Genomic DNA, 144,179 nt, shown 5'->3' with positions numbered 1-144,179 from the left:
TCAAAGGCTTTTGACTGTGTGAATCACAGCATTCTTTTAGATAAACTAAAATATTATGGCATCACTGGTAGTGCTGCAAAGTGGTTTCAGTCATATCTTACTAGTAGAAAACAAAGGGTATCATTACATAACACTTCAGCAGTAGGCAATCAGACATCATCTGACTGGGAAGAAATTCCACGTGGTGTTCCCCAAGGTTCCATACTAGGTCCACTACTTTTTCTTGTGTTTATTAATGACCTGTCATCTGTTACATTACATTAAAACTGTGTGCCCGACCGAGACTCGAACTCGGGACCTTTGCCTTTCGCGGGCAAGTCCGCTACCAACTGAGTTTGGAAGGTAGGAGACGAGGTACTGACAGAAGTAAAGCAGTGAGTACCGGGTGTGAGTCGTGCTTCGGTAGCTCAGTTGGTAGAGCACTTGCCCGCGAAAGGCAAAGGTCCCGAGTTCGAGTCTCGGTTAGGCACACAGTTTTAATCTGCCAGGAAGTTTCATATCAGTGCACACTCTGCTGCAGAGTGAAAATCTCATTCTGGAAACATCCCCCCACGCTGTGGCTAAGCCATGTCTCCGCAATATCCTTTCTTTCAGGAGTGCTAGTTCTGCACGGTTCGCAGGAGAGCTTCTGTAAAGTTTGGAAGGTAGGAGACAAGATACTGGCAGAAGTAAAGCCATGAGTACCGGGCATGAGTCGTGCTTCGGTAGCTCAGTTGGTAGAGCACTTGCCCGCGAAAGGCAAAGGTCCCGAGTTCGGGTCTCGGTTGGGCACACAGTTTTAATCTGCCAGGAAGTTTCATATCAGCGCACACTCCGCTGCAGAGTGAAAATCTCATTCTGGAAACATCCCCCAGGCTGTGGCTAAGCCATGTCTCCGCAATATCCTTTCTTTCAGGAGTGCTAGTTCTGCAAGGTTTGCAGGAGAGCTTCTGTAAAGTTTGGAAGGTAGGAGACGAGGTACTGGCAGAAGTAAAGCTGTGAGTACCGGGCGTGAGTCGTGCTTCGGTAGCTCAGATGGTAGAGCACTTACCCACAAAAGGCAAAGGTCCCGAGTTCGAGTCTCGGTCGGGCACACAGTTTTAATCTGCCAGGAAGTTTAATATACATAGTGATTTAAAATTACTTACTCTTGCCCAGAAAGGAGTCCAGTATTCAGCAACACATATTCTCAATAAGTTACCAGCAGCCATTAAGAGTTTAGTTTCAGACAAGGCACAATTTAAACATAATTAAAAGAATTTTTGGTGGCCAACACTTTCTATTCCATCCATGAATTTCTCAACAAGTGCAGTAGACCATTTTAATGAAAATTTATTATACTTTAATTTTTGACAATACTTGGTTGTAACAGCCAAGTAACTACCTACTGCCTGAATGATGGAGGTATGGAAAGCAGATGTAAGTCTTAAGTCTGTAAATAGTGTAAGTTAAATTTTAAATCTTGTGCATAATTTGACTGTTCCTAACTGAGGATCATTGAAATGAATAATTTACTTTAATTTTTGACAATACTTGGCTGTAATAGCCAAGTAACTAGCTACTGTGTGAATACAAAATTGTTGAGGCTTTCGTGGCCACTTGTTGACAAACTGCCTATTGGCTTCTGTCTCGGGTTCTTCGGCCGACGTTCATCTAATGATTTTTCTGACGTTTCGCCAGCACGAGTGGCTGGCATTGTCAAAGCTTCACCCTCCATTGCCGGTGGTGAACTGGAGCCGAGCTCGCGGGCGCAGGCTATATGTACCTGGCGCGCCAACGTCCGAGGGCTTCTCCGCGGTCATTTCCGGTGCGGTTCTCCTCTTGCTACCTGCGACGGTCGTTCGCTGCAGTACGGGAAGCCAGGATCCGTTGACCTTAAGGCTTTCCTCTTTCTTGTTCAAACTGTTCGCGTGTTTTTGTATTTCTACAGCTTCTCTGAACAAGCGCGTGTGATAGTGCTTCTCTACAGCCAGAACTTCCGTGTCGGCGAATTTTATTACATGGTCGGTCTCATTCAGTGCGTGCTCTGCCACGGCCGATTTCTCCACCTGCCCCAACCTGCAATGTCGCTTATGCTCTTTGATCCTGGTGTTAATGGATCGTCCAGTCATTCCGACATAAACTTTTCCGCATGTGCATGGTATGCGGTATATTCCCGACATTGCAAGTGGGTCTCTTTTCTCCTTCGCCGATCTAAGACACTCTTTGATCTTCCTTGTCGGTTTGAAAATAGTCTTTACGCCATGTTTGCGCAATATACGGCCGATTCTGTCCGTCACTCTGGGAATGTATGGCAGAAAGGCCGTACCCGACAATTCTTTTTCCGGTTCCTTACTTCGCCGAGGGTTGGGCTCTGTTACACTTCTAATATAATTTGTGGAGTAACCATTGCTCCTCAGGACAGTTTCCAGGTGTTGCATTTCTCGTTTGAGGTGTTGCGGCTCACATATTCGTCCTGCTCTCGTTACGAGCGTACTAATCATGCCTCTTTTCTGGCTCGGGTGGTGGTTTGACAGTTTGTGCAGGTATCGGTCCGTGTGAGTCGGTTTTCGATACATGCTGTGTCCCAGATCTTCGCCGTCCCTTGTGACCAGAACATCTAGAAATGGCAGTTTCTTGTCCTTTTCTACTTCCATGGTAAATGTTATGTTGGCATGGAGGCTGTTCAAGTGTCTTAGGAAGTCACTGAGCTGTTCTTCACCATGGCTCCACACCACGAAAGTATCATCGACGTACCTGTACCACACCTTAGGTTTGCAACTCGCAGAGTCCAGTGCCTGTGCTTCGAATTGTTCCATGAAGAAGTTGGCCACCACTGGACTGAGAGGACTACCCATGGCGACTTCTTCCAGCTGTTCGTAGAAATCGCCATTCCACGTGAAATAGCTCGTGGTGAGACATGCATGGAAGAGCTTTCTGATGTCTAGCTGTGTGAATGATGGATTTAATGAAAGCATATGTAAGTATTAAACTTGTAAATATTAGAAGTTTAATTTTAATTCATGTACAAAATTTTACTGTTTATTGACTGAGGACCATTAAAATTAATGAAACTCAAGTTTTTCTAATTACATTTTTGTAATGTGTTTATCTGACATGTTCCACACCCAGGAGGATCCCCTCTTTTGTGGGTCTTTGGAATGAATAAGTAATCTAATCTAATCTAACTGCATTGCAGGTTGCAATGTACCTACTACTACAAGGCTGCGCTGCTGCATGCTGAAGTGGACAACTGATGTAATTGTATTCAGCAACTCTATATAGCTTTAAACTGGCATGCTGTAAATGTACTTAAGTATTGCCTGATTCATATTTAGCAATCCATAGATGAAAGGCATCCACAGTGAGTGATATTATTGAACAATAAGCCCATTACCAGTTGTTGATCCCAAATGTAAGAGTTGTTGATATGCATGGCAACACGAGATTGATTCTTTTTAATATGGGTAAATCATTCTTGAATTATTAAACATATAGCTCTCATTGATATATATTGATATTCCATTGTATAATACAATAAAACCCATTAAGTTGTAACTTTAGCGTGTTTCTTAAAGTTTCTTGTGTCGTAAATAAACACACTGCTTCACCTTGTCAGTGTCTATTTTTATCATTTCAGATGTACAACAATTGAACGTTGGGGATTAGTACTACATATTTATACATGGGTTTTTCATTAACTTTCTGCAAACTTATAGGTGATGTCAATTGCCTGGCTATTTCCTTCTTCTTGCTTCTATCTAATGTCGTACACATGTTCGTACTTTTTCCTGTGTCAGATTTCATGTCCATTAATGTTCATAGGTTCACAAATTCCAACTGCCACATGCAAAGTTTCTCTGTTTCTTGAAGAGGTTTTCTTGGTCATTTTGGAGCAACCTGCCTTCCAACTGACTTTTCCTGACTACTGTTACACAGTAATAGGCTCTTGTAGGTTCATAAACAGTATTTATTATCCCAATTACAAATCAGTTTAGCTTGCAATTGGCAATAATCAGATAATAACATGGACAGATTCTCCTTACAGTTCTGGGTCAAATTCAGTTCTGTGTTATACATAGACCTCCTTAGTTACTGTGTCCCATGATCACAGAACTTTGTCATGGATGGAACTCCATGGCAAGTCACTCAGTTCTGCTGACTTTGAGCCCCTGACTGCTCTGACATTTTAAGCAGCCATCTGACACCCCCACAGCTACGCACAAGATCCTGCAATCTCAGTTCAGAAGGAAGAGTGCTTATCACCACTATGCACATTTTCATTCTTACAGTACATAAAAATAATCGGCAAGACTTTGCCTTAGTGCACATGCATCAGCACGGGACTAAGTTGTACAATAATTTGGATGTGTACATTTGTTTGTGTTGCACAATAATTGTAGTACGCGTTGTCAGCTACTCGTATTACATGAACATATTTAACAAAGTGTGATTTAAGCAAGTATATGGACAATGATTTTGAATAAATTATTACACACTATTTCATTTTTCAAGTGTTTTCTCCATGTCCTTTTTCTTCTCCAGGGCAGCCCTCAGTCTCGATGGAGATCTGTCCACCATCCTCGCGTATACTGATTCCAGTGTTACAGTGGTGAAATCTTGTGAACTTGTAACACTAACATGCTGTGAAACAAGCTAATGTTGCCCTCCAAGAGGATTTCGAAGTCTGACCGCACGTGTGCCTAATGGACAAGGGTGTTGGGCTATAATTTAAAATTTGGTGAAATTAACAGAAAAACCAAATTGGTTTTAACCTTGGGAGTTAACAAAAGTGGTAAAATCATGAATGAATGAAAGAAAAATGAACAGTCGCCAGCCCAATTAGGAACATTGATTTGAAAATATATATTTTAGAAAACTGAGTATTAGTTATTGAAGTTACTTTTGTTGAGATTTCCCTTTGAATAGCAAACAGGATACAAGCTGACACAGTGCACTCTGTACTGTGTGTAGCAGCAGTTACCAGTAACACACACACTAGTAAATTATGGGGAGCAAATTTGCACCAAGTTCATACTAATGACAGCCACACTCAAGAGCATTACTAATCAAATACTGAAATGTCACTGCATGAAGTGCAGAATTAAATTTAGATATGAGGGGCTTCTATCTTAGCTGGCATGAAAAACACAAATAAAGATGAATAACATCATAAATACACTGTTTAAGCTCCTCTACATATAGCAGTTTTCCTTAGTGACACTAATAGTTCAATTTTTTCTTAAGTATAGAATATGATGGGAACCCATAAACTAGTATAGTTTCACTAGTCAAAGCTCTTTGATTATTACAGTAGAAAAGACTAACTCTGAAAGCTAATCATTCACTTCACTTGGAATAGTTCATAAACTATTATGCAAGACAGTAAAATACAACACTGGTTTCATTAACTTCAAAAAAAGGAATCTTTCATGATGGGTACCAAAAATACACCTTCTTTAAAATTGAGCATAAATTTTCTTCTAACAATACTATCCTAAATTTGTTCATTAAAGATTTATATGTACTTGAACTGTAATTACCTGTGAAGCAGGTTGTTGTTGTTGTGGTCTTCAGTCCTGAGACTGGTTTGATGCAGCTCTCCATGCTACTCTATCCTGTGCAAGCTTCTTCACCTCCCAGTATCTACTGCAACCTACATCCTTCTGAATCTGTTTAGGTATTCTTTGCAATAATATTTACACAATATTGTACTGTAATCCTACAAAACTATATTTTATAATAAACTAAGGATATTTTAGCAAAAGCCTATCCAACTTCATTTTTGTGGTTTTAGCATTAACTTTTACTACTCCTTCTACTTTAGATAAAAAATCACTTTTAAATACATGAGTGCAAGAAATGTTCATTTAAATCAGGATACTCAGTTTTAGTAGCTCTTAGGTGAGGACCCTGCATAGGTTTGTGATCCGGATTGAAAATATGGTTCCGGACACGAATTTATGTTTTATGTGGTTATTATTGAAACAACACACAACTTAACTGGTCCATGCCCATAAATGTTACTTAACTGAATGTATGAAAATTGTGAAGCAGTGACAACGATTGGTGGCAGGCGACATGTCAGTTAACTGTATTCACAGCTCTTGATGTACAAATGTTCTATAAAATCTCTTCTTGGCATTGGATTTTCAACATATTAGAGCCATTCCATCATACCATGAATACCAAATAATATCCAGATCCACATCTGAGGCAAAATCTCTTATAATGAACTTCCAATTGCCTCTCTTAGCACTGTCGAAGTGTAGCATGCTAAGGCAAAAGCACATACTGCATGTCATTTACACAAAGGAGCCGCTCAGTTCAACTCCCAACCCCACCTTTTACATTGCATCATGCCATTTCTGTTGCAGAGGGCTTCACTACAGCATTTACATGTTACAAATACAAGTGCCCTAAGCATGAAACAACTTTTAACAAACATTTTCTTTCTATAAACATACTCATATTACAATAATTTACCATTTCAACATATTCTTTTGCTTATTTCATATATACATTACAAAACTTTAATTTTCTTGCCATAGATCAAGTAGTTTAAACAACACAGAATACAGACTTCATAAATTGCAGGTACATAGTTATGTAATACAAACCTACTCCTAATCGATATAAATGTTACAAACTGCCAGGCCTCACCACTAAATTGGTCAGGAGCGGAGGCAGAGTTAAATGTGTTATAAACTGCTCCACTTGTGGGGACAGCCTTCATCCCCACCCATGAGATTGGCATGCTGGCTTTTTATCAGGGCACTGATGACTGTGATGTTGAGCAACTCTCACCTAAAATCATCATCATTATTATCATCACCATCATCTTTTTTCTCCGTAAATAATCAGCATGTAATTACTTGGCATCTCATTTCTCCAGGGATCTTTTCAAGATGTTTTGTTTTTCTCTGAAACAACTCACAGTCTATATTGCTATAACTCAGTCAGAACACAACTGTAGACACGTTATAACATCTCTAAATGATCAATGTACAATTAAATATTACAAGTTTGAATAGCATTCAGTTAAAGTTTAAATGACTCAGAAAATCATACTATCTATGAATTCAGGCATAAAGCAACATATATTCTAACTAGAGTTTTTGCTCTAGTAATGGGGATGGATATAGGTCATGTGAAGCCAAAGTTTACAAAATTAGGTAATCATGAAATGTAATATTAAATTCAGTTCTTGTGTTCTGTCAACTTATCCATTCATAAGTATGGTGTATTGTTGTAAATAAACTTATATTAATATTTCATGTATCATCTAACTTTTATATCTTTGATACAGAACCTCGGTCCCCATTTCGAAAACCACAACTGCTTAAATTTTGATTAACAACCAGCATTAATAATCAACATTGGCAGGCAAAGCCTTCCAGCATCAGGAGCCACTCTCATTCTGCCAACGGCCTTTTCAAGCAGGGCAGAGGAGCAGACAGGGGTTCAGTGCGCTCTCTTGTCTTTCGGGTGAGAAATTTCCCGTAAAGGCAGAATAATCAATGGCATGAGGCTGCAGAAGCAATGGGAACCACTGCATTAAAGACACAAAATGTGTACCCACAGGACATGTGGCCTGTAATTGAAAAACATCATTATGATCTCATGATCGTCATTCGGATTTCTGGGAGGAGACTGGCATCAAAGGGGAGTGACCACAAGAAAAAGATTGAATCACCAACGAAAGGACAACATTCTATGAGTTGCAGAGTGGAATGGCAGAAACTTGAATGTGGTAGGGAAGCTATAAAATCTGAAGAGGGAAATGCAAAGGCTTAATCTGGAGAAAGCATTCAGCAATGTAAAATGGTGCAAGATGTTCGAAATTCTGAGAAAAATAGAGGTAAGCTTAGGGAGAGATGGGTAATATACAATATATACAAGAGCCAAGAGGGAATAACCCAAGTGGATGAATAAGAATGAAGTGCTCGAATAAAAAAGGGTGCAAGATAGGGATGTAGTCTTTTGCCCCTACTGTTCAATCTGTACAATGAAGAAGCAATGATGGAAATAAAAGAAAGGTTCCAGAGTGGAATTAAAATTCAAGATAGAAGGATATCAATGAGACAATTGCTATCCTGAGTGAAAGTGAAGAGGAATTACATGATCTGCTGAATGGAAGGAACTGACTAATCAGTACAGATTATGGATTGAGAGTAAATAGAAGAAAGATGAATAATGACAAGTAGCAGAAATGAGAACAATGAGAAACTTAACATCAGGATTGATGGTCACGAAACAGATGAAGTTAAGTAATTCTACAACCTAGGCAATTCTACTACCTAGCAAATAAACCAATGATGTAAGCAGCAAGCAGGACATCAACAACGGACTAGCACTGCCAAAAAGGGCATTCCTGGCTCCGAGAAGTCTACTAGTATCAAAGATAGGCCTTAATTTGATGAAGCACAGCATCGTATGGAGCACAGCATAGTGTAGAAGTGAAACATGGACTGTGGGGAAACCAGAGCAGAATAAAAATGAAGCATTTCAGTTGTGGTGCTACAGATGAATGATGAAAATTAGGTGGACTGATAAAGTAAGGAACAAGGTGGTTCTGCACAGAATAAAGAGGAAAGGAATATATGGAAAACACTGACGAGGGGAAGGGACAGGATGGTAGGACTTCTGTTAAGACATCGGGGAACAACTTCCATTGTACTGGAGGGAGCTGTAGAGGGCAAAAACTGTAGAGGAAGACAGAGATGAGAATACATCCAGCAAATAATTAAAGCTGTTGGTTGCAAGTGCTACTCTGGAGACGAATTTGTGGCGGGGTACATCAAACCATATTATCTTCTACATCGAAACCATCATCAGAAAACTTATGTGTTCATAATCATTTCATCATCTTGAAGAGGTGTGAATTTTATTTACGTTTAACAGTAGTCAACTTCAGTGTTGGGAAACATTTTTCCAAATTGGTATTTTATACAAATAAGTGCCAGTGTACAAGTTTCATAGGTGACTCAAAATAGTCTTTTATTATAATAATTGTTAGCAGTATTTTAAATGAATCATATACAGATAAGGTACATATGCAAAATAAAGATTTATATCAACTGAAATTTTATTGTAGGCAGGAACTCTCTCTGCCAAGAAAACACAGGATAAACATATTATGACCTGACATTTGTCATGGAGTAACCACCAATGTCCACTATATGCTTCCATCACCACATCGTGGTGGTTCATACATGCCACCCCCCCCCCCCCCCCCCCCTTGTAGAGTGCAACTCCAGGCACATATGGATACTTATATTTTATTACCCTACGGGCCCTACAGTGCTTCTCTCAGAACAGTGTCTTTAGTGTGCTCATTCCTGGAGCTGTCACCTCTTCTTGATTTTATTGTTGGACAAGTTCTTCTTGTTCTGCATTATCCTCAGACATCAATATGTGTGCGGGTTTAACTCACTCAGTGGAGATAGTTAGTCGCTTTACATCATGATCTATTTGCAGCCTCTTGCCAAAACTTTAAATCATCCAACGTTTGGTGGCTGAAGGGACGATTGTATGTCATTTGTTCACAACCAGACATAGGGGCAATTTCTTAGCTCCTTATGTATGCAAATGGTTTATTTGTGCCATGCCAAAAACCGGTGTAACATTTAGCTTTGCCATGTGGTTAGGCACCTGTTGCAATGCATAGCGTGTGTCACCTACTGTCTCATCTGGTAATACTGTGAAGAACTCTGTTGGTTGTCTTAGGCTCTCTCCATACACCAGTTCAGCGATGGAGGTGCCTAGCTCTGGCTTACATGTGGTTCTGAGACCTAGCAGCACTAATAGCAAAGCTGAAGCTTAGCTATCTTTATGACACATCAAGGCTGCCTTTAGTGTCCTGTGCCATCACTCAACCATACCTCTGCTCGCAAGGTGATACATGGTAGTATGGTGGTGTCAAAATTCACACAGTTTGGCCAATTCTAGGAACTACAGTCTCTGCTGAAATGTCTGACAGTGGTGATGCTTCTGCCTGACTTGTACATACATTTACTGTCATCAGTAACTATTTGTACCCTTCAGAAGATGGTAATGGGCCCACAATATCTAAGTGCATGTGTGAGAATATCTTCATAGTTGGCAGAAACTCTCCAGCAGTTTTGTGTACATGTCATCCAATGTTACTTCTTTGACATGGCGTGCAAGCCTTTAACCAATTGCAACGATCTTTTTTTTATGCCTGACTAGATGAAACATTCTGTCATAGGCTTTATATTTGCTCTGATACTTATGTAGTGGATGGGTGCCAGGAGGTGCCGTATTAAAACTTGGCCGAGCTTTTCAAATGATTTATTCATTTCCACTACAGTGCTTCATTGACCTCAGTCCACTTCACAGGCCCCGCAATGCTGAGACCACTGCCCCAGCGGCCTGTGCAACACAACGCTGTGTCGTGCCGGCCTTGTTCACCAGCTGCAGAGTTCCAAATACGTCAGGATGGCTGCACCAGCAGCCGACTCAGAGACCACCGCCCCCATCGACTCTGCACTGCTCCACTGGGAGCCGTAGGCTGGTCCCGCTGCTGCTTCTTCCTTGGCTGGCATAGCTGGGAATGCAAAGGCCACAACCGCCCACGATCCAGCGTCAGGATCTGTGGCCCCTCACCATGAAAGTCTCTGGCATGATTCAGGAGCCGAGACAACTGTCCGTGGTAGCGAGCCAAAGAGTGGCCCGCCCTGGCTGGCTGCAGACCCCACGTCGGCCTCAGAGGGTCGAATCAGTGACCCTCCATGAACTGGGATGCTGGTGCCCCATCTGCTGCTGTGTGTCACCGGTAGTGTGATACATCCCGCTGTCCAGGAGAGCTGTCACACTTCAATGAATCTCGTTAGAAAACAACACATATTTATACTTGGCTATGCGCCTCTGTTTTGCTAACGCTTCACTTTGCATCACATACGCACCACACCCCGGTTGCGGCAGTGGGCCCCTTCTGCCTATAGCTTGTGCCATGCAAACCGATGTGTTTACTCTTTCCAATGGTTCGACGGCCCTGTGGCCTCCATTCTACTTCACAACTGATGATCAGCGTAATTTACTGCAATCCGGCCCACACCTGGCTGCAACTTGTGCTCAGAGTATCGCACAAAACTACCCTAAACGCTGGTGCTGCTACATTATTCCCCTCTTCAGAAACACCCGGTTCCCGGGTTGTCCTTTAAATAACTCTTAAACTTGTTTGGATTGTCACTTACGACATACTTAGAAAATTTAAATGTGGTCTAGTACACCCTTAAAACCATGACATAAAACAAAACTTAAAATTCCTTCAGGACGACCACTGCTTGATCAACCCCTTACCTCCTTGTCTCATGCCCTTGGTATACAATCCTCTGGGACTTGGAATAACCTCGGATCCCTCTGGGAATTGGCTCTCCGCCTGATCAGAAAGAAAACAACCCATATTGAAGTTAAGGATGCAATGACACTTGGCACAGAGATTCGAGTCCACACTTACCCAAAGTGACTTCCTAGTGCCACTAGACACACACTCATGCAAATTAAGCCTTAATGCTAATGTACGTGGTTCAATTGGTTTGCTCATTACGTTGAAATCCCCTCGCAACAGCTCTGCATTGACAAAAGTTTCCCCTAGTGGAAATAACATTCCACCAAGTTCTAGAGTTCATTGTCCATGGTCAATTTTGGCATGATGTTGATGCAAGAAATCTACTCCTAGGATCTTGTCGTAGCCCTCGCCCACCCATGGTACTACCTCCATGCACGCATTAAATCGGACTTTCTCTATGCAAAAGTCAACTGTCACTGACCCCAAAGGTGTGACCTCCTTATCCCCCACTCCATGCAACCTAGAACGTGGTGGGTCTAACTTCCTTCATCCCATTATATTCTTAGTAGTCACTGACACTTGCGCCCCTGTGTCTAACAAAATCTTAAACTTTTTAGTTCCTACAGATCCTACCATGAACATTCCACCTCTGCATACGTATTCGTAGCATTGAAATAAAATTGGAGCTCCTTTAGGTGGGTCTTGGGCCCCCTCTGTTGTTTAATGCTCGTCCACCTCTCCTTTCTCCATTTCTGCATCCTCCATGCTGCTGATTTCCACCCCTTCCTCTACTCCTTGGTAACTGGATACATTTCCTCTGCACATGTCCCGTATGACCACACTTATAACATTTTATACCCACTCCAAATACTGTTTGCCACTTGTGTACTCCTGTTGCCACGTCTATTTCCTCACACTGAATTGCCAACTGAATGGCCGAATACAAATCTTTCGGAGTCCCTTCACGCACTTTTCATGACATATGCCCCGGTAACCCTCTCAAAAATACATCAAGTGCCCTTTGCTCAGCCTCCTGCAACAGAACACTTTTCACTTCATCGCTCTGACCCAACTAGTAAGTATACTCATTAATTTTCCTTATCCTGTCCACAAATTTCTCCACTGTCTCCCCCTGTCTCTTTGTCATTGTACTTAACCTCTCCCTAAAGTACCGAGCGCTACTCTGTTTCTTGTACTTTTGTAAAAGCCCTTCCTTTAACTGCTTACACTGTCCTGCCTTCCTTAACGCCTCAGAACACCTTACATACGTTTTTGCTTCACCCATTAATCTAATCGTGGCTCTATGTAACAACTGCTCATCAGACCAACCATTCATCACTACTGACGTCTCTAAGTCCTCCACAAATGAACGCACATCCTCAGATGCCTTGCCAGAAAATGGAATAATCAAACTTACAGCGGCTGGAACAATCTCCTGCACCCTGGGCAATGTCTGATCAGATGCGGTTTCCCTCTCACTTCTAGATGTTAATTCATTTCTCAACTGTTTATTGTCTGCAGTCAATTGTGCTACTTTTTCCAACACAATCCGCACCACTTCTGGTTCCGACACACCTTGTGTCCTTGACTCTGCCATTGTGTTGCTTTCATTCCCAGTTAGTCCCAACAAAAACATTTAAGTACAAGAGCAATCTGACTTCCTACAACTCTGTACCCTCATACTCAGTACCATCATATTCACATTAACACAAAAGTAATTAAATGCCATGAAAACAGTGTTACTCCATAAACATACTAACACTTACTCTGACAACAAAAAATACTATGCCCATGCAAACATCTACAGTGTGGCTTTTGACACTTCATACTCAAAACAAACAAAAAAGAAAGAAGACATACAACAATCAAAAGAACAATTTTGTCAGCACTCACCACATCTTGTGACTGTACTGTAGGCAGAGGACTCGAACGTCATACTGGACAGACAACGTCCACTATTCTGACACCAAATGTTGTGGAAGGTATCAGAAAGTGACGTATTAAAACTTGGCCAAGCTTTTCAAATGATTTATTCATTTCCACTACAGTGGTTCGTTGACCTCGGTCCACATCACAGGCCCCACAATGCTGAGGCTACTGCCCCAGTGACCTGTGCAATGTAACACTGTGTTGTGCCAGCCTTGTTCGCCAACTGTAGGGTTCCGGTTACGTCAGGATTGCTGTGCCAGCAGCCGACTCAGTGGCCACCATCCCCATTGACTTTGTGCTGCTCCACTGGGAGCCTTAGGCTGGCCCAATACTGCTTCTTCCTCAGCTGGCGTAGCTGGGAATGAGGCGGCAATGACCACCCACAATCCGGCATCGGAATCTATGGCCCCTCGCCACGAAAGTCTCCAGCATGTGTCAGGAGCAGAGATGACTGTCCGTGGTAGTGAGCCAAAGAGTGGGCCACCCTGGCTGGCTGCAGACCCCGCATCGGTCTCAGAGGATCAAACCAGTGACCCTTCGTGAACTGGGATGCTGTCGCCCCATCTGTTGCTGCATGTAGCCCAGCGGACTGACACACCCCGCTACCCAGGAGAGCTGTCACACTTCAATGAATCTCGTTAGAAAACAACACCTATTTATACTTGGTTGCGCACTTTTGTTTCGCTAATGCTTCACTTCACATCACATACGCACCACACCCCGGTTGCGGCAGTGGGCCCATTCTGCCTATAGCTTGCGCCATGCGAACTGCTGCGTTTACTCTTTTCAATGGTTCAACAGGCCTGTGGTCTCCATTCTACTTCGCAGTCGCTGGTCAGCATAACTAACTGCAATCTGGCTCGCACCTGGCTGTAACTTGTGCTCAGAATATTGCAGAAAACTAACTTTCCCTATCCTAAATGGTGGTGCTGCTACACGTAGGTGACTCAATCCGTGCTTGGTGTCAAAAACAACCTCCCATAGCTCCATTGGGATGAAAGGCCTGGGTCTCTCCTCCGATGTGTTATGCTGTATTTTAACATTTGTGTCAACCAATTGTACTAATTTCAACTGAAGGCCTGTTATCATGTCTTGCTGATACTCTAGTATTACAAGATGTGCGTTTTTGCAGCTGCCAGTTGCTCATAGTCTGTAGTCTGTGGAATTGTCTCAACCTTCAACGAGAAATGTGGCTGTTTTTGGAGCCTTTTATGTGTCTGAAATCTGCTGTGGACTGACTAATATACCCCAGTTGCCGAAGCTGGTGTAGAGAACAGTCATCTCTAAGTTTATTGAATGCAAAGGTTACCTATTAGCTTACCGACAGTGTACACAGTAAATACTCTTGCCTTCACATATGGGTGGAAGTACCTGATCACTCTGTATACTGCCAACAGTTCTCTGTCATAAACACTCACACTTCATTTGTGATACTGTAAGTTTAAGTGAAAAAAAAAAAAAAACCAAAAGCTGTCATTTCCTGTTCACCTATTGATGTGCTGCTGCTGCTCCCAGTGCTTGCTGGTTGGCGTCTACTACTACTGATAGAGGTGCCTTCAGTACTGGGTGAGCTATTAGTACCACATTTAGTTAACCTGCCTTTACATGTTGAAACACCTTGTCCATGTCCACCTTTCATTGTAATGGGCACTTGCCATTGGCGTGTTTCCCTGCAAGAATGAGTGTTAACAGTGCCTGTGCCTCTGCTGCTTTTGGAAGATGCTGTCAACAGAAATTGACTGTGCCCATAAATCTTTAAAGTTGCTCATCAGTCACTGATTGGGTCATCTGGATGATTATTGTTATCTTATCACAAGTAGACATGTTCAACCTGCTGAAACTTCATAACCTCTGTCTCCATAGTTCACATTTTGTGTCATTGATTACTATTCCATACTTGTCGATATGTACAAACACAGCAGACAGTTGCTCCTCGTGCTGTTCTCCTCACACTGATATGTTGTCAAGATAGGGAAAACACCCTTTCATCCCTCTTAGTGCTTCATCTATAAACTGTTTGTGCAGAATTTTTCACCCCAAAAAGCATTCAGATGTACTTGAATAACCAAATGGCATTGTAACTGGCGCGTTAGATATAAGCTCTTCTGCTATCAGTATTTGGTGACAAGCCTTTTCACAGTCAATAATGCAAAAGATCTTCACCCTTACTAATCTGTTTGTGAAATCACGAATATGAGGTACCGGGTAAGTCTGGTAAGGTATGTGCATTCAACCTGTGATAATCTCCACGTGGCCTCCACCAACAGTCTTATTACTTTGTAAAATGTATAGGTGACACCAATTAGTTAGTCAACCTACGTATCACACTTGCCATCAGTATTTCTCAAATTCTTCTTTCGCTGCTATGAACTGATCAGGTGCACCAGAAAAGTCATTGATGGACTGGTTGATTAGATGTGGTGTACATGTGATGCACAGACTTGTGAATCACTGCAGGCATGCTTATCACCTTGTTAGCCTTTTTGATATGTGACATCACTCTGTACTTATGCTTGCTGATGATATAAGTGTCTTGTCCCAATATTCCAGTTACTATTTTACAGTTCCTTTTAATCTGTGTGTTATAGATGTCTATTACATTTTTCATGTCATAAAGAAAATCTGGAGCTAATACAGCTTCTGAAACCTCTGTCAGAGTGAAAGCCCAGCAGCTGTTTTGTTCAAACCCTAACTTGCATGTCCCATGAATAACTACAGCCAATTTATTTGCTGCAGTTAATCGCATTAATGTAATTTCATTCACATCCTGATAGTCTGCAAAAGATAGTACATTGATGTATGATCCAGAATCCACTAGGTAACAGCAGTTCAATTTAAACATCCCTGGAAGGGGTAAGAAAATTTTTAACATTACTCACCCTTCTGTAGTCCACATCACCCCTACCTCTCTGTCATAGGCAATATTCTCAAATGTTGCAGCCCACTGCACCTACCGCTGGCCCCTGCTGCCATTTGGGTATGTACATCACTTTGAACATCTCATAGTTCTATGCCCAAAATGCTGGTAGTACCATCATATTTGCCCTTGTTGACATTCACAGTTAGCCCCACCATTCTTTCTGTAATTCATGGTATGCATGCTCTTCTAATTTGGCAACAGCTGTGATACCTGTTGTTTAACAATTTCACTTGATGTGCGAGCTCCTGCAGTTCTTTAGCAACATCTGTTTATTGAGTTTTCTGTATTCCTGCCACCACTTACGATGAGTCTCCCTCCTTAATTATTGCCATGTATGTTGCATGTAACCTGTCCAAGGTCATGTGTACTCCATCAGCTGTCTCCAACACAGTATGGGTGTCATAATTCCCACAGGTTACAACTGCACCTTTGCTATGACCAAACATGCTTGAGAGAAGCATATGGCAAATTCGCTTCACTGACAATCCCTTGAGGATGTCTCCAATATTCTGATAGTGTCTATCACCCATATGTTCCTCCTTGAGCACTAGACATATGCATTGTTTCAACAGTTCATGCAGTATGCTAATTATGACTTTCTTTAACGTTGTATATGGGCATTCTGCTGGAGGTCTAAAAATCACAGCCTCTTCCATTGCTGCTGCCCTGGCATTGAGCGCATTCATTGTCACAGTGAACTTTGTGTGCTGGCCAATTATCTTGTTCTGGGTGAAAGCGAGTTCAATCATCATGAACTGTAGTTCTGGTTCTTCTGGTATAAACTGTGGTGTCAGTACTTTTATCTGTTGCTTGTTTTTCATCATGCTCCTGTTGTCTTCTAATGAACGTGTACTTATTGGAGTGACCCAATAATCTCAATTGCCTGTGCGTACTAGTTTTTGTTTACCATTAGTTTTGAGGGTCACCACTTCAGCATGTGTGGCTCTTGAATTAACTTATCTACATACAAAACTTTGGCTGATATAACTCTGTATTTAGTTAATCAAATTATGGAGACAAGTGAAGTAAAGCATGAACAACTGGAACTCCCTCTGCCCAGAAAACAGAGAATAAACATACTGTAAAGGATGAGCCAGTCAGTAGGAAAATTTTAATTTATTTTATTAGCTAGCAGAGGTAACTTAATTTTTCCATTATGGCCAAGCCACGGCTGGCAGTGTCGGCTGCCTGTAATTTCTTTTGACACACGGTCTAGCAACAGGAAGTCAGCACTGAGGAAGAGCACCTTGACCACACACCTCCCTCGTGTGCTGACGAGAGTACGCTATGCGCTCTGGAAAGTTTCATGCCGCCTACACGGTTTTCTCGATCCCAACCAATCAGGGCGCAGTAAGCCACATGGTGTGTTGAATATACCTGGCCACCCGTTGCGGGGCCCGCTCTCTTGTTTTCTTGCTCTCCTGCGAGTCGGACGCATGCCCTGTAGCAGTGAACATCTTCTGCTTCTCCCAGTGCTGTGGCACTGTGGACTTAGTTTTCGCAAACACCAACCTTCGCCATACTTTACCTTCTGGGTCACCCTCACCTCCCTAGGTCTGGCTATGTGACCCCTTTTTATCATGCTTTCACCAATAAATGGCCTTTGTCTAAATACTATCCTCATGAATTAATCACACCCACCACCTTCCCATCTGCCCATGCTATACAACTACACGTTCCCATACCAACTTTGTCGCTATATTAAATTCTTTCCGGCAAGACGCCGTGCACTTCGCACATGGAATGCACCAGCCAGCCACCATGTTTGCTACCCCAGGCCATGGTTGCACCAGTAAACACACACAGGGGATGCGCTGCAGTGAGGCAGCCCACACTAGTCAGCCACGTGAGCTGGACACTGCCGCACTACCCATTTGCCTGAGTCCGAGGAGCCTGCTCTGCGCAACCGGCCGGGCCGCTGACATCCATCGCCGCGCCAGCCGCCGCAGGCACACTGCCGCGCCACCCACCATTACCCGCCGCTGTCGCCAACATGCCAGGGGCCTGCCTCCATCGCGAATGGGCTGAGCCAGTGCCGTCCACCATCAATGCATTTACTGCCGCCCGAGGGTCCTGACACTACCACCGCCCGCTGCCACCCATCGGCCACTGCCCGCCACCGCCACTCCACCACACTGTCGCCGCCACCAATGCGTTGCGCCGACTCCACAACTATGTAAGTCGCCGCGATGCTTCCAACATTAACTTTGTCGATCATCCACCGCTAGATTAGGAAACTTTGTGGCCGTCTCTTTTTGTAACAATTATCTTTTTTCGGCCACTAGCATCCCTTAAATTTGTAAACATGCCGATGGGAACATGAGCAATGGAATGGGATACTCCTGCAGAGGCACCAGCCTTGCAAGACCCGCTCTAGGCCATAAATGCACTAATGTGCAAATTGTTCGCACAAAATCAGGAGCTGCTTGAACAAAATCGCGTCCTGAAACAGACGCTGGAAGCTAGTGTGCGAACTTCAGTACCTGTGGCTAGCTCCACCCCTGTAATAAATACTCAAACAGTGGCAACTAACACTAATCCTGTCTCTAATGCACATGCCACAATTTCTGCTAACATGGTGACTAATGTGGCTATGTTCCTACAGAATATTCGCGATGTGGGTCACACTTGTGGCTGGCCGGATGATCTATTGATTAATGTAGCCACACTGCAGGCCGTACCAATAATGTTTGCCCCACAAAGTCACTATTTTCTCACTAAATGCACAGCCACCACCACTAGGTCCAATATGACATGCAAACAGTTGGAAAAGTCCTGCAAGCAGCACGAGAATTAATTTAAGGAAAACATAATCATTACTATACATTTATTTAAGTTGTTTATGTTAGTTATAAGCAGACATAAGAATTGGCAACCATTGGTAATTGGTAACTGATGATGTCACATGTTAGTGGAAGTGACTGAAGTTTTGTAATCATTTTGTCTTGTGTCATTTAACATCTCCAGCGATGTTATCGTAGCAATCGAGAATTAAAAACACAAATATTCTTTAATCATGGAATTAGGGGGAAAATGCCCTTAGTCAAAAGAACACACAGAGAAAGAATCAGTTAATCTTGTATATGTGAAATAGATTCATGTGTCACCTGTTGATTCAGAGAACAGAGAACTGACACAGCTCATGAAACTTCACCCTAAAAATATGATAGGAATATGCGTTCATAACTGCCAGAAGAACACTGACAACATGCTGTCATCTAAATGCCATTTGAAATATGCCCCATTATGTGTATGATTAGGCTAAATATTCGCACACTGATAATAACAAGAATACGTACTTCTACGTAATGAAACAAATAAGTTAATCTAAAAGTGAAAGGAATCTTCCTTAAGTGCTATTTTAACATTTTCATAAGACAATGAAGGAGAGCCAACAAGGTAAGTTTTTATGATAATACGTGTTACTGCATATTAAATGCCATGGAAGGAGTCACGTAACTACCACCACTGTTGTCTACAGCTGTTCACATGCGGAGAGTCCGCCCCTCCCTGACAGCTGGCGATGCGGCCCCCTTCCCTTCCCTCTCCACCCTCCTGCCCATCGAGTGATCGGCCATTGTAGTTCCCCCTTCCCCAGTCCGCCGCCCCTGTCTTTGGCACGGACAGCACTTGCACCTCTCCCCTCGCCCCTCATGACCAACCCCCCCACCCCCCCCCCATTTCGCCCTGCAGGCCACGTGCCTCAGCCACGCTATGCCTTCCCTTCATACATTCATACGTTGCAGCATAACCAGTAAATCCAAGAAGATAGAAGTGAAAATAAATCCACCAGCCTACTATTGCTCTGCAGACTTCACTGGTTTTACCCAAAAATGGAAATCTATTTGTGACGTTTATTTGAATTTTCAGTAAAGAATAAAACCTAGAGTGAAAAGAAATTTTTTCCTTACAAACACTGTCTATACTGCCAAAAGGTAGGAGATGTTGGAATTTCAGACTGGTCTCCAGCTGTTTTGTATTACCACTCTCACAGTTAATAAGCAGGTCTATATGGCTTCAAGGAAGCTGGCACCTTGCCATGATATTTGTTCTGTAAGTGACTGCTGTGTGGGAAACGCATCAGCAAAAGGAACAAGTTTGAGATGCCATTGTACCATACTGTAAAGACAAGTAAAATCCATGTTAACGTTAATTCAGAATAACAACCCTAAAATTAGTGTCCATTTCAGACGTTATTAGCTACCAGTTCGAAGTAAATGATATCTGAGAGAGTCAAATCGTCATTACAATCCGTGCAGAAGTATAAAAATCCATAAATTATGTACATTTCAGAAGAACAGAGTATCTAAGTGAGTAAATGAATTGTGATAGTTCAGCAAACGTTAATGACGAGTTATCTCAATACCACTATTGCTGCAATTAAGCCTTACTCTGTTGCAACAGTAGGATTGAGTGTGTTTTATGTACGTATTAACCAGGATGGACCCAGCGTGAACGCCAGTACTACCGCCAAGCCAGTTCAAACCGGACACAGACGTAGTGTTAGCTGTACTGTCAGCCACTTACAATCTAACGAGTGTGACACCTGTTGCCTCGTACCGCTCCAAATAGCATTGGATCTCAACACAGAAATCTTAACCATTATATAACTAACCCTTTGAATAACTTCACACACATTTTCAATACTAAGGAACTTACTTTCCTCCCTACACCCTTTACATATGGCAAATGAACTCTAATTTTATTAAAAACAAAAGTACCAGCAGGTAAATTATATCGATGTCTACAAGAGGCAACCAGTTTTAATGGGCCATCTATAACGGATACACAGAAGCAGGTAAGTGAGAGAATGAACAAAAGGAACAACAAATACACTCCGGAAGGATTGGTTGGGAAACTGATAATCACCAATATTTGCAAATACAAATCAACACAGGAAACAGCATATCAGAGGTTTAATAATTATTGGACTGTTCCTTGAAGGAGACATAAAACCACTTTTCAACAGAATCTTGTTAAAGGAAGTATTAACAAATCACACCATGCCACAGCATTACACATAACATTGTCATGACTTAACGACAGTTTTCTTGTAGGTAGAAGTACCAAAGACTATCAATTGGTAGGGAAATATAAACAAGAGCATAAGGAAATAACAGAGAATATTTAAACTTATTATGCTATGAAATGTAACTGGAGAATAAGGGAATTTTGTGTAAAGGAAATGATATATTGTACTTTCATTTCTGTCACAGTTTTTCCATCACTGACGAGTTGCCAATTACTTATGTCCATGTATTGTTTTACTATTGTTTATTTTCACTATGTTTTATTACCAACTATTTAGAGAATTTTACGAAAGTTTTGTCAGCACCAGTAATTTAGTATTTGTATCAACCTAGTGTTTGCATGTGTCACTGTGTTACTAGAATGATGAGGATAATTATTTTTGTGGGATTTCAAGTATGCTAGAATAAGTTACTGAGTATTGCGAATTATTTTAGTGTTTAGTAATGAACTGAAAGAACCAGAGGTTGTACAGAGTTTCAGGGAGAGCATAAGGGAACAATTTACAGGAATGGGGGAAAGAAATACGGTAGAAGATGAATGGGTAGCTTTGAGGGATGAAATAGTGAAGGCAGCAGAGGATCAAATAGGTAAAAAGACGAGGGCTAGTAGAAACCCTTGGGTAACAGAAGAAATATTGAATTTAATTGATGAAAGGAGAAAATATAAAAATGCAGTAAATGAAGTAGGCAAAAAGGAATACAAACGTCTCAAAAATGATATCGACAGGAAGTGCAAAATGGCTAAGCAGGGATGGCTAGAGGACAAATGTAAGGATGTAGAGGCTTATCTCACTAGGGGTAAGATAGATACTGCCTACAGGAAAATTAAAGAGACCTTTGGAGAAAGGAGAACCACTTGCATGAATATCAAGAGCTTTGATGGAAACCCAGTTCTAAGCAAAGAAGGGAAAGCGGAAAGGTGGAAGGAGTATATAGAGGCTCTATACAAGGGTGATGAACTTGAGGACAATATTATGGAAATGGAAGAGGATGTAGATGAAGATGAAATGGGAGATATGATACTGCGTGAAGAGTTTGACGGAGCACTGAAGGACCTGAGTCAAAACAAGGCCCTGGGAGTAGACAACATTCATTAGAACTACTGACAGCCTTGGGAGAGCCAGTCCTGACAAAACTCTATGAGACAGGTGAAATACCGTCAGACTTCAAGAAGAACATAATAGGAGGAGGAGATTAGTGTTTAACGTCCCGTCGACAACGAGGTCATTAGAGATGGAGCGCAAGCTCAGGTGAGGGAAGGATGGGGAAGGAAATCGGCCGTGCCCTTTCAAAGGAACCATCCCGGCATTTGCCTGAAGAACATAATAATTCCAATCCCAAAGAAAGCAGGTGTTGACAGATGTGAAAATTACTGAACTATCAGTTTAATAAGTCACAGCTGCAAAATACTAACTCGAATTCTTTACAGACGAATGGAAAAACTGATAGAAGCCGACCTCGGGAAAGATCAGTTTGGATTCCGTAGAAATGTTGGAACACGTGAGGCAATACTGACCCTACGACTTATCTTAGAAGAAAGATTAAGGAAAGGCAAACCTACGTTTATAGCATTTGTGGACTTAGAGAAAGCTTTTGACAATGTTGATTGGAGTACTCTCTTTCAAATTCTGAAGGTGGCAGGGGTAAAATACAGGGAGCAAAAGGCTATTTACAATTTGTACAGAAAGCAGATGGTAGTTATTAGAGTCAAGGAGTATGAAAGGGAAGCAGTGGTTGGGAAGGGAGTGAGACGAGGTTGTAGCCTATCCCCGATGTTATTCAATCTGTATATTGAGCAAGCAATAAAGGAAACAAAAGAAAAGTTCGGAGTAGGTATTAAAATCCATGGAGAAGAAATAAAAACTTTAAGGTTCGTCGATGACATTGTAATTCTGTCAGAGACAGCCAAGGACTTTGAAGAGCAGTTGAACAGAATGGAAAGTGTCTTGAAAGGAGGGTATAAGATGGACATCAACAAAAGCAAAACGAGGATAACGGAATGTAGTCAAATTAAGTCGGGTGATGCTGAGGGAATTAGATTAGGAAATAAGACACTTAAAGTAGTAAAAGAGTTTTGCTATTTGGGGAGCATAATAACTGATGATGGTCGAAGTAGAGAGGATATAAAATGTAGACTGGCAATGGCAAGGAAAGCATTTCTGAAGAAGAGGAATTTGTTAACATCAAGTATATATTTAAGTGTCAGGAAGTCATTTCTGAAAGTAATTGTATGGAGTGTAGCCATGTATGGAAGTGAAACATGGACGATAAATAGTTTGAACAAGAAGAGAATAGAAGCTTTCAAAATGTGGTGCTACAGAAGAATGCTGAAGATTAGATGGGTAGATCACATAACTAATGACGAGGTATTGAATAGGAGTTTGTGGCACAATTGACTAGAAGAAGGGATCGGTTGGTAGGACATGCTCTGAGACATCGAGGGATCACCAATTTAGTATTGAAGGGCAGCGTGGAGGGTAAAATTCATAGAGGGAGACCAAGAGATGAATACACTAAGTAGATTCAGAAGGATGTAGGCTGCAGTAGGTACTGGGAGATGAAGAAGCTTGCACAGGATAGAGTAGCATGGAGAGCTGCATCAAACCAGTCTCAGGACTGAAGACCACAACAACAACAACAACAACAACAGTAATAATGATGTCTTAGGTAAGAAATTATTTTGGACGAGTAATTTAGGATGTAACCATGTTTTATTTTCATTTGTATTTGAATGTTTATCTGGAGGGACATCCACATGCCTACCCCTATTATAGGTAACATAAACAGAGTAAATCAAGCTCACAGAACAAGCAAGCTTTGGCCATATACCTAGTCTGTTGGATGAACAAGAGAACTAACCCACGAGGACTCGTACCTTACGTGACACAGTTGGCACCCGTGCGGACTCTTAGCTGTCTGTGTCATTTCTATACTTTTCCATTTCATGGCATAGTCTATTCTAACCATGTTCATCTGTCAACTTTCAACAGAACAACGCCTTTTGAAATTTATTATCCGGGCGTGGGGGGTGTTTCCTGTCTTTGGGGTCTGTCATCTTATCTTCTTCAGCGGCAGCACTCTGAATCTTTTACTTCATTTCTTACTTCTTATCAGAGTACCAAGCTATCCTTCCCTCTGTCCACATGCATACGTCTCTATTGCTGAGACACTTCCCATTTACCATGTCACCTTTGTTAAGTGACTACAGCCTATTATATAGGAGGATCCAGGTAACAAGCTAGCACTTCTGCACTTTCGAAGATATTGAATTTATTTAAATATGTTTTATTGTTGTGATGTATCTGTCCCTTATGAACCCATTTACTAATGCATAATGTAATTTTAAACAGAACACCCTGTAACAACGCATCTAGCATGATGTCACACGTAATCTCACTTCTGTCACCCACTGCTCTGACGTAGCACCATAATTACTGTTTTGCTGGTCATCATTGAGTAAACCATACTGATTACGCACATCTATTCCCCTTTATTCAGTAATGTTATAACCCCTTTTTGTGGCATTTATATTCGTCACTGTTCATTCTGAATCCCATAAATCTCTAATCAAATCCAGAAGTTTTTGTGCAGCATTGTGTTGTGCTCATTGATCTTTCTCATTCAGTAACATTATACCCCTTTTGTGACATTAATATTCATCACTTCTCACTTTGAAGCACATAAATAGGCTCATCAAGTGCAGGAGCCCAAGAACATGTATATAGAGTGTAAAATACAGACAGCGCAGTAAACAGCATTGGTAAGCTTCATCTCCCTCTCGCTCTTAAACCTGATGCTTGCTTCCTGCGCAGCACACATGCACATGCCACATTTGACAGTGGCAGCCGCTTCATCTCTGCTTCTCAGCTGCCACGCTGGCCTTGGAAATTATCTGCTGCATGCCATTCTGACTTAGCGCAAGATTCGGCTTTGCAGCCAGCTGCTGTGGCTGATGCAGTGTAGCCTTGCAGTCAGCTGCCACACTCACACCCACCTTATTAATGCTTCCATGATGTTACACATTAGCCTTACCTTCTTACAACCGTTCTTATTGTGATACTATCCCACCGCTAACAACCTTTCATGCCACTACAGCTTACTCACTTAACATTCACGCCCATTTACTTGTGTTTATTATACCTGGAAGCTCATTCACAATTCCCTTGTCAGCTAACTTGCCAGTTTTGTCTAATGTATCAAATGATCACCTCTTAGTGTCAATTGATGACCTCTTAAAACATGAAGAAGGACAAATTTCTTATAATCACCTGTTAGCACACTTAAATGAATGGCAAACAGCCACCAAACTACATACCACCATTATACCCTGTGCTACAATAACTCCAGCCACTGTGATTCTTATTATTATATGGACGTTGTACAAAAAGGGATTCTACAGATGGTTATGGCCGCCCCCTCCCATCGTTACAGAACGTCAGCCTCAGGGCGAATGTCGCCCATAACTACAAAAAACTAGGCAACTAAGCAGAAAACCTATCAGGCATGTGCCCTCCCTTAGTTTACTGAGTGCAATTGTGATATCAACTAATGTGGAAAAACTAGTGTGGCATAGTGAAGTGTTCCCTTAGTGATAACTCCCTTTTTAAATGTGTTTGGAATGTGTGAATCTCCCCTCATGCCCCCCTGCGTTGAGTTCCAGTGAACAGGCTTGGCCAAGGCAACGCCCCATTCTCGTCGGCAGCTTGCTTGCTGCCCCCTGAGGACAACACAACGCAATGCTGCCTCGCACCACTCGCCCCCGCAGTGACTCACCAGCGGGGATATGTATCTCTGAATCTCATTTTAAAAGGAAAAGAAAAACATTTTTTGCATAAATGCTACATTCAAACTATTATTCTTTGTATTTCTCACTTGTGACGTCAGTGGTGAACTCTGCATATCTTTAAATATACTTAAAAACACCTGTTTCAAGTTATTAGTTCCATTCATTCACACTCAAAGTGATGCTTTGTAATGTTTATTTACTTTGCAATATTCATACTTTGTTCTTTGCATTTTGTTACACTTCTTCGCACTTGTAATTTTGTTTTGATGTTTTTTAATACTTGTTCTTGTTTTTGGAAACAAATAATATTGATGAAGTACATAAGTCCTTTTGTGACCCCTAGGAGGTCTGTAGAGTCTCTACACCCTCCCATAGGTTAAGGCCCCTGCTGCCTTCTGTGGGAACCATTAACAGTCAAATAACACCTACTATGTTTTGCAAACTAAAATTGTTTACATTTAAATAATAATTACATTGAGCAAATTCACATAAGTTGTCCACTCCCACGGAAGGGAGAGGAGTGTAAAGGATGAGCCAGTCAGTAGGAAAATTTTAATTTATTTTATTAGCTCCCAGAGGTAACTTCATTTTTCCATTACCGTCAAGCCACAGCCAGCAGTGTTGGCTGCCTGTAAATTTTTTCGTCCCATGGTCTAGCAACAGGAAGTCAGCACCGAGGAAGGGCACCTTGGCCACGCGCCTCTCTCATGTACTGACAAGAGTATGCTATGCGCTCTGGAAGTTCCATGCCGCCTGCACGGTTTTTCGATCCCAACCAATCAGGGTGGAGGAAGCCGCGTGGTGCGTCGAATATACCTGGCCGCCCATTGCCGGGCCTGCTATCTTGTTTTCTTGCTCTCCTGCGAGTGCTGTAGCATGTGCTGTAGCAGTGCACATTTTCTGCTTCTCCCAGTGCTGTGGCACTGCGGACTTAGTTTTTGTGGACACCAATCTTCGCCATACTTTACCTTCTGGCTCACCCTCACATCCCTAGGCCTGGCTATGTGACCCCTTTTTATCATACTTTCGCCAATAAATGGCCTTTGTCTAAATATTATCTTTTGAATTAAATACGCCCACCACCTTCCCATCTGCCCATCCTGTACAATATTAAAGCTTGACATTTGTCATCGAGTAACCACCAGTGGCCATTGTATACTTCCACTATGTCACTTGTTCTTCATACATGGTCAAAGTTATATAAATGTAAGCCAGAGTAAATTTCAGATAAATTTCATCATATATAAGCTTTCATTACTTCTCCTTTCACGAAGATGTACCACAGGTCTATTGTCATATTAAATCTTCTTTCCTTTCTTGTACAACTGTAATGAAACTGTTGTATCCTTGTCTATAGTATTTCAAATTTCCTTCATTTATTTGTCATTGAAATTAGGGAGTTGGATGTATCAGTTATTCATTTACAAGTTGATGCATTTCTTTTCACGATGGATATACAGGGTGTAAATTTTAAGTTGAGAAACCAGAATAACTCGAAAAATAAGCTTAACATGAAAAAATGTATAGAATCCAAAGTTGATTATTTTTGAGGGGGACATGTGCTGGTACTAAAATTAGCCCGCCACCCCAGCCCCCTGGGGGCGCGGCAGGAAGCAACTTTAAAATTTCAAATGGGGATCCCCATTTTTTATTGCAGAATCAGATTCTACATAAAAAAAACTACGTACATTTTGCCTTAAACATTTGTTTTGATTCTTGGTAGTTGGTGCTGTAATTCAAGAAAATCCATGTTCTCATTTTTGCGTGGAAAATGGTTACGGATATATGAAAAATATTTATTTACTTTGTAAATTTTGATTGGCTAAAACTAAAACTCTACCTCTGTCCCCATAAGATGGGGTTTGGGAGGGAGGAATTAGAGTTTTACAAATGTTGACCCAAATACTGCATTAATTTTTTCTGCAGATTCAGATAAGTTTTGTTTGTTTCGTGGTCATGAGGCCACACAACTTTTAATTATCAAGCCCCACCCTGTGGGGAGAGAGGGAGAGTTTTAGTTTTAGCGAATTAAAATTTATGAAGTAAATAAGTATTTTTTATTTATCTGTAACCATTTTCCACACAAAAATGAGAACATGGATTTTCTTGAATTACAGTGCCAACTACCAAGAATCAAAAAGAACGTTTAAGACAAAATGTACATAGTTTTTTATGAAGAATCTGATTCTGCAATAAAAAGTGGGGGTTCCCATTTGAAATTTTAAAGCTGCCTCCCAACCCACCCCCAGGGGGCTGGGGTGGTGGGCTAATTTTAGCACCAGCACATGTCCCCCTCAAAGATAATCAACTTTGGATTCAACATATTTTTTTGTGTGAAGCTTCTTTTTTGAGTTATTCTGGTTTGTCAACTTAAAATTTACACCCTGCATAATGAGTTTGGTGATCACTACTAACACAAGTACTTGTGTAACTCTATGACAACACAGTCAACAGTGTTTTGTAAAGAAAGTAAATAAATTTACATATTGTGGTAGGAACTATTAGGATGGCCAGAAATAACAAGGCTGACCCCTTCCAAACAAACAATGCAACACCAAGTGTATACAGAAAATTCGTGTAATATGCACGGATTCACAATCCTCCTTCATTCAGCATAAATACATTCTCATTTGAATTGCAAACCAATGGAGTAGTAGTGTGTTTAGTATGTTCAATATTTCCTCTGCTTGAACGGTGTCTGACCAGACAAAAATTCATGGCCAGTTACAAACTAATCATACTGCTCCTAGCTTGACATCACAATAGGCTCAGTATAATATCATATTTGCGAACACAGTTTTAGGTTAAAGCATAATCATTTCAATCATAAGCATAAAACATAAGTAGTAGTAAAAGATTTGGTTAAATCATGACTTAGTGAGCTAGTAATGTAGAGCCTTGAAGAGGCTGGAAGCAAATCTGCACCAACAAACACACTAATCTAATATCATTCACCACAACACAACAGTGACATAGTATTTCATAAAGATCTGTGTACTACCAACCAATGTAAGTGTTGTCCAACATGTCAAGCATAACTAACATTATAGACGGTAATCGCTCTATACATAGGCGTGTCTCCAATTGGTCTGAACTTTGTTGTAGATAACTCGATTAAGGAACAGTGAACAAGTGAATGAGTGAATGAAGGTTTTACATCTTGGTGTAAGACTGTAAGAGATATGTATTTTGTAAAACACAATGAAGAGTAATGTAGTTCTGGAAACTGAAAATTTTGAAGTAAGAATCACATGGCTACACTCCTAGTGCACGTAACATACTTGAAGCTTAGAGAGATGAACCATGGACCTTGCCACTGGTGGGGAGGCTTGCATGCCGCAGCAATACAGATAACCATACCGTAGGTGCAACCACAGTGCAGTTGTATCTGTTGAGAGGACAGTCAAATGTGTGATTCCTGAAGAGTGACAGTGGCCTTTTCAGTAGTTGCAGGGGCAACAGTCTGGATGATTGACTGATCTGGCCTTGTAACATCAACCAAAACAGCCTTGCTGTGCTGGCACTGCGAATGGCTGAAAGCAAGGGTAAACTACAGCCGTATTTTTTGCCTAGGGCATGCAGCTTTATGGTTAAATGATGATGGCATCCTCTTTGGTAAAATATTCCGGAGGTAAATAGTCCCCTATTCGGATCTCCGAGTGGGGACTACTCAGGAGGATGTCTTTATCAGGAGAAAGAAAACTGGCGTTCTACAGATTGGAGCGTGGAATGTCAGATCCCTTAATCAGGCAGGTAAGTTAGAAAATTTAAAAAAGGGAAATTGGATAGGTTAAAGTTCGATATAGTGGGAATTAGGGAAGTTTGGTGGCAGGAGGAACAAGACTTCAAGTCAGGTGAATACAGAATTATAAATACAAAATCAAATAGGGGTAACGAAGGAGTAGGTTTAATAATGAATAAAAAAAGAAATAGGAGTGCAGATAAGCTTCTACAAACAGCATAGTGAACACATGATTGTAGCCAAGATAGACACGAAGCCCACACCTACCGCAGTAGTACAAGTTTATATGCCAACTAGTTACGCAGATGATGAAGAGCTTGAAGAAATTTATGATGCAATAAAAGAAATTATTCAGATAGTTAAGGGACACAAAAATTTAATAATCATGGGGAACTGGAATTCGACAGTATGGAAAGGAAGAGAAGCAAAAGTAGTAGTTGAATATGGACTGGGGGTAAGGAATGAAAGAGGAAGCCGCCTGGTAGAATTTTCAACAGAGCATAACTTAATCATAGCTAACACCTGGTTGAATAATCATGAAAGAAGGTTGTATACATGCAAGAGGCCCGGAGACACTGGAAGATTTCAGATAGCTTATGCAATGATAAGACAGAGATTTAGGAACCAGGTTTTAAATTGTAAGACATTTCCAGGTGCAGACGTGGACTCTGACCACAGTTTATTGGTTATAAACTATAGATTAAAACTGAAGAAACTGCAAAAAGGTAGGAATTTTAGGAGATGGGACCTGGATAAACTGAAAGAACCAGAGGTTGTAGAGAGTTTCAGAGAAAGCATTAGGGAACAATTGACAAATGCAGGGTAAAGAATTACAGTGGAAGACAAATGGGTAGCTTTGGGAGATGAAATAGTGAAGGCAGCAGAGGATCAAGTAGGTTAAAAGACGAGGGCTAGTAGAAATCCTTGGGTAACAGAAGAGATGCTGAATTTAACTGATGAAAGGAGAAAACATAAAAAATGCAGTAAATGAAGGAGGCGTAAAGAAATACAAACGTTTCAAAAATGAGAACGACGGGAAGTGCAAAATAGCAAAGCAAGGATGGCTAGAGAACGAATCTAATAATGTAGAGGCATATATCACTAAGGGTAACATAGATACCGCCTACAGGGAAGTTAAAGAGACCTTTGCAGAAACGAGAACTACCTGTACAAATATGATGGAAAACAGTCACAAGCAATGAAGGGAAACAGAAAGGTGGAAGGAGTATGTAGAGGGTCTATACAAGGGCAATGCAAATGAGGGCAATAATGTGGAAATGGAAGAGGACATAGATGAAGATGAAATGGGAGATATGATACAGTGTGAAGAATTTGACAGAACACTGAGCAACCTAAGTCAAAAAAAAGGCCTTGGAGGTAGACAATGTTCCGTTAGAACTACTGATAGTCTTGGGAGAGCCAGCCATGACAAAACCCTACCATCTGATGAGCAAGATGTATCAGATAGGATAAGTACCCTCAGACTTCAAGAAGAATATAATAATTCCAATCCCAAAGAAAGCAGGTGTTGACAGATGTGAGAATTACCGAACAATCAGTTTAATAAGCCACAGCTGCAAAATACTAACACGAATTCTTTACAGACGAATGGAAAAACTAGTAGAAGCCGACCTCTGGGAAGATCAGTTTGGATTCCGTAGAAATACTGGAACACGTGAGGCAATACTGACCTTACGACTTATCTTAGAAGAAAGAGTAAGGAAAGGCAAACCTACGTTTCTAGCATTTGTAGACTTAGAGAAAGCTTTTGACAATGTTGACTGGTACTCTCTTTCAAATTCTAAAGGTGGCAGGGGTAAAATACAGGGAGCGAAAGACTACTTACAATTTGTACAGAAACCAGATGGCAGTTATAAGAGTCGAGGGGCATGAAAGGGAAGCAGCAGTTGAGAAGGGAGTAAGACAGGGTTGTAGCCTCTCCTCGATGTTATTCAATCTGCATATTGAGCAAGCAGTAAAAGGAAGCAAAAGAAAAAATTGGAGTAGCAATTAAAATCCATGGAGAAGAAATAAAAACTTTGAGGTTTGCCAATGACAATGCGATTCTTTCAGAGACAGCAACGAACCTGGAAGAACAGTTGAATGGAATCATCAGTGTCTTGAAAGGAGGATGTAAGATGAACATCAACAAAAGCAAAATGAGGATAATGGAATGTAGTCATATTAAATCAGGTGGTGCTAAGGGAATCAGATAAGGAAATGAGACACTTGAAGCAGTAGATGAGTTTTGCTTATTTGGGGAGCAAAATAACTGATGGTGGTCGAAGTAGAGAGGATATAAAATGTAGTCTGGTTGTGGCAAGGAAAGAATTTCTGAAGAAGAGAAATTTGTTAACAATGAGTATAGATTTAAGTGTCAGTAAGTCATTTCTGAAAGTATTTGTATGGAGTGTAGCCATGTATGGAAGTGAAACATGGATGATAAACATCATACACAAGAACAGAGAAGAAGGTTTCGAAATGTAGTGCTAAAGAAGAATTCTGAAGATTAGATGGATAGATCATGCAACTAATGAGGAGGTACTGAATAGAAATAAGGAAAATTTGTGGCACAACCTGACTAAAACAAGGGATTGGTTGGTAGGATATGTTTTGAAGCTTCAAGGGATAACCAATTTAGCATTGGAGGGAAACATGGAGTGTAAAAATTGTAGAGGGAGACCAAGAGATGAATACGCTAAGCAGATTCAGAAGGATGTAGGTAGCAGTAGTTACTCAGAGATGAAGAATCTTGCACAGGATAGAGCAGCATGGAGAGCTGCATCAAACCAGTCTCTGGACTGATACTGATGACCACCACCACCACCACAACAACAACAACAACAACAACAACAACTATATGTCAGTCCCAATTGGCAGAATAGAAGACAGCTAAAAACAGGCTCGTGGAAAAAAAGGCTAAAAAAAAAACACCATACAGAAACAGAAGTCCAAAACTAAAAATTAAATGACCTTCACCGTATTGTTTTGGCAGATAAAAAGTAAGACACGGCTGACGGCCCGCGCGTCATTTGCTAAACAGCCAATAACTCAGACGGCAAACGCAAATGGGAACATAAAATGTTAAAAAAATGGACATTCCATCAGGAAGTGGCAGACAATTAAAACTTGAATGCAATGTGGACAAAGTGGTGGGGTAGAGCCACTTAGCAAATGACGATGGCAAAAAAGGCAGTGTCCAATACACAGCTGAGTTAAAATAAAGGAGGTCATCCAAGCCACTGGGAGAGGCTTAATAAGCCAGAGCTTATCCCCATGAAGGGAGGACCACTGGCAATGCCAAAGGGATACCACCTCCTGACAGACGGCAACACAGAGATCATCGGAGGGAATATAGGTACCCACAGGCTGAGGTACAAGGACTGCAGCTTTGGCAGCAGCATCAGCAGTCTTGTTTCCTGTCAGACCAACATGACCAGAAATCCACAGAAAAATCACACTGGCTCCACCAAGAGTGAGCAGTTGACAGTTTTCCTGAACCTGCTGCACTAAGGGATGGGTGATGTACAGCGCACATAGACTTTGAAGGGCACTGAGTGAGTCTGAGCAGAGGACACAATTGAAGAGGCTCTGTCACCAGATGTACTCCGTGGCCTGATACAAGGTGAAGAGCTCGGCTGTAAATGGCTGTAAATACTGAGGAGTGTGCCGGAAGCCGATATCGAAAGACACAGGTGCCAATGACAAAGGCACACCTGACCCCACAGTCAGTCCAAGAGCCATCAGTGTATACAAAGGCACTATCGCGAAGCTCCATGCGAAGATTGTGAAACTGAAGGTGATAGACCAAGGCTGGAGTAGTGTCCTTAGGAAGCAAAAGAAAGCCAAGATCAACATTGGCTGCTTCACGAAGCCAAGGTGGTGAAGGGTTCACACCCACTGGGAGAGGTACAGGTAGTGTGAAGTTAAGCCACCATAGCAAGTGCTGAAAGCAGACTCCAGGAGGTAACAGAGAAGAAGGACAAGCCCCATCCTGACGATCAAAGGAATCATCAAAGAACAAGGCATAAGATGGGTGGCCATGCATGACAGACAAACGGCATGCATACCTCCTGAGGAGAAAGTCACAGCAGTAGGACAGGGGTAATTCAGCAGCTTCAGCATACATACTCTCAACTGGGCTGGTCTAACAGTCACCCATGGCCAAATGGATGCCACAATGGTGGATAGTGTTGAGATGGCATAAGAAGAATGGACGTGCAGATGCATAGACGAAGCACCCATAGACGAGTTTCAAATGGACAAGGGATCGATACAAATGGAGGAGGATAGTTCAATTGGCACCCCAGGAAGTACTATTGAGGACACATAGTACATTGAGGAACTGCGTACAGCGGGCTGCCAGGTAAGATACATGGGAGGACCAAGAGAGTGTCCTATCAAGCATGAGACCTAGGAATTTCGTAGTTTCAACGAATGGAACGGTAACAGGCCCAAGATGTAAAGATGGTGGGAGGAACCACTTGCATTGCCAGAAAGTCATACAGACGGTTTTGTCAGTGGAAAAGCAAAAGCCATTGTTGATGCTCCAGGAGTAAAGACAATTAATACACTGCTGAAGATGCCGCTCAGTGAGACAGGTCCATGGAGAACTGCAATAGATGGCAAAATTGTCAACAAAAAGGGAACCGGAGATGCCCGGTTGCAGACAGGCCATGATAGGGTTAATGGCGATAGCAAAGAGGACAACACTCAGGACGCAACCCTGAGGCACACCGTTTTCCTGGATAAAAGTGTCCAACAAGGCAGAACCCACACACACATTGAAAACTCGATGTTGTGAAACTGCCTGAAGGAAACAGGGCAGGTACCCATGAGAGCCCCACATGTGAAGAGTACGGAGGATACCAGTTCTCCAGTAGGTGTCGTAGGCCTTCTCCAAATCAAAAACCATGGCCACAGTCTGGGATTTCCGCAGAAAACTATTCATGATATGGGTGGACAAAGTAATGAGATGGTCAACTGCAGAAAGCCAGGCTCAAAATCCACACTGTGCATTCGTCAGTAAACTATGAGACTCAAGCCACCACACCAGCCAGGCATGAATTATATGTTCCATCACCTTGCATATGCAACTGGTAAGAAAGATGGGGTGGTAGCTAGAAGGAATGTCTTGTCTTACAGAGCTTTGGTATGGGTATGACGGTGGCTTCGCGCCAGCGTCCGGGAAATGTGGCCTCTGCCCACATGCGGTTGCATGTGTTACATATAAAGTGCTTGCCTGCAAGATAAAGGTGCTGCTACATCTGAATGTGGACGGCTTCCAGCCCTGGGGCAGAGGATCGGGATGAATTGAGAGCATGATCGAGCTCGCTCATAGTAAAGGCGGCTTTATAGGACTCACAATCCGGAGAAGAGAAGGGTATTGCCTGAGTCTCCTCTGCTCGTTTCCAATGGAGGAAGGCAGGGTGATAGTGGTAAGAGCTCGAAACTTCCGCAATATGGTGGTCCAAGGTGTTGGAGATAGCAATGGGTCCATGATGTTAACTGCAACTGTGATGCTGGAAATGGGGGAATGGATCTTGGTCCCAGAGAGCCACAGGAGGTTGGCCCACACAACAGAGGAAGGGGTGGAACTGTTAAAAGAACTAGTGAATGAAATCCAGCTAGCCCTTTTGCTATCCCGAAGAATGCAATGACACTTTGCACGCATCTGTTTATAATGAAAGCAGTTTGCCGTCGTAGGACAACGGTTAAAAACATGGAGAGCATGTCTCTGTGCGAGAACTAAATTGCGGCATGCCTCAGTCCACCAAGGGACTGGGACACGATGTGATAAAGAGGAAGTGCGAGGAATGGAACGTTCTGCAGCAGTAAGGATAATGTTGGTGAGATAGTCCAAATGGTCATCACAACTGGGGAATCTTGTTCTTTGTAGGTCACCAGGGAGGACTAAAGCTGCCAGTCAGCCTTAGTAAGCTCCCATTTGGGTGTGCATGGGGATGGGGTAGGAATCAGCAAATGGAGAGCACATGGGAAATGGTCGCTCGAGTACGTGTCAGAACGAATGGAGCACTAAAGACGTTGGGCAAGCTGGGCAGTGCAAAAGGATAGGTCCAAATCGGAACAGGTGTGTGAAGAGTCAGAAAGGAAAGTGGGTGCTCCAGTGTTAAGGCAAGTTGGTTAAGAAGGTCAGCCAAGAGAGCACCTCTCTGACAGATCCTGGGAGAACCCCAAAGGGGATGATGCACATTAACTTAACCTAATAGCAAAAATGGGGGAGGTAGCTGCCCAATAATCTGAAATAAGTCTGCCCTGGTGACTTCGAATGACGGAAGGACATAAATGGTACAGAGGGAAAAAGTCATGTGGGGAAGGAAAAGGCAAACTGCAACACTTTGAAGCTGGGTAGTCAGGGAGATGGGTTGACTATGAATGTCATCCCGTATGAGCAGCACGACACTCATGTGAGATGGAATGCTGACCTCAGGGGGAAGGTCAAAACGAATTGGTAAGAAATTGGAAAACTCAAAGCAGTCGTGAGGACGCAATTTTGTTTCCTGAAGGCAGAGTACAAGGGGACGCTGCGATGCTAAAAGCAGCCGTAAATCCTCTTTGTGTGACCGAAGGCCGCGAATATTCCATTGGAGGACAGTCATGAGGAGGAAGAAATGTAGGGTGTCAACTCGGCGGCTGCCAAGTGACAGCCGGTGTAGAGTTGCTACTACAGGGCACATAAGCAGGAGGATCCTGCTCCATGGGGTCCACAAAAGCATCGGCTTGCTTGTGTCGTCGCTCTGTGGAGTCCAATGCTGAAAAATGGTTGTTGGTGCGCACTGGCGAGACAGAGGCCGGCCAGGCTAAGGTCTCACGTGGCAACACCATCGAACAGGATCTTTGAGTTGGCAAAGGAGAAGACCATTTGCCTTTGGTGGACTTCTTCGATCCTTTCCGGTTAGAGGAAGACTCAGGTGTTGTTTGGCTGGAGGGATGGAGGAAGTCTTCACAGGAGTACTCCTTCTGTCCCTTCCTGCCTACTGGTTGTGTAGCTAGTGGCTTCGCCAATTGAGGCGAGAGTTTGATGGGTTGTTGCACAGTGGGATGGGGCGATGGCAATTCTACCTTGACACTGGGTGATTTCACAACCTCAGAGCTAAATTTGAGGTCACATGTCTGTGTGGCCATGTCCTTCATGGAGTGAAGGGTAACAAGAAGAGAACTATACGTACCAGATGGGAGAACACAGGGTTTGCGACTAGCCAGTAACTTCCCAGCTATTGGGTAGGGCACTTTTTCCTTTACCCGAATCTCTTGGACAGCCCGCTCATTAAGATACATGGGACAACCCCAAGAGGAGGCAGCATGGCCGCCATTGCAGTTGGTACAGCGGGGAGATGGAGGCAGACAATTGCCCTCGTGTGCATCTCTACCACAGGTTACACATTTGGCTGGGTGTCAACAAGACGTTCTAATGTTGTTGAAATGATGACACTGGTAGCAGCACATCAGATTTGGAATGTAAGGCCAGACTGCGATAATTTCATAGCCTGCTTTTATCTTTGACGGAAGCACCACCCTATCAAAGGTGAGAAAAAGGGATTGGGGGTGGGCACTAAGGAGGAATCTACCTTTTTCATTACACAATGGATGGCAGTGACACCCTGATCAGAGACGTGAGATTGGATTTCAGCTTCGGTCAGACCATTGAGCAGCCTGGTGTAAATTATATGACGGGAAGAATTCAAAGTTCTATGGGCCTCGACATGAACAGGGTAACCATGTAGAAGTGAGCAAGCAGTAGTTGTTCTTGAGAATCAGAAGTGGTCTCCAAAAGCAAAGTGCGATTTTGTAAACAAGAGCAGGATTTCACATGGCTGGCAACTGTGTCAACACGTTTCTGATTAATAAACAGATTTACCATGACGAAGGACTGACCATCTTCAGTATGTGAGACGATGAGGAACCGTGGTGAAGCGGGAAGGGTCTTTGAATCATTAGCCTCATTATGTTTACATTTTGTAGACATTCAGTGAGAAGATGATTGATTCATCACGAGGAAATCCTCCATGACTGCCAGTGTCTCCGATGGTGGGCTCCTTGCAACTGGGGGCCCCATTCACAAGGGGGCACACCCGCCTTAGGTGATTGTTCACATCTCAGGTCATACCTCCCGAACAACTGACAGAGGGCCAATCAACAATTCGGGAAGGTTACAGCTCAGGCAATCACCCCTCCCTGGGCCTGGCCTGGCCTCGCCTGGCCTGTCCCAGGGGGTACATGCGAACCCTACCTGTCGACTCAGGGCTGGGAATTATGCATTACCCAGTCACCTGTTACACGTCAGACGCATGGGCCAGCCTTCAGGAGCACACAGGGAGGAAGAAGAGAAAGAGGATCCTCAAGTACTGAAGCGGAGGAATGAGAGAAGGGAAACAAAGAAAGGAAAAGGGTGTGAAAAACAAAGGTACGACTGTTCCAACGTCAGCGACAGAATGCAGAACATTCCCAAAAACATCCCAGACATGTTCCCCAAGGGAGGGGAGAAAGAATAGCAAGAGGATAGACATGCAGCATGGAAGGGAGAAAATGCTGCAGAGGCTGGGGACCCTTGGTTGCCAAGCACAAACCCACCAAAGAGTGGCGAGCCCCTGGGGGATCCCTCTAATGGTTTGCGTTAAGTTTTACATACAAATTTCCTTAAACTCATTTCCATTATGTTATCATTCTTTTGTAATGACAGACTTTGTTTACTTACATATTGGTATGGCTTATGGCTTTAACTGAACAATATTTCTTAACCCAAATAACTTTCGTGATTGGGGATATATTAGCCTATAAGCATTTGGATGAGGAATCTCTAATACCACAAATAGTCCAATATAAATAACAAAAAATTCCTTAATTTCCCCATTACTTGCTTTTATTTTTTCGTTGCTTTTTACAATAACCAAATCTCCTATCAAATTTGGTTACTTTTACCTTTCTATTGCATCTCTGTTTCCTAATTTTACACTGTTTCTCCATGTTCTTCCCAACTATCTCCTCTCATTCCTGCATGGAGTTAATTCTCAAATTCTATAATTTCATTTATTAAATTAGTAGGTTTCTTGACATACATTATCTCACACGGTGAAAATCAAGTGGTAGACTGTTGTAAACTATTTACATCATCCTCAAAAATACTCATATGCCCAGTCCAACTTGAATGCTTCTTACTGCAATAGGTCCTGCATGGTCTACCAGTTTCTCTCATATCTTTCATTTGGGTTACTTCATGGATTATTTCCTGATATTAATATGTGTTATATCTTCTTCCTCTACAAAACGTTTCCACAATTTAGAAGTAAGCTGAGCTCTGTTGCCAACAGGAGAGAACAATAATGTTGACTTTAGAATTTGAAATCACTTTTTAAATACATGTTGGATTTTGTTGCTAAAATGTTTCCTGGTTCTCTTTTCACTAAGTTAAACAGTAATGACAATTAGGTTGTAAATTCATAGTTTTATAAATTTTAAGTTTTAGTATTTGTTTGCAGTCACTGAGCATTCTTTTGAACAGAATCTATATTTCATGATAATTTCATCATAATTCATTATAACTGTGCTCAACATACCAATATTTCATCAATTTAACCAATTAATACCATTACATGTGTGCTCATTAAGATTCAGTACATCACATTTACATCATGAAGTAGTATCGAACAGTACCATATGCCAAGAATTGCAGTTTTTGTTGAGAGTCATCTTATTCTGTTACTTTACATGTTCTTACCATGTAACATTGCTAGTGGAACAGGAGAATGGGGACATAACAGTGGTACGCAAAGTACCCTCCAGCACACATCAGACATGATAGTGGGTTAATATTGCATTGACATTGAGTTCTGAGCTATGTTGAAAGTTTAAAGCCTCTAGCACATCAGGAAAAGATAGTGCTAAACAAAGCACCCTCCACCCCACACTGAACATAAACACGAGTTATTACTGCATCATCATCCATTTATGAGCTATGTTGAAAGTTTCATGTCTCAGCTCAGTGGGATGTTAGTTTAAAATCAGTTGCAAAATTTGTACTGAACAAATACACAAGAAAATACAATGAAATAAATAATTAAGGTGAATTCTTTTTTTTCTTTTTTTTTTTTTTTTCCCCCAATCTGAACTCCACACACAGATCACGTATGTTGTGAAAAAGATGACATTTTGTGGAATAGACAATGTTAACGATGTCTGAATATCATTTGGTAGGCCACATCCTAGTTAATAAGGAATTGTCGAACTGGCAGTAGATGGACGTAGATGTAACAAATTTAGAGGGAGACCGAGGCTTGATTATAGTATGAAGAGACTTGCAGAGGGTAGACTAGTGTGGAGAGCTGCATAAAACGAGTATATCACTGAAGATCACAACCGAGCCAGACTGGAATAAATATCAGATGTTTAGCATTTTCTGATACACAGCAGCTTCAAACCTGCAGCAGCCTAAATCAGCCACAGCTGAAAGTTTCTGTCAACCAAAACACTAAGTACATACCGGGTATCAGTATAAATTTGAAAAATTAATAAACCACAGAATAATGTAAATAGAGAGTTAAAAATTGACACACATGCTTGGAATAACATGGGGTTTTATTAGGAAAAAAAAAAAGAAAGAAAGAAAGAAAAAAGTTCACAAAATGACCGACAGATGGTGCTGGACAGCAAAACATCAGTGACTGTGAATGACAATCGTGTATAGAAGGAGCTGTAATGAGAGAGAGAATCAGATGCGCCAGCAGTTGCAGCATGTTGATGTTACCTGAAAAGGCGCTTTTAGTGAAGCTGTATTATCAGAATGGGGAATGTGCTAGTTCAGCATTACGATCCTATCACCGTAGGAAGGGGATTCGATCGGGTAAAGGTCCGTTGACAAATGCAGCTGTGGCGAGAATGATTTCAAAGTTCGAAGCCACAGGTTGTTTAGACGATAGACCTCGTAGTGGCCGACCGAGCACAAGGGATAATGCTGCTGAGACAGTACAGGAAGAAATGGAGACTGTAGTAGGTTCATCTACGCACGGGGAAGTCAGCACTCGTGCAGTCGCACATCGCACTGGCATTCCATACACTACTGTTTGGTTGGCACTTAGGCGTGCCCTCGATGCTATCCGTACAAAATCCATTGGCATCATGAACTGTCACCAAGCGATTTAGTGAAACGGAGGGCATTTGCGGTGTGGGCATTTCAAAAGATGGCGGAAGATGACAATTGGTTGAGTAACATGTTGTGTACTGACGAAGCTCATTTCATGCGCTGAGGGTCTGTCAACGCCCACAACTGCAGAATTTGAGCTACCGAAAATCCTAGAACTGTCGTGGAAACTCCATTGCACAATGACAAAGTCACGGTATATGTTGGATTTACCACATCTACCATTATCGGGTCTTTTTTTTTTTTTTTTTTTTTTTTTTTTTTTTTTTTTTTTGAGGAAATGCGTGATTCTGGTTTTGCAACTGCTACCATGACAGGTGAGAGGTACGTCGATATGTTACAGAATTGCATCATCCCCAGCCTGGCTGATAAACACCTGCTGGAATGTACGATGTTTATGCAGGATGGTGCTCCACCCCATATTGCTAGATTCGTGAAAGATCTCTTGCATGCGTCGTTTGGTGATGATCGTGTGCTTAGCCGCCACTTTCGTCATGCTTGGCCTCCCAGGTCCCCAGACCTCAGTCCGTGTGATTATTGGCTTTGTGGTTACCTGAAGTCGCAAGTGTATCGTGATTGACCGGCATCTCTAGGGATGCTGAAAGACAACATCCAACGCCAATGCCTCACCATAACTCCGGACATGCTTTACAGTACTGTTCACAACATTATTCCTCGACTACAGATATTGTTGAGCAATGATGGTGGACATATTGAGCATTTCCTGTAAAGAACATCATCTTTGCTTTGTCTTACTTTGTTATGCTAATTATTGCTATTCTGATCAGATGAAGCGCCAGCACTCGGACATTTTTTGAACTTTTGTATTTTTTTGGTTCTAATAAAACCCCATGTCATTCCAAGCATGTGTGTCAATCTGTGCCTCTCTATCTACATTATTCCGTGATTTATTCAGTTTTCAAATTTATACTGACTTTTTGATCACCCGGTATTTGCTGACATAGACCAACTTTTTATCACAGGTCTGCCTGGTGATCATCAACGTATATGCATAAGTAAATCTGAGTATTTTTATAACATGACTCATTGCCTTCATAAGGTGCTACCTGAGACTGCTAGTTGAGTGGAACAAGGCAAATATTTATATCTCCTGCCTTCCCCCTTCCAAGGTCAGTTCTATGTGCTCTGTCTGTGGTCCATTCACACTAAAAACATCCTGAGACATTCCATTTTCAGTCTGGTGTACCTCCATGGTCAGTTCTAGGCACTCCGTCTGCAGTCTGCTCTACTAGAATTGTCCTGAGATAATGCAGTGGATAAAGTAGTACACTTAACAAAAAGATGAACAGAGTGCAGACATGGGGAACAAACCCCAGACAATACAAGGTGCACCAAACTGAAAACGGGATAATTTCACTGTCAGTTGCACTGGACCAGAAATGTAATGCCATTTCAAGGCCAATAGCTTCAAACCAAAGAGGGAACCTCCCAGGACAATTCTAGTGGGAGTGGACCAGAGATGGAGTGCCCAAAACTGACCATGGAAGGGGGAGGCAGGAGGTATAAATATTGGACCTGTTCCACCTGACTAGTTGTCTCAGGTCACACCTGATTAAGACAATGAGGCATATAGGCAGAAAAATACTGTGAGTGGATGATACTGGTATCTGGCCGACATTATCAGTTCATCGGGAAAGCTTGAAGAATGACATATGTGGACATAAATTTTGGGGAGTTGCAGAAACTATACCTACACCTCCAGCCTTAATAGTGGGGAGTTGCGAGTATCTCTCATCCTCTTATCCATTGATTCAACCTTAAAATGATTCTGCTTTACAAAAGCCCATATTTTCTTTCTTTCTTCTGCCATTGACCTAATTCTGCTTGACATTTTGCCCACCACATCTATAACAGCTTTTAGTCACCCTCCCAATCTCCAGAATATCTGTAAGCACACACTTCCCTACCCTATGGCTCCAATCCCACTGCCTATCACCACTGCAAATACTGTTTGGCCTTTTACGTCAGCATGACTACCATTATGTTATCCAGTTGGGATGACTTAGCATAGGCAAAGGCTGTATACTGGCAACACACAATATCCTGTTACAGAGCATGCTCTACAACAAGACAGTCATGACCCATTGCCTGTTTTACCACACATACCATCTGGATTCCTCCCCAGACACCAGTTTCTCATAACTTCACAGGTTGGTATTACAACATGTCCTCAGTTCTCACCACCTACTTGGCCTTAATTTAGGTTAATTTGTTCTGTCTCCACATTTTTTTAACAGTAACTACTCCTTTATTGACTCCCTTTCAGTTTTCAATACCTGATTTCCTGACCTGGCTATTTCTCCCTACCTCGCACCTCTACCCCAGACAATGTGCTTAGCTTTCAGCTCTTATAAACTAATGAATGACATTGTGTCAGTAATTTCTGCCTTGTGCATCACCCTATCTTCCAGCTTTAGGCTCTCGGGCTCATCCGGTGCAGTCCCCAAAATCAGCTGGTACCAAGATGGCCGCCGAGTAAGTGACGCCAGAAACCATTTCCAGAAAGTTAAGTGATTTAGACAGGAATATAATTTAGTTTAACACCGACAACAAATTAAATACGTGCATTAGTGTATCGTTTAGTCTTGCCATTAAAGGTTTGACTTTTCTTTGCGTATTTTTTCAGAAAACACGAAAAGATCGTAACTTCGCGAAGTCGCGCTTAGGCTTAAATTTTGTAAACGTGTTTGTTTATTGTTTCACGGTAATTTAACTAGTTTCTCGGTAACAAATAAGTAAACTACCGTAAATAGCGTGTAACTTCATTGTTTTAATACAGATTTCAGAAAAACAGCGTAACTTTATATCAGAAACTTGCCTATATACATTTGTTTATAGGCCTAATTCTCGTAACGTTTTTGGAGAATCAAAGTTAAAGTACCTCGTTTAATTGTCCTTTTTTTCATTCAGTCGAGTGAAATACCTTCATTGTTTTAATACAGATCTCAGAAAAACAGCGGAATTTTAAATTAGAAACTTGCTTATATACATTTGTGAATAGGCTTAATTCTTGTAACGTCTTTTTTTATTTTCGGTAATTTAATTGATTTATTCTAGCTAAAGTATTATTTTTGCCATGAGTGAGAAGTGCTGACTTGCCGTAGAATTGTTAGTTCCGGGGTTTGGTGTGATGGATGTAGTAGTTTTTTTCACTGGGGGGATTGCAGTGGTGTGGGTGTTGGGAAAGTGGATCAGGCTCATCAGTGGTTATGTAGGATTTGCAGCAGAGATAGGAAGATAGTGGAACAGGAGGGGAAAATTGCTGCCCTTCAGGCTGAGCTAGATCAGGCTAGCGAAGATCTGGACAGGTTAAGGAGGGAGAAGGGCAAAGAGAGGTGGGAAGTGGCAACAGGTAGCAGAAGGAACAGGCCTAGAACTAAGTCTGACAGTTTTGTGGTGAATGTCAAAAATAAGTTTGACCTGTTGCTTCAGTTAGAAACTGATGAGCCTCAAGCAGAGGTAGGTGTAGACAGGACACAACAAACTTTCAATAGGAAATTGAAAAAGAATGTAGGAAAGTCATCGAAAAGGAAGAAAGTTTTGTTGTTAGGCAGTTCTCATGCCAGAGGTGTAGGCCAACTTTTGCAGGAGGAATTAGGACCAGAATACCAGGTCACAAATTTTTTCAAACCAAGTGCTAGTCTGGATCAGGTGACAGAGGATTTAGGTTCACTCTGTAAAGGATTTACCAGGGAAGACACCGTGGTTATTGTGGGAGGGCCAGGGAACAGCATCGACAGAGATCCTGGGTACAGTATACAGTGTGACCTGGTAAAGATTGCGTCGGCATCGAGACACACCAATGTTGAATTTGTATCTGTCCTGAGACGCCATGACCGGCCTCATTTGAACTCTTCTGTTGGGAGAGTTAATTTGGAGTTGGAACGGCTGCTTGGGTCGGGTGCGGGGGCTCATATTGGTGTGGTTCCTGTTGATTATCTCAGTAGGTGGGACTATACCAGGCACGGCCTACATCTAAACAGGAAAGGGAAGGGGAAACTGGCTGGGGTAATAGCAGGAAATTTAAGGGGTAAGGCACTGCCATGAATGGTAAAATACCAGTGGTTACAGGTGTTGGAGCAGCACCTTTTTTAGGATAGGTATGACAGAAAGATGTCAAGTTCTACGAGAGGTCAGGATTGAAACAAATCTTCAGTTTAGGAAAGAAATTAAACAGTACAATTCTAGCACATTGGATCACCAATCACAGCTATCAATTATAAATTTTCACCAATCACCAGAAATTTTATCTCCACCAAGTTGTATCTCAGTCCTAGGTAATTGCATTGATGAATTAAAGTCACCCAACCCAGTTGACATAATCTGCCTCTCTGAACACCGTGTGACCACTGGTATAGGAACTAGGCCTAAGCACAATGAGAAACTCAGACGGGAGAGTACTGCAAATGTTAGAATAAGGAAAGGTTCTCATAAAAGTATAATTAAAAATAATGTAAGTATATTTCATCAAAATATTGGGAGTTTAAAGAATAAAGTAGATGAGCTTCTGGTTTGTTTAGAAGATTTAGAAGCTGAGAATGAAATAGATATACTATGCCTGTCTGAGCATCACAATGTTACTGATATGGATAAGGTAAATGTAAGTGGATATAAGCTCTCTGCACATGTAATGAGAGAAAATATGGAGAAAGGGGGAGTTGCCATATATGTCAAAAGTTATCATTGTGCAAAAAGTATAGAAACAAAAAAGTTTTGTGTAGAGAAACATATAGAAGCATGTGCCTGTGAGCTTAAATTAAATAAAGGCACATTTATAATTGTAACTGTATATAGGTCCCCATCAGGAAATTTTCATCTATTTCTGAAAAATTTGGACTCCTTGTTGTGCTATCTGTCAGACAGGGGGAAGCAAATTATTATTTGTGGGGACTTCAATGTAGATTCTCTGAAAGAGGGTAATAGGAAAAATGACCTTGAAGTATTACTCGGTTCTTTCAATTTGACACCCGTTATTGATTTTCCTACTCGGGTGGTAAAGGATAGCAGCTCACTGATAGATAACTTCTTTATAGACCAAGATAAGTTTAACCAGATAGATGCTCAGCCTGTTGAGAATGGTCTTTCTGATCATGGTGCACAGCTAGTTACAATATATGACATAGCTCCATTCAGCAATACTAAACAGTCCTCCAAAGTAGTACGTTCAGTCAACGATTTAACAATTGCAAATTTCAGGGAAAGCCTACAGCAGTTAGACTGGGATGAGGTGTACTGTGAACCTGATGCCAATTTAAAACATAATTTATTTCATGACATTTTTGTAAATGCATTTGAAAACTGCTTCCCCAAGAAAATAGTTAAATATACTCGTAAGAAACCTTGTAACAAACCATGGCTTACTAAGGGTATAAAAATATCTTGTAACCGGAAAAGGGAAATGTATCTGACAGCAAGAAAGAGTAGTGACCCAGAAACTATCAAAAATTATAAAAACTACTGTGTTATATTAAGAAAAGTTATTAAAAAATCCAGGAGTATGTGTATCATGTCTGAAATCAGCAACTCTGATAATAAAATTAAAACAATTTGGAATATTATTAAAAGAGAAACAGGTCAACCAAGAGCAGAGGAAGACAGTATTACCATCAAATTGAATGAAAACTTTACGAACAAAAAGTCAGAAGTTGAAAATATTTTTAATAATCATTTTCTAAATGTTGTGGATATAGTAGGATCCAGGTGTTCATTAGAAGATGCTAGGCTGTTAATGGAAGAGGCCATACCTATGCAATTTGATACAATTGAAATCTCACCCACTTCTCCCTCTGAAATTAGGAAAATAATAAACTTGCTTAAAAGCAAAAACTCACATGGAATTGATGGCATTTCCAGCAAAATACTAAAAGCTTGTTCTCAACAGATAAGTAAGATTCTCAGCCACCTGTGTAATAGCTCTCTGGAACAGGGCATTTTCCCTGATAGACTGAAATATGCTATTGTTATACCTTTGCATAAAAAGGGGGATAGATCTGATGTCAACAATTACCGTCCAATCTCCCTTCTAACAGCTTTATCCAAAATTTTTGAGAAAGTAATGTATTCAAGAGTAGCTTCACATATCTGTAAAAATGAAGTACTAACAAAATGTCAGTTTGGTTTCCAGAAAGGTTTTTCAACAGAAAATGCCATATATGCTTTCACCAGTCAAATTTTGAATGATCTGAATAACCGAACACCACCCATTGGGATTTTTTGTGATCTCTCAAAGGCTTTTGATTGTGTAAATCATGAAATTCTGCTAGACAAGCTCAAGTATTGTGGCATGAGTGGGACAGTGCACAAATGGTTTAATTCGTACCTAACTGGAAGAGTGCAGAAAGTAGAAATAAGTAGTTCTCGTAACATGCAAAGATCAGCACATTCCTCAAACTGGGGAACTATCAAGAATGGGGTTCCACAAGGGTCAGTCTTCGGTCCTTTGTTGTTCTTATTATATATTAATGACTTGCCATTCTATATTCATGAAGAGGCAAAGTTAGTTCTCTTTGCTGATGATACAAGTATAGTAATCACACCTGACAAACAAGAATTAACTGATGAAATTGTCAATACTGTCTTTCAGAAAATTACTAAGTGGTTCCTTGTAAACGGACTCTCACTGAATTTTGATAAGACACAGTACATACAGTTCCGTACAGTGAACGGTATGACGCCATTAATAAATATAGACCTTAATCAGAAGCATATAGCTAAGGTAGAATATTGCAAATTTTTAGGTGTGTCCATTGATGAGAGATTAAATTGGAAGAAACACATTGATGATCTGCTGAAACGTTTGAGTTCAGCTACTTATGCAATAAGGGTCATTGCAAATTTTGCTGATAAACATCTTAGTAAATTAGCTTACTACGCCTATTTTCACTCATTGCTTTCATATGGCATCATATTTTGGGGTAATTCATCACTGAGGAATAAAGTATTTATTGCATAAAAGCGTGTAATCAGAATCATAGCTGGAGTCCACCCAAGATCATCCTGCAGACATTTATTTAAGGATCTAGGGATATTCACAGTAGCTTCTCAGTATATATACTCTCTTATGAAATTTGTTATTAACAACCAAACCCAATTCAAAAGTAATAGCAGTGTGCATAACTACAATACTAGGAGAAAGGATGATCTTCACTATTCAAGATTAAATCTAACTTTGGCACAGAAAGGGGTGAATTATACTGGCACTAAAGTCTTTGGTCACTTACCAAATAGTATCAAAAGTCTGACAGATAACCAACAAGTATTTAAGAAGAAATTAAAATAATTTCTGAATGACAACTCCTTCTACTCCATAGAGGAATTTTTAGATATAAATTAAGAAAAAAAAAACAAAAAAATATTTAAAAAATTAAAAAAATAAAAATAAAAATAAAGAAAAACAAAAAAACACAATAAAATAAAGTTGTTATATTAACTTAAGTATGTTGTTAAATTAACCTAATTATGTCATGTATTGGAAAATTCGACTCGTTCCACATCATTACGAAATATCGTATTCATGATCCATGGAACTAGTATTAATCTAATCTAATCTAGTCTTTCCTTCTCATCCTGTCCAGAAGTTTCCCCAGTTCAGTGTTCTGGTTGACTTTTCCAAACTCTTGACAATTCCTAAACCTCACCAGTCCTTCAGCTTCACTCCTCTTCCTTCCTGTTCAACTCTTCTGCCTGAAAAAGGAACCACTAGCTCCAAAAGCTTGCACATTTAAATATCTTTTTATGTGTGTTCTCCTGCTGCCCCTTGGTGGGTAGTTTTTTATCAATCCAATTACATTTAGATATATCCAAAAACAAAGATGAAAGCGCTGGCAGGTCGATAGACACACAAACATACACACAAAATTCAAGCTTTCGCAACAAACTGTTGCCTCATCAGGAAAGAGGGAAGGAGAGGGAAAGACGAAAGGATGTGGGTTTTAAGGGAGAGGGTAAGGAGTCATTCCAATCCCAGGAGCGGAAAGACTTACCTTAGGGGGAAAAAAGGACGGGTATACACTCGCACACACACACACACACACACACACACACACACACACACACACACACACACACACACACACACACACACACACATCCATCCACACATATACAGACACAAGCATATATATATATATATATATATACTCCTGGAAATGGAAAAAAGAACACATTGACACCGGTGTGTCAGACCCACCATACTTGCTCCGGACACTGCGAGAGGGCTGTACAAGCAATGATCACACGCACGGCACAGCGGACACACCAGGAACCGCGGTGTTGGCCGTCGAATGGCGCTAGCTGCGCAGCATTTGTGCACCGCCGCCATCAGTATCAGCCAGTTTGCCGTGGCATACGGAGCTCCATCGCAGTCTTTAACACTGGTAGCATGCCGCGACAGCGTGGACGTGAACCGTATGTGCAGTTGACGGACTTTGAGCGAGGGCATATAGTGGGCATGCGGGAGGCCGGGTGGACGTACCGCCGAATTGCTCAACACGTGGGGCGTGAGGTCTCCACAGTACATCGATGTTGTCGCCAGTGGTCGGCGGAAGGTGCACGTGCCCGTCGACCTGGGACCGGACCGCAGCGACGCACGGATGCACGCCAAGACCGTAGGATCCTACGCAGTGCCGTAGGGGACCGCACCGCCACTTCCCAGCAAATTAGGGACACTGTTGCTCCTGGGGTATCGGCGAGGACCATTCGCAACCGTCTCCATGAAGCTGGGCTATGGTCCCGCACACCGTTAGGCTGTCTTCCGCTCACGCCCCAACATCGTGCAGCCCGCCTCCAGTGGTGTCGCGACAGGCGTGAATGGAGGGACGAATGGAGACGTGTCGTCTTCAGCGATGAGAGTCGCTTCTGCCTTGGTGCCAATGATGGTCGTATGCGTGTTTGGCACCGTGCAGGTGAGCGCCACAATCAGGACTGCATACGACCGAGGCACACAGGGCCAACACCCGGCATCATGGTGTGGGGAGCGATCTCCTACACTGGCCGTACACCACTGGTGATCGTCGAGGGGACACTGAATAGTGCACGGTACATCCAAACCATCATCGAACCCATCGTTCTACCATTCCTAGACCGGCAAGGGAACTTGCTGTTCCAACAGGACAATGCACGTCCGCATGTATCCCGTGCCACCCAACGTGCTCTAGAAGGTGTAAGTCAACTACCCTGGCCAGCAAGATCTCCGGATCTGTCCCCCATTGAGCATGTTTGGGACTGGATGAAGCGTCGTCTCACGCGGTCTGCACGTCCAGCACGAACGCTGGTCCAACTGAGGCGCCAGGTGGAAATGGCATGGCAAGCCGTTCCACAGGACTACATCCAGCATCTCTACGATCGTCTCCATGGGAGAATAGCAGCCTGCATTGCTGCGAAAGGTGGATATACACTGTACTAGTGCCGACATTGTGCATGCTCTGTTGCCTGTGTCTATGTGCCTGTGGTTCTGTCAGTGTGATCATGTGATGTATCTGACCCCAGGAATGTGTCAATAAAGTTTCCCCTTCCTGGGACAATGAATTCACGGTGTTCTTATTTCAATTTCCAGGAGTGTGTATATTATATATATATGGTTGTGTGTATGTTTGTGTTTGTTTGTGTGTCTATCGACGTGCCAGCGCTTTCGTTTGGTAAGTCACATCATCTTTGTTTTTGGATATATTTTTCCCACGTGGAATGTTTCCCTCTATTATATTAATATCAATTACATTTAGAGCATTTTGTAATTCTTCTTATCTGATGAACTACATCACCGGTAAGATGATATACACAACGTTTCATTCTTGAGCACCTGTCATGAGTGTCCAACATATATCACCAACATGATTCATTTTACAAGCAAATATGTAGAATACTCATCATTTGCTTAATCCTATTTTCCAGTTCCTACTCCCTCTCTCTGTTCTTTGACTCTAAATGTCTTGCCAACATCTTCATTGGGATTATGTTAGACATCAACATTGACATTAACATGAATGGTTTTCACCAGATGATTAAAGTCCTGTACACAGTGCAGCATGTAGAAAGGTCCTTTACCACAGCCTATGTCACATAGGACGACCAATTTCGATCAGTCATCTACATGAGAGAAATCTTCCTTCATGTCTTTATTTTGTGTCCACTGCTCCACAGCAATTGTCTGTGTAACGTCACAAGATCAGAACAGCTGATGCAGTTTTGTGAAGACTTCAAGTCCAATTTTTCTCAAAACAATGATTGTCTAATGACAAGATCATTGAAAAGGGTTGCAATAATTGCTGTTTACTGTGATTTGGGCTGTACTATAAGTAAAAATGTACTAACAACAAAATAAACTTCAAATTCAAACTGAAATCGTTATATTTGACAACTACTTCTAGTGCATATATATTTTTTTAATGTGTATAATATACATATGTGGGTGTGTTTCATTGCAGTTCAATGTAAATCACTATGCGTAAAAAAGAATTACTGGCAGCAAAGACTAGTGTAAAAGACTACCGTAAAAATTGTCAATATGTTATGATATTTTATATTTTTTGGTGTCAACAGTCATTATGGGTTTGAACTAATTCATTAGACATTACAGTGGGAGAATGCATTTATGATCCCACTGAACAAGCAAATAATTAACCTCTTCTGTTAATAACTCGACCAATAACGCCAAAAACTATTGATATCTTGACAGGTAACCCTCCCTTTAATCTTAAGGCATTTTCCAATTCATCCCTTGAAAATTACAGGGGTTTACTTGTCGAAATACTGGAATTTTTGACGAATTTATCTGGCTGCATTCTCACCAGTAATTAGAGCATACAAAATGCTGGGAAAAGCTTAAGTTCTCCTTAGGCAGTGTGTTGAAAATTATAATCTGAATATTTCATAGGCTACACATTCCCAATCAATAAAAGTTACGAAGTTCTCAAGTACTATGTATGCAATGAATACATTGACGAAAACATTTTTAAGCCATGAGTCTCTAAAACAAAGGAAGATTATTACTTTACTTTGAAACAAAGTCTACATCATAATACTATCTGCTAACAGATTCCACATCTGAACCATCAAGTTGTTAATTTAGGACAATAGGTTCAAGGCTTTTATCCATCTTCCCCTCCCTGTTGATGTCTTATTTCTGAAACTTTTCAGTGTGCTGCACACAGTGTGCCGACGCTGAATGGGGATGCTGTCTACTGATTCAAACACAAGCGTTTCAGTGTCTTATCTGGAATTTTTTGTTTTTTTCCAAAATAGCTTGTAACCTGTGAGCAAATTAATTCTATCAGATTATACTGACAGAGGTATTTGGGTAAACGCAAAACTGTGTGACCACAATCCCATGCAAGAAAGTCAAATTTGTACATTCTGTCATTGACTTTTCTAAATTAACAAGCTGCAGGAGTTCAGCAGGAATCTGGCTTATATTACCCGAAATACCCCGTTTCCTGAGTCTCGTACTTGGTTTGTTTTTTTTCTCTGTAACAGCCGAATGATAACTGGCATGGTAATTGCAATGAACAACTTCAAAGCAAGGTATGGCACAAATTGTGCAGTGAACCACTTCTTGAAAGTGACAGCGATCATTTCCGAACGGTAGTCGGTACTGTTTTTCACACACCAGAATACAAGTTTACTCTCAGCAACCAAATCAGAAGAAGAGCCAGCATGCATAGTAAGTATCCAATAACCTTTTCCTATGGTAACTTTAAAACTGCCAGTACCGTACCTCATTTCCCAGCAGGAATTCATGGAATAACTCTGATTCACCCATGTTTCATCATCTAGGTAATACACTATAGAATTACCTACTCATCTTGTATTGTGCATCTTTATAAGGGTTTGTGTTGCTTCTATGTCACTTCTTTCAAGTAAGAACTCTCTTCTTAACTAATGTCTTTTAAGTGCTACCTTTGAACCCAATTTGCTCAGGCATGACTGTAACAAGTTTGCTCTTCTTACATACATTTCATTTCATACATGGAGCACTTTAAAATAACATTATCAAAACCATCTATTTGTGTTACAGGTTTCTTGCTTTTTCGATGATTTTCAGGCAACACAAAAACAAATTTTACTGATGTTTCTACAGCTCCAATACTTTTGCTTGCTATTCTCTGTACAGTTCTCTTGCCAACTTGTGCTTCTTCAGTTTGTTCTCGAGTCTTCAAAATGTCAAAAATAAAAGTTTTGCTTTCAGACTCACATTTGAAGAAGTTATAAATGCAGGACAGAAACCACCTCAACTGCTTGTTACGAATCTAAATCTACATGATTATTCTGCAATTCACAAATAAATGCCTGGCAGAGCGTTCACAGAACCTCCTTCAAGCTATTTCTCTGCTGTTCCACTCTTGCACATGGGAAACACAAACACTTTAATCTTTCCATGTGAATTTTTCTTATTTTATTATGATGGACATTCCTCCCTACATAGATGGATGCCCATAAATTATTTTCACACACTGAGGAGAAAGTTGGCGACTGACATTTCATTAGAAGATCCTGCCACAATGAAAAACACCTTGGTTTTGATAATTGCCAAACCAATTCACATATCATGTTGTGGCAGTCTCTCCCATATTTCGCGATAGTACAAAACGAGTTGCCCTTCTCTGAACTTTTTCAATCAATCCTATCTGTTGTGGATCACACATCAGAGAACAATATTCCAGAAGAGGGCGGAAAAGTGTGGTGCAGCAGCGTCTTTAGTAGACCTGTTGCATTTCTAAGTGTTCTGCCTATAAATCACTTTTTTGATTTGCTTTCCACACAACATTAACCATGTGATTGCTGCAACTTAAGTTATTCATAATTGTAATCCCTAAGTATATAGTTTAATTTACAGCTTTTAGATATGTGTGTTTTATCCTGTAAACTAAAATTTAGCCAATTCCTATCAGTAATCATGTAGATGACTTCAGACTTTTTATTATTTAGAGTCAATTGCCACTTTTCTCACCATACAGATATCGTGTCTAAATTGTTTTGTACGAGGGTGAGTCAAATGGGAACCTTAAATTTGTAATAAGAAATCGAAATTTCGCGCCATTATCCTTAAGTTGGTAAGCGTGCTACAAATAGCGTGCAGAATTGCCTGTAGGTGGCAGCATAGTGCAGATGCACATATACCATCGCAGTATCAGTATAAAGATGGCATCCCCACTTGTGACTTGCACTAGGGAAGAACAGTGTTCTGTTATTCGGTTTTTGCGTAGTGAAGGTGTGAAACCTATTGAAATTCATCGACTAATGAAGGTTCAGTATGGTGATGCATGTTTGTCACAGCAACAAGTCTATGAATGGAGTAGGAAGTTCGCAAATGGTGTGACTTCAGTGGAAGATGCTCCTCGTCCACGCCAGGCACAACAAGTTGTCACTCTACATAACATTGCAGCAGTTGAAGCCATAGTGACGGAAAACCGCCGAGTGACACTGAATGACATTGCAGCAAGTTTACAGATTTTTCATGGGTCAGCACACCACCTTGTGCATGATGTGCTCCAGTTTCACAAAGTGTCTGCAAGATGGGTGCCAATGCAGCTGACTCCTGAAATAAGATAACGACGTGTTGATGCTTGTGAAGAACTTCTTTGGTGCTTTGAACAAGAAGGTGTTGGCTACCTTGCAAGAATCATTACTGGGGACGAAACCTGGGTTCACTTCCACCAATCGAAACGAAGAGAGCGAGCATTCCTCATCACCAAAACCAAAGAAGTTTCGAACAGAACCATCAGCAGGGAAGGTTATGCCGACTCACTCTTGGGACAAAAAAGGCGTCATTTTGGAGCATTACATACCTAAAGGGACCACTGTCACCAGTGCATCAATCAAAGCGACGTGGATTGCTGTCAGCAGGTGTCCTTTTGCAACATGACAATGAAAGGCCCCACACTGCCCGTACAACAGTTGCAAAAATCACATACCTGCATTTTGAATGTTTTCCTCATCCACCATACTCACCAAACCTTGCCCCAAGTGATTTCCATATATTTGGATAACTCAAAGGCGCAATGGGAGGAAAGAAGTTCCATTCTGATGAAGAGGTATGCCACACGAGTGCTTGCACGGACTACCAAAAGAATCTTTTTCTAAAGGAATTTATGCACTTTGTAAGTGCTGGAGGACTTGCATTGAGCATGGGGGAGATCATGTTTAAAAGTGATAAAGCTTTGTACCACTTCTGCACAACGAATAATATTTAAAAAGATATTTAAGGTTTTCATATGACTCACCCTCGTAATTTGTTTTAATCATCTGATGACTTTATAAGACTGTAATTCACAGCATCTTCTGCAAACAGTCTAAGAGGACTGCTCAGATTGTCTCCTAAATCATTTATTAGATCAGGATGAGAAGGCGGCCTACAACACTTCCTCGCCAATGCAAGATATCACTTCTGTTTTACTCATTGATTTCCTTTGCTTACAGCATACTGTGACCTTCCGAATAGAAAATCATAAATCCAGTCGCACAAGGCACGCAATTTAATACAAGTTGGTTGTGAGGAAATTCACGTTTATTGTTATCACCTGACACATCGTCCGCCCCCTGTAGCTGAGTGGTCAGCACGGCAGAATGTCAATCCTAAAGCCCGGGTTCGATTCCCGGATGGGTTGGAGGTTTTCTCCGCTCAGGGACTGGGTGTTGTGTTGTCCCAATCATCACCATTTCATCCCCATCGACACACAGGTCGCCAAATTGGCGTCAACTCGGAAGACCTGCACCCAGTGAATGGTCTACCCGACGGGAGGCCCTAGCCACACGACATTTACATTTTACCTGACACATTGTTTTGGAAATCACACTAAAACATTTACAGTAAATACACAATCACAGTTACACTGCTACAAGAATGTTAACATTGACATCCGACTGAATAATTCAGTTGCTCTGTGAATGAAACTGCTTTGTTGTGAAATACAGCAACAGCGCATCGTGCGGGAGAGATTCTCACTGTCTAGCTTGTAACTCGCAGCTTGCCGCTGAGAGAGAATGAATCTTATTGGCTGCTAGCAGATAATGGTGGGGGATGCACAGAACGGCAGAAAATAGGGCTACCTTCCAACACAACGAGAACTATAATGGTTGAGTATAGCAACTCAGAAGACCTTGCGGTACCAAATAACATCCAATGGACTACAGATTAAATTTTGTTGTTAGGAGACTGTCCAGTCCTCTTTTGCACAAGCGTGCAGCTATTCCTTAAGTAGTTGAAGAGTTCCTGTCTCCTGTGAATGATTCCAATGACACACAACCTTCAAACCCTACAGCTTTCATTTTCATGAAGAATTTTATTCCATTAACAACTAAGTTACTGAACAATGGTAGAACTAATCTTTTGTTCATTTGTTAAAATAACACCGGACTGAAGTGTGGCAAACTTTTAAATCTAGCAAGTTCTGGGCATTATCCTGCTAATATACTCACCAACAAAATCATTCAAACACCCATACTTTCTGGTTTTATCAGTTCGATTCAGTATGGAGCAAGCAACTTAATCTCTTTTACCACTATTTCTTTGATATATCCCAATCTTTTTATTCAGTTGATTACCATCTGAAATGAATGCAGTAATTCTTGTTCTGGTTTGCTTCACCTTGATCAATCACTTAAATTAATGTCCACAAGGCGTCACCACCAGGAGTTGTGTTACAATCTGCATACACAGCAACAAGTTGAATCCAATTATGCTGCACAAAAAAAGGCAAATCTAAATGTATGTTTGAATCTCATTTTGCCAAAGAAGGATCCCAATTCCTTCAGTAACTTGTGTATCCATTCCACATGGAAATTTGAAATGCTTCACTAAAGTTTTTAAATGTTTCCGAAGAGAGTCAACAATTCATGCTTGAACAATGTCCACGTCGCTTATATGACTTCTTTTTCAAAAGTACACTGTTCAGAAGAAATTTTTTATACCATATTCCACAGCAATTTTTCGATCAGCATTTCTTTAAGATTGTGATAACCACGATTTTCTGTTTCTTACTGAATTCAGAATGACCTTGGACATCTGATTCGGCTATCTTCCACTTTTATCGCAGTCACTTTGACAGTAGATTGCTTTAAGCAATGACTGTTCAATTTATTTCGTTATCACCCAACTTCTAATTTCTTAGACTTCAACATTGCTTTTAATTGAACTATTGGTGCATGCATTAGCAATTTGATGCATATATTTTCTTGGGCAGAAGAAACACTAGCAGAAATCACAAGTTGTTCAAGTTTACAATCTTCTCAGCCACAACTTTCTTTTGTGAAGGTTTTATTGGAGATCATCTTTAGTAACACATTTTGGATAGGTAAGCAAGACTCCATTTCAACTGTCAGCTTCCAATACAGTCTCAAGTACTGCTACCTGAGGCCACCTGCTCCACACTACTTGTGGTAACACGAGGCAAGACAGCACGCTTATTCCTGTCTATCTACTATTGTACTGGCGTACCCTACGAGACCTATAAAGTTCTTACCACTGTGTGTCTTTTCTCTGAAGGCTTTTTCTTATTGTTCTAGAACAGACATCTATCTCTTCTATAGTGATGCATGCTTCTACATCTTTGCATTCTCCTCTGGTCATTCCTACTTGATACTTTTTGTCATTTCATTTTTCTAAGTGTTAGTATCCCTTTTCCTTTCATGAACTAATTTTTAATTGCTATTCTAGATGCTTGTCAATAAGCTTAGTTTTTCCTTTGCTGCTTTCACAATTTCATTTCTCAAAGCTATCCCATTATTTAATAATAACCCTTTCACCAATTTCAGTTATTGAAAAATGCTCCATATGAAACTGTCAACAATCGGTTGTTCCACATTAACTGTGTCTTCTCTCCTTCATTTCCTTCCTTTTTTGCTACATTTTTTGTAGATTTAGTATGCGTTTCTTACCCTCCTTTTTGTCCTTTCTTATTTGCACTATCTTCTGAAGATCTTGTACTAAGGTATTCAATATGCAAGAAAGTCAGCTACTTTTAAGTTTATGTCTACTTTAAATGACAGCAGTTGGTTAGTAAACAACTATTTCATGTCATTAATGTAACATAAATGTTAAAAAGAGTGCCTCTATGCTTTATCTACCTTCACCAAGCAGTATTATTTGAAAAATATTTGTTATTTAGAAACACAATAATGTGTTTGAAATAATTCTCATTTTGATTTTCTAATACAACATTTCTCTTAATGCATTAGTCAAAACATTTTGATTCAATGATATTCCACAGTGTGCTCCCTGCTGCCGTTGGTTAAGCAGCTGGCATCAGCAAGTTGTATACTCTTAGCTCACTTATTTGTTACATATTTTAATTCTTCATTTCTTTGCATGTTTTGGGTACTTGCTTTGTTCAATTCATAAATTTCAGGCATGTTATAGTATTGGAGAGTTGTAGCATCGCATTTTAGTACCTGAATAGTGTAAAATCATGTAATCTCCTTCTGCCACCGAGCAGTGTGTCAGCAGTGCACAAGTAGCAGCATTACCGCATTTACTAGGCAATCTTGCATTTAAGAACCTTTTACATTTTGTGTAATTGTTTGTGCTCTCTGTAGATTAGTTCAGACGTTCTTTGCACAACAATATTTAGCATGGATAGGGACTGAGACTGCTGGGTTTGGATGCAGGCTGAGTTGGCATCCCTTCGCTTGCAGCTTCAGACAGTGTTGGCTTCGGTCACACAGCTTGAGGCTGTTGCCAATGGGCATCACAGTGGGGGTCCGGATGGGGTTTGTCGGGGACGGCCAGCTTGTCCCACACATCCCCCGATCGGACTACAGCTGTGGCTGCCCGGGATACTGCCCACATTGAGGCTGACCCCTCACCCATGGTAGAGTGGGAGGTCGTCTCTAAGTGTGGCAGGGGGCGAAGGACATTCCGGAGGGCTGAGCGGAAGGCCTCTCCAGTTTGTCTGATGAACCGGTTTCAGGCTCTGTCTCCGGCTGATACTGATCTTCGGCCGGACATGGCTGCTTGTCCTGTGCCAGAGGTTGCCCCTCAGTCTGCAAGATCCGGGCAGTCGCAGAGGGTGGGCTTACTGGTAGTTGGGAGCTCCAACATCAGGCGCGTAATGGGGCCCCTTAGGGATATGGCAGCAAGAGAGGGGAAGAAAACCAATGTGCACTCTGTGGGCATACCGGGGGGAGTCATTCCAGATGTGGAAAGGGTCCTTCCGGATGCCATGAAGGGTACAGGGTGCACCCATCTACAGGTGGTCGCTCATGTTGGCACCAATGATGTGTGTCGTTATGGATCGGAGGAAATCCTCTCTGGCTTCCGCTGGCTATCTGATTTGGTGAAGACTGCCAGTCTCGCTAGCGGGATGAAAGCAGAGCTCACCATCTGCAGCATCGTCGACAGGACTGACTGCGGACCTTTGATACAGAGCCGAGTGGAGGGTCTGAATCAGAGGTCGAGACAGTTCTGCGACCATGAGAACTGCAGATTCCTCGACTTGCGCAATAGGGTGGTGGGGTTTCGGGTTTCGCTGGATAGGTCAGGAGTCCACTACACACAGCAGGCGGCTACATGGGCAGCAGGGGTTGTGTGGCGGGGACTGGGCGGTTTTTTAGGTTAGATGGCCTCAGGCAAGTACAGAAAGGGCAACAGCCTCAAAGGGTGCGGTGCAAAGTCAGGACATACGGGGACCAAGCAGCAATCTGTATTGTAATTGTAAACTGTCGAAGCTGCATTGGTAAAATTCCAGAACTTCAAGTGCTGATAGAAAGCACCGAACCTGAAATCATCATAGGTAAGGAAAGCTGGCTGAAGCAAGAGATAAATTCTGCCGAAATTTTTACAAAGGCACAGACAGTGTTTAGAAAGGACAGATTGTGTGCAACCAGTGGTGGCGTGTTTGTAGTAGTTTATCCTGTAGTGAAGTAGAAGTGGACAGTTCCTGTGAATTATTATGGGTGGAGGTTACACTCAACAACCGAGCTACGTTAATAATTGGCTCCTTTTACCGACCTCCCGACTCAGCAGCATTAGTGGCAGAACAACTGAGAGAAAATCTGGAATACATTTCACATAAATTTTCTCAGCATGTTATAGTCTTAGGTGGAGATTTCAATTTACCAGATATAGACTGGGACACTCAGATGTTCAGGACGGGTGGTAGGGACAGAGCATCGAGTGACATTATACTGAGTGCACTATCCGAAAATTACCTCGAGCAATTAAACAGAGAACCGACTCGTGGAGTTAACATCTTAGACCTGCTGATAAACAGACCCGAACTTTTCGACTAAGCACAGAACAGGGAATCAGTGATCATAAGGCCGTTGCAGCATCCCTGAATATGGAAGTTAATAGGAATATAAAAAAAGGGAGGAAGGTTTATCTGTTTAGCAAGAGTAATAGAAGGCAGATTTCTGACTACCTAACAGATCAAAACGAAAATTTCTGTTTCGACACCGACAATGTTGTGTGTTTATGGAAAAAGTTAAAGGCAATCGTAAAACGCATTTTAGACAGGTGCGTGCCGAGTAAAACTGTGAGGGACAGTAAAAACTCACCGTGGTTGAACAACAAAGTTAGGGAACTACTGCGAAAGCAAAGAGAGCTTCACTGCAAATTTAAACGCAGCCAAAACCTCTCAGACAAACAGAAGCTAAACAATGTCAAAGTTAGCATAAGGAGGGCTAAGCGTGAAGTGTTCAGTGAATTCGAAAGTAAAATTCTATGTACTGACTTGACAGAAAATCCTAGGAAGTTCTGGTCTTACGTTAAGTCAGTAAGTGGCTCGAAACAACATATCCAGACACTCTGGGATGATGATGGCATTGAAACAGAGGATGACACGCGTAAAGCTGAAATACTAAACACCTTTGTCCAAAGCTGTTTCACAGAGGAAGACCGCACTGCAGTTCCTTCTCTAAATCCTCGCACAAACGAAAAAATGGCTGACATCGAAATGAGTGTCCAAGGAATAGAAGAGCAACTGGAATCACTCAACAGAGGAAAGTTCACTGGACCTGACGGGATACCAATTCGATTCTACACAGAGTACGCAAAAGAACTTGCCCCCCTTCTAACAGCCGTGTATTGCATGTCTCTAGAGGAACAGAAGGTTCCAAATGATTGGAAAAGAGCACAGGTAGTCCCAGTCTTCAAGAAGGGTCGTCGAGCAGATGCGCAAAACTATAGGCCTATATCTCTGACATCGATCTGTTGTAGTATTTTAGAACATGTTTCTTGCTTGCGTATCATGTCATTTCTGGAAACCCAGAATCTACTCTGTAGGAATCAACATGGACTCCAGAAACAGATCGTGTGAGACCCAACTCACTTTATTTGTTCATGAGACCCAGAAAGTATTAGATACAGGCTCCCATGTAGATGCCATTTTCCTTGACTCCCAGAAGGCGTTCGATACAGTTCCGCACTGTCACTTGATAAAGTAAGAGCCTACAGAATATCAGACCAGCTGTGTGGCCGGATTGAAGAGTTTTTAGCAAACAGAACACAGCATGTTGTTCTCAATGGAGAGACGTCCACATACGTTAAAGTAACCTCTGGCGTGCCACAGGGGAGTGTTATGGGACCATTGCTTTTCACAATATATATAAATGACCTAGTAGATTGTGTCGGAAGTTCCATGCAGCTTTTCGCGGATGATACTGTAGTATACAGAGAAGTTGTAGCATTAGAAAATTGTAGTGAAATGCAGGAAGATCTGCAGCGGATACGCACTTGGTGCAGGGAGTGGCAACTGACCCTTAACATAGAAAAATGCAATGTATTGTGAATACATAGAAAGAAGGATCCTTTATTTTATGATTATATGATAGCGGAACTAACACTGATGGCAGTTAATTCTGTAAAATATCTGGGAGTATGCGTACGGAATGATTTGAAGTGGAATGATCATATAACATTAATTGTTGGTAAGGCGGATACCAGGTTGAGATTCATTGGGAGAGTCCTTTGAAAATTTAGTCCATCAACAAAGGAGGTGGCTTACAAAACACTCGTTCGACCTATTCTTGAGTATTGCTCATTAGTGTGGGATCCGTACCAGATCGAGTTGACGGAGGAGATAGAGAAGATCCAAAGAAGAGCGGCGCGTTTCGTCACAGGGTTATTTGGTAAGCGTGATAGCGTCACGGAGATGTTTCGCAAACTGAAGTGGCAGACTCTACAAGAGAGGTGCTCTGTATCGCGGTGTAGCTTGCTGTCCAGGTTTCAAGAGGGTGCGTTTCTGGATGAGGTTGCTTCCCTCTACTTATACCTCCCGAGGAGATCACAAATGTAAAATTAGAAAGATTCGAGTGTGCACGGAGGCTTTCCGACAGTCGTTCTTCCCACGAACCATATGCGACTGGCACAGGAAAGGGAGGTAATGACAGTGGCACGTAAAGTGCCCTCTGCCACACACCGTTGGGTGGCTTGCGGAGTATAAATGTAGATGTAGATTACATTTTTGGTTCTTCGCTTTTTGATCCACAATTTTAAATATTATTAGCTTTTTGGGTCATTTATGTAGAAGTCAGGGACATTTTACATCTAATTGCAGGATTCAAATTAATTTAAGTCACGTCCTGTTCAACAGAAACAGTTTCCATGACACACACATAAGTCTAGTTACAGCCAAATGAATGAAGGAACAAAGGATAACCAGCAGTTGGAGAAAAAGGATTAAAAAAGCAATACTTGAATGGAAGACTGAATTTATTGTAATGGACAAGATAACAATAAGTGTAATTAAAGATACAGAGTTGTCAATGGTAGTTGTGAATACCAAACCGCATACAACAACAATTAATGCTGAAAAATAAAGAGTCCCGCAACAATGAATACTTTTGCATTTATGTGTGACCAGTAAATTAATCACATATATTTATAGCTCATATATATGCCATTTATACAACAACAAATTCCCAATGTGCTTTGCATTCAGAATATGCACCAGTGATAGGCAGCATAATTCATTTATTTTCCACTAAGCTGTTCATACAATTTGGGAACATAGTCATCCCACTGAGCCTGGTACAAATTTCCAGCAATTGGGTTGCCAAGGCCATGTTTTTTAGCAAAATTTCGAATAGAAAATTTCCCACGATGCTCACCTGACCTGTAAAAAGAAATCACAGACTGTTCACAACATGCAGATGTACAATTGCATAACACACTTCCAATAATCATTTGTTTACAATATTAAATTTGTAGTATAAACTGAGATTGAATTTTCTCCTCCCAATGTTTCAAATGTACTACAAGCTTTGGTATGTGTAAAATGATATGTTTACGCCATAAATTTCATTTCTACCTAATATGCATCTATCTTCAATGAAGACTACATGATGCATTTCAAACAAAATACTGAACTCCTGTGTATTGCAACAAATGGGGATAGATGGTGATATAGAGACCGTGGTTAACAGATATGACATGAAAGAAATTGTGAACAGAGTCAAGGGCTTCCTGAAATGACAATTATTCATGACCAGCAAATCACAGAAAAACTCTGAACAAAAAATGAGTCCTTTGGATAGTACACTGACTTTAAAAGCAAATTCAAGGCAATATAGTTGTTATTTCTTAAGCTGTGCAAAGTTTGGGTCTGGTAGGTAGCATTGGTAGTCCATCAAGCTTTAAGGAATTAGACACGTTTTTTTAATAGTAGTAGTGTGAATTCTGTGGTACAAGAATTGCATGACAGCCTGGGTACATAAGCATAATAATTTGGCAGCGGTGCCAGTGGTGGTGGCAATAGTTTAAAAAATTCGAATTGGAAAGTAGCGATCGTGATCTATCAACACATTTGAATTTTTTTCACAGTGGTACATAACTTAAAAGGAAGAGCCACTGATACAATTTGCCAAATTATAAACAATTATTTTTTTGAACATTATTTCTTAACTCAACTTTGCAGCTTAGCATGGCCTACACTTATTGTTTAACCATTTGGATTCACTGTCGGACCACGTCAGTTTCAGTTTTCTGACAAGAAACAAGGTTTCACTATTCCTCATGGTGTTTGACCAAAATCCAAAATTGCCACGAATTTGCTTTTAAAGTCAGTGTACTATCTAAAGGACTCATTTTTTGTTCAGAGTTTGTTTAATCATACTAGCATTGTTAAGTGTTTTCTGTGATTGGCTGGTCATGAATAATTGTCATTTCAGGAAGCCCTCGACACTGTTCATATTTTCTTTCATGTCACATCCGTTCACCACGGTCTCTATATCACCATCTATCCCGATTTGTTGCAACACACAGGAGTTCAATATTTTGTCTGAAATGCCTTATGTAGTCTTGTTGAAGATAGATGCATATTAGGTAGAATTGAAATTTATGGCCTAAACTTATCATATTACACATACCAAAGCTTGTAGTACATTTGAAACATTGGGAGGAGAAAATTGAATATTTCCATCTCTTCTCCACAGACAATCTTATTAGTGAAACTGTGAATGGTACAAAAATGTAGGTTAAAGAAAAGGTACAAAATGTCTTTTCATTTAATGAAACACTCAACATGTCACTCATGGAGTGATGTTTGATTAGAAGAATTGAAGGCTTTCCTTAATGTAATACTGGACATGGCATTGAATTTGGAGGCAGAATTAGTTGACTATTTTAGAAAAGACTAACTAGGATGAATGCTATTTTTCATCGATGTTTTCTCTCGACCTTATCCGCGTAAAATAAGTGTTGGGGAGAATATAGTGCATAGAAAAATAGGATTGGAAAGGGCAAAAGAAAACAGGAAACTTCTTGTTCTGCATATGCAATGTAGGAATTTTAAGATGGCTGGTCCTGCAAAAGTACTCATTAAGAAATTGTGCTACTGAAGTTTTGCTGCAATGAATGGTCCCAACTGCAGTCAACAATTTTGAAGAGTTTCTTCAGTTACTAACAGAACACATTTTTTAAGAAAATACACTACAGTTTGTGGAAATTGCAACACCACGAAGGAAACGCATGAATTCAATTTATTTAATACTACAGGGTAGGTACATGACAAGTAACAAATGATTACCTTTTCAAATCTGTGCATGTCTTTTGAGCCCTAGAGCTGCTATACTATACGCCATGGCATTGAATAAATAAGGTTCTGAATACATTCCTGAGGGATATCCCTCCACGCAGTTTGTATCTGAGCCCACAAATCCATGACACCAGTTACTGGAGGACCGTGATGCACTAAGTGCCGACCAACTATATCTGAGATATGTTCAACGGGTGACATGTCTGGCGAACGTGCAGGCCAGGGAAGCAATGGTACCCGTTGCTCTTCAAAGAAGGCCTGTACATTCCTCGCAATATGTGGGCGGGCACTGTCCTGTTGAAATGTGGCCTGTGGAGATGCCTGAAGGAGGGAAGTACCTCTGGCTCCACAACCTCTATCAGGTATCGGTTGCTGCTCAAAGTGCCCGCAATATATACGAGGCGAGATCAGTTGTAACCAATGGCGCCCAAAACCATCACACCTGGTGTTTGTCTGCTATGCCGCTCCACAATGCAGCCCTCCACGTTGCTCTCACCACGGTACCATCGGACGCATATGTGGCAACCACTGTAGGACACACTGAAGTAGGACTCATCTGTGAAGATTACATGTTGCCACTCAACACCCTAGTGACAGTGTTCACGTGCCCATTGCAGTCGGAGGAGCTTGTGGTTTCTGGACAATGGAAGCCGACGTAATGGCATGTGTGCAACCTGTCCAACCTGCAGCAGACGGTGACAAACCGTCTGAGCAGACAAGTTCACACCTGTAGCAGTGCTCCAGTGACAAGCCAACACTGTGGATGACACTGTACGGTCCATAATAGCCATATGGACAAATGATGGTCATCCGGTGCTGTGGTCACATTCCGTGGCCCAGTTCCCACTCGTCACTGCGTGCAATTTTCCTCTATCCACTGCTTCCACACATACATCACTGTCGTAGGAGCATGCCCTGTGCAAGCCGAAATGTCACGGTACGACAACCCCGTTCCCCGGAGACTGATCATTCTGACCCGTTCGAACTCGCTCACATGCCGATATGGCTACCTTTGACATCGACAAGGCATACTGGCACTCACTGTATTGTTTCCACCTTGTGTGGCAGCTCTGCACCGACTACACTAGGCGCAACACCGACCCTGTCAGACAAATGAGGGGGCTCTGCTCAGCCCTCGTGTACCCCATCTCGCTGCAAAACTTATCACATATTGCTTGCACATCCATTGCCACTTCCACCAAGAGTGGCACTATTCTGGTAATTCCTTCTCGGTGTTGCACTCTTCACAAACAGCAATGTACATTGTGAACTCTTTCATCAAAATTAATATTATAACTGACTATATAATCTGATATTTAAATGTTTCAACAAATGATTTTGCATCTAATCAAGATAATTGACGTAAACAGGTTCACATGCTCTAGGAAGAGGCAATCATGGCTGGAATAAACAAATATGAGGCCCTCTTGCGGAAACTACTTACAGCAGTATTGTGAATGAAACGGATGGATCATTATAATTATTTCTGTTAATAGTTTACAATGAACTGTGGTCCAGTTTCCATCTGAAGGATTACACCAGTCTCATATGGTAGCAGTAGTATGTTACCAAGGAGCCTTATTTGATGGCTGTTTCATCAGCTGCTGGTATTACGGACAGACAGGTGTTTAACTCGCGCCTTAGATAAAGCATGTTAGTACACACCTTGAAGATATTTGACATAACTGAGTGAGTACTGCATTCTCACAGAGCTTGTTCTATACACCAGAAAATGAAGCTATGAGTGAGCACTGAGTGGCTAATGCATAAGCTGGACTATGTGACAGGCCCCTAGGAAAGGGAAGTTCTGTAACTACAGTTTCCTTGACTATTCTAAGTTTATTTAGGATTATGGAAGTTTGATAATCAGCATCCCATGTTTTAGAACAAACTGTGGTACCTCCCTTAACCTTAGACTTATAGAGACAGAAACAAAAAAAACAAAGATTATGGTTTAATGTCACACTGACAACAATGTCAACAGAGGCAGAGCACAAGCTCTGATTGGGGAATGACAGGGCAGAAAATCAGCTACCTCCAAAGAAACCATTCTGGCATTTGTTTTACTTGATTTAGAGGACCCTAAATTGTATGGCCAGATGGGAATTTGACCTGTAAAATTTCCAAATAAGAGCCCCGTGTTCTTGCTCCATACCAGCTCACAACTGTAACAAGATGTACTGTGTATTCATAGGAACCTCATTCCTTCACATGGATGTGACATCACAAGAGGTTGGAGGGAGCCTAAGTTTCATATTGATGGGCCACATTATTTCACAGCTTCTGTGTGTAATGGAATACCACCCCTAAGAATCCTAAACTCCTCACCTGTTTCTGTTCCACTGATCTCTCTTTCTTGTCTAAAACAGCTATTTCATAGTCATAAAAACTTTAATCCATTTAACCTATCTTCCTTTGCTCAATAAGCCCATTCCTGGAAGGAAACCATTAACAATTCCTTTTCAGTAGCTGCCATCAACTATTTCATAGCAAAATGTTTCATCTGTACACATTTGTTTCCCTCCTCCACAAACTGGGCAGCCACAATGATGACCAAAGCCTCTCCTGATGCAATAAAGACCTAGCCAAGGTTTTGACACAGGCTAACAGCTAAAGCACAGGAGGGGGGAGGGAGGGAGGGAGAGACATCTACTCTTTGGGGGAGACAGCAAGTTCCTGAGTTACATTCATTAAACTGTTCAAATTCTTATTTATGTGCCTATCGACTTGTGCCTTTTAACTGTTCAACAACCACATCACACAGTGGATTCTATGTTTTCTCTTTCGACTGCAATTAATTATATTAGAATTATATCACTGTTCTATTCCGTGTGTCTGGATATAATGTTCCACACAAAAACTTACTCACAAGCAGAGAAGCACTCATAAGAAATCTTGGCAGAAAGAGATGATAATTTGAGCCGAAATACTCACTGTCAGTATCACTATTTGTGCCTTATTTCAACCATGGCAAAGTTTTAAATAGGATAACCAACTGTTTTGTATGCCAAAAAGAGACAGCAATGAAATTCAATAAGGAATGGTAGTGGCTTACAAATGAACCTCAAAGCTTATGGAATTAAGGTTTTGCACAGAAAACTACATCCTCAATGAAAATTTGACTTCAAAAAATTGCAACGATTAACAAGAAAGTTTAATGTAAATGTTGAAATAGGCATATTTGAAACCACTTTCGTTTTAATGATAAGATCTCCAAGAAGTATTTGGACCGAAGGTATGCTCAAAGAAACCCTTATGAAGACATCAACTTGCTGATTTTCTGTTGTGGAAAGCAAAATTAAATGCATTCAGCAACAAAAATATCAGTCAGTCAGTCAACATATGCAATTAAGAAAATGACTAAGCTGCTGCATAAGGAGCAAGCAGGAATTCTTGGCTGCTTTGCAACACCTACAACCCAAAGTTCTGTAGCTTGAACAGGGAGAAACTGGACACTGCAAAGGAGAAAAAGATCATCTTGGAAAAAAAAAAAAAAAAAAAAAAAAACACCCACGTGCATGCAGTTCCAAACCACCACACAAATAAGAAAGGACTCCTGCAATAGCAGTGTCTTTCTCTCTCTTAGAACTGTTTCCAAACCAGATGCTCTAGACTGCAGCTGCCATCCACTCTTCCGAAAGTTACAGCAGAAATATACAAATTAATTTGGTACTACCAACTGGAGGAATAAATAAGTGCATACAACAAGCCCATGGAACATAATTTATTTAAAATGGATTCCCCATGGCATACCATTAATCATAAATAATTGTAAACTGCAACGACATCTAATCATCTCACTAAATTGAAGTGTGACATTGACACTAATGTTCCTGTTGCAAATAGGGGTTGGGGAAAGTGCTTCAAAAGTATTGGTGAGGTAAAAGGGGAACCAATTTTTGTTTTCAGATACAGAGATGGCAAGATTCCATACAGCCCAGTGCCAGGGCTACAACACACAATGCACATTCACTGCTTTCAGCACCACATGGCCACGTCTTGTCAACTGTGAAACATGCTTCTCCTTGGCCTGGGCAAGATAAGAATCAGGTCACTGCGACTTGAGATGATATCTGCAGCCAAGTGGTAGGGGGAGTCACTCAGACAAATCTGAATGGCAAAGCTGTAAATCTCTCAGCATAATCTTGTTAAAAGATAAGTATGGAGTCCTTTCAGTCCATCTCCATCAGTATCACACACCTACAGGAGAGAAGTTTTTCCACGAGGTGAGCCCATCTGTCATTACTCTACTTCATCCTTTGTACTCTGGTTAGGCCTTGAAGTACTCCTTGGGGGGATTAGCTGTTTCTATACTCTCTCTCTCTCTCTCTCTCTCTCTCTCTCTCTCTCTCTGTCTGTCTGTCTGTCTGTCTGTCTGTCCACTGCTAGGTACTAACTTCAATACAACAAATATATTTTTGGTAGGCCAATATCCAATATGTTCCATTGCTAAAGGCACCAATCTCTGTTCGAGAACCAGCAGGAGAAAAGATTGTTAGTTCCAGTCCTTGCCTAAATGACACAAATGCTCATTTTCATATTTTTATAAAATAAAAAGATTTTAGCGATAGCATGGAAAGTGAGAGTACACGCTGTGTGGAACGCAACAGGAGCTGATCCCAGTTCATGAACAGATGAAGGCACTGTTGGCTGTAGTCAGCAGGCTGCTGCCTTGGGATGTAGTGGTGACAAGAGACTGGGGAACATCGGGTGTCACTTATTTCATATAAGGATTGTGCTGCCAAGTTACTCCGATGCAGGACAACCGCGCACACACTGAATGATGACTAGCAGGTTGTAATGCATTCATGTCACTTGAGGCATAAAATCAATAAGGGAACTGGCTGTATGGCCCTGCTCAATCAGTCTGTGAGTGGACAAGTGGATATCCCTTCAGCAGGATCCAAGCAGGAACACAGAGCAAGAGGTTTGTTATATATCTCAAGCTACAATGCTAGGCATGTTGTGGAGCCCCTTAAGGTAACAGTGCTGAGAGCTAGTAAGAAGTCTAATGTGTGCTTGTTATGTCTGTCAACGGACCTCAATTCCAGACATGAAGGAGGTTGTTTGGTTTAAAAGAGGGACGGGAAGGGACCAAACTGCAAGGTCATTGGTCCCTTGTTCCCAGTAAAATAATTACACAAGGGAAAGAAGAAAAGAAAGGAGATGTACAACACAATAACAGGAGAAAGGAAGAACTAGAAAAACAACAGAAGGACAACCAACATTACCATGGACAAAACAGGAAAAGAAAACCACAAAAAGAAGCAAGAAACAGGTAGAAGGGGTAAAAACAAGAGAGCAGATGACCATGGCTGGCCAACCACAAGAATAAAAAGGAAGAGCCAGCCACTCTGTGACACATTAAAACATCCACCCTAAAAGCATTAGAGTGGAGAACCCAAAAGGACAAAGGACATGCACTGAAACCTGTATAGAATGATAAAACCCACCTTCACATACAAAACGTGTAACTAAATTAGCCGATGAGGCATTGTCAGCTAAAATTAATGGCAACGAGTCCAGTGACTGAAGAGTCCGTCACAGGGCACCCAAAGAAGGACAGCTCACTAAGATATGGGCCACTGTCAACCAGGCACCACACCAACACTGAGGTGGATCATCACAGTGCAGGAGGTAGCTGAGTGTCAGCCAAGTGTGGCCAATGTGGAGAGTCCCTACGAGACGCCCACGTGGAGGACTGCCCACATTCGTAGTCTCCTTAATGGAACGCAGTTTGTTGTGCATATTGAGGTTATGTCATTTTGTCTCTCAAAGCCACAAAACCTTGCAGTGTAGTACTGAACACAGGTCAGTTGCAGAGAAGCCGATCTCCATAAGCAGTTTCCGCATAGCCTGTGTGGCCAGACTGTCGGCAACTTCATTGCCTGGGATTCCAACATGACCTGGGATCCAGACAAACAACACTGAATGACAGGACCGTTCCAGGGCATAGATGGATTCGTGGATGGTCGCTACCAAAGGACGACGAGGGTAGCACTGGTCGATAGCTTGTAGGCTGCTCGAGAGTCAGTACACAGAAGAAACGACTCCCCAGGGTGTGAACGGATGTGCTCAAGAATACGAGAGAGAGCCACCAGCTCGGCAGTGAAAACACTGCAGCCATCGGGCAAGGAATGTTGATCAATATGTCCTCCATGGACACACGCAAAGCTGATGTGAGCATCAGCCATTGAGCTGTCGGTACATGTCAAGAATCGAGAGGAAGAGGCAGCGGAGAGCTGCGGGGTTAACTGAGTCCTTAGGGCCATGTGAAAGGTCCAGGTGAAGCCACAGCTTAGGTGTACAGCATGGATGTGTATGTGAATGGACGTATATGTGAATGGACCTCCAGTATAGGTGGTAAAGGCAAAGACTCTGGTTTGGAAAGAAGGGATTGGACACGAACTACAACTGGAAGCCCTGACCTGGGCCGCCAATGCTGGAGATGAACCGCCGTGGGTGGGAAAAGAAGATGGTGATTCGGATAGGCAGGAGAACTACGAACATGTGCAACGTAACTGGCCAGTAGTTATGCAAGCCTAACCTGCAATGGAGGGACTCCAGCCTCCACAAGGACGCTGGTCACCGGACTTGTCCTAAAAGCTCCTGTCGCTAGGCGAACGCCACAGTGGGGCACTGGGTCAAGTAAACGCAATGCTGAGGGCGACGCCAAACACCATAAACCAGACTCCCACAGTCAAAGTGGGATTGAACAAGGGCTCTGCAGAGGTGCGACAGCGTAGAGAGATCTGCACCTCAGTGTTGCTCAGGCAGCAGAGGGCATTGAGGAGCTGCCAGCACTTCCACTTAAGCTGACGAAGGTGAAGAAGCCAAGTCAACCGGGCATCTAAAACCAGTTCTGAGAATTGATATGTCTCCACTACAGTGAGTGGATCCTCATTAAGGTAAAGTTCTGGTTCTGGATGAACGGTAGGACACTAGGCACCAACTTGGACATGGAAAGTACAAAGCGACAGGAAATTCTGGATAAAAATCGGGAGTGGGCCTCAGAGACCCCACTCATATATAATGTGGCAAGGATATGATGATGGCAGACTCGAGGGACACAAGATTAACAGTGGCAGAGCGACCCTGGCAGAAGCCGCCCTGACATGGAGCCAGTAGGCCATGTGACTCCAGGACCCAACCCAACCACCAACACACCATACATTTCAACAGCTTGCAAAGAATGTTGGTGAGGCTGAGGGGCCAATAGCTATCCACATCAAGTAGGTTTTTACCAGGTTAGTGCACTGGAATGATGGTGCTCTCCTGCCACTGCCATGGAAAGACGCCATCGCACCAGATCCGGTTGAAAATTATGAGGAGATGTCGCTTGTGGTCAGAAGAGAGATGCTTATTCATCCGACTGTGGATCCAATCTGGCCCAGGAGCTGTGTCGGGCAGTGTGCAAGGGCACTGAGGAGCTCCCACTCCATAAATGGGGCGTTATAGGATTTACTGTGGTGTGTAGTGAACAAAAGAACTTTCCTTTCCAGACGCCATTTGAGAGTGCGAAAGGCTGGGGATAATTCTACGATGCAGGGGCTCCAGCATAGTGCTCAGCAATCGCGTTTGCGTCAGTAGATAACACACCATTTATGGTGACACCGGGAACATCAGTTGGGGTCTGGTACCTGAAAACACGTTTGATCTTTGCCCAGACTTGGGAAGGTGACGTATGGCACCCAATGGTCAAGACATATCTCTCCCCAACACTCCTGCTTCCACGGTTTGATAATTTGGTGAGCGCGGGCACAGAGCCGTTTGAAAGCTATGAGGTGCTCCACGGAAGGGTGCCGCTTATGCTGCTGTAGAGCTTGCCGACGATCCTTAATTGCTTCAGCGACTTCCAGCAACCATCTAGGGACTGCCTTTTGCCGGGGGCACCCTAAAGAGTGAGGGATAAAGATCATCATGTGCTCTAGTGGATAGATGGGAGAAGCCCCGGACTGTAAATTGATAAGTCAATGGCCAAGTAACTACCATGAAGCCACACTGAAATGAGTGGTGGCCCCAGTATTTAAGAGGCAGAGGTCGAACTGAGACAGTAAAGTTTCGACATCTCTGCCTCTGCCAGTAAGCACGATACCACGCCACAAGGGGTTATGGGTGTTAAAATCTCCCAAAAGTGGGAAAGGTTCAGGGAGTTGATCAATCACTGCAGTTAATACATTCAGGGATATTGCACTGTCTGGAGGAAGACATATATTGCAGTCAGTTATTTCCTGTGTCGTCCTTATTCTGACAGCCACCGGCTTCAAGAGGGGTGAGAAGGAACACAGTTTCACTACAGGCTGAGTTTAGGACATAAACGCAAACTCCACCTGACACTCAATTATAGTGCTACGGTTCCTGTAGTATCCCTTATAGCGGTGGAGGGCAGGGGGTGCACATTGCCAGGAACCAGGTTTCCTGGAGGGCATTGCAGAAAGCAGGTGCAAAGCTTAACAGTTGCTGTAGCTCAGCTAGGCGGTGGAAAAAATGCTGCAATTTCACTGGAAAATGACATCGTGAGACTGGGAAGGCATGGAACATTCAATGAGGCAGTTTACGCCACAGGGTCACCTGCTGCCACCAACGTTTGCCTGAGCAGTTTATATCCAATGTGTCTGAGGGTCTGGCGAGATATACGTCCTCAGCAGACACCAGAATCTCCACCTCATCTGCGGACACAGAGCTTGTAAGTAGCGGTGGTCTGGGTGCCACCACAATTCCCTTAGTCTTGGGAACCTTCTTTTGGGATTTCTCTCACTGCTCCTTGGGTTTCCCTGGCTGGGAGGACTTCCTGATTCAGTCATCCTACGTCTTAATGTGTTACATCTGATGCGACGATTTAGTGGTGCCATTTTTAACAGGACAATGCTCGTCTACACGTTCTACACATCGCATGTGTATCTGTGAAGTATCTGGGTGTTGGCAGAGATAGCCCCATACTGTGCAGTAATATTCCAGAAGAGGACGTACAAGTGTAATATAGACTGTCTCTTTAGTGGGTTTGTCTCTTCTTCTAAGTGTCTGCCAACAAAGCGCAGTCTTCGTTTCACCTTCCCCACAATATTACCCATGTGGTCTTTCCAGTTTAAGTTGCTCGTAATTGTAATTGCTAGGTATTTAGTCGAATTGAGAGGCAACAGAAATGCGAGGAACTGATGGGGGCGACAACTGTTCTCGTAGCGGCAGTGTAAGAGGATGTCATAGCCACAGGATGTAGGCGCTCAAATTTCCTCTTAGCTTCAGTGTGGGTCAGTCTGTACAGTATCTTACATTCCATTATTTTCCTCTCTTTCTGTAAAATCCTGCAGTCTGGCGAGCAAGGTGAATGGTGCTCTCTACAATTGTCACAGATGGGAGGTGGGGCACATGGAGTATTGGGATGTGATGGACATCCACAATCTCAACATGTGATGCCACAAGTACAGCAGGAAGACATATGGCTGAACTTCCAACACTTAAAGCACTGCATTGGGGGAGGGATATATGACTTGACATCACAGCAGTAGACATCACCTTGACCTTCTCGGGCAATGTGTCACCCTCTAAGGCCAAGATGAAGGCACCGGTGGCAATCTGATTATCCCTCAGGCCCCGATGGACGTGCCAGACGAAACGAACACCTCGCGGCTCTAAATTGGCACGCAGCTCGTCGTCAGATTGCAAAAGAATGTCCCTGTGGAATATAATACCCTGGATCATATTTAAGCTCTTATGGGGTGTGATGGTAACAGAAACATCCCCCAACTTGTCACAAGTGAGTAATGCCTGTGACTGGGCAGAGGATGCTGTTTTTATGAAGACTGATCGAGAGTGCATTTTATACAAGCCCGACACCTCCCCAAACTTGTCCTCCAAATGGTGCACAAAAAACTGAGGATTCATGGACATGAAAGATTCCCCATCAACTCTCATACATACGAGGTACTGGGGCAAATAAGCTTCACTGCCATCCTTAGCCTCGTGTTCCTCCCATGGTGTGGCCAGAGAGGGGAACAATTTGGGGTCATATTTCTTAGCACTGACGTTAGATTTTGGCCGCTTAGAGACTGCTGGTGGCGGACCACCAGCAAGAAATGATGTCCTACACTTCATGGCATGTTATCCGTCCTGATGCCATGCACTCCGACCAGGGGGCCCTCCCCATGGGCGCCACCCAGCCTCAGCAAGGGCCACATGGCAGGATGGCCATTGCTGGGAGTCCTGATGCCCCAGGGAGATGGGCATCTACTCCATGGCATACGTGGGGAGTTAATGGTGGAGGCACCAGCAGAGTAATCCCTGTGTTGCCAGGGGGCTACAACCAAGAGGATACGTGGTGGCCCCACCACAACAGACTGGCTACCATGCTGATATAAGGTGCTAAGAAGTCCGTGGTCATTGTCGGTGCAGAAAGCGACACTGCATGCTGCATGGTGGAAAACGCATCCAGGAAGGTGTCCTCACCCAAGACATGGAGAATGAGTGCGACTGCAATGCAAGAACAAGAGAGTGGGCTAAAGATCACAATGCACGATGGACAAGATGCACCATGTAAGGTGCCCTTCCCCAATTGGCTCAATCTTCAGGAACATTTAGAAAGATGGAGGTCAAACCTGACAAAGGACCATCACATAAAGGTCGAAATGTGAGAGACATGTTTTAGCGCCTCTTACGACAGGCAGGAATACCCGGGCCTTATCTAACTCCCCAGACCTGCAGAGGAGCATGGAGGAGGCCCTGCCTGTGGATATTGAGGGTTCATGGTGCAGTCAACAACAAGTTGTGGATCGCATCGGCATCAATGACACCTGTCACTTGGATCCTGCGGCCACCCTAATTTCGTTCAGGTGGCTGGTAGAAGTCATGAACATTGCCAGCCTCGCTTGCAGGGTGCAGGCAAGCTCACAATTTGCAGTATCATGCACATAACTGATTAGTGTCCTCTGGACTGGAGACTTGTGGAGGGTCCCAACCAGATACCCTGTCAATTTTGTGATGGTCTTGGCTGCAGATTTCTGGACTAGTATTATAAGGTGGAGTATGTAGTACTCATTTTGACGTGTCAGGGTTTCACTACTCACATAACCAGAGTACTTGTGGAGAGCATACGGAAGCTTTTTAAACCATGCGATAGTTTAAGCCTGATGAATGCTCAACACTCAATATGCAGAGAGTGAAATCATATCACTTACAAAGTCAGGACACTTCAGATGTCAAAATTTTAACAGTAAACTGCCAGAGTATTCATACCACAGTTCCTGAATTTACTGCCCTCCAGGGAAGCTCTTGTTCTCAAATTATTCTTAGAACTGAGAACCGGACCCTGCCAGGGGCCACTGCCTTATTGAAGGCAATGATAATTCTGATACATTTTCTGATGATCTTCAGAAAGACATGAATACAATCAACAAGACAGATCATTTTGTCATCACTGGTGATTTTAATTCAAGAGTTGGAAATCTATCTATACCAGGAATACCAGACTTGGAGAAAAGGCCCTTAATAATAATGAACATGAACTAAACCAATTTGCCTCCTCCAACAATTTTAAAATTACCAAAACATTTTGCAGAAAGAAAGACAATCACAAGTTTAAGTGGAGTGTATGAGGATTAAGGTCTGTGATTGATTACATAGTAATCAATGATAAAATGAAGAATCTTATGCAAGATATAAGTGTTTATAGAGGAAGTGACATAGGTAGTGACCACTTCCTTCTAAACAGTAAGATAAGGTTACTATCAAAGTGGAAGAAGACAAAAGAACTACAAAAGAAGCAACAACAAGGGTGGTTTGAAGTCCATCTCCTGTTTCAATATAGTATTAGGAAACTTCATCAGCACAGACTCCAAGAAAAGCTTGCTTCACTACCAGTCAATAAAGACATAGATATAAAATCAAATAATATCAAAACCTGCATCACTGAAGCAGCCTCAGAAGCACTTGGTAAAAGGAAGAAAACAGATGGGGAAAAAATGACTCAATTTGGAACACAGAAATTAAAGAAGCCAGTACAGAAAAAAATAGTTTATTTGAATTTTCTGCTGACAAAAGCATCAGAAACCTGGGAAATATACAAAACAAAAAGGAATGCTGTGAAACAAAGAGTGAAAAGCACACAAAGAGTTGTTTTGGGGAAGGAGACCAGACAGCGAGGTCATCGGTCTCATCGGATTAGAGAAGGACGGGGAGGGAAGTCAGCCGTGCCCTTTGAAAGGAACCATCCCGGCATTTGCCTGGAGCGATTTAGGGAAATCACGGAAAACCTAAATCAGGATGGCCGGACGCGGGATTGAGCCGTCGTCCTCCCGAGTGCGAGTCCAGTGTTTAACCACTGCGCCACCTCGCTCTGTGCACACACAAAGAGTCATGGGACTCATTCATAAGAGTCTTAGAACACAATGTACATGGCAGACAGCAATGTGCCTACAAGGTCATGAAAGCCCTCAACAAGGAAGAAAAGGATGGCACCTCACTGAACATTGGCTAAATTATTATACAGATTTGTGGTGTGCACAGATAGCCGAAGATGATACTTGACAAAGTATGCACAATGAAACAGTGGATCCAATTACTATGGATGAACTACAACAGCATTTGAAAGGCACGAAAAACAGAAAAGCTATTTGAACAGATAGAATAAATGCAGAGCTAATTAAATATGGAGGACTACTGCTAGATAAAAAGACTTTTACAATTAATAAATGAATGTTGGTCGAATTGCAAGATCCCAGACCCTCCGTAAACAGCATAAGTGATCTCTCTTTCAAAAAAGGGAAACATAATAACTGTAAAAATATCATGGCATAAGTCTTGTACACAGGCTACAAACTATACTCAAAGATCAATAACTGCATGAAGAATATTACAGAAGCTACTATTTCTGAAGAATAAAACGGAAAACGGATCTAGACAACGTTGTTCAGGCACAGACAATGTGTTTGTAATTAAAAACATCATCAAAACACACAGATAACTTAATATAGAAACCCATATGGCCTTCATTGACCTTGAGAACGTCTTTGACCATGTGAGCCGCGATAGCCTACAGAAAATTATATTTGAACGTAGGCATCCCAATTGCGTAATAGAGGTGGTGAAAATTCTTTACAAAAGTACACGCATTGTAATAAACACAAGTAGAAATTGATTAGAAGAAATAATTATTAACCAACATGTTTGATAAGGATGTTGACTATCACCTACCCTTTTTAATATCTACATTGACTTCAATATTCGCAAGTAGAAATGTAATGTAAACAAAGGAATTAAGATAACAAATTAGAAATACCTGACTGTACTTTTCTTTGCTGATGTCATTATTATTCTTCAAAAGAATTAAAATGACCTCCAAAGATCAGTGTACCAGCTAAACAAAATTTGTAAGAAGTACAATTTTAAAATTTCTAGTAACAAAATAAAAATAATGGCAATTGTTTTGGATAATTCAGTTTTAGAACAAGTGTCTCAAATCTCTTATTTAGGCTGTGCTGTAAGTTTTGATTTTCACCCTGATACTGAAAATAAAATAAATGATTTCCAAGCTGTAGATGGTACCATTAGCATAACATTAAATATTTTAAGCATGAATGAAAAAAATTCAAAACTTTTGGGGAGATTGGAATCACAGGTTCATGGAGGTGATATGGAAAGGTAGTCTCGTGAAGGATTTCTGAATACATTTGCTAAAACCTTTCTAGAGCAGCTAGTTTGACACACCATACAAAGGAAATATCCTACACGTTGCAACTACCAACAGGACTGGCCTTATGAACAGTGTCAGTACAGAGACATGGATTAGTGAACATAATATCACAACAATTATGGTTATCAAAGTTAACAAATCCATCAAGAAGGCAAGGAGAACTTATGTATGAAAGAGAGTAGATTGGATTAATGCAGAAAAGACCCACCACTGTTTATTAATGAAATTCTTAAAACACTGAGGATTCACAGATTGCTGGACTCCTGGTTCAAAAAAAGAAATGTGGAAACGTTGATAGGCATAAGTTAGTAGAAATTCGTGCATTGGGGGGGGGGGGGGGGGGGGGAGTTTGATAAAAAAGATTGATGTGCAAAATATATAACTACCAGTGTTATAATTTAACATAAGAAGATGCTGAGTACCCAAGAATCCTACTACATAGAATCAGTAGTGAGTGGGTTGAAAGCTTCTATCAAGGCACTTGTCAACCAGTCTGATGCAGCAACAGAAAACAGCAAAAGGAAAGCTTAAATTAAAACTTCCGCAAAAACACACATCCCTGGCATTAAGACACAACTAAATGAGTTGAAAACAAATAAGCCACCAGGTCCAAATGGGATCCATATTCGGTTTTACAGAGAGTACACTGGCCCCTCAGTTAGCTTTCATTTACTGCAAATCTATTGCCAAGCACAAAGTCTTAATTAACTAGTAAAAACCACGAGTGACTCCTGTATGTATGAAAGACATAAGGATGGACCTGAAAAATTACAGACCAATATCCTTACCATCAGTTTGCTGTAGAGTTCTTGAACATATTGTAAATTTGAATGCAATAAATTTCCTCGAAACAGCAAAGCTGTCCACAAATCAGCACATGTTTAGAAAGCATCACTCACGCGAAACTCAGCTTCCGTTCTCTCATGTAATAGAATGTGAGGCATGAATGAAGAGCAACAGGTAGGTTTCATATTCCTAGTTCCAGAAATTGTTTTGACACTGTGCTCACTGCAGACTACTAACCAAAGTCCAAGTATAGGGAATAAGTTCCCATACATGTGAGCGGTTCCGAGACTTATTAAGTAACAGAAGCCAGTACATTGTCCTGGATGACAAGTGTTCATCAGAGACAATGGCATCTTTAGGAGTACCCAAGATAAGTGTGATAGGAACGCTCTTGTTCTTTATATACATATACAGAGAGGGTGAGCAGCAACTGTAACTGTTTCCTGGTGATTCTGTAATGTACAGGAAAATGTTGTTGCTGAGTGACTACAGAAGGATACAGGACAACTCTTGACAGAATACCTATTTCGTGTGATGAATGACAACTTGCTTTAAATGCAGAAAAATGAAAGTTAATGCATATGAGTAGGAAAATTAATCATATAATGTTTGAACAAAGTATTAGTAATGAGTCCCTTAAAACAGCCATGTTGAGTAAATATCTAGGTGTAACACCGCAAAGCGACATGAAATTGAACAAGCACATAATGTCAGTAGTAGCAAAGGTGAATAGTCAACTGTGGTTTATTGGGAGATATCTAGCAAAATGTAGCTCATCTACAAAGAAAACAGCATTCAGAACACTGATACAATGCATTCTTGAGTATTGCTCAAATGTATGGGATCCCCACCATGTCAGATTAAAGGAATACATTGAATCAATTCAGAGATGTGCTACAGCATTTGTCACCAGTAAGTTTGATCACACACAAATATTGCAGAGAAGCTTCATGAACTCAAATGGGAATCCCTGGAGTGAACAACACTTTTCATGAAACACTGTTGAGAATAGGCATTTGCAGTTGACTGTTGTATAATTACATGGCCACTAATGTACATTGTCTGTAAGGACCACAAATACAAGAGAAATTAGGGCATACAGAGGAACATTGACGGTCTTTTTTCCTCACTCCATTTGTGAGTGGAAAGGGAATGACTAGTGGTCATGCACTATATAGTGGCTTGTGGAGTATGTATGTATGTAGATTTTACTCTATTTCTTTCTCTCTGATAAATATAACTTTTTATTGTGCTGAGTAGTAGTAGCCGCAGAATGAAGGAGATCTGTTACCCCTTACAAGACAGAGTTAACAGAAAAATCCACTATCAGAAAAATTATAAAATATGAGCGTCTCCTGCAAGTACGCAAAGAAGTCAGAATTGCCTGAGTAACAGATAGATTATATAATCCTCACATGCATGGCAACATCTTCTCAAATGACTATCCTCCAACCCCAGCTGTCGCTATCTGATCACCACCTCATACCCACCTTATCACAAGCTCATCTCATGTGACCACCCACACTTAAGCTACTTCTTCAGCTTTTTTTCTCTTTCATCATACTATGATCAATTCTTAAATAAAGTTTCAAGTATATTGATTGCTACAGCTTTGCTGGGGTGATGAACTGTTCCTGTGTCAACCAGCAGTACGACATAATAGAGGGAAGGGGTCAGCAGCCTGAAATCCAGTTACCACTGAGCAAAAAGGGATATTCAGAGTGCAGGGACTAAGAGAAAGATGTCATCCAGCACTTCTGAAAGCTGAAGTTGTGAAATCTTACAGCTATGCACGGCTTCTGGAGGATCTGACTGAACAAGAAAACCAGGGAAAATGAGGTCATCGCCGCCCAAAGGCAACAAATAGACAACCCAGTGCGCTAAGAGTTTCGGGGTGGGAACACTGGAATTAGAGAAACACTAACCAACCAGCTCGCTCTCTCTCTCTCTCTCTCTCTCTCTCTCTCTCTCTCTCTCTCTCTCTCTCTCTCTCTCACACACACACACACACACACACACACACACACACACACACACACACACACACACACACACAACACCACCACCCCCTCCCCTCCCCTCCCCTCCCCACCCCATCCCATCCCATCCCCCTCCCCCCAAAAAATCAAATCCTCATCATCAGACATGCTGTGCAATGTAATCTATGCCAGCTGGAGACTAGGAACACTGACACTGGCATGCTGTGCATCCATGGCCACCTATGACATTGATTCTAACAACTTTCTCTCTAGCAGTGGTCCTATCCTTGTAACTGACAAGAATAGAGGACTATCATAAACAGGGATGTTTACCAACGGTTTTATCCTGTTTTGTTATCAGCTGATCCACACACCACCGTAGGGTTCACGCTTCGACCCTACAATATACTGCAGGGGGCAATTGCATTTGAAGTACAGGGCTATTACAAATGATTGAAGCGATTTCATAAATTCACTGTAGCTCCATTCATTGACATATGGTCACGACACACAACAGATACGTAGAAAAACTCAAAGTTTTGTTCGGCTGAAGCCGCACTTCAGGTTTCCGCCGCCAGAGCGCTCAAGAGCGCAGTGAGACAAAATGGCGACAGGAGCCGAGAAAGCGTATGTCGTGCTTGAAATGCACTCACATCAGTCAGTCATAACAGTGCAACGACACTTCAGGACGAAGTTCAACAAAGATCCACCAACTGCTAACTCCATTCGGCGATGGTATGCGCAGTTTAAAGCTTCTGGATGCCTCTGTAAGGGGAAATCAACGGGTCGGCCTGCAGTGAGCGAAGAAACGGTTGAACGCGTGCGGGCAAGTTTCACGCGTAGCCCGCGGAAGTCGACGAATGAAGCAAGCAGGGAGCTAAACGTACCACAGGATGGTGCTCCACCGCACTTCCATCATGACGTTCGGCATTTCTTAAACATGAGATTGGAAAACCGATGGATCGGTCCTGGTGGAGATCATGATCAGCAATTCATGTCATGGCCTCCACGTTCTCCCGACTTAACCCCATGCGATTTCTTTCTGTGGGGTTATGTGAAAGATTCAGTGTTGAAACCTCCTCTACCAAGAAACGAGCCAGAACTGCGAGCTCGCATCAACGATGCTTTCGAACTCATTGATGGGGACATGCTGCACCGAGTGTGGGAGGAACTTGATTAACGGCTTGATGTCTGCCGAATCACTAAAGGGGCACATATCGAACATTTGTGAATGTCTAAAAAAACTTTTTGAGTTTTTGTATGTGTGTGCAAAGCATTGTGAAAATATCTCAAATAATAAAGTTATTGTAGAGCTGTGAAATCTCTTCAATCATTTGTAATAACCCTGTATATGCTGTACTTCACAAAAGAAAAAAAGAAAAAACTGCACGATGACCTTCTGGAACAGGATGATGATTTTGTTTCAACAAAAGAATTTCCTATCTTTCTACAAGTTTAAATTCACATTTTTCCTGAAACAGTTTTTGTTATATGTAGAATTTAGTTTTACTTTACTGTCTTTAATTTTTTTTGGTTTCATGGCATTTATTACTGATTATTCAAAGTTTGGCTTGGAATTTCAATTTTATCATCAGTACTCTAAGTCCTAAGTTATTAGCTCCAGCCATCCAGGAAATTCCACTGTTACTACAGTCAGTCATCCATGCTGTTTCAATGTGCGATAATCTCAATATGATAAGTTCTTGCAAGAAAACACTTCAAACTGTTATCCCTGGAATATAATATCAACAAACTTTGATAGCAACAACAATGCATCTTATTTCAATCGGGACACACTACACTCTACTGGCTTGAAGCATGTTATTGCGGTGTCAGCATAGCTTTACTTTGCACTGAAATTAGTAAAAGAGTACTGAGACCTTATTAATGAAGGCTGCTCTATAAAACGTACTTTCAAATATTGATTTCTTTAAATAAATACAAAAAGATCACCCTTGGTTTTATGTGACTGACAAAATTCATGGCTATGTGACAAATTCTCCTGCACACACTACACACTGTCACATTCACAATCCTATAACTGTAAATGATTCTGGAGCCATAGAACTCACAGTCAATAATAAACTATCAGCAAATATGCCAGAGGTAACTGCAATCAAGCAACAAACACAATAATTCAGTGCCCTTCTTTATCTTCCCTTATGCGACTCCATAACTGATTACTTTGAAAGACAAATCTCAGAGTGATTTCTAGCAAACTGACTCCAACAATTCTTTACATCAGTATACAGTTCAGTTACCCCTGGAGACTTTCACAATTCCCACAGATTTCCCCTATCACTTCAAGAAAATCGATTTTCCTGTGAATTCCCAGCTTCCCAGGTGGTCTGGGTAAGTAGCCTCCCTGTGTAACCCATGTGTCTCACCAGCAAGGTATATGTGTTGCATTGATATAGTACAGTCCTTCATTCGCCATTAAGAGGGCAGGCTTGTGAACACCATTACAAAATGTGGCAATGCTATCACATTCACTTGATATAATTTGAAAAAAATATTTCAGTTTCTAAATGACACAAAAAACAGAATTTTCATAAATAAGTATTCCAGAGTAGCAAAAAATTAGTATTTTTAATGTAAATGACAGAGAAGTCAAATATCTATTTTCTAATTATTAGATTTAGCATTGGTGCAAGTAACTAAATTACATACTTACCTATTTGTCAAGCGCTTTTCATCAAATGTCAATTTGCCTGGCTGTTTATATAGCAAGAAACAGTAACGATGCAGGCCTGACAAAAGTAAAGCATTTTATTACAGATTCAATTCACAAAGGATTCAATTTAAAATTTCAATACAAAAACATTAACTAGTAAGTACAACTGGTAAGGGTACTAAAAATCTAATTCCTTTTTTTTTATCTGCAATAATTGTTCTCATATGCTCTGAATAATAAGCAATCTAGAAAGAGTAAATGCCCAAACAAGCACACATGTGCGCTTGTATGCTTTTCCATCTTAAGAACAAACTCTTTCACTCAATGTCTCAACCCTAGGATAAGTTCTACCTTTCCTCCTTTCATTACTTGTATTCCACCCACAAATTCATATCATATCAATGTTTTTAAGTGTACACAAACCGTGAAGCACACATTAAAAAAACTCAAAGAAACAATGGGCAGCAAGAAATTCAGTTCCCTTGAAATATTGTGCTGTACAGTGCACCGGTGGTTCTGCAGACTCCCAAGGATTACTGTGGAGTTGTACTGAGAATGGGAGAAATGATATCAAAAAGTTATGGAACAATGTGTCACATATGCACAATACATATTTCACAAAATATTTACTGTTTACATTTGAATCACTGCCACATATGTTGATCTGAATTTCTTGCACATCTTCAAAAGGATATCAGAATTATGGATGGCATACTACTCAGCTGCAAATATACATCAAATTTCATTCAGGAAACAACAGATCTGCAATAGTACTTATACTAACACAACTAAGTTCTGCTAATTTGTGGATGCACATTTAATAATTTCTTGGAATCTATATTAAAATGTACTCAGCCTGTCTCTGTTAATAACCCAATTAAAATAAATGTTCAAGTAATCATCATTTTACCTCTTGCAACACAAGAGCATCCAGCTTAGGCCAACTAGACATAAAGGAGGCCTTTAAAATGGTTGTAACAACACTAACATAAGTTGTTACATTTTATGTGAGTTTTTCCTGAGTGCCTTTTTCTGTTTAGTCATTGCTGTGAATGCAAGTAAGTAGCATGCCACATTCCTCACACCGAAGACATTATAATACTTCACACGTAAGAGATTGTAATACTTCAGACATCTGTAAGCGAATTCCCTCATTATACCAAGCATTAATTTCATATTTAAAGAACAACTGGTAACCAAGCTGATCACAAACAGTGAAATCATTGCATCACAATCACTTACAATAAAGAAAACTCATTACTCAGGCACTTAATATTCTATTCACCTTATCTGTGATGAAGTTTGGTTTGTGGGGCACTCAACTGCATAGTCACCAGAGACTGTACAAAGTCCCAATTTTTACACAGTCCAATTGTTTTTTATACAATCCAACCTTGCCACCGTCACAAATGATGATGATAATGATGATGATGATATGACGAGTACGACATAAACACCCACTCTCCAGGCAGAGAAAATCCTCAATTCAGCCAGGAATCAAACCCGGGATCCCGTGATCCAGAGGCAGCAACACTAGCCACTAGACCACTAGCTGCGGACGCACCTGATCTATGATCATTGTTTTGACTTCAAGCACAATGGTACTGTAAAAAAAATTTTATTAGATAGGCTGCCTCACCTGTATTTATCGCTGATCCCCCACCCCCAACTAGGGTCATGGTATGTACTCAGTTGCTACAAGCTTATGTATGTATGTATATATGATAATCGTACCCCTAGTATCAGATTGCAGCCTCTCAGACAAAAGTCATTGTTCTATCACTTGGCACTTGGTGATACAATTTTGCCTGATGGAAGAAGGGATATTTGTGTCCAAACATGTGATCACCCATCAGAAAGGCAGAATTGTAAGGTGATGAGTGTTCCATGTTGCAGTCCTAGATGTTGTTGAACTTTAAGTGGCCCAGTCAATAATTTTAAATGCTTGTAGAAAGAAGAAAATTACTTCTCTTCCTGCTGAATCTCTTATGGAACTGTTTGTATGTGTGACGGTAGCAGTAACACAGACACTGATGGTGACAGCAGGACCAACATTATGCAAGAAATGCTAAATAAGAAGTAAGTATAGTTGGAAAGTTCTGGTAGAATTTAAATGATTTTAGGATTAAAGAAGACCACTCACCTCTTGCCTATGTTAAGCACGTGCTACAGCAGTCCCAACCAATGTGGTTTTTTTGACATCTCGTAGCCCTTCGCAGTCTGACTGCATCACACACTATTCTATGAACCACCATCCACCGATCACAGTTACAATGCTCTTCTAACAATTAACTATATTTCATCTCCAAATCCACCCATCCTCCTCACACATTGCTCCCATCAGAACATAAGGTCTTTCCTTTTTCTTTCCCATGCATCATAACTTACACACCATCAAATATCCTCAAGATTAAAGAACAACCCTGTAACCCTCCTTTTGTCCTTTTCATTCCCCAAACCCACACTCTTATCCAGTTCCATTTACAACAATCTAACACTTTCATTTGTCCCATTTCGCACATCATTTCTCATTTTCCTAGCACCATCCTTACCCAACTGGACCGCTGCTCCATCAATCTGCATCAGTTCAGAATAGTATCCCTATTCCTAGCTTAAATCCAGTCCCACATCCTGTTCCTCAACTGTTACCTAAGCCATGGAATAAAGCCCCCACCCACTCTGCCCCCTTAACAGACTAACCATAAAGATCTCACTCCTCCTCCCACAATGACCTTCAATTTTCCGAGTCTGCTAGTTCTTATCTCTCATAAACTTGATACTGCAGAAACACATATGCATGACCCAGGGATCTCTGAAAACCTCTATTCCCTGCACAAGATACTGTTACTGTGCAATCCTGACTACATACATCACATCTCCAAAATTTAAACACTTGCCCTCTAATACCCAGAAGAGTATTCCAAACACAACCTCCATAAATTGTCCAATCTGTTGGCATCCTTCTCCCACCTCGGACCACCACTGTCCATTAACATCTACCCTAATCACAATGAACCTCACTTCCCCTCCCCTCCACATCATCTCTCATCACACTAAGACCCTACATAGTTGACTTTTTCAGTTTGCCACATCCTTTAAAACTCCGTAACAACACTCCATGAAAAGCCAGAACCCAAACACACCCCATTACTGTCAACCTTTTCACCAAAATCTTCAGTCCCACACAAGTTTCAATCCTATCCAAAGGTCTCACCTTCAGCCCCATTCCCAATAACCACTGATGCTTCACTCTAGGCAGTTATTGAGCTCCTACTGAAAGAATTTCCATTCTTATTGACCAACATCCCCAATCAATTGCCATAAACCTTGTCTCTAACCTTGTCTCTCTCAGCAAAGATACTGAACATTTCCTTCGCTGACACTCCACAATCCCCACTCCTTTACTTCGTGGATCACTGCTCATCACTGCTGATGCCACCTCCCTACGCACCTATATCTAATTTCCATGGCCTTGCCACTGTTGATCACTACCATCAATACCCCCTCTCTCAAGTCTTAAAACTCCAAACCCACTACCTCATACATCATGTATGTTGCCAACTATATCATAATACACAACTACTATTTCTTTGAGGAGAATTATGTTCATAAATCTATGGAACAGCCATCTGCAACTGCACGGCGCCCTCCTATGTCACAATTTTATGAGTCATCTGGAGCAAATATTCATAGCCCCCCCAAATCCTTTGCCTGGTTCAGGTTCACTGATGGTATTTTCATGATCTGGACTCAGAGCCAAGACACCCTATCCACATTCCTCCACACCCATAACATCTCTCCCCTATCCACTTCACTTCAGTTGGTTGTCAAAAAAATATGCTACCTTCCTGGACATTACGAACTTTTTTTTTTGCCCAAAACTTTTAGTTTCCAAAATATTTTACCCTCAACCCTTAAATGTTTTCTATTTAGCTGGATTTTCTCTGGAAAAAATTTCATCTCAGCATGGTGACGAACCACATCGACCAGTGCAACAAATTTTAATACTGGGAATGTTAGGGTTTGCAGCTTTCAGACAGTGTAAAAGTTATTCAGGACAGTACAACAAGAAAACTAAATACCGCTTGCTTTTTAGGATGTGTTAGTTATTCTAAAGAATGGTTTTCCTTTCTTTCAATCCAGGTACAGTCTATGACATTACTGAACACAACACAATAAAATTCCTATTGCTCCTCATCCGCCATCAGTAGTCCAACAAAATCTTCCATTAATTTAAGACACCTTTCAACAGAGACGTTAACAGCCTTTAGCTCCTTAATTTCTTATCGTCTACATATGAAGTTCTGGTTGTCTATGAAGAAGGGCATTTTTGAATAAAATTAGTGTCCATAATCTTCAGGCAAGAGAACACATCAATGCTTTGCTTGACACTAAGTCGGCTAATGTTTCCTTTGAAATAAAGATATGATTGAATTAGGGGTTGTAAATTAACAAATAAAAATTAATAATAAATAGTGTTCAGAATAATAATAAACTTAACTGTGTCATGGTCCATCAAGTTCACCACAAAAACAGAAATAATAGCTTTTAAATTTGTAGGTTCTCTCTGTCCAAATTTGCTTTAACTTTGGTTTGTACATCTACTTCATCATTACAAGAGGCAGCTCTCAATTCATTTTTATTTTCAATGGACAGTTCAAGTCGTGATCTTAGAAGAAACATTTTAAGCAATAAATTGCTCTTGTCATCCACCTTGCCCAATTCATTGCTGGGGGAAGGTATAATTACAGTCCCCCCCCCAAAAAAGGTCTTTTCTCAGAAACATTCCACACAGCTCTATGGGTCCACTGTATTACCTCTCACTCTCAGTTAATCTAGTTCACTTTCAAGAAAGTGTAAGATGTCCTTAATTTCGGACTCATTAAGAAACAAATCCAAAATTTTCTTGCCAATGTAAAAACTACTAACACTGACATTTTTCCAGTTTTCTCTCAGATGTTTAAAAACTGGTATGTCAGCATTACTTCTTATACCATAGTACTTTATATTCAAATACATTTTTTAAAATAAGTTTATACATGTGCTGGCGGCATGGGAAATATAACTTCCTGTCCTCTTTGTGTTCACGTAAGATGCATGCCCCATTAGGACAGCCAGAGTATGAGGCAGCTGTGTTGCAGCAGAGTTTTTGTGCATTGTTGTCAATATCCCAATATTTTAATGCATTCCAAACAGTGTTCACTTCCTCTTTACCAGAACTATTCCGCAATGCCAATAAGCTGTTCACTGTCCTCAAATGTAAAAATGACTGGAAGATTTTCTTCTTTGGACCCCTAACATTCAATGATGGCAACAGTTTACCATCCCAATGAACAGTACGAACTGCAGGGATGTCATTCTTGATGGCTGACTTTATTGTTTCAGAGCATTCTCCTCCCTCCTTCTGTCTGATTCTATGAAGAAGTGATTTTTTTATACAGAGCTCTTCAGTATTGTGACCAAGTGCCTCTACTATTGCCTGAAGAATATACACAATCTCTTACACTCAGATGCCATCTGGCAACCACTAATTTTTAGTAATAAATCTTTGCTCAGAACTACATTCTAAAAACTCACCACCACTGTCAATTTCATGTGAACTTGGAAATTCCTTATCTGGTTCTTCAGATGATGAAGAAGGAAGTACAGCTGAAGATGTAGAAGTAGACTCTGTACACTTTTGTCTCCCTTCCCCTTCTCTGCTTCCAATTTAATCTGCCTCACTCCTTCTTCTTTATTCATAAGTATATAGTCTACTTCTGCAAGGTAGCCTTTACACCCTGGCCTTTTCTGTCGAAGTAAATAAATTGTGCAAATTATTTATGAACTACTTCACAGACTTATATACACCTTGACAATTTTTTTGTGATTTTTGCAATTTTCTCCACTCCAAATGTAGCTTAGGAACATTGTGTGAACAATGCTGAATAACTCTAGTCAGCATTCTTCCTTTATTCCAAAATATAATGCACTCACAAACCATAAGATTAGTGCTTTCACTAATGGTTTATTTTTTCTTCCTGTAGGTCATAAAATAAAACATCCAACACTTCTCTGCTTAATTGTAATCTGTGTGAGTTATTTGGTGTTTTGCATTTCCTTGGCACTGTGTAATTAATGTAACATCTTAGACAGCAACTGGAAAACGTGCGAGACAACTGGTAACAAATAAACTGGCTGCACTACACATGCACATACTGAAAATCTGAGGTGATGTCAGTGTGACACCTGCAAACATTCACACTCAAGTCAGCATGGGTTACAGTGCTTTTATCGCGACAAAATTTTTTCGACATATTTTATAGTATTTCACACAATGTGACCTCTGTCTTTCTCATGGCTCCATCCACATTCTTTGCATATTAAAACCACTAACCACCAACAGTGCCTACTTTCGACAGCTATCATCCCTTCCACACCAAAAAATCCCTCCCATACAGCTTGTCCATCCCACAAATGCCGTATCTATGGTGACAAGAATCCCTTGAGCAGTATTCTGAAGGGATCACGAGGGCCTTCACAGACCGGCACTATCCCCAGACCTAGTCCACAAACTGATTTCCCACACCACATCCCTACAGACCTCCTACGTCACTTAATACAACCCAGATTGGGACAAATGATCCACATCCTTCTTCGAAGCATTTATTATCCATCATGAAATGAGGGACATCCTACCCAAGACCCTTCCCAGCCAACCTAAAGTAGTAATACATCACCCACCCAACTTACACAACATCCTAACCGATCCCTATGCCACTCCCACCTCCAACCCCTGCCTTGTGAAAGACCAAAGTGCAATACCTGCCCAATCCACCCACCAAGCACTTCCTACTCCAGTCGTGTCACAGGCTTCTCCGACCCCCATCAAAGGCAAGGCCACCTGTGAAAGCAGCGATGCCATATACCAACTCTGCTGCAATCAATGCACAGGTTTTAATGTCAGTGTGATAACCAACTACCTGTCCACTAGAATAAATGGCCACCACCAACATCTGACCAAGAACAAAAGTTGGCCACCAAGTGGCACAACCGCAGCTAAGCTCAGCATGCTTGATTTCAATGGCTGCTTCACGACTCGAGCCATCAGTATCCTTCCCACCGCCAACAGTTTTTCTGAACTATGCAGTCAGGAGTTATGCTTGCAACACATACTTCACTACTGATTCTCCTGTCCTAAATCTTACAACCCTTCCCTCCCACATTCCTACACAGGGAACCAGCTGCCTTACTCAGAGCCACTAGCTATCCACCCCCAACATTTCTTCCTGCCTCCTGCCTCCATCCTCTTCCTCTATGAACCACAGCTGACAGCCCCCTGACATACTCCTATAACGACATTGTGTGCCTAGCCAGCACTATGTAGGGGCGTAGGCGCGCGCGGGCGTGCGCGCGCCTGTGTGCATGCACATGCTAACTCAAGAATAGATCGATTCCGAAGGCTAGCAAGTTTTCTTTCACTTTTGTCTCTGACTTTCAACAACTAAATGTTTCTGTTATTCTGAGTGATCTCCTTTACTCCTAAAATTATAAACATGAAGCAAAACAGGAAGAATGATTAGTAAAAACCAAGAAGAATGGCTAGCAAAGACAAGAACACATTTATTACGTGTAGCTAAGAACACCCAACATGAGGCAGATGGGAAATAGGATGAAGCTGACTGCTCTTACATGCCTTTCTACACCCACATGATGAGAATACATACCTACAAAACAGGTATACTCTGCAGCAAGGGCAATAAAACTTCTTTTCAAGGACAATCTCCACAACAACTGCTGTGAAACTGATCATCATGCTGATTATAGAGTTGCAAAATGCTGTAAAATCACATGCAAAGCATCAAAGGAGAAACACTTATACATATGAATTTTATATCTTCTCTGTGCGACAAGTGGTTATGGGTTTTGAGCTGGTCCTCTAATGATCAGCAAAGATTGCAGCTGCTTTCCAAGCTATACTAACTCAGTGGCTCTCTGGGAGCTGCAGCAGTGACGATAAAGGAAGCCCTGTGGAGGGAGACCATACAGTGTCAGTCAGCAAGTGTCTTGTGGACGATCAGCTAAAATAGCAGTGCCTGTCATGGGTAAGGAGTATTTTATTACTATGTTGGAGGCAAAAGCTAGGCTCTGTGACTTTTCTCTGTTAAATGGAATGGCAGTTGCCATTTGTGGTTGGCAGTGCACCTGGGAAAGAGCCAGCTGTGGCAGCCAACGTGTTTGTATGTAAATATGGCCCAGTGATACCGATGTTTTTTGGGTGGCCGAGTGGTGCAGCCAACGGAGCTTACAGGGCCTTCACATCAACCACTTTCTGAGATGTGCCTGATGGAATTTAATGTTGAAAATTGTTCAACACTTAAGTGCATCAAATGATTAGCATAGTGTACACTTGTAAAGAGATTTAAATTGTGTTGGAACAGGCCTCCCTAATTTCATAGATTTCGAGAACTGCAGGCACCCACTTATTTGGTAAACTTATCTAGAGATTAATCTGTTTGTTCGGTGCAATATTTCAGATTGTTCAAGTGTGGCTTCCTTCCTTGGTTAAGAGTAAATTTTTTGGTGACCACCCCTTTGATCAGTCATGAGCTAAATTGTTTCGATTGGCTTCCACTCAGAGATTAGTGTAACTCAAGGACAAGAATCATTAAGCTTTAATTTTGTATACCTCTAGTCTTATGATTTATGTGACGGAAGCTTCCTTAAATACTGAGCTCTTCCAGCCACTGGGGCATTTACACAGATGTGTTAGTCATTGCCTTACATGGGTGTGTTATTCATTGCTGAGTTCAATCAAATTAAATTTTTTTAGCAGTGGCAATAGTTGTCAAAGTGCTGTGGTGGAAGTTGCAGTAGCTGCATGTGGTGGATGATGATGATGATGATGATGATGATGATTGGTTTGTGGGGCACTCAACTGCACAGTTATCAGCACCCATACAAATTCCCAACCTTTGCTCAGTCCAATCTCGCCATTTTCATGAATGAAGATGAAATGATGAGCACAACACAAACACCCAGTCATCTCGAGGCGGGTGAAAATCCCTGACCCCGCCGGGAATCGAACCCGGGACCCCATGCTCGAGAACTGAGAACGCAACCGTGAGACCAAGAGCTGTGGACAGCTGCATGTGTTAGGACAAGTGGCAGAAAACAGTGGAAGTAGATACCGTGGTGGAATGAAACATAGAAGTTGGTAACGGAAAGGTAGAACAAAGCCTTCAGGATGGTTCCAAGAAAGGAACGAATTTGCAAGAGAAGAATATGAAAAGAAGAAAGTGGTAAATATGTCATTGGCTGTGGAGAGAAGAAAGTGGATGAAAGAATGTATAAAGATAATGGAGGAAGATAGCAAGGAAGTAAAGTAGTACTATCTGGAATGGTCAAAAGTGAGACAAGCCAGTTGAGACAGGATGCAACAATGATGGCTAAAAATGAAAAAGGATCACTGAAGATAATTTGGAAGGAGTACTTTGAGCACTTGCTAAATCCAAATGGCCTTGGATGTGATAACTGGCTAAAGGAGGTAGAAGTAAAGAGGTGGAGGAAGGGGCAAGGGGGAGGACCTAACACAGAAAAATGGAAAGAAATGGAAATGGCCGAGATGAAAGGAGGAACAGCAACAGATGTGGACCAAATAATTTTGGAAATGATGAAGGCAGCAGGGGAGGTTGGGAAACTATTTCTGCTTCGTGTGACGAGGTTCGTGCTGGAGAAGACTCCAAAAGACTGAAGAGGGCACTAATTGCCCCTACATTCAAGAAAGGGAATAGAAAGGATTGTAGAAACTACAGGGGAGTCACACTTGTACCACACTGCACCAAATGTATGGAAAGATTCTGGAGAACAGAATCCAAACAAGGGGCGAGAACAATTTGAGAGAGCAGCAGCATGGCTTCAGACCTAGGACGTCAACTGTTGCCTCATGTTTACAGTGATTCAGTTCCACAAGCACCACTATGAATTTGGGAAAAACCTCATGATGGTCTTTCCCAATACAGAAAAAGGCGTTTCTTAGTGTAACAGAACGGTCTGGAAAGCACTACAAAAAGACCAAGCTGAAAAATGGACAAAAAGAATGGAGGAGATGTATTGTGGAAGTCTGAGCTGTGTGAAATTGGAAAATGAAAGGATGGATTGGTTCCGTCAAACAAGTGGTATGAAACTGGGCAGTGCATTGTCACCTCTCTTCTTCAGTGTGGCCTTTGATGAGATACTGACTAAGGTGCCAGAAAAAACCTGAGAAAAGATGAAAGCAATGGTGTTTGCAGGTGACTTCATGGTCTGGGGAAACAGAGGAGGAGATTCCGGAACAGCTGGATGCTTGGAAAGAAACTGTAAGACAGTGTGGAATGAAATATAATTTAAACAAATGTGAAATCCTGGTTAGAACAAGAAACAAGGAATCCAACTATCGCAATAAGGGCTAGACGTGAAGACAGGGTGTATACGTGGACAAGGAAAAAAAATTTCCCGGTTTTCCCAGTTAAAAATACACTTTCTCCCGGGTGGAAACAGTTTTTCCCCGTTAATTGACAGTATATTTTCTCTCGGAACTGTATAACTTATCAATCCTTTGAATGGTTATGGTTTTATACATGGGCGTAGAATTTCCCAGCACTTTAGAAGACGAAACACCTTTTGGAAAGTTGTTTGATGTGCAGTAACATGTACGCTGCATATTTTCGTATTACGAACGTATAAATTCGAATTCCACCAAACACTGCATGTAACTTTCCGAAGCATTGAAATCGAGATTGCGATGCGTATTTGTAAGCCAGTCATAGCTCAAGTCACGTGATCTCGCCAGCCGATGACGGCGGATATTCAGAGCTTTGGATACGTGGTGTAGTCAGCCAATAACAACATCAATGTTAAGTAGCGCGAACACACGAAAAGTAAAAGTTAATGGTTTAAATTAATATATATAATGTTGCTACAAGAAAAACAAAGCTTTCACATATAATACTGGTCTCTAAGGCCAATACGCTGCAAGAGAAGCTAAGCTTTCACATATAATGTTGGTCTTTTATGCACGTATTATATTTTAAGATATATCACACAAATGTGCCAGTAAATATTTTAATAACGACATAAAAGTGTGATCTTCTGGGCTATAAATTCTTCTAAGTGGCTCGTCATCAAAGAGCTGATTTTTAAATGAGTCCCAGATTCCCAGTGAAGTAGGCATCGACCTGATATCAAGTTTTTCAATGTGATTTCGGGATGTAAATTTCCTTGGGTACCAGTACTTTGTTATCTCATGTATGGTTCTTTGTTATGGCATAATGCCATACGTGCTAGAAGATAAAAACGTACACTTGAAATGCACCGAACAGTTGAAACTAGCCAATAGTTTGAAATTAAACCCTTTGTTTCAAATATATTTACTGCCTCAGCGGAAAAGATTAATAAAAGAAAATTTCTTCAGCAAACCGATAAAAATAACTTCATTGTTCTGCATGGCAATTAACGCTTGACTGTCAGAAAGGTGGAAATAAAATAAAATCTGAAACTAATGACGGATTTTCGCCTTCCATAATTATGTGAATGTATTTTAATTCACGTGATAGCTTCCAGCCAAAGAAATCAATTTTGTTTTCACTTGACGTGAGTGCAGTAGACAAAGAGAAAACAGCAAAATCACTAAATGTAAACACGGGTCACATGGAGACTACCCGCTTCCCTATTATAACTCAAGACTGCTCTGTGCATCATCAGACCTGTATCTACGATATTTCCAAACCGGGGCAATAGTAGACAGTGGTGTCCCTCGAGCGTTTGAGATAGGACGTCAAAAATTTAAAAACAATCAAATTTTCAAACATATGTTCATTTTGTAGCGCACATCTTTCTGAAGACTCTGATACATAAAACATACGTGTCCGAGGAATTGTAAGACATGTTATCTGATCTTAAGTGTGCCAAAGTGCAGCGCCACACCTCTTCACACAGCATTCTTCTATCGCACGTCACTGTATTTCAGTCTGTGGAATGGAAACGAGTATATTTTGTACTTGATGCCATCAAACTATATTCAGGACAGCAGAAATTAAAATGTCCTATGGTGCCTCTCCTGCTTCCAGTCTGCCGGTTTGACATCCTGCCCCTCTTTTTTTTTAAAAAAAACTCTTCAGAAAATTTGCACTCTTTATTCCCTATTAGCTAACAACTTGCTGCTTTGTGTGACATAAAATTAAGTATAGAATACATAAAGCCAGTAAAGAGAAGAGACAAGCAAGACAGTACACATTTCTTCAATCCTTAGCTCCTAGAATTTTTCTCTCTCTAATCTTGCTACAGCTTTACATGACGTGCTTTCCTTTCTGCAAAAGGATCTGTTACCTCATCAAAGTTTGTCACATGTTTTACTACATGAAAAATCGAAATATCGTAGTCTAATACTGAAAAAGCTGTAATTACAAATAGGCCCAAGACTGGTGTGGTTTCTCGACCTGATTACCTATATTTTGTCACTGTCTGTGAGATAAAATTAAATAGGCCTTTATAATATTGCAGCTTGTAACACACGCCAAATAAACGAGACTGTTTTGGCAGAAATGGTCATTTTTATAACATGACAGAATATAATTCATAAAGTACCAAAATCAAATGCCTAATAGGCCTAACACAAGCAAAAAGCTTTACGTTAGGAAATAGTTTTACACTTCATTCATATGTTCCAGTTTCTCAAGCATGAGATCGAAAAGTAGTAGTGCGAAATTTTTATATAAATTTGGAATAGTCTTATTCTTCCATAATTTGTGTGATGTCCCCATTTCTTCTCCTTCCTCGTTCTAACAAACTATGTTGTTATCACTAATTCCATATCTATTCCTGCCGATGTCAAAGCTTATTTGTCGGTTAACTTCACTACCTCTGCCAGAATCACCAGTTTAGTTACCCCGCGATTATTCTCCGGTTAGGCATCGTTACGTGTTCGTACTACGTGTTCTCCGCCCTACTTCCAGAACACGCCTTGAAGAGGCTGCTAGCCGGAGACTGTACAACTGGCCCTTGCTAGTATAGCGATCTGGCCAAAAATTTTCTGTCAAAATTTCATTTTCTTGGATACACCAAGAAGATAATACAGAATCTTTCTTACCTGTTATTCCTGTTTGTCGTTTATTCGCACTCTGGTAGTCTGAATCTATGGATTTCGATGGTAATCGTAAAAATGCTCACCATTCACAAACCCATTCAACCACATAATCAAACAGTGGTTGGCTTTCTTTTGTTCGGCTACACTCTGCTCAGTTCGTATTGCCCCTTTTGTCTGCAGGAAAGTTTAATTCTAGATTTGACGAGGATTCCACTGACAGAGACATCACGTACACTATGCACGCATTCACAAATCAACTTATGATTCATTCAGAAATCAACTTAGAATGTGTTCAACAATGTTCAAAAACCAACAGGGACACTTTTCAAAGTCATATGAATAATCGATAGACCAACGTGCGCTGGATGCTAGATGCAACTGAAACATGAGTAATGAAGAGAAGATATGTAAGCAGGTAACAGGCATGTGAAATTAAGTTCCTCAGAAGTAGGATAGGAGTAACAAGGAGAGAGTATGAGGAATGAAAGGATAAGGGAAACATTAAAAGAAGAATCCTTGCAGAGCAGGATAGAAGTACCAAGGTTAACATGGTATGGGCACTTAAAAAGAATGGAAAACTAGAGGATTCCCAAGAAGATACATGAGGTGGAGATATGAAGGAAAAAACCAACAGGAAGAGAAAGGTATAGATGGCTGAAATGTGTGGAGGAGTGTGTTGAAAAAAGAGACGAGGACTAGACCAGATTGAACACAGAAAGATGGTAGGAAAACTGAATTGTATGACAAGGCTTATGTTGCAAACAGATTGAGCCTAAGGCTGAAAACATGATGATAATTATGATGATGATGATGATTAATCACCAAACCGTTTACTTCCATTAAATTAAGCTAGTTAAATATTTTAAATTTCTTTAAAGTATGGGGCTCTTCTTGGCACTGTCTTTCAAGTCATTACTATATTGATGTTCTTAATTACATCTATACTAACTGAACAAATCTGATCTTTACTAAATGTTATCTCCTTTTAATATTGGAGCATGACTGACTGCTTTATTTGTTAGCATCTTATGTCTAATTATTTTAACAAGCATATTTTAGAATATTCCTGAGCCTTGATTGTCAATGTATTTGTGAAGGCAGCTGAAGGGAGGCCATAAACCATCATTCTGCTGTGAAATTCCATGTCATCCATTGTAATGTCTACACCAGTGTAATAAAAATTTGTTCTTAATTGTGTATGTTGTTACAGCTTTTGGATTATTGTAATTATAGTTTAAATAAATGTGTTATTTTTTTACTGACTGGATTTGTGTCCATGATCATTCCACATCCAGACTGTGTGTGTGTAGCACTGTTATTTGATGTTTACAAGTCAGGGTGCTCAGATTTCATCCAGGATCGAACCACAATTATAAATTTACATAACCTGCTTCAAAATGCATTTCTTCCAGAAACGAACATGTTTATTTAGCAGGAAAGAACAATTACAAAGAAAGTACCTCTTCAGAATTGATTCTGGTAAGAGGAAAGTTCACTAAATACAGGAAGACTGTAGTTTCAATTCTGTGTGGCTAATCTCTAGAAACCTCTAAGCAGTACAATCCCATTTTTACATCCCCACATTCTACATTTTTCTGCTTCTTACTTTCATTTTTGTTGGTCCCAACAGAAGTTCTATTCTCCCAATACAATGTTTTCTCGTGCTTTACCATCATAAATGAATCCATGTTACAACATTTCCTGCATTTTAAGTCGTCTTTTATGTTATGAGAACCTACAACATTGATTTTCATTCACATGTCTGCAAAAAGTGGATTCTATTCCAGCTCAAAGTCAGCCTTGGAACAAAGCAGAAAATGCTGACTATATGCAAAGTTATTAATCATTTAACTTTGTGCTAACGTGGTAAGCATGATTTTCACTGTTGGTGTGCTGTGTCAGAGCCACCTGAAAAATAGGTTTGCAGTGTTTGGAAGAGTGGGAAAGTAAGCTGAGTCACTGCCTTAATGATGATGATGATCTAATGATAGTGACTCCAGTAGCAATCTTCTGTCTGCTCACTGTGCATATCACAACAGCCTTAATTTAATTTCAGTCATTTATGCAAATAAACACCGTTTTTTTTTAAGACAGCTCTTTCAATAATGTTCTTTCACAAATCATGATTACCTCCCATGAAATTTGCAAATCTGCACTAGGCATGCAGTCTTAGACTGGTACAACTTGATGTCAGATGAACATTCCTCCTCCAGACGGTCCACAACAACAGTTCTGGCCTCTCTGTCACCCAGGACATCCCTGAGCCGAGTTACCCCTTTGTTGGCAACAACATGTAGATTTCATGCCTCCTGTTGTCTGTTTACTGTACTGCCAACTTCAATATTTTAATCACTATTGTGTTAAAATTTTTATTTACTGTGATTTTAATATGATTAGCAATGATAAGTTTCACATTAGAACATGAATACCTTTTTAATGTGGTTTCATGAAAGACTTATTTCCGTGTTTTATTTGCACCATTTGACATGATCGGGATGAAGAGAGAAACCTGGATGCATCTGTGTATGTCAGCATCTAGCCACTCCTTTGTGACTGATGTTTTGTATACTGCGGAGAGACAAGTAGAGCTAACTGCTGTTCCAATTAATCATTTCAGATTTTTTTAAATAAGCAATATTTAAATTGTTTTAATTTCATATTTTGAACAATATAAAGACAATTACACACTAAGAGTAATTTATTCATTTTGTTTGTTGTGTTTCCTATACTTTCCTGTATTTCACACTTTCCTACATTTGGCACTTTTTTTGTTCAGTCTGCTGACCACTGTAAAGAGGGTGTTTTACTATAGGTTTGAGAAATGCTGCAAGATATTTCACTGCAAGAATGCCACATGGGCAAATTAACACACATACGTACATGCACTATGCCACAAGTTCAAAGTGAAAAGCAAATAGATATACTGTCACAAATACTTTAATACCGCCACAAATATTGTAAAGTAGGGCTAGGATTCTGTCAAAGTGAGCACGTATGAATTAAATGTAAAAGACTTATTCAGCAACTAAACATACTTCTGTTATGTTTGGGCATGTGGTTCCTGCATTCCTATACCAAATCACCATTAAATCTGCACCAATAGCATAGATCTCAAGTCTACATATACACACACGCACAAACTTCAGTACAGTGCACGCACAGTGTACTTTGAACAATATCTATATCTCAGCACATCAAGAAGAATTACTGTAAAAGACATTCTGCATTTTTTTAATCATCCAGCAATGATATTTTCCTGCAGACAAGAGCAACATCTAACAACCAAAAAATGCTATTTAAGTAATAGTATACATCCTAAGAATATGGGTGGTCCTACTGCACTTCTTTTGGACACACACTGCATTTCTTTCACTTCTATTGAGCTTTCGGTTCAGACATTGTCAGTACTTCAAGCCAATTACATACATCTACATTTATACTCCGCAAGCCACCCAACGGTGTGTGGCGGAGGGCACTTTACGTGCCACTGTCATTACCTCCCTTTCCTGTTCCAGTCACGTATGGTTCGTGGGAAGACCGACTGTCTGAAAGCCTCCGTGCGCGCTCTAATCTCTCTAATTTTACATTCGTGATCTCCTCGGGAGGTATAAGTAGGGGGAAGCCATATATTCGATACCTCATACAGAAACGCACCCTCTCGAAACCTGGCGAGCAAGCTACACCGCGATGCAGAGCGCCTCTCTTGCAGAGTCTGCCACTTGAGTTTAATAAACATCTCCGTAACGCTATCACGGTTACCAAATAACCCTGTGACGAAACGCGCCGCTCTTCTTTGGATCTTCTCTATCTCCTCCGTCAACCCGATCTGGTACGAATCCCACACTGATGAGCAATACTCAAGTACAGGTCGAACGAGTGTTTTGTAAGCCACCTCCTTTGTTGATGGGCTACATTTTCTAAGCACTCTCCCAATGAATCTCAACCTGGTACCCACCTTACCAACAATTAATTCTATATGATCATTCCACTTCAAATCGTTCCGCACGCATACTCCCAGATATTTTACAGAAGTAACTGCTACCAGTGTTTGTTCCGCTATCATATAATCATACAATAAAGGATCCTTCTTTCTATGTATTCGCAACACATTACATTTGTCTATGTTAAGGGACAGTTGCCACTCCCTGCACCAAGTGCCTATCCGCTGCAGATCTTCCTGCATTTCGCTACAATTTTCTAATGCTGCAACTTCTCTATATACTATAGCATCATCCGCGAAAAGCTGCATGGAACTTCTGACACTATCTACTAGGTCATTTATACATATTGTGGAAAGCAATGGTCCCATAACACTCCCCTGTGGCACACCAGAGGTTACTTTAATGTCTGTAAACGTCTCTCCATTGAGAACAACATGCTGTGTTCTGTTTGCTAAAAGCTCTTCAATCCAGCCACACAGCTGGTCTGATATTCCGTAGGCTCTTACTTTGTTTATCAGGCGACAGTGCGGAACTGTATCGAATGCCTTCCGGAAGTCAAGAAAAATAGCATCTACCTGGGAGCCTGTATCTAATATTTTCTGGGTCTCATGAACAAATAAAGCGAGTTGGGTCTCACACTTGAGAAGACATTCTTGATTGCCAGATATGGTGTATCACAGAATCACAACACTTGCAAACTACAGACACAGTGTTCCTGCTAAGCTAAGCTAATCAACTATTTGCTAAATAATGTGTTACTGCTGTTTCCTATAACCGTAATGGTTCTTGTAGAAAAACTGCTTATCCTCTAACAGTGTCCATGCATGAGCAATCGCTCTGTAATATTGTGTATCTTTTCTTAGGACTTTAGGGAATTTCACTTAATATTAGTTAAGAAAACGACTATCTATGTAGTAATTTTGATGTAAAATGTAATAAGAAAGCTGTCTGCATCAACTGCTTTTCAAGACTAGGAGCACTTATTTCAGTTTCACAAATCTGTGTATGGGGCAGTCTACTATTGAAATAGTTGCATTTTCCTCATGTGTGAAATACTTTAAACACTAGTTTAATATTTTGGGTTTATATCTGTTGCTTTCAGCTTTGGCGCCAGATGTATCCATGAGTGACTGGATTGAACATTCATTGCTTTTATATTGGACTAGACTTCTACAGGACTTTTCACCAAGCTGTGACTTATCTATAAGCAAAGCCCTTCATGTAGCTGCACAAGTTGGTTTTGCGTGTCCTCCATGAGTTGCCCTACATTCTCTTGTCAAGCAATATCATATCAATTTCTGTTTACATAACATTCAACTACTTAGTGCCAATAACCCAATGTTGGTCCTTGCCTCTTATTACTTGGTATGAATTTTAAGTGGAGCAAAATTAACAGATTAGAGGTATAGAAGAGAATTTTATTGTCTTTTAACATACAATTTCCAGTCATTGGCTTCATGTATGGGAAACTTGGCGAAACACAAAAACTGGTTTACAATTTTTCTTACAGTATCATTAACATAATATACTGTACTGCATATTTAATTAACTAAGTAATTAATAATTATTCTTAGAAAGTAACACCTTTTAAATATTAACAGTTTATGTTTAAAAATGAGATTGACAGGAAGTGTAAAATTGCCAAGCAAGAATGACTACGGGGTAAATGTAAGGATTTAGAGGTGTATTTCACCAGGGTAAAGACAGATACTGCCTACTGCAAAATTTGAAGACATCTTTGGGGAACAGAGAAGCAGCTGCATGAATATCAAGAGCTCAGATCCTAAGCAGACGGGAAAGCTGAAATGTGGAAGGTGGAAGCAGTATATACAGGGTCTATACAAGGGAGATGAACTGGAAAAGCAATATTATAGAAAGAGAAGTGGACGTACACCTGCTCTCTCCTGCTCAAATTTGCAGTTTGTAAGTCATGAATTCTTCTACTGAACAGCAACATTCCTGCACTAGTTTCTCATATAAGACACAGCTTTGGATTACATGTTTTCAATTCCTCATAACTAGAATGTCAGTACTCTGCTCTACAAGAAATATCTGTCTCTTATGTTGGTTGTCTGATAATACTTTCAGCAACACTAATCTTAAACCTAGTTTACATGACGACTTTGGGTTGTGCCACTCATTGAGTGGAATGAGTTGCACGCAAATGGTTTCATATTTGACTGTGGACACAGCAAAACCAGTGTACACTTCAGTTTTGTCGTTTTGTGGGTCCCTGAGTCGTTTCCGAAATGAAAGTTTTTGACAGATGCATGTCGCACGAGTTGTGGTGGAGTTAAAGCTTGTCGTGTGGAATCACTGCATGAGAAAAAAATAAGAAACGTGTTTTGATTTGTGACTGGATGAAGAAAAGACGTCAGCTTGGTTGCTCAGCATCCTTGCTGAAATAATTTGTAATGGAAGACCCAAGAAGTTCTTTTAATACCTTAGAATTTCACCAGAACTGTTAACGTTTCTTCTAAATAGAGTTAATTATGCGATAAGGAATAAAGATATTGTAATGCATGAAGCACTGTCGCCACAACTGAAATTACGTATCACATTGCATGCATTACAATTGAGAACACTCGGCATGCTATGAGATGCGGTTTTAGTTGATGATGAGGCTTTTTCATTAACACCAATAATTATTAACACTAATGATTATTAACACTGACAGCAGTAATCATTTGAAGCAGGCCGCATTAAGAAGAGAATGGTTTGCAAACTACTCTCTTGAAGACAGATCTGTACAGTGGCAGTATTTCAAAATTCAAACAGTCAGCCAACTTGAACAATGTGATTTTAGTCTTGCAGACAAGAGCATTTCTACAGCTAGAAATACATTTGCTTGTATTTTTATTAATTCAGTTGTATATATGCTCCTAATTCAATAAATTTTGCCCTGCAGCTCAGATATTATCGAATTAGCTATGTTCCAATCGCATGTGACAGTCTCAGGAGCAATGGGATGGAAGTGTTGTGTTGTCATTTCATCCCCATCGACGCGCAGGTCAGCAAAGTGGTGTTGTCAGCTTGAAAGACCTGCACCCAGTGACCGGTCTACCCAAAGGGAGGCCCTAGCCACACGACATTTACATTAACTGGCGGACAGCAAAAATTAAATTAGTTATTGATCTTCCCTTCTTTAATCCATATTGTTCTTCCAGGAGTTTTTCTTCAATGAAGGGTCAAACCATACACAACAATTCTTTCATAAAGTTTACCCACTTGAGGTGTTAAAGTGATACCTCTATAATTACAGCATTTCTTTCTATCACCTTTCTTGAAAACTGGGATTCTGATGCCTATTTCCAACCAGTAAGTACTTCCACTTTCTTCCATATCAAGAGTCTGTAGATCCATCGTTTTCCCACAACTTCATGGCTTGGCTCATTTCTCCATTCATTTCATCATCAGCCAATTTTCCACTCTTGATGTACTTCCAGTCATATTCAACATCACTACAAGTTACGTCTATCACAATGTCCCGGTCAAATGGATGTTCTACAGCTCTGTCTTCTAGGGTACACTGTACACAGTTTACATTTATCAGTTCATCAACAAATGACTTTCCAGTTTCTTTGGTCATATCGCCACCTGTAATGAGATTTCCATCATTGTTAAGTACTAGCTATGTTCCTTATCTCTCGTTATTTTTCATCGTCCCATATAGCATTTTCTTATTTTCATTAACACCCCCTCTCGATTCCTCACTCTACTTGTTAATCCACTTCTCTAATTCTTCTGCAACAACTGGTCTTGCTTGATTCTTATGGATTCTGTAGAGTTCCTTATTGTGGTCAGTCCAGTCTATGAAGTGTTTTCTAAACAAGCTGCTCTATTTCAGGACAGCATTTCTTGATCTGCCATTCCACTATAGAGTTTCCTTCAATTTTCTTGGGCCTGTTGTTTGCCCATAGACCTTCCGAGATACAGTAGTAACTATTCCATTCCTCTGCTAATGTTTTTGTATTTGTCCTTTGAAGTGCAGTCTTGATGTTGTCTTTGAACTCTACTACTTTACTACTGGCCTTCAGTTTCCACATCCTGCTTTTTCTTCACCTGTGCCCCAACTACAAAGCTGTACCTCATAAAAAGACAAGGAGCCTATTACCTTCTGGGTTTCGAGGACCACATCCGTTTGACCCTAGAGTATTCTCGTACCAGATCAACACGTCCTCCGAAAATATTTTAGGTTCCTAGCCACAGGCTCTGTGACGCTGGATTAACAAGAAGACCAACAGTTATGACAGGAAGGTAGTGAGTCAAATTCCTATATCCACCAAAATTCCGTAGAACTATTCAATTTCGGCCAATCAAATTTTTGTCCACAGGTACAACTGTCTCCTGCACGAAATAAATATCTATTTCACTGAGAGTTGCTTTCAAAACAACCTGTGTCAAAGTTTCACTAAAAAATACAAAGACTACAAGAAAGCGGGAAGGATAGGAAAGGAGATCAACAAAGTCTTCATTAACCATCTTGACATATGTTTAAATGGTTTATAAGAAACACAAAGCATCTAACTCTGAATGGCCAGATGGAGATTTGAGCTGCAGTGCCTCACCCACTCATTCACCAAATATAATCCAATGGTATTTTATCTCCAAAGCCAATGAGAGAAGGCTGGTTTGCAGAGCTTACTGCAGTATCTAGTTTTCAACTGCATGAATTTAATTACATCTTTCTTTCCTCTGCAACGCCAACCAATAATGTCCACTTTTACATTTCACCTACCATTGTTTGAAGTTTTAGAAGAGGTGGCTTCTGAGCAAGCAGTCATGCTTGTGACACTCCTACATATCTCAGTAGCACTATATGACAGCGTTTTCAAACCATCAATACAAGCTATCTCTTGTGTAATCTGGAATTCAGTCATTATCTTCTACAAGAATACTTAAAATCATATGAATCATCTGCATCTGTCCAGATATCTCCAATTGTATACTGGATAAAGCAATGCCACATCAATGTCAAATAAACTCCAGTGACAGACAGTGTGCCTTCTGTTAAAACCTTGCATTACTCACAATATTTTTAAGCACTATGCCTGTGATTCAATGTGAATACAGTAAATATAAGGACTTCTACATCTACATTTATACTCTACAAACCACCCAATGGTGTGTGGCGGAGGGCACTTTAGGTGCCACTGTCATTACCTCCCTTTCCTGTTCCAGTCGCGTATGGTTTGTGGGAAGTACGACTGCCGTAAAGCCTCTGTGCACGTTCAAATCTCTCTAATTTTACATTCGTGATCTCCTCGGGAGGTGTAAGTAGGGGGAAGCAATATATTCAATACCTCATACAGAAACGCACCCTCTCGAAACCTGGACAGCAAGCTACACCGCGATGCAGAGCGCCTCTCTTGCAGAGTCTGCCACTTGAGTTTGCTAAACATCTCCATAATGCTATCACACTTACCAAATAACCCTGTGACGAAAAGCACCACTCTTCTTTGGATCTTTTCTATCTCCTCCGTCAACCCGATCTGGTACGGATCCCACACTGATGAGCAATAATCAAGTATAGGTCGAACAAGTGTTTTGTAAGCCACCTCCTTTGTTGATGGACTACATTTTCTAAGGACTCTCCCAATGAATCTCAACCTGGTACCCGCCTTACCAACAATTAATTTTATATGATCATTCCACTTCAAATCATTCCGTACGCATACTCCCAGATATTTTACACAAGTAACAGCCACCAGTGTTTGTTCCGCTATCATATAATCATAAAATAAAGGATCCTTCTTTCGATGCATTTGCAATACATTACATTTGTCTATGTTAAGGGTCAGTTGCCACTCCCTGCACCAAGTGCCTATCCGCTGCAGATCTTCCTGCATTTCGCTACAATTTTCTAATGCTGCAACTTCTCTATATACTATAGCATCATCCGCGAAAAGCTGCATGGAACTTCTGACACTATCTACTAGGTCATTTATACATATTGTGGAAAGCAATGGTCCCATAACACTCCCCTGTGGCACACCAGAGGTTACTTTAATGTCTGTAAACGTCTCTCCATTGAGAACAACATGCTGTGTTCTGTTTGCTAAAAGCTCTTCAATCCAGCCACACAGCTGGTCTGATATTCCGTAGGCTCTTACTTTGTTTATCAGGCGACAGTGTGGAGCTGTATCGAACGCCTTCTGGAAGTCAAGGAAAATGGCATCTACCTCGGAGCCTGTATCTAACCACTTGTAGTGGTTGTAGGGGGAACTTGTTAGCAGATAAATATTTCATAAGGAACCTATGTCTGGAAACATACAATTGGCTATCAAATAAGCTTGAAGGTAGTATCACTCTCACATCTCCCATTTCACACTATGCACATAAACTGAGATTAACAAGTGGTCATCGGTTCCTATTGTAATTACATCATCACACCCCATTTTCGCCACACTACAACAATGGCTGCTAGAGGTGGTATGCGCTTTATGCCAGCCAGTCAAGAAATATTTACGGCACAAAGGAACGGCAGACACTGGCATGGCACAAAGGAACTGCAGATGGTGGCTGCGAGTGGACGCTGAATTAAATCTATGAGGAATGTTGAAAATTTGTCCCAGGCAGGAATTCTAACTTGATTCTCCTGCTTACTAGGCAGATTCGCTGACTACTGCATCATCAGGACACAGCAGCAATCGCAACTGCATGGAGTACCTAAGCACGCCTCCCATCAGACCAAAATTCTCAATCCATCCACACACAATCAATATAGCACCCCTTGCCCACTATCCTCATTACTCGTGACATTTTGCTGAGTCCCGTGAGAGTTTGCAGGTGAGATCTCACCCCCACCTTATATATAAGTGGTGTCTGTCCTTATGGACATTTCCAAAAGAGCAGACACCACCTATATTTAAGACATTTAGTTTAAAAAATTTGTTTCAAACATCTCAGTAAAGTCTTCCCCCAGTGTAACTTCTGCCATGCCTACATGACCCAAGCTGGCTGCCTCTCACAACGAAGTCATTCCTGTCCTGTTAAAACTGCCGACAAGTGGCACCTACAGCTCACTGCTGAATTTTCTGGCAAATAGTGTGCATGGAAGGCAGGTCACATGTGCTCACTGGAGGGTTTTGGAGAGCAGAACACAGCAGCTTCACTATAGTGAAATCCTGACTTCAGCCAAAGTAGACATCTCTTGAGCTTTCGAGACTTCAGAGCAGATGGCCTAGTGCTGTCCATCTCTGTCGCTGTTCACTATGACTGGCCACCACCTATATTGATGTAAGCCACCACCCTCCTCAATTTCCCACTCCTTGACTGATGGCCACCCTGCAACTTCTCCTCCCAAGCGTGGGCCCTCATCCATCCCATTACTGAGAATCTACATCCGAAGTTCAATGAATTTGTCTTTTACTTCAAACAGCCAACCCTTCCAACCCCACCCCCTGCCCCCATCCTTGACAGAGGTCACCTCCACTTTCTGGAGGAGGGCCTATACAGGTACATCTGCATCTACGAGGGTTGACTGTGGTGCTCCATGTATGTGCTCCACTCTCAGTTTTCAAAAGGATTTCAAATCCGACAACAATTACTCGAAACTTTGTCCATTCCATGGGCTCCTAGAAAAGCGCACAGGTCAGAACTCATTGCCACTGCTGTGTGCATACTGTGAAACACGAGATTTGAAAGTGATTCAGTCTTCGACTTCTTTTACATCTGAACAGCACATTTCAGGACATGGATTCCTTATCAAAAGTTAATATAGTAATTCCCCCTACAACTCCTAGAAGCCTCTCATAGGGATTGTGAAAGAATAAGCAGCTTCCCATCACTTCAATTATTCATATTGTTTTACTCTCTCTTACAATACTGTTGTTATTACATCTCACCACTCTCCACAACTGTGGTTCATATTTTTGAAGATATGATTTTTCTATGTACGTAAAGGCACAAGTTAACAAAGCCCAAATATTAACATGGCTAAGGTAAAGGTATCACTTACCGCTACCCTTTGGTGGGCCAGAACCAACATACTCGGAAAGTGTCTCTCCAGCACTAATATTTGAGCCTGGAATGTTGACCACAAGCCAATGATGCCACTCACGATTTTTTGGGTCCTTTCGGCTTGGAGCATCTGGGTCTGAAACAGTTTCACATCAAAAAAGATCATAGTTATTCTGTCTTGAGCAATAGAAGACTACAACACAAAAACATTTTGAAATATTTACGCCCGAGGTCCGAGACATGGTGGCATACCTGTCATACAAAGAGTGTAAAAAGCTCCTTCCTCTGCTTGCCAGGTAACAGTTGGCATATCCTTAACTTGAGTTGGTGTCAGTTCATTTCCCAGGTTAACTTTGTGTGAACCATAAGCCACCTACAAAGAAAGATGCTAATCAGTCCTGAAAGATCTTCTTGATCGCATCATAATATAAAGCTTCAAATAAAAACTAAAAAGGTACAAGACGTGAAAGTATTAGTCAATAAAATAAACAAAACTTGATACAAATACACAAAATTTCAATGACACGGTCCATATTAGGCAATATCCGGAAACTTACAAAAATGTAAAAATAGTGGCCACACCAAAAGCAAGCAAAGATATATCGCCACCTAAAGAATTATTGACCAATAAATCAACTGGTAGTCATCTAAAAACTACTTGGTAATCTATATTTGTAGAGACTACTGTGCACACACAAGCAGATATACTCTCCACTAGGAATCTGTCATGTGCCGGTGTGGGCATTCCACAACTTCTCAAAGTGTGGGGCCAGTGGAGAAGGTTAGGAACACACACGCATACTGGGAATTTTTCAGCTACATCATCCTGGGTGTATCTCAAGTTTTGGACTCCTCTTCAAACTTTTGGATTGCAGTGTATCAGTATCACACATTCCCCACACGTACGACGTGCTATCCAAAATTTTTGGGACTGGTTCTGCCATATGTTGAAAACCTTACCTTTGGGCTAGTGGTCACGATCACCCTCGAAGTAGTTCCCATCCACACGTACACACCGGTCCCAGCACTTCTGCCACCGCTGAAATGTTTTCTGGAAGTCCTGTTCTTTGAGGGTGTTTATCATCACCAGCGATGCTTCTTGAATCCCCTCTAGAGTGTCGAAACGACAGCCTTTCAACTTGAGTTTCAGTTTTGGGAATAGAGTGAAGTCGCAAGGTGCCAAATCTGGCGAGTACGATGGGTGGGATACAACTTCCATGTTGTTTTTTGCCAAAAAGATCCTGGTGAGCAAGGACATGTGACAAGGCACATTGTCATGATGCAGCAGCCAGTTCCCCTGACGCCAAAGTTCGGGCCGTCGTCGCCACACATTTTCACGGAGCGGTCACAAAATGTCACAGTAGTACATGGAATTCACTGTTTGGTTGGGTGGGATGAACTCTTTGTGCACAATTCCCTCGGTATCAAAGAAAACGATTATCATGTTCTTCACTTTGCTCTTCACCTGTCTCACTTTCTTGGGTCTTGGAGAGCCCGGGCTCTTCCACTGGGATGATTGTTGCTTTGTCTCTGGGTCATAACCGTAAATTCAGCTCTCGCCACTGGTGATAACCCGTGACAAGAAGGATGGATAATCAGAGGGGGTCTGACGAAGGTCCGTGCACACTTCAATACGCTGTGCCTTCTGATCAGCAGTCAAGATCCTTGGCACAAATTTTGCGGCGATACAATGCATGCCAAAGCCATCAGTCAACATTCGTTTAATTGTCCCATAACCAATAACCACTTGACCTGCAAGGTCATGAATGGTTCGACATCGATCCGCACGAACCAACTGTTGAAGTTTGGTGAAAATGTCTGGTGTTGTGCAGCTAACGCACCTTCCAGTGTGAGCATCATCTTCAACATCTGTACAGCCAGCCCTGAACCAAACATGCCACTCAAACACACATGTACGGCTCATGCTCTGTCCCCCAAACACTTGTTGTATCATTGCAAGGGTCTCTGTAGCACTTTTCCCAAGATTCGCACAGAATTTGATACACATGCACTGTTCTGTTCGCGGATCCATCGTAAAATCGCCACACACCAAAAACAGAGTATTATGGAAATCGCTGTGGACATGCAACACGTCCTCCCAGCTGAATGCCAGTCCGCACACTGACTCATCAGATATGCAGCTCTCACCACCTAGCGGTGCAAAGATCTACTACTAATACTACTACTACTTTCCAGATGGCAGCATCAGTCCCAAAAATTTTATATTCCGCCTCATATATCCAAGCACAGGATCCCTTCATATTGCAACATCAATGCTGGTGCAATTAGACCAACTCTTTTCAGCCAATGCAGGTAAAAGCCAAGGTATTAATATGTGGAACACACCATCCGACCTAAAAACTGTCACAGTTTATGAAAACCCAAGACAATGGAGTAGTAGTACATGAATCTTGCAGTCATGCTGTACATTTAGTTAACATGGTGTCAGCATGGGGCATGTACTGATTGCCTCAATTTCTGATAATTTTAAAATTAGGGAGGCCAGAGCTAACGTAGTTATGTATATAACTGATTGACCAATTCATACATTATAACAGGTACTTATTTACAGTTGTTGAAGCTATTAAAATATGTTGTTGTTGTTGTTGTTGTTGTTGTTGTTGTGGTCTTCAGTCCAAAGACTGGTTTGATGCAGCTCTCCATGCTACTCTATCCTGTGCAAGCCTCTTCATCTGTGAATAACTACTGCAACCGACATCCTTCTGAATCTGCTTACTGTATTCCCCTCTCAGTCTCCCTATACAATTTTTACCAACCACACTTCCATCCAGTACTAAATTGGCGATCCCTTGTCCCGGAATGTGCCATATCAGTATATCACTTCTAGTCAGGTAGTGCCAAAAATTTCTAGTCTCCCCAATTATATTCAGTACTTCGTCATTAATTTCATAACGTATCTTGGTCTCCCTCTACGATTTTTACTCTCACGCTGCCCTCCATTACTAAATTGGTGATCCCTTGATGCCTCTGAACATGTCCTACCAACCGATCCCTTCTTCTAGTCAAGTTGTGCCATAAACTTCTCTTCTCCCGGATCCTATTCAATACCTTCTCATTAGTTATGAGATCTACCCATCTAATCTTCAACATTCTTCTGTAGCACCACGTTTTGAAAGCATCTATTCTCTTCTTATCTAAACTATTTATCGTCCATGTTTCAATTCCACACATGGCTACACTCCATACAAATACTTTCAGAAACGACTTCCTGACACTTAAATCTATACTCGATGTTAACAAATTTCTCTTCTTCAGAAAGACTTTCCTTGCCATTGCCAGTCTACATTTTATATCCTCTCTACTTCAACGATCATCAGTTATTTTGCTCCCCAAATAGCAAAACTCCTTTACTACTTTAAGTGTCTCATTTCCTAATCTAATTCCCTCAGCATCACCAGACTTAATTCGACTACATTCCATTATCCTCGTTTTGCATTTGTTGATGTTCATCTTATATCCTCCTTTCAAGGCACTATCTATTCCGTTCAACTGCTCTTCCAAGTCCTTTGCTGTCTCTGACAGAATTACAATGTCATCGGTGAACCTCAAAGTTTTTTATTTCTTCTCCATGGATTTTTATTCCTACTCCGAATTTCTTTTGTTTCCTTTACTGCTTGATCAATATACAGATTGAATATCATCAGGGATAGGCTACAGCCTTGTCTCACTCCCTTCCCAACCACTGCGTCCCTAACATGCCCCTCGACTCTGATGACTGCCATCTAGTTTCCGTACAAACCCTAATAGCCTTTCACTCCCTGTATTTTACCCCTGCCAACTTCAGAATTTGATAGACAACATTGTCAAAAGCTTTCTCTACATCTACAGATGCTGGAAACATAGGTTTGCCTTTCCTTAATCTATTTTCTAAGATAAATCATAGGGTCAGTATTGCCTCATGTGTTCCAACATTTCTACGGAATCCAAACTGATCTTCCCCGAGATAGGCTTCTACCAGTTTTTACATTCGTCTGTAAAGAATTCGTATTAGTATTTTGCAGCTGTGGCTTATTAAACTGATAGTTCAGTTATTTTCACGTCTGTCAACCACTGCTTTCTTGGGTTTGGAATTATTATATTCTTCTTGAAGTCTGAGGGTATTTTGCCTGTCTCATACATCTTTCTCACTAGATGGTAGAGTTTCGTTAGGGCTGGCTCTCCCAAAGCTGTCAGTAGTTCTAATGGAATGTTGTCTACTCTTGGGGCCTTGTTTTGACTTAGGGCTTTCAGTGCTCTGTCAAACTCTTCACGCAGTATCATATCTCCTATTTCATCTTTACTACATTCTCTTCCATTTCTATAATATTGTCCTCAATAACATCGGCCTTGTATAGACCTTCTATATACTCCTTCCACTTTTCTGCTTTCCCTTCTTTGCTTAGAACTGGGTTGCCATCTGAGCTCTTGATATTCATACAAGTGGTTCTCTTTTCTCCAAAGGTCTCTTTAATTTTACTGTAGGCAGTATCTATCTCACCCCTAGTGAGATAAGCCTCTACATCCTTACATTTGTCCTCTAGCCATCCCTGCTTAGCCATTTTGCACTTCCTGTCGATCTCATTTTTGAGACGTTTGTATTCCTTTTTGCCTGCTTCATTTACTGCATTTTTATATTTTCTCATTTCATCAATTAAATTCAATATTTCTTCTGTTACCCAAGGATTTCTACTAGCCCTCGTCTTTTTACCTACTTGATCCTCTGCTGCCTTCACTACTCCAGCCCTTCAAAGCTACCCATTCTTCTTCTACTGTATTTCTTTCCCCCATTCCTGTCAATTGTTCCCTTACGCTCTCCCTGAAACTCTGTACAACCGCTGGTTCTTTCAGTTTATCCAGGTCCCATGTCCTCAAATTGCAGTTTCTTCAGTTTTAATCTACAGTTCATAGCCAATAGATTGTGGTCAGAGTCCACATCTGCCCCTGGAAATGTCTTACAATTTAAAACCTGGTTTCTGAATCTTTGTCTTACCACTATATAATCTGAGACCTTCCAGTATCTCCAGGCCTATTCGAAGTATACAACCTTCTTGCATGATTCTTGAACCAAGTGTTAGCTATGATTAAGTTATGCTCTGTGCACAATTCTACCAGGCGGCTTCCTCTTTCATTCCTTACTCCCATTCCATATTCACCTACTACGTTTTCTTCTCTACCTTTTCCTACTGTCGAATTTCAGTCATGCATGACTATTAAATTTTCGTCTCCCTTCACTATCTGAATTATTTATTTTATCTCGTCATACATTTCATCAACCTCTTCGTCACCTGTGGAGCTAGTTGGCATATAAACTTGTACTACTGTGGTAGGCATGAGCTTCGTATCTATCTTGGCCACAGAAATTTGTTCACTATGCTGTTTGTAGTAGCTTACTCTCATTCCTATATTCTTATTCATTTTTAAACCTACTCCTGCATTACCCCTATTTGATTTTGTATTTATAACCCTGTATTCACCTGACCAGAAGTCTTGTTCCTCCTGCCACTGAACTTCACTAATTCCCACTATATCAAACTTCAACCTATCCATTTCCTTTCTTAAATTTTCTAACCTACCTGCGCGATTAAGGGACCTGTCATTCCACGCTCTGATCCATAGAACGCCAGCTTTCTTTCTCCTGATAACGTCCTCCTGAGTAGTCCCCACACGGAGATCCGAATGGGGGACTTTTTTACCTCCAGAATATTTTACCCAAGAGGATGCCGCCATCATTCAACCATACAGTATATTAAAATATAAAAAATAAAAATCTGAGTGAAAAGTCCAACAATCCACTGTAGCTCTTTTTATTTAGGTCTGCTTAAATAAAAACACTACAACAGGTAATTGGAATTTTGGTTGGTTGGTTGGTTGTTTGAGGTTTAAGGGACCAAACAGCAAGGTCATCAGTCCCTTGTTTCAAATATACTCCATTCTGCTAACGGGACATCTCAGAAAAGTCAGAACAATAAAACGGAAAAAGGGAAAAACGTAAAAGGGCAGTCACGTTGTCATTGGTAAAAAACAAATGAGGGAAGTCGGCAAGAGAACGAACCCAACACTATGCTGAAGCAGCATAAGCAAGACCACCTGTGACTTAAAAGGTACAACTGCTATAATGCAGAAAGAACGTATGGGAATGGAAAGACTAACCAAGCCTTTTTAAAAAAAAAAAAAAAAAAAAAAAAAAAAAAAAAATGTAAAAACAGAGTAAAAGGGGAAGAAAAGAGGATTCCAGTCAGGGAGGTGAATCGGGAATCTCTGAACACTGCCTACAGTGGGAGACACCCAAACACTCACCGCCCTGCCCCAACACCAGAGAGAGATTAAAAACCTTAAAACTGAGAATAAAAACCACTCTCCCGGAGGAAACCGAGAACCAGAGAGACCATCCGGGAATCGTCAGCGAACATCAAAGGTAAAGTGTGGGGGAGTCTGTACTTAGCACGCAGAGCCAAAAGAAGGGGGCATTCAACCAAAATGTGGGCCACTGACTGGAAGGCTCCACAACCACATAGCGGGGGTGGCTCATCACGCAAAAGAAAACCATGGGTCAGCCTGGTATGGCCAATGCGGAGACGACACAGTGTGGTCGAGTCCTTTCGGGAGAGGCGAAAGGAAGAACGCCATGGGCCTGGTGTCACCTTAATTGCACGAAGTTTATTAGACAGTGGAGTAGCCTCCCAAGAATTGGCCCATGACTGTGCGAAGTGGGTTTTGATGTGAAGCCGTAAATCCGCTGCAGGAGGGGTTACAGAAAACGGGGGGTAAGTAACTGCTCCACCAGCCAAACGATCAGCGAGCTCATTTCCCGGGATACCCACATGGCCAGGGACCCATAGGAAGTCAATGGAACAAGCAGCACGGTAAATATCAGCGAGATGGTCATGGATGGCACAGACCAAGGGATGGCGCGAAAAACACCGGTCAATAGCAAGAAGGCCACTCATCGAGTCCGTACATAACAAAACGCGGTTGTGTTGGGATTGTTTAATAAAGGTAAGGGCCCGGGAAATTGCCATCAATTCCGCAGTAAACACCCCACATGTAGGTGGCAGCAGATGATTATCCGTTCCAACAGAGGACGTGAAGGCATACCCAACATGATCAGCAGATTTAGAGCCATCAGTGTAAAAAACAACAGCATCCCGAAACTCCCATAACATTTGGCGGAAAAAGGAACGGAACATCACCGGGGGGATGGAATCTTTCGAACCGTGGCGGAGATCCATCCGAATCCGAGGCCGAGGAACTAACCAAGGAGGGGTGGAGCGGAGGGAGCGAGGAAGACAGGACAAAGAAGGAAGCTGAAAATCACGGTAAAGAGACGCAAGGCGCAGCCCAACCGGTAAACCCGCCCGAGGGCGGGAGTCGGGTGGGCGACGTCCATGGTCTGGGAACAGGATAGAATAGGAAGGATGAGTGGGAGAAGAACGGATAGTGAGGGCATAAGACACCAGAAGCTGGGACCGCCGAACAGAAAGGGGGGGATCCCAGCTTCAACCAGGAGACTATCAACAGGGCTAGTAGGGAAGGCACCGGTGGCCAAACGGATACCACGATGGTGGACTGGATCCAGCACGTGCAGTGTGGAAGGAGCAGCTGAACCATAAACTTGACAACCATAGTCCAAACGAGACAGAACTAGAGCACGATAAAGACGGAGGAGGAGGGAACGGTCCGCACCCCAAGAGGAGTGGGCAAGGAAGCGAAGGACATTGAGTTTATGGAAACATCCTACCTTCAGGAGTCTGATATGGGGCAGCCAAGTGAGCTTGTTGTCGAAAAGAAGACCCAGGAAACGAAACTGTGGAACCACAGGCAATCTTTGTGCAGCGAGATAGAGCTCTGGATCAGGGTGGACCGTAGTACGGCGACAGAAGTGGACCACCCGCGATTTTAAAGGAGAGAATTGAAACCCGTGTGAGAGGGTCCATGCAGAGGCACGCCGTATAGCCACCTGGAGCTGCCGTTCTGCAGATGCCATCGAGGAGGAACTAACCCAAATGCAGAAATCATCCACATACAGGGCAGGGGCGACCAAGGGACAGACAGAGGCCACAAGTCCATCGATAGCAATGAGGAAAAGAAGGACACTCAAGACAGAACCCTGTGGGATGCCCGTCTCCTGGGTCCGTGGAGAACTAAAAGCAGTACCAACTCGAACTCTGAATGACCGATGGAATAGGAACTGGCGGATAAAAATCGGGAGTGGGCCCCGAAGACCCCACTGATGAAGGGTTAGTAAGATGTGATGGCGCCAGGCCGTGTCATAGGCCTTGCGAAGGTCAAAAAACACAGCAACCAAATGGCGGCGCTGGGAAAAAGCCTGCCGAACTGCGGATTCCAAGCGAAGTAAATGATCGATTGGAGATCGTCCCTCTCGAAAGCCACACTGGTAAGGGGACAACAGATCCCGAGATTCGAGGACCCAAGTGAGCCGAAGGGCTACCATCCGTTCAAGTAACTTACAAACAACATTGGTCAAACTAATTGGCCGATAGCTGTCAACAGATAGGGGGTTCTTACCAGGCTTAAGGACAGGAACCACAATGCTATCCCTCCACTGAGAAGGGAAGTCACCCTGGAGCCAGATACGGTTAAACACCCGAAGAAGATGTTGCCGTTGTGGAGCACTGAGATGTTGAAGCAGTTGGTTATGAATGGAATCTGGGCCAGGGGCCGTATCATGAGAAGAAGATAGAGCAGAAAGAAATTCCCATTCGGTAAAAGGTTCGTTGTAAGATGCTGACTCACAAGTGGTGAAACATAAGATGAGAGCTTCAGCCCGCTGTTTTTGATGAAGGAAAGCAGCTGGATAGGAGGCTGACGCTGATGCCACTGCAAAATGGGTCGCAAGATGTTCTGCGAGAACTAATGGGTCCGTACAAATGCCATCTGGGAGGTGAAGGCCTGGGAGGGTGGACTGCCGATGGCAACCTTGGAGAGAGCGAAGTGTAGCCCATACCCGTGACAGAGGGACAGTGGAACCAAGGGAAGAAGCGAATCGTTCCCAACATATCCGCTTGCTCTGTTTGATTAAATAACGGGCTTTAGCGCGAAGGCGTTTAAAGGTAGTAACGCTCGCGACGGATGGATGCCTCTTAAAGTGTTGCAAAGCTCGACGGCGATCACGGATGGCAATGGCAATGGCCGTACTCCACCACGGGACTTGCCGGCGACGAAATGGTCCAGATGAGCGCGGGACAGCAAGGTTAGCAGCGTGAACAATCGCGTCAGACACGTCACGGAGGACGTCATCAATACAACCCGACAAAGAGGGAGAAAACTCGACCTGTGCAGTGTATAGAGGCCAATCGGCACGGTGGAAAGACCAACGAGGTAACCTGTCCATCGGGGAGCGGGAAGAGAGCGTGATAATCAACGGGAAATGGTCACTATCACAAAGGTCATCGTGTGGCGACCAGTGTAATGAAGGGAGGAGAGAGGGAGAAGAAAGAGAAAGATCAATGGCAGAAAAGGTACCATGACCGGCACTGAAATGAGTAGGGGAGCCATCATTAAGAAGGCACAGGTTGTGGTCTGCAATAAATTGGTCTATAACAAGACCTCGTCTAGAGGGAAAGGCACTGCCCCACAAAGGATGATGAGCATTAAAATCCCCAAGGAGGAGAAAGGGAGGAGGAAGTTGCTGAAGAAGGGCGGTTAAGGCAGCAGGTGTAAGAGTCCTGTCAGGAGGGAGATAAAGATTGCAAACTGTGACTGCAGAGTCTAAGTGGACCCTAACAGCAACCGCTTCCAATGTAGTTTGGAGAGGAATCCACGTGCTAGCAATGTCTGTACGGACCAACGTACAAACGCCACCAGAAGCCCGCAAGGGTCCGACCCGATTTCGACAGAAAACACGGAACCCACGGAGGGTCGGTGAGTGAGCATCAGTAAAATGAGATTCCTGGAGAACCACACAAGCTGCAGAGTAGGACGAAAGAAGGGATTTCAATTCCGGAGGGTGACGATAGCATCCACTACAATTCCATGGGAGAACCACAGAACGATGATTTAAATGGACACTGAACACGCTAAAGCCAGTCATACCGCAGGGTCCCCACCCGTCACCGACAAGGAGGGGGCGACATCCATGAACGACAGGTCAGAATCCGGTTGTGAAGTCGGGGAAGGGACCTCCAGTGACACCAGAGGCTCTTTGTCCCGGGACTTATGTTTCTTCTTCTTTTCAGGCTGAGATCGAGGAGGGCTGTGTGGCATAAAGGAGCCAACTGCAGCAAGATCAGGAACAGAAAGAGACCGGGCGACCTGGGGGCCGACAGACTGCGGCTCTCGCGGTCGCCGCGCGGCAGCAGACCTTTGACCTGGAAGGTGCCGGGAAGGGGCATCCCGGGAGAGGCGCCCTTGACCGGCAGACGTCGAAGGAGTGGGACACTTCTCCGGCTGGGGAGGGGGAGCAGCGCCCAGAGGAGAAGGCGTGGGAGCTGCAGGGGCGGGGGGGGAGGAGAGGGGTCCGGGATGGAGGTAAGGAAGGGGGAGGAAGGGGTGAAGATGTAACCAAGGCGTAACTAGATGTCATGGACACAGGGTGCAGTCGTGCATATTTCTTACGGGCCTCTGTGTAGCTTAAACGATCGAGGGACTTATACTCCTGCATCTTTTTTTCTTTCTTATATACTGGGCAATCTGGTGAACGTGGAGAATGACTACCATGACAATTTACACATACAGGAGGGGAACACAGGGACTCCCCTCATGGAGTGGACGTCCACAGTCACCACAGAGAGCGTCCTGGGAACAGCGAGAAGACATGTGGCCAAAACGCAAGCACTTAAAACACTGCATAGGAGGTGGGATGTACGGCTTCACATCACAGCGATAGACCATAATCTTAACTTTCTCAGGAAGGGTATCCCCTTCAAAGGCCAGGATAAAGGCACCAGTATCAATACGATTATCTTTAGGACCCTTCTGAACACGCCGAACAAAGTGAACACCCCGCCGTCCGAGATTGTCCCGAAGTTCCTCCTCAGTTTGAAGGATGAGGTCCCTATGAAAAATCACACCTTGTACCATATTTAGAGACTGGTGAGGGGTAATGGACACAGGAATTGTGCCAAGATGGATAGAGACACGAAGGGCCGCAGATTGGGCAGCTGAAGCAGTTTTTATCAGCAACGAACCCGACCGCATCTTGCTCAGGGAGTCCACTTCGCCGAACTTGTCTTCAATGTGTTCCACAAAGAATAAAGATTTGACACTGGTGAAAGTATCTCCATCAGTCCTGGTGCAAACTAGATAACGGGGGAAAGGTTTTGCCCCTAGACGACGGGCCTGACCCTCTTCCCAGGGGATATCCATGGAAGGGAAGGCCAAAGGGGCAAGAGAAGCAGCACTTGAGGAATCAGTAGCACGCAGAGAGACGGCCGCAGAAGAACGGCCAGAGTTTTGGACCCGTATGAGTCATCTGCATAGCGTCCGCCATGATACCACCCACTCCGATCAGGGGCTCTCCTCACGGGCGCCACCCAGCCACAGCAAGGGCCGTCTGGCACGGCGGCCATTGCCGGGAGTTCCGATGCTCCAGGATGACGAGCAACCACTCAAAGGCATGCATGAGGAGGTCACAGCTCAGGTATCAGAAGTGTGATCCCTGTGTGTTCAGGGGGCTCAACCAAAAGGGTACATAGCGACCCCACCACACGGGCTGGCTACCGAAGCTGGCTATGCACCCCAGAATCAGACACCAATAGAGGGAGAGGAGGGGGCGAGGGGAAAGGAGCATGGAGGGGAAAGGAGAGAAAGGGAAAGGAAATGCAGCCCGGGAGAGAAAGAAGGCTGCAATGGCTCGGGGCCCCGTGCTCGCCACGCACGTATCCACAAAAGAGTTGTGGACCCCCTGGGGGGAATTGGACTTTTCATTTAGTTCCATATTCTAACAGTGTTAACACTTGTTGCACAGTGTGAATTGCTCAACTGCTGAATCTAATTTCAACACCTGACATTAGTAACATGCCTACATAAAAGTCTCTGTGGGTGATACTGTGTGGGTAGTATGTTTTGCAGCTCCCGTGTGTCATTAGTGTGCGGGGTTGTGGTGGTTAGGGTAGTAGGATCAGAATGGAGCAAGCATCTACCATGTGGTGTTAATCGCCAGAGGTAGTCAAAGTCCACAGTGCAGGAGGAGGAGGTGGTAACCTCTATCATCACATGAACAACTTAAGTAAGGTGACCACTAGTGCCCAGTAACAAGGAGGGAGAGGGAATATTCATCTGCATCATACATCATGGAGAGAGTACTTTTTGGGAGTAGCTGTCATATGGATGGTGAAGGTAGAGGGAGGGAGGGGTGACACTTCTCGAAATTGTATACAAGGTAGATCCTCATGCAGTGATCATCTGCGATCTCTACAGATAGCTTCATTTGTTGTGCAACTAGATGATGTATGGCCAAATTTCACAAGTTTTAAGCACCTTTTCAGGAGCTGCACATAGGTTCTACGTCACTCCAATAAATCACAACAGTAACCTTTCTGGTAATAAGTCACCCCAAAAACCCAAGCTAACTGCTCCTGAGTCTATTTTGTCATCTTCAGGCACTTACTGGACTGAACACACAAAATGGACACCCAATCTTTCCACATTTGTTCATAAACTGTCATCCATTTGAAGTATTGTATTAAGTCCCTGTGGAAGAAAACATATTTAGGTCCTTGAGGAGGAGGAGGAAGGGGGGGTAGGGGGGGGGGGGGTAGGCATAAGGGATGCTGCCAAGTTGATCACACTGACAATGCTCATGACTTAGCATGAAAAGACGTTTATATCAATACAGAATCATTCCGTATTTTGTTCACTGAAATGACTTACCCATTCTTGTCTTAAATTTACTCCACCACAAATAATGGCTTGGTATTTGGGGATGATTCAAAACCAGTCCTCTTACAGATCAGGAATTGAGGAACAAATATCTTTCTTTGTTAAACATGTTGGCTTCCATTGTAGCTAAGAGGAAAATTTATTTTGTTATATCCTTTCTCTGTAAATAAGTTGATGCATCTGGAGACTGCTGCATTAATATTGTCACCAGTACAGTTAGTTTGAGTCTCTTCACTCTGACTGTTCTGCCAGGGTACTATCCACTATGACCAGAAGGGTCATCACCCCACCAATGTAATGGCAACCAGAGATGGATTTATTGGATGGACAACATAGTGCAGAGACCTCTTCTCCCAAATAAGGTACACTACACCTGTCCAATCTTGGGGAGCGGTAAAAATTAGCCCCTGAATAGTCTGGGGCCATGCAGGTACCTGATAATGCCACACATGGAGTGGTTACCATTCTACGTAGTGGGTGAACTACTGGAGGTAAAAAAATTTTAAAAATATTGTGCAGTTCAAACCCAGTACCTGTAGTCATTCATAAATGAACCATCACATAATTTTAATGGTTACGGAAACAAGATAGTCTTTACTGTTATTATAACTCCTGTCACAATGGCAGGTGGCTCAAGCAAACATAGAGACCAAAGGAAAAATGCTTGGGTATATGGTTTGCTTACTCATGGTTGCATAGCACTTCCATGTTGGTAAGTGTTAAAAAATGCCACAGAGAAATATAAATAAAAGTGAATCAACAATCACGTATGTTCACTCTGTAAACCTTTAGGAGAGCAGTTATCACCATCCAGCATAACTCATGGCAACAGGTTGGTAACACCTGGAAATTCAGTAACTTTACCACCCACCCACCCACACACACACACACACACACACACACACACACAATTTTTTTTTACTCTCCTATGGAACATTTCTACAGCAAATCCATATACTCACCATTCTGTCCAAAACAATGTACCAGTAAGCAGGAGTAACTTACCTCCAAGACCTGAGTAGGGGCCTTATCAATAACGTCTGGCGCAACTTGGTGCTTATCCATGCTTTTTAGCTTACAGTCCAAGCTGAAGAACCTGTTGTTATCCTGAAACCAATCAGCAAATAGAAACTATAAAGAGAACTGCACAATAAAAGTCTATCAATCATAAGAAAGTGGTGTACAGAGTGGAGTAGTGAGCAGGGAAATTCAGGTTCAATGCCCCATCATCAACAAAAGCAGACTGGCAAAGCAACATGCACGAAATATGTTGTAACATACTCAAAGGAACTATACTAGCTAAGATGGGGATGGTGAAAAAGGATACTCAGATTAACAATGAGATGGAAAGAGAGAGGCAAGAGAAATGTGTGACGAACCAGAAGGGGGGGGGGGGGGGGCTGTGGCAGGAAGATAGGTAGATACATGAAAAGAGAAAATGTAAAGGAATTGGGGCACAAGAAATGGGGGGGGGGGGCAGAATCGAGGCACAGGTGGTGTGGATGGATGGCTTGGATTGACTGGGTTAGAGGTGCTGCAAAAAGGTATGAAGACAAGTTAAAAGGATTGTGGGTGACATGTTGGAGGGAAGAACAAGATTTTACGGTTAGGTGAGTACAGAACTGTCAACATAAAATCAAATACAGATACTGCAGAAAAGGTCCAATAATGAATGAGAAAATGGTTATTATGGTGAACTATGAGGAACAGAATGCTAAACATAACATCAGAACTGAGAGATTTTAAGTTAAGACCCACCACAGTGGCACATGCTTCCATCTCCACTAGCTCTCTCGATCAGAAGATTTTGAAAAGAATGTTTGATGACACAAAACAATTAATTCAAATATGTTCAGTGAAAGAAAAATGTAATTGTAATAATGATGAGGAATGGGACTAAACTGCAGAAAAAGAAAGACTAGCAAAAATAAATAGAAGGAAAATGTGGACTAGATGGGGGAGGGGGTGGGGGAGTGGGAGGGTGGGAGTGAGTCATACCTGGAAACCAAATTATAAACTCCAAACACAAGCATAATTTATTTATTATGGATTGCTGATTAAAACTGAAGACATCACAAAAAGACAGGAAATTAAGTAGCATAATTATGTCCTGGAGAAGTTGAAGCAACAAAAAGATGTTGAGAGTTCTATTAAAGGAAGAATTAAGCAACTAAAAACTAACAGGTGCAAGGAATGCATAGCTCTGAGCAAAATAACTGATGATGGTCAAATTAGAATATAAAATGTAGACTGGCAATGGCAAGAAAAGCATTTGTGAAGAAGAGAAATTTGTTAACATCTAGTATAGATGTGTCAGGAAGTCATTTCTGAAAGTATTTGTATGGAATGTAGCCATGTATGGAAGTCAAACATGGACGATAAACAGTTTGGACAAGAAGAGAATAGAAGCTTTCAAAATGTGGTGCTACATAAGAATTCTGAAGATTAGATGGGTAGGTCATGTAACTAATGAGGAGGTACTGAACAGAATTGGAGTGAAGAGGAATTTGTGGTACAACTTGACTAGAAGAAGGGATCAGCTGGTAGGCCACGTTCTGAGGCATCAAGGGATCACTAATTTAATATTGGAGGGAAGCTTGGAGGGTAAAAATCGTAGAGGGAGACAGAGATTAGTAGACTAAGCAGATTCAGAAGGATGTAGGTTGCAGCAAGCACTTTGAGATGAAGAAGCTTGCACATGATAGAGTAGCAAGTAGAGCTGCATCAAACCAGTCTTTGGACTGAAGAGAACAACAAAAACAACAACAAAAGAAAATAAGCTCACCGACAAAATATCAGTCACTCCATTACACAAGCACATTGGTCAGTTTTAGAGTGCTGTAGAAGGTGCAGAATTGGTAGAACATTGTCTTGTGACACTCCAGCACTTACATAAGTCTTGGCAATGGATTAATGTGTATTGCCAGTTGGTAAGCTTGTGGGGATTCAGTGTAGTAAGATGGATTGACAGGGAGGCTTAAAAGAATGGCAGCATTGATCAATTGTGCTGGAATATGGTCATGATCGCACCATGAAGTCATCCAATTTGTTTGTGTATCAACACAGACTGTAAAATGAGTCTAAAATGAATAGTATTAAAGTCACAGCCATGTATCATGTCGCAAGAACACTGATGATAAAAAAGTTCTAAATAACAGAGAATACAGACGAGTGTCACATCTAGCAATGAAAACTGGTTTGAAATACGATAAGTTGCTGTTGTCAGTGAATTCAAACCTACTTCAACCCGTTTCCGGTCGAAATTTGTACAGAAAATGCTTGCAATGAACATTCACAGTTGGAGGCCTTGCAGGAGACGCCAATGCTAACAGCGGCATAAAGCACCACGTCTTCAATGGGACACGCAGCGCACCAAGTGGATAGTAGAGGACTGAAGGCTGCAGTCCAAGTCATGATTTCGTTTCCTTTCAAATTATACAAAGAATATAATTTTTTATAACATTATTTTGGCCCATTCATGAAGTAACTATGAACATGGACCAGGTTGTTTAGGTAAAAGTGACATATTGGACACCCCTGCATTTTTCAATGTGTCAAGGCAGTAAGCGTTAGGCTCCACTACCAGTCAATATGCTACCACAACTGGGTTTTATGCTTTCCCATCCACTGGCTTCACCAAATCACAACCTACTTGTCATCCTCCTACTTAACCTCAACCTCTGGCTGCCCTTCAGAGCAGACTGTCAACACAACCAAGTTTTCGGGGCAAGTTCAATACCTAACTTTAGCTAGAGGTTTATTTCAACATTCCCAGTAACTTTGTGTTGCCATTTCTTCTACCACTTGATGATGAGTATGCTGCAGACTCTGACCTTCCAATATTGCAACTACTGTGTTCACAATGCTACATATCTCTAGCATCCTACTGCACCTAGACTGGTCCACAAAATCAGCCAATCTTAATCCAATAGAAAATATCAGGGACTATCAGGAAAACTGGATAAGACATAATAATCAATATCCTTGCAGTATGGTAGTTCTATGGATTTAATTACCAATGAGTGGTTTTAGCTGAATGTAGCATACCTGAAGATAATGAAAGACTCTGTCGCAGAACTCACACCATTATCAAGGACAGTAGAAGTGTTACAGAGTGATGTTTGCGGGGTGACTAATTTTTTTTGTTTTCCAGTGCGTTTATAGAACTGGATCTCACAAAGCACGCAAAACAGAATAAAAGTAACTAAAAATTTAGTACAATTTAGAATAGAAGGAGTGATAAGATGATACGCATAGCAATAGAAGCTTGCACGACTATGAGAAAGATAATAGTTGGTGCCTACAGGAGAATTAAAGGAACCTTTGCAGAAAAGAGAAGCTCAGATGGCAAGCCTGTAATAAAATGAAAAAGTGAAGGGCTCATTCCATCTCAAATCAACTAACAGACTGAACCTTGATATCTCAGATTTGGATGATTCCTCCTCCTCCTCCCCCCCCCCCCCCCTCCAGGTAAGGTACCCACTAACACTAGTTTTAAGTTGAAATTTCAAATTTTTCTGACCTTCGGTTTTTGAGTTTCAAATGCTTAAAAATCAAGAAACCTCTGTTTTTGATCAATCAATGATTGTTTTAAAACGCTGTAGCTCAAAAACTATACAACCTAGAGAGTTCAAACTTGCACCATTGTTTTCCTCTAAAAATTCCCTTCAATTTGATATGTAACATGACTATGCTCCCTAAATCTGAAAAATTTAAACTATTCCAAAAAACCTTTTTTGAAATTTCCGAAATATGTACCCTCAGATTTTTTTATAAAAATTGTGTGTGTTGTCCAGTCTAACTGACCTCATGCATGCAATATTTCAAGACAGGATCTCAATGGGTTCTTGTATAAAACAATATTTTACTACCCCAATACACACTAGTGAGGTGAAAAGCACACTATTTCTCGGCTATTAATACTAAGGTAGGTCTACGTAATTCTAACAAACTTAAATTATTATGTTAGCCTTTTTATGCAACATTACCCTATTTTTGTTTGCTAATTCATAAAATGATATTTTAATGCGAGAATAAAATATATAAAAATATAACAACTTAAGAATCTTACCATTTTACACGACATTCACTTTTTATTATTAAAAAAACGCGAGATTTTCATATAGGGTCAAGGCTCTAGTTTTGGCCACTACCCCACTTATGGCCACCTTGATGTAACGGGTGCAGTTTTAAGCTCCTTTGGAATACCAGCCAGTCCTACCATAGATTATAATAAGCAATATGAAATGTGCTATTCAATTGTCTATAGAAACATTTCTTTGTTTGGTCTTGTTTGAAGTCAACATTTAATGAAAAGATCTGTGTTGCAGAAGTTGAGTTATGTAGTGTTTTTCTTTAAGCAAACACAATTTGTTTTTTGTATTCTACAAGTTGTACAAAGCATCAGGAGAAACTTAATTTATTGAGAGGTAATATTAAGTATTATATTTTCATTTCCAACAAGTTAAACATGATAAAACCTAAAAACATGTCATTAATATGGCCGTAAGTGGGGCCTTGATCCTACATTAAAATGTGTATGAAACAATCATAGCAAAAAAACTTATGAGTGCCATATATTGCACTGTGTTTTAGTGTTAAGTTGTCCAAGTGATCTAGTATAGAGCAGTGTAGTCTTAGTGTACGCCGTTCCATGTATGTGGTAATATATCAAATATCATAAAATACAATTATTTAATATATTTATTTTTTCTAGAATGTTCCAAATAATAGAAATGTAGTTATTTAAGTCGTGTATAATAAAAACAAAGATTCCATGACTTACCAAGCAGGAAAACGCTGGTAGACAGACACAATAAAAAAACACACAGACAAAATTTCAAGCTTTCGCAACCAACGGTTGCTTCGACAGGAAAGAGGGAAGGAGAGGGAGAGATGAAAGGTTGTGAGTTTTAAGGGAGAGGGTAAGGAGTCATTCCAATCCTGGGAGCAGAAAGCCTTACCTTAGGGGGAAAAAGGGCAGGTATACACATGCACACACACACATATCCATCCACACATATACAGATACAAGCAGACATATTTAGAGGCAAAGCCCAAACGACGTTAGTAGAATGATGCCAGGGAAAAAAGATTGTGTGACCATAAGAAATAAAGATGGAAAGATCCAGGTTCAAAAGAGGCTAGTGCTGGCAAATTTGCAAGAAATATACCAATTACTTAAGGAAAAGATCCCTGCAAACAAAATTGGGTTTTCCAAGTGTTGATAATTAAGACCAAGGAACTGTATCCTGGCTGGAAGAAATGGCACACTTACTGTTTGTGTGTGTACCCTACACCAAAACATTAAGCTAATGATGAATGGTGCTAAGATGCAAAATTTTGTTTTGGATTGAGATAAAACTGCTTTGAAATCTTATCATTCCTGCCTAGTCAAGATGATGCGCAATCCACCATCACAACAATGTTTTACGGATATTTGTAAGGAATGTCCTGCTGTCTCTAGACTTAAAGATCTATTGAATGCAAAGTTCACTGGTGATATGACTGATGAAGTAACCTACAAAAAGTGGGTAACTGTAGATAGGTGTTTGATGGAAACTGTAGTAAAAAAGTACTGATGGCTTTATGGATGAGTTTTTGGACACACTAATGAAGGTAAAAACTCATTCATTTATAGCTAGTCAGCAGAAAGAACACTACAGCGAAATCAAGGACAATTTAACCGAAGGCCATGTAGTAGTCAACTGTGATTTTGCAGAAAACTACTCTTTCGTAGTACAAGATGAAATACAATCATTCCACTGGACTACCACCCAAGCTCCACTGCATCCTTTCATCATATATTATAAATGGGACTGAAAACTAAAACATATGCAGCATGTCTTCATATCATATTGCCTGAAGCATAATACAGTTGCTTTCTATGTATTCCAGAAAAAACTGCTAGAAATCATAAAGCAAACCTTGCCTTTTGCACATAAAAAGATTACTTACTTTTCTGATGGCACCGCTGCATAAAACTGATTTTTAAGTTGAGGCAGAGTGGGAGTTCTTTGCAACATCCCATGGCAAGCCTGCATGTGTTGGCCTTGACAGAACTGTTAAATGGCCAACTGCTACAGCCAGTTTACAAAGGCCACTGTTGTTGTTCTCGTCTTCAGTCCCGAGACTGGTTTGATGCAGCTCTCCATGCTACTCTATCCTGTGAATGCTTCTTCATCCCCCAGTACCTACTGCAACCTACATCCTTCTGAATCTGTTTAGTGTATTCATCTCTTGATCTCCCTCTACAATTTTTACCCTCCACGCTGCCCTCCAATACTAAATTGGTGATCCCTTGATGCCTCAGAACATGTCCTACCAGCCGAGTCCTTCTACTAGGCAAGTTGTGCCACAAACGCCTCTTCTCCCCAATTCTATTCAATACCTCCTCATTAGTTGTGTGATCTACCCATCTAATCTTCAGCATTCTTCTGTAGCACCACATTTTGAAAGCATCTATTCTCTTCTTATCTAAACTATTTATCGTCCATGTTTCAATTCCACACATGGCTACACTCCATACAAATACTTTCAGAAACGACTTCCTGACACTTAAATCTATACTCTATGTTAACAAATTTCTCTTCTTCAGAAAGACTTTCCTTGCCATTGCCAGTCTACATTTTATATCCTCTCTACTTCGACGATCGTCAGTTATTTTGCTCCCCAAATAGCAAAACTCCTTTACTACTTTAAGTGTCTCATTTCCTAATCTAATTCCCTCAGTATCACCCAACTTCATTCGTCTACATTCCATTATCCTCGTTTTGCTTTTGTTGATGTTCATCTTATATCCTCCTTTCAAGGCACTATCCGTTCCGTTCAACTGCTCTTCCAAGTCCTTTGCTGTCTCTGACAGAATTACAATGTCATCAGTGAACCTCAAAGTTTTTATTTCTTCTCCATGGATTTTAATTCCTACTCCGAATTTTTCTTTTGTTTCCTTTACTGCTTGCTCAGTATACAGATTGAATAACATTGGGGATAAGCTACAACCCTGTCTGACTCCCTTCCCAACCACTGCTTCTCTTTCATGCCCCTCGAGTTTTATAACTGCCATCTGGTTTCTGTACAAAATGTAAATAGCCTTTCGCTCCCTGTATTTTACCCCTGCCACCTTCAGAATTTGAAGAAGAGTATCCCAGTCAACATTGTCAAAAGCTTTTTCTAATGTTAGAAATGGAGGTTTGCCTTTCCTTAATCTATTTTCTAAGATAAGTCGTAGGGTTAGTATTGCCTCATGTGTTCCAATATTTCTACGGAATCCAAACTGATCTTCTTCGAGGTCGGCTTCTACCAGTTTTTACATTTGTCTGCAAAGAATTCGATTTAAGTTAGTATTTTGCAGGTGTGACTAATAAAACTGACAGTTCGGTAATTTTCGCGTCTGTCAACAACTGCTTTTTTGGGATTGGAATTATTATATTCTTCTTGAGGTCTGACGGTATTTCGCCAGTTTCATACATCTTGCTCAACAGATGGTAGAGTTTCGTTAGGCCTGGCTCTCCCAAAGCTGTCAGTAGTTCTAATGGAATGTTGTCTACTCCCGGGGCCTTGTTTCGACTCAGGTCTTTCAGTGCTCTGTCAAAATCTTCCCACAGTATCATATCTCCCATTTCATCTTCATCTACATCCTCTTCCATTTCCATAATACTGTCCTCAAATACATCACCCTTGTATAGACCCTCTATATACTCCTTCCACTTTTCTGCTTTCCCTTCTTTGCTTAGAACTGGGTTTCCATCTGAGCTCTTGATATTCATGCAAGTGGTTCTCTTTTCTCCAAAGGTCTCTTTAATTTTCCTGTAGGCAGTATCTATCTTACCCCTAGTGAGATAAGCCTCTACATCCTTAAATTTGTCCTCTAGCCATCCCTGCTTAGCCATTTTGCACTTCCTGTTGATCTCATTTTTGAGACTTTTGTATTCCTTTTTGCCTGCTTCATTTACTGCATTTTCTCCTTTCATCAATTAAATTCAATATTTCTTCTGTTACCCAAGGATTTCTACTAGCCCTCGTCTTTTTACCTACTTGATCCTCTGCTGCCTTCACTACTTCATCCCTCAAAGCTACCCATTCTTCTTCTACTGTATTTCTTTCCCCCATTCTTGTCAATTGTTCCCTTATGCTCTCCCTGAAACTCTGTACAACCTCTGGTTCTTTCAGTTTATCCAGGTCCCATCTCCTTAAATTCCCACCTTTTTGCAATTTCTTCAGTTTTAATCTACAGTTCAAAACCAATAGATTGTGGTCGGAGTCCACATCTGCCCCTGGAAACGTCTTACAATTTAAAACCTGGTTCCTAAATCTCTGTCTTACCATTATATAATCTATCTGAAACCTGTCAGTTTTTCCAGGCTTCTTCCATGTATACAACCTTTTACATGATTCTTGAACCAAGTGTTAGCCATGATTAAGTTATGCTCTGTGCAAAATTCTACCAGATGGCTTCCTCTTTCACTTCTTCTCCCAATCCATATTCACCTACTACGTTTCCTTCTCTTTCTTTTCCTACTACCGAATTCCAGTTACACATGACAAAGGCCATATGACCAACAAATCTTAACACCCAAATCACTTTATGTATTTGCCATGGAAAACATAAAAACCATTGACTCTGAATATTACACAACAGAGGACTATGAACTGACCAAAGAACACTTACTCCCTCAGTTTAGTGAATCAAAAGCGATTGTGGGAACACAAAAGTTTCACTCATATAAACCCTGCACAGTGAGTCAAATTACTGACAAGCCTAATCATTTTAGTCTGGATGAGTCTCTTGAATGTGACAACACTGAACCAAATAACACTGTCACATATGGAAAATATTGCTGCTGGTTTTGTGACAGTAACATATGATGACTCTTGGTGGCTAGGATGCATTGAAGAAAAATACAATGACATGTACCGAATAAATTGTTTACACCCAAAGGGTCCAGCCCTGTCTTTTTACTACCCACAACCAAGAGATATATTAGATGTTGCAGGAAATACTCTTTTACAAACAACGAATCCAACAACAGCTACGGGACGAACCTACACTTTAAGTGCTAAAGAAATAATGTCTTCTCTTGCTTGGGAAAAATATCTTAAAAACCATAAAAGAAGCACGTTTAAATTTGGTTATTCCATGTTAGTTCAAGCAATTTGAGAAAATGTTCCAGCTGATAGTCTCAGATTTGACTGAAATTTAGCACACCAAGTGTGGAACACTCATGTACAAAATTTTAAGTTCCCCTGCAAATTAGTTCCAGAGTTATGGCTTGTGAACTGTCACAACTTGTTTGAACAAAAGCACCACTATTACAGTCTTCTGCCTCCATACTGACTTTCCACAACAGTACTGACCAGTCTGAACTAGAATCTTAAAAACATGAGTAACCTGTAATTGTTGCTTATTTCCTTTGTTGCTCCTGCCTAACAATTACTCATTCTGTCCCTGAAAACTACTATTGTTTAACTTTGTTGGCTAATGGTTCCCAACAATTGCTGCGGCTTTATCTGAAACAAGCTGTATCCTTCATCACTATTACTTGCTAAATCATGTTAAAAGAAACTTAACCAAATATATCTCTGTCAACTTTTATTGTACACAAATGCCTTGCAATAACAACTTGAAATGTTGCCACATATTATATTATGGTCTACTGATGCAGTGTTTGTAATTTGGTTTGGATATCACTTGTCCCTTTTGTGGTACCACACTAAGAAAATCCATGTTTTTCAGGTAATTTTTCAAATTGTTGACTTTTCGTGTGCATGTCCAATATTTGTGTGACTGATATGGGTTCAAATGGCTCTAAGGACTATGGGACTTAACATCTGAGGTCATCAGTCCTCTAGACTTAGAACTACGTAAACCTAACCTAACCAACCTAAGGACATCACACACACCCATGCCCGAGGCAGGATTCGAACCTGCAACCATAGCAGCAGTGTGGGTCCGGACTGAAGCGCTTAGAACCGCTAGGCCATAGCAGCCGGCACTGATATGGGCAAGATGAGCTCTGTGTGTGTTTAGGCCACATTAAGCATACCACAAAAAATTACACCCTTTTCAAGTGAATTATATTTGGCATAGAGGGCACCTACAATATGTAACTTTAACGTATTACATTTTTTAACCACATTTTGGAATTTTTTATTTTCCCTCAGAAATATGTTGGTGTTTTGATTCATGGAGTGTGTTCTCTAAATGGATGTTACTGGGTTGTAAAAATTTCACTGGACTGTGCGGAATAGTTCCAAAGTTATTAAGACCTGAAGTTGGGTCTGAAGACAGACTGCCAGATGCGGGTTGCAATTTCCGGGTTACACCACCTTCTTTCACAAATCATAATTCTGGAACTAATTGGATGGGGAAACTAATACTTTGTACACGAGTGTTCCACACATAGTGTACTAAATTTCAGTCAAATCTGGGACTATGATCTGGAGCCCCCGGTTGAACTGACATGGAATGACAATTATGTTACACATACTCTCACTAAACACCAAGTTGTATAAATACCATGTGTATTAACTTTGTAGATACCAATTAGTATTAGAAACAAAGTTCTATTCATGCAAATATCAACAAGTTAATCTTTTTCCCAAGTGAAATTAATCATATGCCAATTTCTAATAAAAGGAACTTGCTGCAAATGATTACAAATAACACTGGAAAACCAAGAAAAAGATAACCTCCACCATTTACAACTAAGGATGAAGGTGAGTGGCTTTCTTCAAAATTTCAACTTGTAGCACGTATATTACCAATTAAAATGTGTTCACTTCCTTCTGATGCATAGTTAAAAGAATCATGAACATTAAATCAAAAAACACTGTATCATTTAATGAATTAAACAATAAGAGGGTAATGTTGAATAAAAAGGCTAACATAATAATTTAAGTTTGTTAGAATTACGTAGGCCTACCTTAGTATTCATAGCCTAGAAATAGTCTGATTTTCACCTCACTAGTGTGTATTGCGCTAATGAAATATTATTTTATACAAGAACCCATTGAGATCATGTCTTGAAATTTTGCATGCATGTAGTCAAGAGTAGACAACACATACAATTTTTATAAAAAAAAATCCGAGGGTAAATATTTTGGAAAATTCAAAATATGATTTTTTGGAATAGTTTACAATTTTCAGATTTAGGTAACAGTCATGTTACATATCAAATTGAAGGGAATTTTTAGAGGAAAACAATGGTGCAAGTTTGAGCTCTCTAGGTTTTATAGTTTTTGAGCTACAGCAATTTAAAACAACCATCAAGTGATCAAGAGCAGAGGCTTTTTTGATTTTTAAACCCTTGGAACTCAAAAACCAAAGGTCAGAAAAATTTGAAAATAAAATTTAAACTAGTGTTAGTGGTTACATTACCTGGGAAAAAAAAATCATCCAAATCTGAGAGGTTATGGTTCAAATCAAATTGGTTGATTTGACACGGAATGACCCGAAGGATAAAATATGGGAGGGCTATAAAAATGAAAAGACACCTGAGGGCAGTATTACAGAACGGGAAGACATGAACGAGAGACTGATTGCAACACTGTGAGAAGAATGTGACAGCTGTTGTAAAGTGGAATATGGTGGAATACAGTCTGGGCATGAACATTGAGCATCAAAGAAAATGTGAAACCTAATAAGCATAGAACAAAAATCTGAAATGGTGTTCACAGCCCGAAACTGCCAGGAATATTGAACAATTGACCACAGTTAATCAATACAACACCATCTACCAAAATTCAATTTCTCTCTGATCTTAAGGTTAATGGAAAAAAATTGAATGCCAAATGAATGCAGCATTGTAAACCAAAGTTAAAATAGAAATACCAATGGCTTTATTACATATAATTATTAAATTGTAAAATCACAGGGTTGCCGCAAATTTCTTACTACTAAATACCTTTCCCTACAGGTCTTCTAAGATACTTCACTCAAGTTTCCAAATAAAAGGTGAAGTTTTACACAAATAACAAGAAAACAATTTATCCTGAAAACTAGTTCTGGCATTTGAACAGCTAGACCTACAGACACATCATATAGCTAATACCTTCGGCCGAAAGCAGAAAAGTACCAGATTGACATTATCATCAAAGTACAGGGTTGTTTCAGCTAAACATTAACTTTCTGTTAGTTGTGTTGATTTTACAGTGTAATTCGATTACATTATGTCGATACATGAAGTAGGCTATTTATAAAACCCAGCGAACTAACGACAATAAGCTTAATATCTATAATTATTCAACTGGGCCAAATAGGTAAAAAATGAGTTCTACACTCCTGTGTGCCCTAAAAAATAACATGACTAATACAAGAACATGTTTTTAAGACATTTTCAAACCCGCTTGCACACATCATTACCACCGATCCTATATAGTGATATATACTGGAATATTGGTTCTCACACGTTTACGTACGGGTAACCAATCGAGCACGCTATACCTCTTGGTTGCTTTAATGAAAACCGCAGTCAAGACAACTAATATAGATGTAGTCGCCTGTTGTCCTTGCAAGTTACATCAACACGGATAACATTTTTTCCAGTTGTCTAGCCGTTATCTAATAGATAAGATAACTGCGCAATTAACTCAAAAATTCCATAACATTCCGACATTTGACTTCGCTGTCAACTTTACAACTTTCTTTTACAAAATGTATATCGGTCTCTTAGTATCCACTACTTCTGCACTATATCTGAAACGGAAGTTGGGCACTGAACAGAAAACTGGCGCTTCTGTATTGCAATTCATTCCAACTAACCGGTTTGTTAGTGGCAAAAAACTTGCATAGAAAAATGCTAGAACCTCATAGTACACCGAACGCCAACCTACTTGGGATATTAACTTCAAAACGCAGAAATTGCTTTCTTTCAAAAAACACCGGCTCTTCACGCCAACTGAACTACGGAATACAATCAGAGACCCACACAACATCTTCAACAGTTTCCAAGGTCGATGTCAATCAGAGAAATTCGATGTGAGGGAATAAAATCATAACAATTTTTTAGATTGCAACCATTTACTTACAAGTGAGAAAATAATATCTGCATTTTATTAACGAGTTGAAGCTTGTATCACTTCATACAAAACAATTTTATAAATAGCAAGTATACATATACGTAACAAAATAATATTGAATTATGAACTGAAATTAAATTATAGTTCAAACGCAGGTAAACTTCATTAATGTGGGACGAGAAAAATTATGCTGGTTATACAATAATTCAGTGCTTTGGTGCAGCAGCTGTTAGAAACTGCATTAATAATTTAACAGCAACAAAAAATTTTACATAGTCAAGATAAATTTAAATTATTAGAATTATGAGGAATGGCAGTCCTTAGTAAAGACCGACTCAAAAAATGACAAAGCATTTCAAAATTCAAAAGGTGCCAATCACACAGGCCGTTAACGGAACGTCTACGTCAGTGTCGAGGTTTCTCCGGGAGGAAGTGTTCACCTTGCATTTATAGTTTTTACTTCAATTTCTGCCCGTGTAATTTGTATGTATTCACTTGTCCTACAACACTTAACATTGTACAGACTGGTATTTAACAAGACCAAATAAAAATCAAACCAAATCTGCTAGCATCAGAAGTTAACTTATCCCCACTGCGTTCATTCGTGTTAATAGTAGCGGATTTTGTGTCTTAGTCGACATGAAGGTGTCAACCATTCCGCATTTATGCATTCGCACATCTTTCGTGACAATTTCGGAGCCTGATTAGTCTAACTCAGTACTTGTGTGGTAGTTCTGATCCAAGTGGGAGAGGAGCTCTTTTTGTTAATTCGCCTTGTTGATGATCTACAAACAACATCCACCGACAGCGCCATTGCAATTAGGAAGCCCTTACAACTTAACACGCTCAATATTTATTGCGCAACAATGTGTGCTGCGCAATAATGCAGACCGCCTGAGAGCGACATTGGCGGTTCGCGCAGTGTATTGAAGGTGACTGAGAAGCTTTATAAATACTGATGGTGGCTCAGTATTGCGCCATGTATTGACAATACACGGCAGTTCCTAGTTATCGTGATTTGGAGACATGCTGACAAAGGTACAGTGACGGCAGATGAATATAAATAGACTGCGTGTTACTATGGATGTCTGTAAAACGGCTTCCAAGCCAGTTTTTCGCCCAATGCCGCTTCCTCTAGGTTTTCTTATTGCATTAATTTTCTTATTGCATCACGTAGAGACTGCAGTCGCAATACATACGATTTCTACATTATCAAATGCCGACGTGTTCGCTGCAGAGGCAGAGTCTTAATTGACGCGTCCGGGGTACAAATATTGCTCAATAATATTCTGCCGTTCTTGGCCTCGCACTCCCACGCAATACGTGGACAGAATATTACTGTGCAATAAATTTTGAGCCTACAATTGTAGCTGTGTATTTCTGCTTCCTGACAGTTCGCTGTTTAGATTAAGCCCGCCTCCACAGATCTTGGTCCGCGAACCTCTTTCCGAGTCGCACAGTTTCTTATTTTACCAGCTTTGTTGGTCAGATGTTTCATGAATGGTATTGGGGGTTTTAGGGTAACTACTGGGTATTTTGGAAAATGGTTGTGTCACAGTGACAGGTTTGTGATTCATACCTGGAGTTAATGGTTAGCCTATCTGTTGTATAGTTTGAAACTTCAATTTGCTGGCACCAGGAAACAGAAGTCATTTGTATAACTACTCGTTCAAAACTGTTAAATCGTTGGTTAATGTATGCTTTGTTTCGCCAAATTTTATGTGTGCAATCGCTATGTCATCGCCTTGATTTTTTTGTTCGCTTTGTTTTATTTTCGTGAGACATTAGAAAAGACCCATGCGGTTTTAGATGCATTTTCGTACGCAAGTTCTGCCACAGAAGAGACCAGATATCTGGAGGCGAAAAATTAGTTAAGTTTTATAATACCTGGACGAAGATCGATACCCGACCATGCTGTGGATTGTTCATGCCATGGGTCAATGTTCAGCTGCACCACCAGATGAGGGAGGGCACCTGTAACTGCTGTATCTTGCTGGTACAATTAATAGTTTACATGCTCACCATCTGTCTCGCTGCATCCTCATGCTGGTATCCTATGCCCCTTACTGACCCGTTGAACCCACAACACCTTGGGTGGGAAGGCCCCCGCCACCAAAATGTCTAAAAGAACTGCTCTTTCATCCCTCCATAGTGGTCATTGCTCACCCAACACACTACAGTAGTTACTTATACCTTGACTGCTACTAGCAAGCAAACTTTTACTTTTTTCATCTCTTTCTCAGCTGCCTTTCAACAATGTGCAGAGGAAATGTAAGAAATTAAATGTCAAAAAAATTTTTAATTTCACCTGTAACAAAATCTCATGAGGGCTGCTCCACTCCAGGAACAAATTTATGTTTAATCCACAGTGGCTAAACAGTTCGAAAAGAATTTGCACCTTTACCTTTCACATGCAAAGCCCATTTCAGAACACAATTGGCTTTGTGAGTAAGGCAACCTTCCCACTAAAATCAATACTCTGTGTCTGTCTAGCAACATCCTAAATCCACTCACATAGAATATGAGTTGGAAAGTAACAAACAGATTGAATGCTGAGAGCTGAATGTGCTATCATTCCGAAATGACATTTTTAACTCTACATTCTATGCTTTGCCTTCACAGGAATGAGTCATACTATCCTTTCCTCCTTTCTATGAAGTTTTCTTTCTTTCTTTTATCAATGAAATGATTAAGACATGAATATAAGATGCAAGTTTAACACAAAGAAGGGCACAGATTCTTGCAGCCTGAGTAAGGTAAGCCTTCGTGTTGACTGAGCAATGATGTGATTCAGAGATTTAAGAGCTCACTGTAGCTGGTTCAAAGGCCACTGATGAGTTTACACTAGGTACCCTCTACCGTCATCTATGTGTACATGCCACTAATATCTTGCAATTTTATTAGGTCATACAACAGAAGAACAAGTGTACCACAATAAGCGTCAAAAAATAAATATCGGGAGCACACCTTGGTGATATCAGTAGGGGATGATGATTTTCTCTAACCTGAATTGTAATTAAAATATTATATTGAACAGTCTTGATTGAATAAAACACTTTTATTCATGAAAGATGGCTGGTTTTAACCAGATGTGGATCATCTTTGAACATACTCCAGTGGTGGCGTGTGGAGATAATTGTGGATGCCACCCGCTGATGTGAGCAGTGGGCAGTTGATATCAGTGGGTGGTACCCACATTTCCTGCTCCATGCCAGCATCTGAAGTAGACCCAAAGACGACCCACATTTGGTCAAAACCAGTCATCATTAATGAATAAAAGCGATTTATGCAATAAAGACTGTTGTGTATAACATTTTATTACTGTTCACTGTGATCGCTGCTATGCCCAATATGTTTGCAAATGTTATGAATTTTAACTGGCTTTCAGAAAGTTTGTTGAATATTCTGAATGCAAGAACCAAGGATATGTTGTAATGCTAGTTCCCACCTGCAGAACTAGCATTAAAAAATGTCCGTGGTTCTCGCTACCCACCTGGCCTTAATTTATGGTAATTTCTTCCGACTCAGCATTTCTTCATAGTATTACTCCTTTCTTCACTCCGTTTTAGTTTTCTACATCTTTTATTTCCCCCCCCCCCCTTTTTTTCCGTCACCCTCCTTCCTCTGTTATGTAAAATACACTTCGCTTTTCACTCTTATTAGCTTGTACACAATGTTTAAGCAGTAACCTCTGTCTTGCATATTATCCTGCCTTCCACCTTCCAGCTCTCAGTTTTTCATCTCATCTGGTGCAATCCCCAGCAATCAGTCTTTCCTTCTCATCCTGTCTGTTAAGTCCCCCCTGACCCAGGGTTCTGGGTGACTCCCGAAATCCACCCTTTTTCCTAGACCTCTCCAGTCCTTTTCCTTCACCTCTCTTCCTTTCCCCCTCAACCCTTGTGTCTGAAGAAGGAGCCACTGGCTTCAAAAGCTTTCCTAATTATAAAAAATTATGTGTGTGTTCTGCCACCAATTGGTGAGTGGATTTTTTACTTATTTTGCTGTTTTGTCATTCCTGTACTACATTAATCTTTACATAGGTGTTATACACAAAAATTTGGCTAGTTGGTAACTAATCATCAATAATTGCAAATCTTATGTTCAATATTATCAAGTTTGGTGCTTGATAGTTAAAATGTGTATGTATTATGCCCAGTATTTGGCTTTCATTATTGTGTTTATCTGTCATTTATAATGCAAACACCAATATTACACATTTCCACTTCTGGACTTCATGAAGTTTTTAGTTGGTGTAGCTTGCTGATCTGTGTTATGATATTGATGATCTACATCTACATTTATATACATACTCTGCAATCCATCTGCATGACAGAGAGTACCCTGTACCACAACTAGTCACTTCCTTTCCTGTTCCACTCGCAGATAGAACGAAGAAAAAATAACTGTCTAGATGCCTCCACATGAGCCCTAATTTCTTGTATCTTCATGGTCCCTACATGAAATATATATGCTTGTACAGTAGAATAATTGTGCAGTCAGCTTCAAATGTTTTTTCTCTAAACTTTCTCAGTAGTGTTCTTCAAAATGAATGTCATTCTTCAAAATGAATGTCTTCTTCCCTCCAGGGATTCTCACTTTAGCTCCTGAAGCATATCCGTAACATTTGCATGCTGATCAAACCTACTGGTAACAAATCTAGCAGCTCACCTCTGAATTGCTTCAATGTCTTCTTTCAACCCAACCTGATGTGAATTCCAAACACTCGACCAATACTCAAGAATAGATAACACTACTGTTGATGTTCAGATATACAACACATATGATCATTGAAACTGAATTCAGTTATGATAAAAGTGAAGAGTATGAAAAGCAAGTTTTACAGTGTGATGTACATTTATTCAATAGCTGCTCACTATATCCAATAATCGTAGAAGGACAGTTAATGAAGAAGTCCTATGAGACTTAAGATGTAAAAAATAGGTTGGCAACACTTCAACACCCGTGTATGTAAAAATATTTGGTATATTTATTACTTTTAACAGCTGAGTGTGATGGAAACCTTTTATGTGTTTTTTAATATTTATTACATGTATGGCCACATGTCTTGTGTTCTTTATGATGGTATCTAGTCCAGTGAAACTGTCAGAAAAAAAGCCTGTACCTTGCAAAAGGTGGGATAGAAGATTTTATTTTTTTAACTCGTTCATATTGTTGGAAATGTTAGAAAACCAAGTTTTGCCAACAAAATTTCTCTTGGGAAATCTTTCTGCAGTCAAAAAACTTCGAAAATTTCGGACATTTTTCAGTTTTTTCAAAATATCTCAGTTTGATTTGCTCCTGTCGCTTTGACGTCTATTTTCTTTTTTAAAGAGCACAAAATTCTCTACAAATTTGATTCTTACCATTTTTTTCTACTCCCAGTATCTAAGGCACTACAGCGCGTCAAAAAATACCAATTTTTCAAATTTCGAACAAAGTGGCAAATTACCTAATTTTTGAACACTGTTATTTCAGTTTCTATTTGTGTAGTATAAACATATTACTCATCATGTTATTCATTGGAATTTACCATCTCACTCTGCTGCAGGGCCAGGACAAACAGCATCGTATTCAGTAACTACGAACACATTCACGTCGGATTGCGTGAAGTTTTTGTGTTACAATATGTAATATGATTGCATGCAGGTGCCATACATTTTCTACAGTTGATTGACGTTAATGATCAGTTATAAGAAAAAGTATGTAGGAATTGTTCTTTAGCAGACAAAAGTGTATTTATTCTTTGGCGGGCGGAAGGCGATTATCTCTGGTGATTGTTCACAGCGCGCTGACAGCTATTAGCACTCAACAATAAGGGTCCTACAGTTTGGATTCGCTTACATTCAGTCTATGTTGTGGTGCTGAAAATGAGTATGTCTGACATGAATTTGTGTTTCATTTGCGAAAAAACTGTGGTGAGTGGTGGACGCAATGTGAAAAAGAAAGGACTGGGCACACTTATCGATTGTAGTGCTAAACACAGGGAGTCTGCTCACACCCATTTTTTGAAAACGCTCAGTGAAGTGATGGTGCATGAAGCATGCTACAAGAAGTACATTAATTAGAGAATGATAGCAGCTAGCCTTCGACATCCTCAGGAACCAACAGGCGTGCTACGTCAGTTGCAGGAAAAAGGTCAATTCAATTTCAAAGAGAAATGCTTTTTATGTGCAAAAGGGAACTGTGATGACTTTTTAACCAAGCAGTTAAGATTGCCATATGCCAAACGAAATTTTGTTTACAAAGTAATGAAATTGGAAGTGCAATCGACAGTATTAGAACAGGCTAAACGACGTGGTGATGAATTTGGTCAACAAGTGATAGAGCGGATTCAAAATGTAAATGATTTGGTTGCTGCAGATGAGTGGTACCACAGATTTTGCTACAGAAAGTTCTTTCACCGTGTTTCAGCTACTGGACAGAAACGAGGTTACCGACCTGCAACACAAGTAGATGAAGGCATGGGGGCTATATTTTTATTTATTTACATTTTATGTACGCTAAAAGTGGCCACCTCTACTTACAGGATATGTTGAGACTCGAGGAAAAAATGGATTTATCAGAATATGAGAAGTTCACAACGAAAGGACATTTTACAATCCTGCGATCAGAAAACTATTGGTCAGGGGTTCCTTCTGACATGACTATAGAACAAACATTGATGAGAACCATGAAGAGTTCTGGAGGACTTACTTCTGGCCGAGAAATTACGGATAGGCCTAGTGTATTAACCAGATGGACATTGGGCATGATTCACATGTAGAACATTTGTGAAGAAATTGAGTCGTATTGCGAAGTGAGCGCAGTAACATCAGAACAGCATGTAGATGCAAGAAGTTGTCGCATCGAACGAGATGGCATAGACTTGCGTAAGCTGCGTGATTGGTTTTCAGTGCACCCTCCCTTCCCTGAAAGTGATTTTATAATGTCTATCAACAGTGGTGTTGTCAGAATGGAGGATGTTAATCGTCATATGTGTCACGAAGAGGGGGAAAAAGGCATGAAAGGAATAGTTGGTGACAATTTCCACGATGTAAAGATCCGTAGAAAAGATAAAGTTGTGACTCTCCTTTCTGCGTTCAATTCTGTAAAAGCTGGGAGCCCTAAAATTACTCCTGTTGATCCTTTGACTCTTTTCCAAAGGATTTGTTTAATGAAACAAAGTGAAGAAGAGTTAAAAGCCTTTCTGAAATATGAACTTGCTCCTTACCCAATGTCCCTATTTTCAGAAAAAGGCATGCGAAAAGGAACAAAATCTTCATTCTACAATGCCTTCGTTCCAGTGGAAGATGTGAAGTCAGGTGGACTGAGTAATTTTTTTGTCATTGATAGAGGGTACCTTATCCACAAAGTGACTTGGACTCGGAATGTTTGCTTCAAGTCAATAGCCCAAAGCTATGTTTCTTACCTGCAACGTCATTTTGGATCTCAATTTGCTATTGTATTTTATGGGTATCCATGTGAGGGAGACAAATGTAGCACAAAGAGTGCTGAGAGGATTCGTAGGTCCAAAAAACATTCTTCGGTTGACATTGTGGTTGAATCAGAGATGGTGAACCAAGTCCCTTAGGACAAGTTCTTGTACAACGAACAAAACAGATGCGTTTGATCGCACTTCTTAAAAAGGAATTTCTGGAGTGTAGCATTGAAGTGCACCAGGCACAATAAGATGCTGACGTTATGATTGTAACGTCTGCCATTTCAAGAACCAAAGATTTTGGAAGTGTTGTCATTGTAGGAGAAGATGTTGACCTGCTTGTGTTCATGACCGGTTTGGGGCGAGGCATTGAAAACTTATTTCTCTTAAAGCCAGGAAGAGGAAACACAGAAGACAAGTGGTTTTCCACTGCATCTTACAAGTTTGACAGTGAATATATTCTGTCCACTCACGCCTTTAGCGGATGTGATACAACATCCGCTTTTGTTGGTCAAGGAAAAATTAAGTGCTGCAATATTGTTGCGAAAAATGAACACCTAACCTTAGCGCTTTGCACGTTCAATAAACCACGTGCTACCCATGAAGAAATAATATCAGCAGGAGAACAGGTTATTATTGCATTGTATAGTGGAGGTGTCACCAGTTCCCACACACTAGACCATTGGCGGTACCAGCTATTTGCCAAGTCTGCCACAAAAAGCAAACTGAATCTTGCACTGTTGCCACCTATACAAGATGCTGCACAACATCATTCGTTGCGGACTTACCGTCCAAAGTTGGATGGGAAACTAGAAACCTCCTGAGAAATGGGGCTGGAATCACAGTGACCACGGTCCAATACCCGTTATAATGAGCCAAGATCCAGCACCTGAATAACTTCTTCACATTGTTTCATGCTCATGCAAGCTGAACTGTGGCGGAGCGTGCTCCTTC

The 144,179-nt window shown here is 41.3% G+C and overlaps 1 protein-coding gene across 5 annotated transcripts; it reads right to left on the bottom strand.

The window, feature by feature from the left end:
• Window positions 1-62,480: 62,480 nt before the first annotated feature.
• On the bottom strand, window positions 62,481-135,742 carry LOC126259351 (protein D3-like). Of its 5 annotated transcripts, none has more exons than XM_049956074.1 (6): window positions 135,623-135,742; window positions 122,795-122,896; window positions 109,202-109,322; window positions 108,948-109,085; window positions 83,945-84,020; window positions 62,481-62,901 (listed from the first exon to the last, which is right to left on the bottom strand). In XM_049956074.1, the coding sequence occupies exons 1-6, from the start codon at window positions 135,722-135,724 to the stop codon at window positions 62,760-62,762; spliced, it is 681 nt and encodes a 226-aa protein (XP_049812031.1). In that variant the 5' UTR covers window positions 135,725-135,742; the 3' UTR covers window positions 62,481-62,759. The 5 variants fall into 5 exon arrangements, with proteins under 5 accessions (XP_049812031.1, XP_049812030.1, XP_049812034.1 ...); XM_049956073.1 differs by having other exon boundaries at window positions 135,596-135,726; XM_049956077.1 differs by lacking the exon at window positions 135,623-135,742 and adding an exon at window positions 135,552-135,576.
• Window positions 135,743-144,179: the final 8,437 nt, after the last annotated feature.

This window comes from Schistocerca nitens, chromosome 5, assembly GCF_023898315.1.
Source record: "Schistocerca nitens isolate TAMUIC-IGC-003100 chromosome 5, iqSchNite1.1, whole genome shotgun sequence".
Lineage (NCBI taxonomy): Eukaryota > Metazoa > Arthropoda > Insecta > Orthoptera > Acrididae > Schistocerca > Schistocerca nitens.
Note: the sequence above shows the minus strand (reverse complement) of the source record. Positions and strands in the feature narration are given on the sequence as shown.

Coding starts and splice junctions, on each gene's coding strand:
- LOC126259351 (XM_049956073.1), bottom strand. CDS start 135,724: ATGTTGTGTGGGTCTCTGATTGTATTCCGTAGTTCAGTTGGCGTGAAG. Junction 122,897..135,595: donor GGCGTTCGGTGTACTATGAG/GTTCTAGCATTT, acceptor GATTGGTTTCAG/GATAACAACAGGTTCTTCAG. Junction 109,323..122,794: donor CCCCTACTCAGGTCTTGGAG/GTAAGTTACTCC, acceptor CTTTCTTTGTAG/GTGGCTTATGGTTCACACAA.